The sequence below is a fragment of the Ascaphus truei genome, chromosome 2 (assembly GCF_040206685.1).
Source record: "Ascaphus truei isolate aAscTru1 chromosome 2, aAscTru1.hap1, whole genome shotgun sequence".
NCBI lineage: Eukaryota > Metazoa > Chordata > Amphibia > Anura > Ascaphidae > Ascaphus > Ascaphus truei.
Window position 1 is genome coordinate 246,897,450 of NC_134484.1, and position 144,179 is coordinate 247,041,628.

Sequence of the window (144,179 nt, forward strand, 5' to 3'; positions counted from 1 at the left end):
CAGTTGTATTTACATTTGCATATTTGCTTTGCTGTGGAGGGTTTTTGTCACTTTTTTTACTCACCATAACTTAACTCTATATATATATATATATTTAAAAAGTGACAAAAACCCTCCACAGCAAAGCAAATATACAAATATATACAGGTAAACCCCGGTAAACCCCGTTATATCGTGGTCCTCGGGGGCCACCCGATCCAACCGCACTAGACCCGGGGTCGCGCTAATTAAAAATAAAAAAAATTGCCGCCTGATCGGGGGGATTTAGTCAACGAACAAAAATGTTTCCTATGTGGTTTTGTCTTTCAATAAAGCTTGTGCTGTTTTGTGTTCAAATATTTGCATGAAGAAGATACATAATGCCCAAAGTTTCAATATAGGCAGATATATAGGTCCTCTAAATGCCTGAACTAGACTGGAATGCAGATTTAAGATTTTTGGCACCAAAAATACTGTAAACCTTAAAGGTGTATTTAGTTTATTTAAATTCATGTAATTATCTTTAACAAAAAAAAAACATGTATATATATATATATATATATATATATATATATATATATATATATATATATATATATATATATATACACAGGTAAACCCCGTTATAGTGCGGTCCTCGGGGACCACCTGATCCAACCGCGCTAGACCCGGGGTCGCGCTAATTTAAAAAAAAATGGACGCCACGCGCCAGATCGGGAGGGAGGGAGTGAGGAGGGAAGGAAGGAAGAGGTGGCCGGAAGCCCTACACATCCCCTAGCAATGGCGAGTCCAGCCGCAACCTGCTCCTTACCTCCCACCACCGGCATCCATTTCCTCCCCCCCATGCCCCCACACCTACACCCCCTCCTCGGCATAGCCCACGTTGCCCTCTGAGTCCCAGCCTGCTCCTCACTCACCCCCCCTCCTCAGCATAGCCCATGCGGCCCTCCGAGTCCCAGCCTGCTCCTAACTCACCCCCCCCTCCTTGGCATAGCCCACGTGCCCCCTCCGAGTCCCAGCCTGCTCCTCACTCACCCCCCCTCCTCCCGACACCCCCCCCTCCTGCCGACACCCCCCTCCTCCCAACACCCCCCCCTACTCCCGACACCCCCCCTCCTCCCGACACCCGCCTCCTCCTGATGCCAGCTCCGCTCCGATCTCAGCAGCCGACACCAAATGTAGGGAGGGGGAGTGGGAGGTGTGGTGTAGTGTGCTGTGAGAGTGTGCTGTGAGTGCTGTGTGCTGTGAGAGTGTGCTGTGAGTGCTGTGTGCTGTGAGAGCTGTGTGCTGTGAGAGTGTGCTGTGAGTGCTGTGTGGTGTGAGAGTGTGCTGTGAGAGTGTGCTGTGAGTGCTGTGTGCTGTGAGAGTGTGCTGTGAGTGCTGTGTGCTGTGAGAGCTGTGTGCTGTGAGAGTGTGCTGTGAGTGCTGTGTGGTGTGAGAGTGTGCTGTGAGTGCTGTGTGCTGAGAGCTGAGTGCTGTGAGAGTGTGCAGTGTGTGCAGTAAGCAGTTTGTGCAGTGAGCCGTGTGTGCTGGGAGAGTGTGTGCAGTGTGTGCAGTGTGCAGTGTGTGCAGTGAGCAGTGTGTGCAGTGAACAGTGTGTGCAGTGAGCAGTGTGTGCAGTGTGCAGTGTGTGCAGTGAGCAGTTTGTGCAGTGAGCAGTGTGTGCTGGGAGAGTGTGTGCTGGGAGAGTGTGAGCAGTGTGTGCAGTGAGCAGTGTGTGCAGTGAGAGTGTGTGCAGTGAGAGTGTGTGCAGTGAGAGTGTGTGCAGTGTGTGCAGTGTGTGCAGTGTGTGCAGTGTGCAAAAAAAAAAATTATTAAAACATTTTTTTTTTTTAAAAACGCATATATAAAATTTTTTGCGTTATAACGGGTCGCGCTATAACGGGGTTTACCTGTATATATATATATATATATATATATAAATAGGATTATAAATGGCACACCACTGTTTAAAGAAATTTAACAAGGTGTTTGCTTTTGGTGCTCACCTTCCGTTGATCCTGGCGTCCCAAAGCTGGATCCTAAATACTGGCAAGGTAGGAGAAAAAAGAAGGAGCACACAAAATATGGTGGTATCAAAAGATTACCAAATGTATTAATGCATCAGAGCGTTATGTAGTAACGTTTCAGGACACAAAGTCCCTTCCTCAGACCAAAGAGGTGTTTGGTCTGAGGAAGGGACTTTGTGCCCTGAAACGTTACTACATAACGCTCTGATGCATTAATACATTTGGTAATCTTTTGATACCACCACATTAATACATTTGGTAATCTTTTGATACCACCATATTATGTGTGCTCCTTCTTTTTTCTCCTACCTTGCCTGTATATATATATATATATATATATATATATATATATATATATATATATATATGTATATATATATATATATATATTATAAAATATATATATTATAATATACTGTATATGCATGATTAACCAATATACAAAAATAAACCCTTATAATCCACAAGTGTCTGTATCTTCTTTCTTCTATTTGTAATCCATAGTGGGGGTCTTCTCCGTCTTCTTCTGTCTTCTTCCGGGTCTTCTTATCTTCATCCGCCACGCCCTGGTCTTCTTTCTTCCATAGGAGGTCTTTCCTCCTCGCCGTCTAGCTTCAAAATGAGACGACATAGGCTTTTATAGGCCTATGACATCACATTTTCATCATATGGTTCTCACGGTCCTGATTGGGCCGTGAAAACCATGTGCTTTGGCCGAGAAAAAAAAAATTGATGACATCAATTTAAAGGCAATGACGCCAGCCAATCAGAATGGCTGTGCTTCAATTGCCTTTAAGATGATGTCATGAAAAGAAAGATGGCCGGCCTCACATAGTACGGTAGCCAATCAGAGCGTGGGAACTACATCCGTACTTTGATTGGCTCTAGTAGACCATGTGACAGAGGCTTTGGGGAGAACGGATGTGACGTCATTTAAAGCCTGTCACATGGTTCTAGAGCCAATCAGAGTTGGGATGTATTACCCCTATCATGGGATTTCCTTCCAGCCCTCCTACGTTCATAGGTACCCCACCGACACTTTTGTCAACGTACTAAGTATAGATAATTCAAAACGTACAAACGTAAACATTTCCACCGTAAATTATAAAACCTCATAATGTTACGGTCCCTGGCCTGCCTATGCTGCATACTCCATCTAGTGATTGTCCTATGGGCTGTTAAAAGACCCTGGAAGGGAGCCCCGTCTTACAAGACCCAATACAAAATTACCTGTGGCGATTATCTCATCCCAATTCCAACACTTGTACCCGACCAGTATGTGGCCAATGACTCCTCCCTCTTTTGACCTCATGCTACAGCTGGGAGCAGACTGAATGCTCGCGCTCCTGGCTTAGCCTCAAGGGCTTCCCCTTGGCCTTACCCCCAGTCTCTCCCCCAGGCCATGACGGTGGCCTAGAGACCCTAGTGAGGTGAAGGGGGTCTTTCCCTTTGGTCATGGGCATCTCTCGCCTTCTTGGCTGGAGGGATTGGTGGAGCATGATTGGTTCACACACCCTAAAAAAAGGCATAAACTTCTAAATTCAACAATACTACATGTTTGTCCAAGTTTGTTGTTTATCTGATTAAGTGTCCATGCGGTCTGGTATATGTGAGAGAAACAACATAGCATATTAAGAACAGTGTCTGACAATACAAAGCAGTCATATGTAGGCAAGGCACTAAGGCACCAGTTGCATTTCATACAGGCAGGATACAAGTCCTGTCATTACACTTTAAAGTAATTGACCAAGTATCCAGGACACATAGAGGAGACAATAGACGCAAACATCTACGTCAGAAACAAGCCGACTGATACAGAAACTTGAGACACTCATATCACTTGGCATAAATAAGGATCTGCATTTTAGTGGTATGTTCTAACTATAGCAGTTTTTAGGTAGTATAGGTATATTATGCTATGGTTTAGACACCAATTCTACAGTTACGTAAGAAATTGGTGATATCCAGGATTGGAGGACCCAGAAGGAGCCTGTTACAATATGCCCTAACAACTACCCATGAGTGGGTCTCGTTGGAGTCTGGGCAATTCTGGGACAGCTACTGCTATGTATTATGATTTCATTTACTGCCATGTGTTGACATTGGATTTATAATTTCTTCAGGTGTCATGCCTCCTCATGAGATGGGCTCCATGTTGCCCCTTTTTACAAAGGGCTGTGCACTCATTACTCTGGACTTCAGTTGTTGGGGCTCCTTGGTTGTGATCCGGGCCAACCTATTTACATCCTCCACCTTTAACCCAGCACGTTTTTTTTTTGTCATCCATTCGTAACCATACTATTATTTATGTATGGTAGTGTCTACAGTATTTGTCACAATATATGTCTTCATGGTTAGGTCTGATAGTTACAGCCAATAGAGCCAGACCATAGTCTTTGCTCCCTCCTTATGCTGTCACTATCATCTGGAGTTTCTATGGTCGCATTTGTATTCTTTTATCTAGATATTATAAATATTGATACAGGTTATATATCCTGTGATCTTTGGCTACCCTTGTTACCTGATTTATCTGCACCTTTGAATTGACAGGAATACATTTACTCCATTCAGATTTACTTAATATGTACATTAGAACATTATGTTTAGGACTATTTGTCATGATTTGGGGCATTTGTTTCTTATACTACATTTATCAAATAAGTATGCTTCACCCTGAAGAACCTAATGTCTCTTTTTGGGCAAATATTAACTCTCCAGGATACTGGTTATGGCTCTGAGAAAGAATGGGAATAGGGAAGATTATATATGGAAATGTATTGTGATATCATATATTTTATTTCATTTTGAGCCTCAAGACTCATCTTGGGGATATGACTAAAGTGTCATGTGACCTAATCAGCTCTGTCCACTTGAAACAAACACTTAAAATGCACAGCCGATGGATGAACAGTGTAGGAAACCTTCCATGACACCATAGCATTTACTTATAAATTGTTAAAATTAAGTATCCCGCAATGTAGATCGATGCAAGGTTTTTAGGAGTTATCCATATTTCATTGATAATTATGGCTTCAGGCTTATGCAAAAGGCATAATATACACTCTTTGTTGCGGCTATTGTGGCTCTTCTCTAGTGTATCCTAATATGTCAGGGTTCCTTACCACTAAACAAGACTTCGGGGTCTGGATTAATGAAGCAGCATGTTTATTTTCAAAATCAACAGTTGATCTACCTACAATATCAACTGAGACAGATGGTATTAAAAAATACTTTTTTGATCTGGAACATCACATGAGCATTCAAGCAAAAATTTGGTGGGAAGTAACAAGCCTTAATAACTATGCTAGTACAGGACTTGTTCCCAGAGGCTAAGAGTATATCTCTCTCCATCTCATCTAATTAATGACACTCAATTCATTAAGGAGTGGGAAGAAACGCTACTTAAATGCTCAAGTGATCTGATCACTCTACTCATTTCTTATGAGAACAAGCGACTTGAAAAAATTAATACCGAGATCAATACACTGTTAGCTGACGTTGACACATGGCGAGACCACGCAGATTTCATAAATTATGAAAAACGCCTAAAAAGCCAAATAGACAAACTTACTGCTGACATAAAAGCAAGGAAACAACGAAAATATTCTAGGGACACTATTGACTGTGATACCAATACTATCTTCACTTATAAAAAGAAACGTGAAAAACCTAAGAAAGATACAAAAGGTACAGAGTCAACAACTGACTGCGAAACCTCAGCCAGTGATGCTGAGTCAGAATCTCATCTGAGTAGAGACACTATTCATCAAAGGTTCACTCCTCTCCCATCTACATCCTTTGCTCCCCCTAGTCAGACTTTTTTAGACCTTTCTGGACCAGATTATATCCCCCCAGGACACGAAAGACCAGGAGGGGGAGAGGCCAGAAAATTGAGAGATAGGGAAGTATGGGGTTACAAAGACCAGGGGATGCGACGACCCTACAGACGCGGTCGATACCACCGACGCAGGTAATGAACCTTTCTTCCATTGCACTTACTCCTGCACATCTCAGTGTCCTATTTAGAGGTTTAACCTTCTGTCCTACCAGTCAGGCCGATACATTCGAGAACATTAAGGATCTTAACCTTTTTGATCGGAAATTATCCCTTCACGTTTTCTTTAAACGACGACAAAGGTTGCTTAGCATTAACACACCATCTGAGAATTTTGATACGAGAGACTTTGCCCTTTTGGATATGTTACATGATTTAGAGGAAGAAAATACAAAGAACCCTGGTGAGGGACCTTTCACAAAGTTGAGAAATAAATCGCGATTCACGCCATCGTTACAGAGCTGCACAAATGTGGATGTTTTCACTCACTTAGTGACCAATGACTTTCTTAAAATGACAAATTATTCCAAAAACTTTCATTTAAATTTTGAGGAATACAAAGCACTTAAAGATCTTGAGAATAATGACAAAATCACAATAAAACCATCAGATAATGGTGGCAATGTAGTTATTCTGGATACATCTTCCTATGTCAAAGAATGCATTAGGTTACTGTCCGATCAACACTGTTATAAGATCTTACCACAAGACCCTACTGACACCTTCCTGACTGAACTTTTGGTAATTTTACACTCAGGTCTAGACAATAAGGTGATCACAAAAACTGAAATGGAATTCATCTTCATCAAACATCCCCCTCTGTCCACATTTTACCACCTTCCTAAGGTACACAAGGGCGTCTACCCTCCACCATGTTGACCAATAGTGTCTGGCGTTGGTAATCTTACTTCCAACGCCAGCATCTATTCGGATACATTCCTACGCCCTTTTGTCGAAACCCTTCCCTCATATCTTAAAGACACCAAAGCAGCTTTGCTAAGATTAAAGGACATTACCGTGGACAACAACACTCTTTTAGTGGGGATTGATGTTGAGAGCTTGTACACAAGTATACCGCATTCATTCGGGTTACAAGCTGTCAAACATTTTCTACGAGCAAGGGATACCAATGCGAGTGCACATAATGATTTTGTTCTGGATCTACTCAACTTTGTTTTGACCAAAAATGTCTTCCTTTTCAACCAAAAGATCTATCATCAAGTTCAAGGTACCGCCATGGGCACCACATGAGCTCCCACCTATGCCAATCTCTATCTGGGCTGGTGGGAAGAAACCATGGTGTTCATGGAGGAATTCTCCTCATACACTGACCACATCGATCTTTGGTCACGGTACATCGATGATGTGCTCCTACTATGGAATGGCACTAAGGAACTTTTGGTTGAATTTATAAATAAGCTCAATGATAATGTACATAATCTGAGACTCACTTTTGAAGTATAACATACAAGTATCAACTTTCTCGATATCACAATCTCTAAACAGGAGAATGGTAAATTAGAGACCACAATTTATCGCAAACCGACAGCAACCAACAGTCTTCTTGTAGCGGACAGCCACCACCCAAGACAACTTATCAACAATATCCCTACAGGGCAGTTCTTACGCCTCAAGCGGAACTGCACCACTTTGTCTGAATTTAAGATACAGGCTAAAGATCTTACGCGACGCTTTCTTGATAGAGGATACTCTAAAAAAACTGTTAAACAGGCTTTCAACAGATCACTAAATACACCTAGACCAGGCCTTCTGATTGATAATTTAAGAGACAACGACGATAAGACCCAGACTATACGCTTTATAGGCATCTATTGCAACCAATGGCAGTCCATTCGCCAGGTACTGACCAGACATTGGCATATTTTACTTCAAGATGCGGACCTGGCAAATATTCTGCAACCCACACCTAATATGGTTAGTCGCAGAGCGCGTAATTTGCGTTAAAAGTCACTTCCAGAACAAACCTTTACGTACATGGTTGGGCAACAAACCGAATGGTACGTATACATGTGGTCGTTGCAAGGCCTGCCCTTTGGTTAAAGTTACAAAAACCTTCGCCGACTCCACATCACTTCATACCTTTACCATCAGGGACTTTATTAACTGTCTCCCCACACTGGTGATCTATTTGATCCAATGCTCCTGTGGCATACAGTATGTTGGCGAAACACATAGAGCCTTTAAGGTGCGCATTCTGGAACACCTCGGGTCGGTCAGAAATAAACTGGATACACCAGTAGCGAGACATATAAATGACACACATCAGGGGGATTCCTCCCACCTCAGTTTCATCGGTATAGCACATGTACCCTGGGGCCCACGCAAAGGTGACTGGGATAAAAAACTGCGCCAATGCGAATGCCGCTGGATATACCGTTTGAATACACTGGCACCAGCAGGTTTGAATGAGGGGTTCCCTTTCTCCTCATTCCTTTGATCGGGCTAGAGGGATCCAGGTATATAGGATTTATTAATATCAGCTTAGTAGGAGCCGTTTTGACTTTTTAGGCGGCTTCGTCAGCATAGTACAGTCCTACATCACCTATTTACATCTGAGCCCCTTTGTGCTACCTGATGTGTGTCATTTTCTGTTTACCTGCCTTTTATAACATTTAGTGACTCACTACATATATGCCTTCTATGTCATTTTACCATCACATGGTGGTTTGGCTCACCTTTGTCCATTGCCCCCTCCCTCCTTCCCCCGTTTCCCCTCCCCCCCAACCCCCCTTTCCTGGTTGATTCATTTATGTGTCTGTTATGGGTTTATTTGTTCCCTAGTATGTCCCTTTAATGGTTCACTGACATACGTCATCCGCCCCTCCCCTCCAGGGAGGTTTATAAGGTCTGATTATACGATGCTCAAATACTCCTCCCCCTTGAGAAAGCGCGCAGTTGACGCGTGAAACGTACGTCGGGGAACGCGTGACGTCATTACGCTGATGTACACGTGGCTTGTGGAAGGAGACACGGCAAGCCCTATACTCCTCACGGGGCTCCAGCTGCTGCTATACTCAGACGCAGGAGACTGCGGATCAGGTTGTATGATACACACACTAAGCCTAGCTCCAGAGCACTCACGGAGCTCCAGCTACTGCTTCACTTAGACGCAGGACTTATTGATCGGTTTAGATGTGTATGTTGGGCGGGGGACTCCAGACTATTCACGGAGCTCCAGCTGCTGCTGCACTTAGACGCAGGGTCTTTTGATTGGTTTAGACGTGTATACTGTGCGGGGGACTCCAGACTACTCACGGGGCTCCGGCTGCGGCAACAATAGATGCAGGAAACTGCTAAGTAGGAGATATGTGTATACATCACGTCTAGCTCCAGATTATTCGAGGGGTACTAACAGTTGATGTAGGCGATTTCTGCAAAGGTTATATGTGAACACATTGTGGTTCTTTCATACCTATTCAACGCTACCCCTATTTTGGCATACTGGTCTACATCCCTATATGTTTGTTTGCAGCCCAAGATTTACAGCTGGTTTATCTGAACAGTACTAGTTCAAGGTTCTATTCCGTGCCTCCACACATTTGGGGATTTTATCCATGCACTCAGGTGCATTTTTATTGTGTTTCGTCGTTTTTACAGTATAATGATTAAAGCATTTATTATTTTCTTTTGAATGTGATCTTTGGCGGTTACCCTATTCTGGGATTAGGCTATTTTGTGGCCTCCTATGGTGTGACATTGTACCTTGTGTCACCAACCTCGAGTGCAATATTTAGGGAGCTATATATAATCCTAGTTGATTATCTGTGTGTTCTATATTATGCAAAAGGCACCATGCTTTGAATATTTATATGGGGACGACAGATATCCCTTTTTGGGATTTTAAAGGGGCATTACCTAGGGTATGTATTGGGTGTGGGTAAGGAGGGAGAAGTTTGTAGTTAATAGAGCGAGTAACAGTTGCATGACCTCAGTAAAGAACAGAATTGGGGTAAGTTGCAGGTGCATAATCAGAAAGTGTAGATAAAAAGACAAGGCTGTGCATCTTACTTTAGTAGAGTTGCCAAGTTGATGACAATGGTTGACTGAAGAATACAAGCATCAATCGCCTTACAATCTAATGCTAACTTCCTCAATAACTCTTTTATCCCACGTAAGATATGCATTTTATATTATAAACATTATACAATGCACATTATTAATGTATTGCTTCCCCTTTGAATTGCTCTCCCCAATGTGTGCTTGAATTTATAACACTAAAACAGCATACCCACACAACCCCTGCAAGCTCAGAACCCCAACCCACCACACCATATATATTTATGTCAAAAGTAGTGCTACTGAGACCTCATGTATACAGTATAATAAAAGATAAAAAGAATGTAGCACAGGGGACTTTTGTATTTTGTTTAAACATGATGTCACAATCCAAGTAGTACCCTTTTGACACAAATATATATGGTGTGGTGGGTTGGGGTTCTGAGCCTGAAGGTGTTGTGTGTTGTTGTAAATTTCATTTGGTAATCAATTGTTTGGAGGTTTGTGACCCCTCTTCCCTGGTTTTAAGCTCACTCATCCCACTGGTAGATGGCAGTTCTTGCTATGCACCTGTGAATGACCAGTCTATTAAAATAGTTCTCCCTCCATTAGATAGGGTAGGAGAGTGTTTGCTGCTACAGCAGTGTTAGGATTTGCAAAAGAGGGGATACCGTGATCTGGTTTGCATGCTTAAAATAAATTGGCCAAGAATAAATGGCCCTCACTTATGAAAAAATAAACAGGTAAGTATTTAATTATATAAATTGTCATATTGGATGTAGCATTGGGGATTTTTGTCTTTTGCTATAACAGCATATCATCTGATACTAATCAGTGCTAATTTGCTTACTAAACCCTAACAAATGGCTAACAAGCAAATTAAAGGTGTTTATAGACTAACATCAAACATATGAGTTAAGCAACATTTAGGAAAGGGATCAAATAAGAATCCTGACAGGGGTGACATACATTTATACTATTTGAAACTTAAACTGCCATTAACCACATTTAAAAAAAGACCAAATTAAGTATTTTTTTTTTACCAAATGGTGTATTGTTCTTTCCCATAAAAGCCTTGAAAGCTGAGAGCGAAAGGAATGTCGTTCCATATCAGTTTCTCAATTTCATTGCTGCATGGAGTCTGAGAAAGGTGATCTATAAGTAGTTTCTAGCAGAGTAGAATAGATATCCTACAGTACAGAAGTATTTTATCCCACTTAAAATGTGATGCTCATTCTCTATGACAATGCAAGGTCCCTGTATGCATTCTCTATGACAATGCAAGGTCCCTGTATGCCTCCCACAGCACCAGTGGGGTTGGATGACGACATCACACAGACTTATTTATCCTCGGACAGGAAGCGCTAAACACACCACAAGGCGCACAGAGATTTAGGAGAACACTGAGTGGCACATAGGGAGTGTAACTGGAATACTGAAACTACTACTACGGTAATATTTGCCTTGCTCACTTTTAGGGATTTTTCTACTTATTTCAGAGTAAGATTATTGTGATATGGGCTTTTGCTCACTGGTAAGATTTTCTCCGTATTCTTTATATTGTCCTCTACAGGGAAGTACCATAAACAATTTGTTTGTGGGAACGGGACAGAAAATGTGCTAGACTGCTAGGCTTGATAATGTTTGCCACCCTGAATAATACGTTGAGGAATCGTCATGATTTTTTTCGGGGGCATATACCATTGATACTCCATACTGTGAATAACTACACAGATAAGTACAATGAACATTTATTCCTTATGTGCCTTTTTGACCAGATACTCGTGTTTACACTTTATGTTCATAGTTACAGTATTTGCACTAAAGTACCTTCTACAGTTAGTTGCTGCTCAGCAAACGTTTCTGCTGTACACGGTGTAAATACCTACCTGGACCTGCTTTTTTCGGTGTGTGGTTCCTTTGCATTGTTCATAACAATGCTCTTTGGGGCCTATGCTATAAAAAATCGCCGTGCCATTTAACTCACCATTTTTTGAGCGTTGCAATCACGGTATTTAGAAAGCCTTGAATACCTGTGATAGCAAAATTCCCAAAACGGGCGAGTAGCCAGTGGCGTGAAAATCGCTTCTCTGAAAAGGCCTTACCCGTCGATTTCTTTCAGCTGCAGAGAGAGCTGCTCAGAGAGAGCCGCCTCTCCATGCGCAAATCTCGCCCGAAATTAAAGTTTTTTTAATATACATTTTATTACTAGTGTAGATGAGCAAGAGGTCCCCGGAGCAGAACCGAATTGATTTCAGATCTGGGGACCCCCTGCTTCCCAAGATACAGGCCCCGTTATGGGGTGCCGGTAACTCCTATGAATTTTATTCCCACGGTCACGTGACGTGAGACATTTAAATGCATAGGAGATAACTGCACCCCATAACAGGGTCTGTATATCGGGAAGCATGGGGTCCCCAGACCTCAAATCAATGCGGTTCAGCTCTGGAAACCCCCTACTAGTATTATAATTTATATTAAAAGAGCTGCTACCCACAATGAACATTAAAAACACAACAAAGCTAATACCCACCTCCTCTACCCCAACATGATTGATACCAGAGGCTGCGGGTGTCCAGAGGCACTCAGGTGGTCCCCACGTGTGTCTGTGGGCACTCGGGTGGTCCCCGAATGTGTCTGGGGGTCCTCAGGTGGTCCCCGTGGGTGTCTGTGGGCCCTCATATCTTATTTAGAATACAGTCTTCTATAGTCTTTTGCTGATAACAGCTTTATCTATATAATATTTGGTTGGACATTGAGGGAAGGTCCTATATTTATGTGCACCAAGCCATATTAGGAATAATTATAATTACAATTTTTCTGGAAGTGGTGCTTTTTGCCTTACATATTTTCTATAATAATTATGTCTTCCCTTGAGCATGATACCTAATGCAGCATAGTGTTACCTGAATGCCTCCTTGTCACAGCTATGATTGGATTCTTGTGGGTTGTGAGTCTCTTATGGTACACGTGCATTATTTGAATACTAGTTTATTTGTTAATTTGTTGGATTATAGTGACTATTCAGCTATTAATGCATCTTCGTAATGCAGGTTTTATACTATTGCAAGTGTAATTTCCAGGAAAAAGTCCGTTTTAGAGCGCATATCTGGATACTAGTTATTTTGCACATTATTGTACTTTATGTGTTAGGGGGGTGTATTTAGTTAGAAATAATGTTTAGTATTTTTGTAGGCACAACATTGGTACCGCAGGCCCGCGGGTACCCCAGGACTCCCGCGGGGACCCCGAGATGGCCGTGGGGTCAGCCGGGGACACCAGCCGGCCTGTTGTATTGATGTTGCGCCTGCAAAAAGGTAAACAAAGAATTTTTTCTAAGTCCTGCTTTTTTTATCACCTGCCTTTAGCTGGTGAGCTTTATTCAGCGCAACTTTCACATACGATAAGTTTGCGTTGCTTAGTGAACCCCGCAGAAGGGCAGGATTCAGCGCAAACAGCTCATCGTACAAGCAAAGTCCATTTTAGAGCGCAAAGTGCCTGTTTGCGCGGCTTCGTGAATAGCGCTCGGCGGAACTTCACGTTCTAAGAGCACTTTGCGCTCTTAAAACGACTTTTCACTGCTTAGTGCATAGCCCCCTTAGGGGCCTATGCAGAGAGCAGCGAATTTAAAAATTGGCGAGGGTAATAAAAAGTAGCTTTTTTGGAGAGTTTTATTCTACATATGCAGAAATGTGCGAATTCTGCAATTTATAGCATGAATGCGTGTGGCGAGTTTAAAATGGAGAGATGCGCGCTGCAGAAATGTGTTAAAAAAATTGCGCATTTTTTTTTCCCTTTGCTATGGCCGGCGAGCTGCAGCTTCTTGCCAACTTTTCTTGGCGGAGCAAATTGTAGAAAATCGCGCCATTTTATTGGCGCGAACAGCCACTAGATGCCGTTCGCGCCTCTCTGCATTAGGATATTTTTAAAACTGGCGAGATGTAGGTTCTCGCCAGCCGCGCGGCGAGATTTTCAAATAGAAAAAAAAAATGGCGCATTTTTCATACCTCACCATTTTTTGCTGGTTTTTGCGCGATTGTCTCCGAAAAATGGCGAGATTTTAAATAGCGCTGCTCTCTGCATGAGGCCCTTAGTCTCTTAGGGGTCAGATACCATCTTAACAGGATTTTGTTGGCATTCAACTTATTAGTGGTAAATATCGATGTCTTGGCTGTAAACTCCCAAATATTTTCCCCGTCCTCGTGTGCAATCTCTACCTGAAGATCCATCTCCCATCTAGTCATATAGACATTAGCCGGGGAGTCTCCATATACAGTAAATCTAGCTCCTGATATAAAGAGGAAAACAGACTCTTATGTTACTGCTTACTTCAACATAAACTTTCAAAGGTTATGTTATCTGTATAAGCATGGGCACCTGAAGCGTGTATCACAAAGCTCCTAATTTGCAAAAAATGCAATAGTTCAGAGGAATCTAATTCAAATTTGTCCATGAACCCTTTCAAATCAACACATTTCCCTTTACTATTAGATCCCCTACAGCTGTAATACCCTGACTCTTCCAATGTTCTAAACCTCTCGGTAATATAGCTGGCTTCAAATCAGCACAACCTAATAGGGGGATCAATTTCGAAGGAGAGGAATTTATACTTTTTCCTGGCCAGATTAAATGGTATAGTTGAGGAAGGGGCAGAGTATTCTGAGAGTTGCCGTTCAGACATCCAGATCCAAAAGGGCAAAGAAATCGGTTTAGATCAAGCGTCCTCATTTTTACAACACAAATTGATCAGTTAACTTATTTTTTTCTTTTGTTAAGAAAAATAAACTTTTGTCTTTCCCTACTTTCTCTGGGGCACAAATGATCATTATTGTTCTTTAAAGATGCAATATTACATATTACAATCACAGTCAGGGAAATTCCAGAAGCAGGTAACATTCTGTAATATTTTGTGAAATCCATCTATGAATTAAAAAATGCATTTAATGAAGTAATACTTTATTTAGAACAAAATACACTGAACAATTATATTTCTACAATTCAATTAAACACTTGTAGTTTGCTACCATACACACATACATTTATTTTAACTACTATTATAAGAAGGGGGAAATAATAATTGTTGTGCATTGCCCCAAAAATGTGACATATTTTAATAAATAACATATTGAAGTAAAATACAATAATGTATACTATTTCATATATTTTCTTTAACATTGTTCTGATTGGATCTATATTCTATAGGAAATTGCTGTTAAAAGATTTGGTATCTATTCTCAGCGGACAGGGGCCTACCTATCAAAACTTACATGACAAATGAAAGGGCAGGGATTGAATGTGTGGCTGTCATTAAACTAACCTCTCACCCTACAGGTTACCATATAACAGCTTGAAGTAAATTAGCGTGCCAGTATGTGGTACATTGTACAGCTACTCTATACATGTTCAGTGTATTTCTAAGGCAATTCTCTGTCCTCAATACAAAACTGGTTATGTAATAAATTCAATTGGAATTTTAAAGGAGCAAGACAGGATTTTTAAAATGATGAGTTGTAATTTTTAGGAAGTTAATATCTGGTGGGTTTGGAAGAAAATGAGACTAAGAAATCAAAACAGCACTGTCTCCCTTTCTAAAGGGCAAGTACTACCATTGTTCTTCTAGTCTATTTTTTTTACAGCATTCTAAAGTTAGAAATGATTTCCTCCCAATGAAAAGGCTGTAGAACTGGCAGTCGCAATGATAGCACTTTGGTGATGACATGCAAATTCACATAACTTTTACCTACTGATGATAGGAAGATTCAAGGTAATTCCAGTTTGGAGCAACATAGATAATCTGCTGTATCTACTGGTTATATACTGTTGATACAAAACTTGATATTCATTTGATACAATACTGGTGATACATCGCTGCTAAGGGAACCCCATCTCAAATGAAATCTTTATATTAAGGGGGCTATCTAAGCGGGCCGTTGTAAAACAAAAAAGTTAAACATTTTTTATATAGGATTGAAGCAAGGGGTCTCTGGAGCTTAACCCCATTAAACCCCTGCTTCAAGAGATACATACCTCCAAAGGCGGTCCCGGTATCTCCTGCAAATGTAAATCTCTCGCATCATGTGGTCCAACAGATTCCATTTGCTCTGCAGGGCGCGGGAGTTGTGAAAAGTGGCCCTTACGTGATCCATAATTGCGAGCCGGGTGGCTTCTGGCACCCCCTAAAGAGGTATGATTCTCCGGAAGCAGGGGGTCCGCAGAGCTGAAATTAATGGGTTTCAGGTCCGGAGACTCCCTGCTTAAATCCTATGTAAAAAAAAAAAAAAAAGGAAAAAAATACCGATCAGCTTTGATTGCCTCTTTAAAATCACATTCCTTTCAAACATCCTCTCATGCTGTTAAGACATTTTCCCTCTCACAGGCAGAACCATAAATGACTTCACAAGAAGAGAGTTGGGCAGCAGAGTGAAGTAGAACACTAAACATGGCAGCACACCGAGGAAACCACATAGTCCATCAGTTAGTATAATTTAGCTATATTTAAAGGATCAACATTTTAGTATGATATATGGACCTTCCTCAATACTGAAATAATGATATTTAAAAAAAGAAAAATCCATAATTTCATGAAGCCCATGCGAGTGCCGCTGATTTTCCAGTATCGTTCAGTAGCTCTTCAATCTGCTGTACACCTGTGGCATATCGAGATCAGAAGTTACCATGACATGTGAGTACCCTATTTCTAGCACTACTTTAATGATATTTAGGCACTTCTGGATATATTAACAAAAAAGGTAATCACCATAGATAAAAACATTTAAATAAAAGCTTTTGTTCGTTGGGGTATAACTGGCCTTGAAATAAAGATAGAATGTTGTAATGTCAGAATATCAGCACTCAACTCTTGTCTCACACAAGAATGTATGTTAACACATGTGCTTGTGTATAGTGTCACAAACTGCTTGTTTAGTGCAATATTTATGCATCTCAGTTTCAATTGCACTTTTGTGTGCGTATGTATTAAACTTAAATTTCTCCATTTGCTCCAGCTGCGTTTGTATTGGCGCACAGAAATGGGCTTTACTTGGCAAACAGATGTAAATGGTATGTAATAAAATATATATATTTCTGAGCCACAAAATTAATTAAAAGTGCATAAAAATCGTCCGCCAAGTTGCTATGTATTAACTGCAAAATGTATTTGACCCAGCACAGATGTTTTATTTTAAGATAAACAAAATGGATAATTATCACATTATGGGGGTGATTCACTAAGCTCCGATTATTTGCACTGAAATTGGAAAATTTGGTCGGGCGCAAAAGGGTGATGCCAAATGCGCTATTCACTACGGCTGCTCGGCGCGTTTTCGGCCTGCCTTGCCAAAAAGTGCCATATTGCGCGAGCACCTTCTTTCCCCCTGCTATCGTGCTTAAAGTTATATAGCATAATAACTGATATAAATAAAGCAGCCTGTAAGAACTGCATGGAGACCCTGTGTCTCAATGCACAGCTCTTACAGGCGATCTTGCTGTACAAATATTATTTTTAATAATAGTGTACATGTGCAGGGGGCCTCCTGAGCTGAACCGCATTGGTTTCAGCCTCGGGGAACCCCTACTTCAGGAGATACAGGCCCCGTCTGGGGGCCCTCAGGTGGTCACTACGGGTCTGCAGGGCCCCCAGAGCTGTGGGGCCCCTGGTTCTTCCCCACAGGTGTCCCCATAGGTCCGCAGCCTGGTACACGTGGGTTACCGGGGAGTCCTCAGGTGGTCTCCAGAGGTCCCCGCAGACCTAAGGAACCAACCCTATATGTCAAAAAAATAAACATATCAGAGCATACTGAATCGGCCTGTGACAGGGTGAATAAACGTCACCAGCCATATACCTGGCAAACCTATGTTTAGGTGTGCAGTGCAGCAGTGACAAGGTTAAGTTTCAGTTGAGAGGGCTGCTTAATTAGTCTGATCCCAGCTGCCTCATCAAAGGGCTTTTAAAACACCAGGCTGGACACACATGGGGGCTAGCTGGTCAGGAGACAGGAGTGAAATACTGAAGTAAGATTACTGCTACAAGATCTGTTTTTAAAGTACATTTTTGATGAACTGTCTGTGTCCTGCATGCTGAAAAGAAGCTGTCTTGTTTTTCTATGCTGAAGAGAAGCTGTTTTGTTTTCGTATGCTGACAAGCATTTTTAAGGCTCAATAAATATTGAGCCTTTTTTTAAGGCTCAATAAATAAGCCTTATCAAGAAAACCCACGTGTGGTTGCATGTACCCTGCAACCTATGGTGTCAGAAATGCTGGGATTTTGAGAGGCCCCTCATGTTGAAGGGCCACACAAAAAAACAAAAAAAAATGATAAGAAAAAAAATGGAAGAAATTTTAAAAGAGTTTCTGTGCGAGCAGGATCGACTACAGGCAGAGAGAGATGAAAGACTATTGCAGCAGCAAACCCAGCAGCAGGAAGCACAGGATGAGCGGATGGCCAGGCTGCTGACGTAAATTCAGGGATCTGCCAGTCCAGAACTTACGAACAAACCCCCAGTCCTCCTGAGGAAAATGGCTCCGAACAAGGATCCAGAAGCTTTTCTACTGATTTTTGAAAGAGTTGCCGAAGCCCTGGGCTGGCCTGCAGATCGCTGGGCAACCGCTTTGGACCCGCTCCTCATAGGAGAAGCCCAGGCTTCATATCAGGGCCTCCCTACGGACCAGGCAATGGATTATAAACAAGTAAAAGCCGCCATACTGGATCGCTTAGGTCTGACCCCAGAGACCTACCGGCAGCAGTTCCGGAGCCTGAAGTACACTGCTAAGATGAGACCCCGAGTCCTCGCTCAGCGGTTATTGGACTTGTGTACTCGCGGGATATAACCCGAGGAGCGCACTAAGGAGGCAATTCTTGAGCAAGTTGTTTTGGAACAATTCCTACAGGTAATACCCCCTTCCGCATGCTCTTGGGTAAAACACCATGCTGCTGAAACCCTAGCTTTGGCGGTTCGACTCGTTGAGAACTTCCTTGTTGCCGACGACCAGGCGAGTGTCCGGAACAGGACGGATCCGACTACACCGGCACTTGCGGACGCCCAAAGAGGGAGACCGGAGCAACGGGGAAACTACGGACCATCCATATGCCACCGCCAAGTTCCACGGAAGGAGCAGTCCTTCCAACAATGGAGAGGTCCAAATGCCTGTCACCGCCGAGAACCTCCTCCACTTCCTGATGTTGACTCATCGCCACATGAGAGGAACTTCGGAGCACGTCGCACACAGGACCCATTCGGAGCATGGTCTCCAGTTTCCGGCCCAGCTGAGAAATATCCGCGTCACCCTCCGGCGAGGGAACCCTCTCCATGTTCTGCCAGCGGAGAACAAGGCCACCGTTACGTGGACTGTTCACAGATGAATTGTTCCTTCAGCAGGACCGTCGCCTCGGCCTTCAACGGAGAAAATTACAAGCCCTGGCTACTTCCAGCCCAGTTTGCGGGTAAAACCGTCCAGGCCCTTGTAGATTCAGGCTCTGGGAAAACTCTGGTCTTCCAGGAACTGTTACCGCCTAACGTGTGTTCTTTTGACTCCCCATGGAGTATAGAATATATACACGGCGATGTAAAACGGTATCCAACGGCCAAATCCGGCTACAGGTAAAAGGTCAGGAGGCCTACCTCGAAGTAGGAGTCGCTCCTTGGCTCCATGCCCCCGTTGTGCTCGGCCGGGACTGGCCTTTCTTTTCAGACCTAATGGCTCCAGTCTCTCATGAGGGGCCTTATTCTATGGCTCAAGAAAACCCTGGTAAACTGTTCCCCTTCTCGGCAGACCTTTTTCCCATTAGACACTGGGTTCAAAAGACTCGGAAGCAAAGACGCTTTGACAAACAAAGTTGAAAAAATTGGTGGAACAGCAGGAACCCAGAAAAAGCACTGATCAAACCACCAATTTTTTCAACTCTACTGCCCCACGATTGGAGTGACACACTTCCGCAGCGCAGGTTCCGGCAATTCGCTACACCACATGGGAGTACACCGAGAGGAGACGGGCACCTCCATGTGAGCAGCCTGAAGTTTTTTCAGGACGGTCTGAGGCTTAGGTATCACCATAGCTTCAGCACGTGGGATCCTACAAGGCTTTATCATAAGGACACAGGTATTTACCTCAATATCTTTTGATATTAAGGGATGCAGAAGCTAGGACCGAGATATTTATGCTAATGAGTTACTAAGGGTTCAGTTCAAGGCTGGCTCTAGTTTCTCTAGCTACTCTCTTATTGGGTCCATCTTTCCCTGTCAGTTCAGTCCTACATTGTACACAATAAGCGATGTTATTTGCCCAAGAACTTCTAACCTGATTTGCTGCGGATTTAGAACCATCTTTTGGACTTCCTATATGTCATATACTTTTCATTTTTGGGTCTCTCAGATCATTTCTCAGAGTCTCTGTATCACTATTTTTGGAGCTGGGAGTAGTTACCTATACAAGATTACTTTGACAAACAGGACTGGTTGCAGAAATATGGGTCTCAAGGTGACCATACTAGTAGCCAGAAGTCACAAGTGATGGCTGGGGATGGCCAGAAGGGTGGTATATGGGCCGTGGAGATTTACCAGACCTATACCTCCCTGATTTTCGCCAGAGGCAAAGGGAAGACCCAGTCCTTGCTAGACAATATGATAAAGTGGTCAAAATTGATGAGCAGATATTGAATGCAAAGGGGGTGATAGTATTCCCCCATTTTGAATTATCAAATGATATCTGTATAGGGTGAATAGGCAGACACAAACAGGGGAGGTCACAAGACAGATATTGGTTCCCAAGGCGTTTGTTAAATCTGTGTTCACTCTAGCTCATACTGTCCCTTGGGGTGGTCACCTTGGTAGGGATAAAACATTGGACCGTATTTCGTCCCGATTCTATTGGCCAGGGATGCATAGTGATATTGCTAAGTTATGTGCGGCATGTCCTGATTGCCAGCTAACTAGTCAGAAGGGACAAAAACCAGCCCCTTTGGTTCCTCTACCCTTGGTGTCAGTTCCTTTTGAGAGGATTGGGGTTGACTTGGTAGGACCTCTAGAACCTTCTGCGAAAGGACACAGGTTTATTCTTGTAATAGTTGACTATGCAACAAGATATCCTGAGGCATTCTCCCTGAGGACAGCAATGGCGAAGCAAGTAGTCAACAAGTTGTTGGAGCTGTTCTCACGGGTTGGACTTCCCCAGGTTATGTTGACAGACCAAGGTACAAATTTTATGGCTATACTGATGCAGGATGTCTTAAAATTACAAGAGGTCAAGTCTGTTCGGACATCTGCCTACCATCCACTGACTGACGGATTGGTGGAAAGATTTAACCGAACTCTTAAAGGGATGCTGAGAAAATTTGTAGATTCAGAGAAGAGAGCTTGGGATGAACTTTTCCCTTTTCTGCTGTTTGCAGTGCGGGAAGTTCCCCAGGCCTCCACGGGATTCTCTCCATTTGAACTGCTGTATGGCCGCCAACCCCGGGGTATCCTAGACCTCCTAAAGGAGTCCTGGGAGGAACAGCGGTCCCCTTCTAAGAATACCCTGCAATATGTATTGGACCTTAGGAAGCACCTAGATGTGGTTATTTTGCTAGGGAGAATCTTAGATCAGCCCAGGACACAGGAGAGACGCTACAATCAAAATGCTTGTATGAGAGTGTTTCACCCAGGAGACCAGGTGATGTTGTTGTTACCCAGTTCTGAGAGTAAACTCCTAGCCAAATGGCAGGGCCCATTCAAAGTACTCCATCGCACATGTGATGTGGATTACGAGATCGCTCAACCAGGGTCCAGGAAGGTTAAACAAATTTACCATGTGAACTTGCTAAAACCCTGGAAGGTGCAACGGTCTCTATTTATCCACCCGGTGGAGGAGGAAACGGACCTGGGTCCTCAGCCCCCACGGGGGAACATCGGTGGTGACGAGAAATCCCAATGGGCAGACAATTGTCCTCTGAACAAAAAGGGGAATTGTTAGAAATAATGACACAATTCCATTATGGTTTTTCTGATTTGCCAGGGCAAACTAATTTAGTTTCACATGTGACCGAGACAGCACCTAGGGTAAAAGTACGTTCCGTCCTTATAGGTTGCCTGAAAGTCATAGGACCCTGGTAGAGAAGGAGGTACAAGAAATTTTACACTTAGGCGTGATTGAGGAATCATGCAGTGAGTGGTATAGTCCACTAGTTATGGTCCCTACACCCGATGGGAAGGTAAGATTTTGGGTTGACCTCTGAAATGTCAATGCGGTATCCAAGTTTGACGCATATCCGATGCCAAGGGTGGACGAGTTAATTGACGCCCTTGGTAACGCGGAATATATATCAACGCTGGACTTAACAAAAGGATACTGGCAAATACATTTAGAGGAAAAGTCCAAGTGCAAAACAGCCTTTGCCACTCTCATGGGTTTATACCAGTTTGTGACAATGCCATTTGGACTGCATGGAGCCCCAGCCACATTTCAGAGATTCATGGATAAAGTGCTGGGACCTCATAGGGCTTATGCCACAGCCTACCTAGATGACATTGTCAACTGAAACAATCTTAGGTAATATCCCATATCTGAATACTGTCTGCTTGAACTCTTAATTGAATTAAGTGTTGCCACCTAGGCAGGGAACATCCTGTGTAGAAAACCATCTGTTTGAATGTGCCTCAGATGTGCTAATTAAGCAGACAGAACCAAACTGTCAGGTGACTTTTTTAGGCCCATATAAACCCATATAGAACAGCCTTATGCTGCCTGCAGCCCATGTCCAAGTGGCCCATTATAAGTGGCAAGACTACTGAACAACTGAAGTTTAAAAGGTAGTTCAAAAGAAGTGAGGAAGTGGACACCCCCATAAGGCCCTGATTCCTGCATTTGAACTACGCTGGGAAGGAGGATATCATCAATACCAGCCTGCATCATTACTGCTGTGATGCTGCCTTTACCATTTATATTTGCTGTGACTTCACTTCTTCTCAAATTATGCACTTCTTTTTGCCAGCCTCATTATGTCTCTAACTCTATTCAGATATCTCCATCTCTCCTTCCTTCATCACTTCTCTGTTCACATGAACTCCTTTCTTACCTGCGTCCTCTGACACCACACAGCTATATCCCCTGCACTAAAAAACACCCCTACAAATCATCCTCACACATCCTCTTCCTATCCATGCTTCTCCTCTTTGCGTCCGGGGATACCTCTCCCAATCCTGGTCCCTGCCTTATTCCTACATGCGTTCATCCTCGCCTGCCAACCTCTACTCATTCTGGTGTCAACCCCTCCAACCTCATACCCATCCCCTGCCACCCTCCCTCCTCTCTGCCTTTCTACTGTGCCCTTTGGAATGCTCGCTCCCTTTCTAACAAGTTCCTCTCTGTACACTACATTTTTCTCTCTCACTCTCTGCTCCTATTTGCTAGACTGAGACCTGGGTCACTCAGTCTGACTCTGCCCTGGAAGCTGCCCTCTCCTATGGTGGCATTTCCTTCTCCCACACTCCACGCCCTGGTGGCAAGGGTGGAGGTGCGGGGCTCCTTCTCTCCTCTCTCTGCCATTAACGAACCCTTCCTATTCCTCCATCTCTTGCTTTTCCCTCCTTTGAGGCTCACACTGTCCAGATCTTCTCTCCTTTCCCTGTTCATGTGACGGTCATCTATCGCCCACCTACCTCTACTCATCCCCCTTCTGCCTTTCTCTCTCACTTTGAATCCTGGCTCTCTTTCGTTCTCTCAGACTCCCCTGTTCTTCTCCTTGGGGACTTCAATTGCCACATTGATGACCCCTCTCTCCCTTGGGCATCCCGCTTTCTTTCTCTAACCTCTTCTTTTGGCCTTCAACAGTGGACTACAGCCAGCAACCACAAGGATGGCCACTAAGACCTGGTTTTCACTAAAAACTTCTCTCTCTCCGATTTCTCCATTTCCCCTTTTCCTCTCTCTGACCATCACCTCATCTCATTCTCTCTATCTCGTTTTTCCCCTTCTCCACCTCCATCTACACACCGGTTCTGCAGAAACCTGCGTTCTATTCACTTACCTGACTTTGAGTCCACTTTACGCTCCTCCCTCTCCTCTCTCAGCTCTGCTACAGACCTTGACAACCTGGTCAGGAACTACAACTCTGTCTAGTCCTCCTCTTTTGGTCTACATGCCCCGCTTTCTCTCTGCCACCCTTGCCCTTCTAACCCTAGACCCTGGCTAAATTCCCACACGCACATGCTGTGTTCCTCCACTCGTTCCTCTGAACGCCTCTGGAGGAAATCTCATACTCTTGCAGACTTCCTTCACTACAAATGTATGCTATCCTGTTTCAACTCTGCCCTCTCACAAGCAAAACAAGCATACTTTTCTTCACTAATCAACATGCACAAGTCTAACCCACGCTGACTGTTCTCTGTCTTTGATACTCTACTCAAACCACCCTCAGCTGCCTCTCCTTCCATCTCCGCTCAGGACTTTGCTGACTATTTTAAGTAAAAGGTGGAATCCATACGTCAGAACATTCCCTCTGTTTCTTCCTCCCATCCTACACCTCTTCCTAACTCTCCTCCTGCCTTCCTTGACTCTTTTTCCACTGTCTCAGAGGAGGATGTGTCGCTGTTGATCGCCTCTTCTCCCTCTACCACTTGCCCTCTTGACCCCATTCCCTCCCATCTCCTAAAACCTCTTGCTCCTACTATAATCCCTATGCTCACACACATTTTTAACTCCTCCCTCTGCTCTGGAACCTTTCCATCCTCCTTCAAACATGCAACAGTCATACCATTACTCAAAAACAGCAAGCTTGACCCTACCTGTCTTTCTAATAATCGACCTGTCTCCCTCCTGCCTTTTGCCTCTAAACTCCTTGAACGTCTTGTATTCTCTCGCTTGCTCCATTTTCTCAACACCTATTCTCTCCTAGACCCTCTACAATCTGGCTTCCGCACTGCTCACTCCACGGAAACAGCCCTCACTAAAATAACTGATGACCTCCATGCTGCCAAAGACAGAGGTCATTACACTTTGCTCATATTACTCGACCTCTCTGCATCATTTGACACTGTGAACCACCCTCTTCTCCTTCACATTCTCCATACTCTTGGTATTCGGAACAAAGCTCTATCCTGGATCTCATCCTACCTCTCCCATCGTACTTTCATTGTCTCTGCTGCTAACACCTCCTCCTCCTCTATTGATCTCTCTGTGGGGGTACCCCAGAGCTCTGTCCTGGGACCTCTTCTTTTCTCTGTACACACTCTCTCTAGGTGACCAAATAACATATTTTGGGTTTAATTATCACCTCTATGCTGACGACACACAAATATACTTTTCAACACTCGACCTTAAACCTGCTGTACAAACCAAAGTTTCTGAATGTCTCTCTGCTATATCATCCTGGATGGCCCTCCGCCGCCTTAAACTCAACATGGCTAAAACAGAGCTCCTCATACCTCCTCCCAAATCTGGCCCTACTACCTCCTTCCACATTACTGTTGGAACTACGATCATTCACCCAGTAGCCCAAGCACGCTGCCAAGGGGTCACACTCGACTCCTCTCTCACATTCGCCCCTCACATTCAAAACATTTCTAAAACCTGTCGCTTTTTCCTCCGCAATATAACTAAGATACGCCCTTTCATCTGTTGTTCGACTGCTAAAACTCTGACTCAGGCCCTCATTCTCTCCCGTCTTGATTACTGTAACCTCCTGCTGTCCGGCCTTTCTGCCTTTCACCTGTCTCCCCTCCAATCTATCCTAAACGCTGCTGCCAGAATCAATCTACTCTTTCCTAGATCTGTCTCAGCATCTCCCCTCATGAAATCCCTCTCCTGGCTTCCGATCAAATCCCGCATCTCACACTCCATTCTTCTACTCACTTATAAAGCTTTACACTCTTCTGCCCCTCCTTACATCTCAGCCCTAATTTCTCGTTATGCACCATCCAGACTCTTGCGTTCTCCTCAAGGATGTCTTCTTTCTACCCTCTTTGTATCTAAAGCCCTCTCCCGCCTTAAACCCTTTTCACTGACTGCCCCACACCTCTGGAATGCCCTTCCCCTCAGTACCCGACTAGCACCCTCTCTCTCAACCTTTAAGACCCACCTTAAGACACACTTGCTTAAAGAAGCATATGAATAGTTCTGTGGATATTCTGAACACATGATACATAAAGTTTGGCCCCCTGCAGACACACTTACCAGAACTCCCTCCTACTGTCTCTGTACGTTCTCCCTACCTACCAATTAGACTGTAAGCTCCTCGGGGCAGGGACTCCTCTTCCTTAATGTTACTTTTATGTCTAAAGCACTTATTCCCATGCTCTGTTATTTATTTGATTACCACATGTATTACTACTGTGAAGCGCTATGTACATTAATGGCGCTATATAAATAAAGACATACAATACAATACAATTTATAGTAAACACTGGCGAGCCCATCTAAGTAGACTGAAAGCGGTCCTCAAATCTCTAAGAGAGGCAGGGCTCACAGCCAACCCTAAGAAATGTGCCTTCCTGTAGGTAAGGCGGAAACCAAATAAGGGTATGCAGTGGGAGGTGGAAAAGTAAGGCCATTAGCCGACAAGGTAGCTGCCCTGAAAGAAGTTCCGACCCCCCCAAACAAAACGCAGGTACGCTCTCTACTCGGTTTAGCAGGGTACTATCGGCAGTTCATCCCCAACTACTCAATAGTTGCAGCCCCATTAACGGACCTCACAAAAAAGTGTGCCCCTACAAAATTGGTATGCTCAAGGGAGTGTCAGAGGTCATATAGGTCAAGAGAGCCTTTGAGGACATAAAAAGGTGTCTATCAGAGGGTCCTATCCTTAGAAGCCCAGACTTTAACAGGCATTTTGTAGTGTAAACCGATGCATCAGAGATAGGGCTAGGGGCAGAGTTGTCACAACAATTTGAGGGAGTGGAACATCCGATCCTTTTTCTGAGTAGAAAATTGTTCCCAAGGGAAAAAAACACTCAGTAATTGAGAAGCAGTACCTTGCAGTAAAGTGGGCAATTGAGGCCTTGAGGCATTACCTGGCGGGAGTCCATTTTACGTTGGTAACAGACCATGCTCCAATAAAGTGGTTAAATACTATGAAGGACTGGTGGTATATGGCCCTCCAACCCTTCTCATTTGAGATTCAGCACAGGCCTGGAATAGAAAATGCAAATGCTGATTTCTTTTCTAGAGAAGGGGTAGATGGTCAGGCTTCAGCTGTGCATGGCCCCAGCCACACACTAATAGGGGAGGAATGTGACAGGGTGAATAAATGTCACCAGTCACATACCTGGCAAAACTATGTTTAGGTGTGCAGTGCAGCAGTGACAAGGTTAAGTTTCAGTTGAGAGGGCTGCTTAATTAGTCTGATCCCAGCTGCCTCATCAAAGGGCTTTAAAAACACCAGGCTGGACACACATGGGGGCTAGCTGGTCAGGAGACAGGAGTGAAATGCTGAAGTAAGATTACTGCTACAAGGTCTGTTTTCAAAGTACATGTTTGATGAACTGTCTGTGTCCTGCATGCTGAAAAGAAGCTGTTTTGTTTTTCTATGCTGAAGAGAAGCTGTTTTGTTTTTGTATGCTGACAAGAAGCTGTTTTGTTTTTGTGTGCTGTATTTTTTAAGGCTCAATATATAAGCCTTATCAATAAAACCTGCGTGTGGTTGCATGTACCCTGCAACACGGCCCCTATGACTTTTATAAATAATATTACACTAATAATTGATATTTATTTGATATTTGTAGGGATATGGTTTAAACCAACAAATATCTGTGAGATCGAGGAAGCCAAAATACTTTTGCAAATGGAAAAAACATCAAAACTAGTACAGGTTTGAATAATAGGTGATTTTAATTATCCAGACATAGACTGGGGCAATGCGATTAGCATTACAACAGAAGGAAACAGGTTTTGAGGGGTACTTAAAGAAAATTACATGACCCACATTTTGAGAAATGAACCAGGAAAGGGGCAATACTGGATTTGGTAATATCAAACAATGTATTAGTAATAACAAATATTCAACTCCGGGAACATTTGGGTAACAGTGATCATAATATGGTCTCATTTGAAATAAATGATCAAAACCATGTTACTTGAGTTCCACAAAGACTTTAAACTATAGAAAGGCAGATTTTAATAAACACAGGATGAATTGGCAAGGAATAAATTGGGATGATGTTTTTGCAGGGAAAATGTGGAAGATAAATGGGTAGTCTTTAAAACATTGTTAGCCAAGCACACTTCTCAGTGTATACCTGTGTGTAATAAATATAAAAGAAATAAGTCAAAACTAATGTGGCTAAATAAACAGGTACAGTAGGGAGTAAATGGAAAAGAAGAGGAAGGCATTTAAATTCTTAAAGTCAGAAGGGATGGAGGCATCATATCAAAATTAAAAGGAATGTAACAAAAGTTGCAAAAGGGCAATCAAATTAGCAAAAAGACTTGCAATAGAAAAGAAGAGCAACCCAAAGGGTTTTTTAAGTACGTACCTCAATAACAAAAAAAGGAGAAAACAAAATATAGGACACTTTCAGTGTGAGATGGGCAGACAAATTATTGGAGATAAGGAAAAAGCAGAGGTATTAAACAAATTTGTTGCTCTGTTCAATTGCAATAATAGTGCCGCAGGAGGAAGCCACAACCTCTATATTAACGAACAATTGGTTAACTGAGGAAGAAGCTCATAGGCGATTTGATAAAATTAAATTAAATAAGCATCTGGCCTCGATGGCATACATCCAAGAGTTCATAAGGAGCTAAATTCAGTAATAGCCAAACCATTACATTCAATATTCAAGGGACTCAATTTCCACAGGCTCAGTACCACAAGACTGGCATAAAGCAGATGTGGTGACTATATTTAAAAGGGAGCTAGATCACAAACGGGCAATTACAGACCTGTAAGCCTGACATCAATAGTGGGGAAGCTACTTGAAGTTTTAGTATGGGATTATATTCAGGAATACCTAATGGACTTTTTTATTAGTAATAGTCAGCATGGATTTATGAAGGATTGGTCGTGCCAAACTAGCTGTAAAAGTTTATTTGAGGAGGTAAGTAGGAATTCAGACAAGGATAATGCATTTGATGTGGTCTACCTACATTTTGCAAAAGTGTTTGATACGGTTCCATATAAGAGGTTAGTGTACAAAATAAAGCAATTTGGACTCTGTAAAAATATTTGAACCTTGTTAAGGACAGTTCATCCGAAACACGTAGCAGGTTGCACAACTCCTTTGGGTGATGTTTATATATTTTTAATAAAGTATACTGTATACTGCATTTTTACCACCTGGCTCCCTGGCAGTGCGCTGCTTTCTTCTTCTCTGGCTACTGGAATGAAAACTGATTGAAGGATAGACAACAGAGAGTTGTAATAAATGTAACTTTTTTCAGTTTGGGCTAAATTTGCGAGTGGAGTACCCAAGGATCTGTACTGGGACCCCTGCTTTTCAACTTGTTTATTAATTACCTTGAGGTTGGCATAGAGAGCAAAGTCTCCATCTTTGATGATGGCACTAAATTGTGCTAGGTAGTAAAATCAGAGCAGGATGTAATTTCTCTCCAGAAGGACTTGAATAGATTAGAAACTTGGGCAGGTAAATGACAGATGACGTTTAATACAGATACATGTAAGGTTATGCATTTGGTAAACAAAAATAACTAGGCAACTTACACATTAAAAGGGGATAAATTAGGGGAATCCTTGATGGAGACGGATTTAGGAGTGCTTGTAGACAGCAAGCTTAACAACACTGCCCAATGTCATGCAGTAGCTGCAAAGGCAGAACAGATCTTATCTTGCATTAAACGGGCAATAGATGGAAGGGGAGTAAACATAATTATGCCCCTTTATAAAGCATTAGTAAGACCACACCTTGAATATGGAGTACAATTTTGAGCACCACTCATTAGAAAATACATTGTGGAACTAGAGAGGGTGCATTGAAGAGTCAACAAATTAATAAAGGGGATGGATAATCTGATTTATGAGAAGAGGCTAGCTAAATTAAATTTGTTTACGTTAGAAAAGCGGCGTCTAAGTGGGGATATGATAACTATATACAAATATATACAGGGACAATAACAGGAGCTTTCAAAAGAACTATTCTTCCCACGGGCAGTACAAATGACACAGGATCATCTTTAAGGTTGGAGGAAAAGAGATTTCAAAAGCAACTAAGGAACGGGTTCTTTACAGTAAGGGCAGTTAAAATGAGGTATTCATTACCCATGGAGCAGATGGTGATCATGGGTGATGATGATGGCAGATCCAACAAATCAAATCCAACAGATCTTCAAAAAAGGTTGGGCATCTTTTAATTTAGGAAAAGTATGCAGGGATATAAGTAAACAAGGGAAGGATGTTGATCCAGGGAGTAATCTGATTGCCAATATTTGGTGTCAGGAAGAAATTTATTTTCCCCCTATGAGATATGATTTGTTGATATTCCACTGGGGTTTTTTGTTTGCCTTCCTCTGGGTCAATATACTGTAAGTACAAATATAGGATAAAGTATCTGCCATCTAAATTTAGCATAAGTTAACTTGATGGACGTATGTCTTGTTTCAACCTCATCTACTATGTAACTATGTAATTTACTAATACTTGTTAAAAATAAAATAAAATACAATATATAATATATTTGAAATCAAAATTATGTGCATCAGTCAAGTATTCAACATAAGGAATGAATCAAAATAATTTCAAGCAACAAACTATGTGTCATATGTACAACGTTTTTGGAAGGGTTGTATTACTTCATAGAATTAAAATTGACACACAAATAAGTCTGATTTAAATTTTAGCACGATTATTTTCATCGAATAGGTATTACTAAAGAACAGTTTTGTTAATGAGAAAGGTTACAAAATTGCTTAAGGTTTGCATTTTATGTTTTTAATTTATTTTATGTTTTATTTTGTTGTGCTAATACTTTAATATGAGTGTCATTGAATACATTATATATAATGAATGGTTTATATAGGAACTAGAATAGTCAGAGGACTGGGATTATGCCTCTCATATATGTTCTGCTACTTGAAAGGTTTGCTTCCTTTGCACAAGAAAATAATTGTACAATATTTATTATAATTTTTATTAAGACATACAGTAGAGGCAACGTTTATTCTTACATTTGCTGTAAACTAGCCGGGTTACATTCTGGGTATGTGCTGGGTATGTGCTGGGTATGTTCTGGGCTAGTTTGAGGCACGTTTAAGGCATTTCTGCATTGACTAACGACCCATAGGATTAACACAGCAGGGACCCTGGCAGTCCAATTCAGTTTGAATGGGACTGCCAGGGACCCCCGCTGTTAATCTGATAGGCCATTAATCAATGCAGAAATGCTGGGGCTAGTTTAAGGAAAGTTTAAGGCATGTATTCAGAATGTACCTGGGTGTTTCCTGGGTCTTTTGGGGAATTGCCACTGGTATTTGTTAGAATAAGAGTTGCCTCTACTGTATCAAAGTTAGTAGAATTTTTACAAACTGAAGGTTTTACAGGTTTACACATCATACAGTGTATTATGCTGTAATTTCATTCTCAAAGTTTCCATAAATGCTGACATCTTTTTTTATGTGATATCGAGATAGGTTTCAATACATTGTTTATTGGGTGGTGTTTGTGGCTAGGGACGTCCTATCCTTTTCTGATTTGCAAGTAAATGTATGTTTGTTTGTTTTTTTGCATATACATACAAAGAGGGGGAATAAAACTCCCTAGAGTAAGGATGAGTCTGCACACTGTCTTTATTCAAAGCAAGATATAAATCAATATGCAAAAAGTATGCTTAAATATAATGGACCACAATGTTCCAATACAGTAGATCTTGAGATGTAATCAATGAATAAATGGATAGTAGTGTAATGGAGTGTAGCATACTCGTCTGGTAACCTACCAAACAGTGAGTGCGGAAGAATATCATATGGACAGTCCAGAAACCATAGCATATATAATCCCTCCAATCATACCTTAATCCTGATGAAAGGGATAACGTTAGTACCATGGACTCACTAGTGAAATGCAGCATCCAAAGTGAAGATCCTTTGCTCCAAAGATCCTAGGTGTGCTTCCGTTGTAGAGATGAACACAGGAACAGTGAAAAAAACAGAACACTACTCATGGGAACAAGTATAACAAAAAAATAGAGAATGCGTATTCCAAAAAAATTAAATAAATGTATTGGTTATGAAGCAAGCGAAGGTGTTGCCCCACCAACGCATTTCACACCTAAGCGCTTTATCAAGGTATACACACACTCATTTTGACATATATTTATACCCAAACATTAATAAAGTTAGACCAATCATTAATCAAACCTGTAAAACTGCCCACCATCAATCTCAGTGCTCTCGGCACTCGACACAGCGTCCTAGCGTGACTCGCCGATCCGTCCCCTCCCAGAGAAACCCTGCACCATCATCACAGCATCTACACGTGCGCAGGCTACCAAATGCCGTGATCGACACAGCAATGGACCCGGCAGGGGGACCAATCAGAACATGGAGGTGGGCCAACTGGTGGTGGGCCAACGCAATGAGGTGTGCACGGAGTATGAAAAGCGCAGACCCTAATAGCAAAACTTTATTACTAGATTAAAAAAGGAACAAAAGCTGACATGTTCACTTTATTGATGGACAATGATTAGATTATAACTGTACATATGTATAAAGACATCTTGTGCAAACCCAAGAGTAATGCAGCAACAAATTAGGTGTTTACAAAATATAAAAGATTTAACAAATCTAATTTTATATACAAATTTAATATAAGCCACGTGAATTCTGAAGATGGAGCAAGGAAAGGATAACAGATATTGATAAAGATCTCAAAATGGATAGACCTCTTATATTGTGTACTTAAACAACAATTTATGAAAGGTACCCCGCTACAGCTTAGAATTTGTGGTTGTAATGCTGCTGGGAACGGTGCTGTGGGTAGTGGAAATACACATATGTAAGAAGAGCAAGAAAACCCTCTATAGCACTCAATTCCCTATTCTGAATGTTGAATGAATGATATTAAAATAATTGTTTAATGGTCATCAAGTTAAAAGAATGGGGTTTAAAATCCAAATAAAGAACACACACATGTAAATCCTATGTCAAGTGCTTGCTGCACTCTGGATAAAGTATAAAACAAAACAAATGAGTGGAATTATATCAATGTTTCGGAGGGGGCTGGTATACAGCTGGCCCTTGCTGAGGTGTTTCTAAAAAAGTGTCCGACAGGGACTGGTGACTGGTGAGGTTTGTAGCAGCCTGTGTGGATGGACTAGCCACAAGGGCTCTATGACAATGGGCTATAGGAGGGTGGCAATGCCCTCCAATAGATACCAAGTGTAAACCCTATGTGGGCAACAGGCTATACCAATACTGATAATGTGCCAGTACTTGAACGTGTTGGTGTATGAGTGTGCAGGAGCTGCTGTGGTGTGTACAGCTACTAATAATACCAGGGGTCCTAGCGCGCAGCTGATCACTTGCTCAATGGTGGCTCAGCTATAAAGGTGCTAGCATGAAGGTACCAAAAGTGCGGTGTGGCTAATAAGTATGCCTGTGCCCATGTTGATGAATGGGCTCCTGAATTGAGCTGTACCGCTGGTGGATCGGGTAAACACTCATAGATATCAACTGTACTGCACCGATGTGCTAGGTGACAGTAGGTTACAGGAGGATAACAATGTCCTCAGATAGGTACTAAGTGCATACATTGTGTGGGCATAAGGCTGTACCAATAACGATATTGTGCCAGTATGGATTGTGTGGATGTGAGAGTGTACAGAGACTTCAATAGTGTTTACAGATAGTGGCTGTGCCAGGCGCGCAGCTGATCACTAACACAATGGTGACTCAGCTATGAAGATGCTTGCAAAGGTACCAGAGATGCGGTGTGGCTTGTGAGTATGCCTGTGCCCATATTAATGAATGGGCTCTACCGCAGGTACTATGCACACATTGTATGAACAGCAAAGAGGGCCCCCTGGATATAGCAGTACCGCTGGTGGAAGGGTAAACACTTATACAAACCTCCTGTAATGTACCGGTGTGGCAATGAGTATGCCTATGTCCATATTGCGAAATGGACTCAACCGTGCATAACAGGGGTCCACGTGACACACAGACTCGTCCACACCTGCTGTATAGGAGAATGAACACCGTGACTCCTGCTCTAGTGAGTGTTGTGCAGCCACGAGGTCTGGCAGCTGCTCGCCGTGTGATGCTGAATACTGCCACGTCCTGACCTTGCGCATGCACGTGTGAATGGCCGACACGCGCGTTTCGCGTGAGAAACGCTTTTTCATGGCTGTTATGAGAATCTGTGCTTAAATCAGAATCTGTATTTATCTACTCCTTTATTTACTCCCCTAGATGAATAATTAAGTATAGAATGAGTAACAGAACACATATGACTATGTTAATAATCAACCTACATAATATGAGACCATATTTACCACATTTTGTTCATCCAATTCTAGTTTAGTTACAAAGTGTACTTCCTTATTTTAATAAACAGAACCCCAAGGGAAATAGGGAAATATGGAAATATCCTCATTCATAGGGGTTTATATACATGTATGGAAACATAACACATATGTTTTATTTGGGTAATTTTATATTTGTAATGGATGATCCTCAATGGAAAAGTAATTATTAATCCTCAATGTACACAAATAACTACTCAGAGTTATAGGAAAATGATGGGACCTATATTAATGAATATTTCCCATAATGAACCTCAGGAGAGGGAAAAAGGACAAGTACAGAATACAAAAAACTGTATTCAGAGGTTAAGGAATAGGAGCTTGCAGTGTTTAGATCTCCCCTGAGTATATAAATCCATATGAATAGTATCTATAACAATAATCTTAATTGAGTTAAACTGTGGTAAATTAGATACTGTATTATTGTATATACGGGAGCATAATCTAGTCCTCACCAAAAGGGGCCAAGTCCCAATTGGAGTTGAGCCCCAAGGAGAACCGTGTCTTCATGGTGAAAATCCAAAAAAGTTCACGGCTGTCAAGAATATTAATCCTATTCCCACCCCTTACAGGGGGTGGAACATGTTCCACACCTGAGAAGAAATCCAAATTACCCTGGCTACTGGCTATAGCTTGAAAAATTATTGGAACATGTTCCATAATTCTTACTTTGACTGCTCTGGTCGTTCGACCTATATACAGCCACTGGTCAGCAGGTACACCTCAAACTGAGTATTGCAATTGATGAATCATCTGGTTCTGATCTGCTTACCTGTCTCTGTGGAAGTAAACTGTGATCCAGTATGCATATGTTTACAAATTTTACAATGCAATCATTTGTATGAACCTGTAGGAAATGGCATGGCACTCTGAGTTTTGATGCCAGTTTTGAACGTTGCCTCATCCCGCTTCTGCCTTCTACAAGCTTTGGCCCATATGTACTAAAGAGTGCTATGCCAGTATATATCTGATGAAGACAAATCCTATAGTATACAATGTTCAAAGAAACAAAAAAGATGACATCTGCTCTTTCAAAATGATTACTAGAAATGTAAAACTTTAAGCACAAGGTTGAGATCCTGGCAAAATTTGACAGTTTTTTTTCGTGAAACAATTTTCAAAGCAAATTTTACAGGATTCACACAATGTTATACACGTTTATAAGAAGGCCAATGAGTGAGTATTAACAAAATGTTTTTCTTCTGTGGAAAGTCGGTCTTCTCTTTGAACTTTGTCAGATACTATTGCTAACAGCATCTTCAAATGAGAAAGTCAGGTTCATTTACCCCACTCACTCTTTACTACATTTTCAACATAAAATAGTATTAACACATTTTTTTTTTTAAATCATGCCACATTCAAAATAGAAATATTCATAAAAGTATGATATTGCTGAAAGGCTCACTGGGACAGGTTTATACAATAAGCCAGCATTATATTGAAAATAGAGAAGTGAGCTGCTCTAAAATGTAATAAACAATTTGTAAAATCTAAAATAAAACATATTTTTGCTGATTCTCACAAACTTCTCATGCTGCATGTGTCCACCTATCTGTGCTCTTACACAGACCTGTGCATACTGAAGGGTAGATCCAGAAAGCTCCATTAAGTAAGGTGCAGGGCAACTAACAAGACGTTACCTAAATAATTAAGGGACGATAGAGTCCCTGACTTTATTGGTGACCCATAAAGCTAATTTTATGAAAAAAACAACATCCATTATGGTCCTCATTAGTATAGACTTAACATAACATCGAGAGGATTTTGCACATCTGTGAATTAAACATGTTAGCGTCAAGCTATGTGTTAACACCTAATAATGCACATATACTTTAAATCAGGCCACAATCCCTGTTAGGGTAGTGGATAGTACTGAGTGACAGCCCCTAGGTTAGGGACGCTGCCCTTAGGTGTGTGAGGGTGCAGGCTTATCAGTGTCACGGCTGGTAGTGCTGTGAGCGCTGACAAGTAGGCACAGTGTATGCAGCGTGTGCTGTGTGTTTGCTGCAGGTTGACTGTGCATGTGCAGTGGGTTGCTGCAGGTTGCCTGTGTGTATGCAGTGTGTTTGCTGCAGGCGTTAGGCTGAGTTAGCCAGAGGGGACCCGGGTGGGCACGGGATAGGTCGTGTGGGTGCAGGGGGTCAGTGACCCACCTGCATAGGATAGGCTACCCCTTAGGCCCTAGGAGTTTCCCCTGAAGCCATCCAAGGTTGCTGTGCTGTAGGGACGGCCTATAGTGCAGCGAGTGTCACGGTAGTTCCCGGAGTTAGATAGGGACTCCATTGAAGCTGTGTACCCGTGCTGGAAGTTGGGCGCTGCCCTTCGTTGCAGTTGCAGAGGCCATCTTGTTGGGGCCTTACCGGACGGTGGATCCTGGATGTCGGGCCGGGACTCGACGGATCCTTTGTGAAGCAGTTGCTGATCCGAGTACTGGAGTGCTCGGCAGGTACAATATCCTCAAGTGCACCAACACCGGTCATCAGGCGCTGATCCCGCCTTAGGCTAAACCTTTGTAGGAACACTGTGCGAGTGGTTACAGAACTGAGCCTATACCAATATACTATATATGGACACGGTGTGTGGGACACGCGGTGAGGGGACGGACACGTTGCCCTGAAGAGGGGGTAGCCGCTAAAGTTATACCGTTAGAGTATAAGTATATGTATGTGTTATTGCTACGTTGCATTCTCATTAGTAAAACCCAGTTACAATCATAGAGTGTTGTATGTTTCTTGCCCAGGGGAATCTTACGTCATGGGGATCCTGGGTAAGTGGAGGCGCTGCGCTAAGGAAATGTGTAAGTGTTACCCCAGGCTCCCAGCTAGCGGAGGCTCAGATCTCCTGGAGCCGCAGGTGTTGTACAGCGACCAGTAGTTCCTTTGGGAGGGTTCAGAAAAAGGGCTACACTATTATAACATGATGTTACACATACAGTGACACTAACTTTTGTAACTTTTGTATCCGGAGTTTGGATGTAAGAGCAAGTTTAACCATAACTTAACTAACGTAAAGTTAAATCCCTGCATTAAGTATAACAAGGTCAACAGAGCTCTGAGGATATACGCTGTCAGAGGGAACGCCTCTTTTGCATATCATTAGCACAAACATCTTTTATAATAATGCAAGGGCTCGTTACGACTACAAACAGCATTTAGTGCATTGTTACTGAGCTTTGAAGATCCTTGTTAGCACATAAGGAGATGTTGTTGTAAAGTTAACAAGTCGGTTTAGTAAGAAAAATGGTCTGATATCACTAGTTATGACCAGTAGAGGGCAGACTATTTCTTTTCAGAACTTGCCCACAATAAGGCCCCCAATCTAACATACACCCTGTGGTATCATGGTGGTAGGACAAAAGCAAAGATAAAGTTGACCAAATCCCCACCATATAGTGACCTTCTAGAAGAAAAAGATTATGTTCCAACATTCAAAACTGCAATATCACTTAGGCCAGGTCCCCGCTGCCTGCTGCAGCGCTCGCTATGGCGTGCAATGCAGGGACAAGAGCCGCCCCTCAATGGGGCTTGGCTCGCTTCCTACCATGCCGGCCGCGTTGTGCGAACAAATTTCTCTGAAGACTGGAAGTCTGTGCTCACAACTTGCGACGGAGTGCTGGTCACGCCCCCCTGACTGTTCAGTCAATGAGGGAGAACCTGTTGGGTGACTCCCCCAGTCTTTCCCCCTGCAGTTCACCGCAGACGGGATCTCGGAGGCACGCGCCGCTAGCCTGGCTGCAAACGTGCAGCGCCGACACAGGGTCTTCAGCCGTAGCTGGCAAAAAAATACTTTTTATAAACAATATAACAATCTAATTAGTTTACTTACATTTATATTACATTGAAAGCTTTTTGGAGCAGGGACGCATCTTCCTAAATGTTACTTTTATGTCTGAAGCACTTATTCCCATGATCTGTTATTTGTATTATTTGTTATTTACTGTATATGAGTGTCACGTGTATTACTACAGTGAAGCGCTATGTACATTAATGGCGTTATATAAATAAAGACATATATAGATACATATTAGTAAAAACTAATATTTAAATTTTTGGTTTCACTGAAATTAGATTACACATTGCTTTTGTTTTGTGGGGTCTTTCAATCAAGTGTTTTCTTTACCATTACTGTAGGTGAATCAGTGCACTACGGATTTTCGTAAAGCAAAATTAATTGTGACAAGAAGAAACACAACGTTGTGTTTCAACTTGGCGCAAAAAATTTTGCTTTACAAAAATCCGTAGTGCACTGATTCACCTACACTAGTTTGGACTCATTCGGGATTATTTGCAGGCTGTCCTTGGAATCAGGAGCATCGGTATCAGTATCAGATATTTTCCATTTTTTTGGTGTGGAGCATTTACCCAATTTTTCCGTTTTCTTTATCATTATCCCATGCTGCCTTTATCTGAGAACCAAGATAGAACTGAGTAGGGGAGAGAAGAGGGATCTGGCTATAAAAATTCTTGTTGAACACACACAGAGATATCGAGTGACAAGAGGGGAAAAAAAACCCTGCCAAGTGTCAGCTCATTGTGTTTACAAACTAATTTTAAACATTATTAAAAAATATTTATAGGGGCGTGCCGATGACGTCAACCGGAGCAGTCGGGTAGAGGGAGAGCTCCGGAGACCCACCTGCATAATTGATTAAAAACGGCACTTTTCGTCCAGCGAAAACTTCCCCAAAACGATCCTGAACACCCAGGCATGTCGTACAAAGGGAAAAATCAGACTGCCCAAGGGGTATCAAAGTACTTTACACCCGCAAAGCAGAGCGCTGAAGCGGGAGGTAAAAAACAATAGGGCGGATCCCCGCACGGAGCACGAGGCCCCAAGCAGGGGCTGTCTGACCCCGTAAGCCCGAGTGAAAGCCTTCCCCCAGACAGGGGAATCACTAAAGCTTTCCTGGAAGACCTACATGCCAAGCTACACAGATCCCTCCAGGCTGACCTTAAAGATGCGGTGGCCGAAATCAAACAAGATATACAAGGCCTCCAAGAGCGGACCACAGCGCTGGAGCACAGATTGTAAGAGGCCCAGAAGCACCAATCAGAGGCGGACGAAGAAATAATCCGTCTAGGCCAAGAAATCCATTCCCTACGGGACGGGCTGGAGGACCAAGAAAACCGGGATCGCCGCCAGAACCTGAGGATCCGTGGCATCCCGGAAGCGGTCCTACTCGGCCAGTTAAAAGACTATCTCACGGACCTGTTTGTCTCCATTAGTGGGGAAATGGATCAGCGAGACCTGGAGATCGATAGAGCGCAAAGAGCGCTGGGGCCGCGGTCGGAAGACACGAACTGTGATCATCAGGCTTCACAGCTACTCAACAAAGGAGAAGCTCATTGGAGCCTGCAGAGAGCAAGAAACAATCCAGTTCCGCGGCGAGCCACTCCAGGTCTATAACGACCTGTCGAAAATGACTGTCAACCGGCGGAAAGAAATGCGTCCCCTCACTCTGCTCCTGAGGGAGAAGGGCATTAAGTATAAGTGGGGATTCCCCTTTAGACTAATAATAAACAACAAAGGGAAATTCCTCACGATCCGCGAACCCGAGGACATGGAACAAATGGCGAAAGCTTTGGGCCTAACCTTATTGATACATCGGGCCGCTGAACCCTCAAGAAACCAGTCCAGAGACGCAGAAGACCCGCCAGTAAGAGCCTCAGAGAGACTGGTTGAGCAGAGGCAGACAAAAGATAAGTGAAACAACTCCTGCACTTCTCACCTGTTGTGTCGACTCCCGGAGCCGTGAACAAACCCGCACGCCAGCATACCGGAGCCATGGAGCACCTCATGTTGTTAAGAGGCACCCCAGAAGTGCGAGGTGAAGATGACGGTGATGCGGCCTTCCTGGAGGACCCATCCCCGCCTGACGACACCGCACCATTCTGCATGGGACGAGCCGCAGAGGACTACTACCTACAGAGGGGCCGTGCCACGAGGAAGACCAAAGCAACGGACTGGAAGCAGTCTCCGTCCGGCCCTCTCGCCTCCCCTCGGCTCACGTCTCAGCCCCCGAGAAGCAACGGGGCAACACCCGCGTCTTCCGAGACCTGCCACCGAGAAGGACAGCCCTCCAGGACATTTGCGTCCCTGACTACAGCAGCCCATGAACACTCGCAGATGTTGCCGAGCCGACAGGGTCTGTAGAGGAGAGCTATATATAAGTTTAGTTAGTTAGTAAGGCCGAAATCAGTTTGTGTTTAAAAAAAAAAAAAAAAGGAGGTGAGGGGTTGGGAAGGGAGGGGAGGGATAAGGAAGGGAGAGGAAACCTGAGGCACTGTTTTCCTGTATGAGTGATTTTCTCACTACCTGGGTTGTTATGTTGTTCTACCACTCAGGGATTCACAATACACTTCTATGCCTTTCCTATATGGTCCCATCATCTTCAGGTTCGTTGATCTCTCCTGCTTAGCTTATTGCTTATCAGTTCCTATGCTCCAGATGCTCTAGGGGGTGGGGGTTGAAGGGAAGGTGTGGGGGTAGCGGGAGGAAGGGGGGGGTGGGAGGGGAATGGAGGGGGGGAAGGGTGGGGGAGGGGATGGGGAGGGGGGGGAGTTGGGGAAGGGTGGGGGGGGGCAGGATGGGAGGGGGCCCAGGAGGGCCAAATAGAGAATACCCCCCTTTTGGGCCAAATAGAGAGGGGTATTCTCTATTTGGACCTCCTTAGAATACCCCCCTTTTGGGCCAAATTTGGGCCAAATAGAGAATACCCCCCTCCTGGGCCCCCTCCCATCCTGCCCCCCACACCCTTCCCCCCCTCCCCCCAAACCCCATTGGCTCACTCTCGGGATCGGCAGTCGCCCTAGTTAACCTTTTTGCCCCAAACGAGAATCAGACGGAGTTCTTAAAAAAGGTCCTGGAAGAAATTGACCCAACATATCTGTCATCACTACTTATAGCGGGAGACCTTAACATGGCCCTCAATCCGACAGAAGACAAATCGAATATCCCAGGCTGACTTCACTCTGCCCAGTCCTAAAGACTGGGAAAAATTTTTAAAGATATTATGGGAAATTTTTCTTTGGTGGACATTTGGAGAACACAACATCAGGGACAAAGGGACTATACCTTTTACTCGGCACCTCATCAGACCTACTCTCGCATTGACTATTTTCTTGCAACCGAGAATATTCTAGAGGCCGTAGCTACCTCGGATAGAGGCCCAATCACGTGGTCAGCCCATGCGCCCATCACCCTGACTCTCTCCATTCCATTTGTCAAACTAGTCTCATATAGCTGGAAGCTGAATGACTCCTTATTAAACCACACCGAGATAGAGAAGGAGATCAAAAAATCCCTTAAGGATTATTTCAGAATAAATGCGGGTACAGTCTCCTCTCTAGCAAACCTGTGGGAAGCCCATAAGGCGACAATTCGAGGAAACTTTATCTCCATTGCCTCCCACAGGAAGAAAGCTAAGATCAAACTAACCAAAGAGCTCACGGACACCATTGTTAAATTAGAGCAGCAGCACAAAACTAACCCTTCTCGGAGAATTTATAAACATTTGACAACTGCTAGAAATGACTTAAAAGAGATTAAATTGGAAAATGTTGAAAAGGCTCTCAAATGGACAGGTCAGAGGTACTATAACAAAGGGAATAAGGCTGATAGACTTCTTGCTAGTAAGTTAAGAGGAGTACAAAAAAGGTCGTAAATAACGGCGATCAAGAGTAGCTCTGGTGAGATACTATAAAACGAGAAAAAAATAGCGGAAGAATTGACCAAATTTTACACTAAATTATATAATTTAAGGGCTCGCTCCGCTAACCCAATTACTTCTGACCTTACGTCAGTTACAAACTTAAATGATTGCAACTCATTTTTGGAAGGAAGTCCTATCCCACCTTCAATATCGACCGCTAATCTGGCCATAATACACAAAGAAGGGAAGGACCCAACCCAGTGTGGGAGCTATAGGCCAATCTCACTGTTGAACAACGACCTCAAATTGTACAGCAAGATACTGGCGAACAGACTTAACCCCATTCTATCGAGATTAATACATACGGACCAGGTCGGGTTTGTCTCAGGCCGTCAGGCCTCGGACAATACCCGTAAGATAATCAATATAGTCGACCATGTCCATCTGACAGGATCAAAAGCAATGTTACTGAGCTTAGACGCAGAGAAGGCATTTGACAGAATTGATTGGCTATTTTTAGATCAAACATTGATAAAATTTGGCTTCAAAGACTCGTTCCTAGAGGGAGTCCGAGCACTATACCAGAATCCGTCTGCCACGGTCAGACTCCCAGGTGGAGTTTCTGAGAGATTCCAAATTAGAAATGGAACTCGGCAGGGGTGCCCCCTGCCCCCCCTCCTTTTTGCTCTTACGATCAAACCGCTAGCGACCAAAATACATAGCAACCCAAATATACAGGGCATCACCATTGGAAAAGTACAATACAAAATTTCCCTATTCGCTGATGATATCATTCTAACTTTGACTAAGCCCAAAACTTCCCTTCCTAACCTTCAAAGGGAACTGACGGACTTTGGAAAGATATCAGGGTATAAAATAAACAGCGACAAACCAGAGGCCCTAAATGTTAGTCTCCCAGACCCCGAAGTAAAACTCCTCAAACTAAATTTCAGCTACAGGTGGTGCTCTTCACACATTAAATACCTGGGAGTTAATGTGTCAACACACTATTGAGCTCTATATCGAGACAATTACCCAAAGCTTTTGGGAGCAGATCAAAACAGATCTAGATCAGTGGGTAGGTTACCAGATCTCAAGGATCGGAAGGACGATAACCGCCAAGATGAATATACTCCCAAGACTGTTGTACTATTTCCAAACACTCCCGATCCATGTTCCTGGCACTGATCTGAAAAATATCCAAAAAAGATTGTTCCACTTCATTTGGCAGGGCAAGAGACCCAGACTCGCAAGGTCGGTCCTGCTGACATCACGATCCAGGGGAGGCCTGGGGGTCCCAGACCTGCAGAAATACTATCTAGCCGCCCAACTGAAACAGGCAGTAATGTGGAATACAGACCCGGCCCATTGCTGCTGGGTAAAAATAGAGACTCAATATGCCAAGATGCCTTCCTTGCAAGCCTGCCTCTTGAGCCTGGATAAAGGAGACGGGCACACCCACAACCTTAAACTACAGGCTTCATTACACACATGGGAAGTCTGGGCGAAATGTAAGATCAGATATGGCCTGTCTTCACCCAGTTCCCAATTGACACCCATACTCAATAACCCAAACTTTCCCCCAGGATGTGGATCTAAGCTGTTCGACCAACTCAAAACAAGGGGGACTGAGGCGATTGCCGATTTCCTAAGCCTTGGGAAGCCCCTGAGCTATCAAGATCTAAGAGCCAAATACAAAATTAGGGAATTGGACACGTTCAAATATCTCCAAATCAGACATTTTATTTGGAAAATATGCCCACACTCAGAATTCCCCTCTCTCACCAAATTTGAATATCTCTGCAAAGCTAATGCCCACCAAAAAGGTCTTATATCAGAAATTTACCTGGAACTAGAGAAACCAAGGGCCCTTGCACAGCATGACTACATGCTCAAATGGGCGGCAGACTTGAATATAACTATAGAAAGAGAGACCTGGGAAGAAATCTTTCAGGCAGCCTCAGAAACTTCCCTATGCACTATAATAAAGGAGAACATTTATAAAATCCTGTATTATTGGTATCTTACCCCAGCACGTTTAAACCAGATCTACCCTCTGGCATCAGATCTATGTTGGAGAGGCTGTGGTCATAGAGGGACATGATCCACATCTGGTGGTCATGCCCAGAAATTGTAAAGTACTGGACCAAGGTCCAAAATTTGATAAAAGAGGTCACCGATCTAGAATTTCCTATTGAACCACTGACCTTCCTACTGGCCAGGCCAATGTCCAACATTGTCCGACCAACTAGGAAGTTAATCTCCTTTATTCTCACTGCGGCGAGATGTGAGATCGCAGCCTCCTGGAAGAAAACAACTACACCAGCTAAGAGAACGATAAAAAGGGGAATCAACGAGGTGATGTTCATGGAGCGACTAACTGCCACAGTGAGACATAACCTATTTGCATTTTATAAGGTATGGGAGCCATGGATACTCCTTACGAGAGAAAGACAACCTGGCCCAGTCAGATAGAAACCCACCTACTCCTGAAAGGAACAAGGGACAGAAGGAGCTAGCACTCTAACCACCATCTGAGTCGAGGCCCTGACAGCCAGGGTGGAGACCCTCGAAACCCCCCCCTCCCTCCCCCCCGCCCCACCCTCCCCACCCTCCCCACTGCCTTCCCTCTCTGAAGGCAACCCCCCTACTTGACAGCTTAGGTTGTCACTCTTTTTCCACAAAAAATGTTAAAATGTCTCTGAATTAAACAATGTGACTTGTTGTACATTTATTGCTGTATCAATGCCTAATAAAAACATTTGAAAAAAAAAAAAATATATATTTATAGATGTAAAATTGGAGGGGTCATGATCGGGACATCACTGGATGGCACAAGTGTTCAGATTGCTTTCCATGCTCCATCTCCCTTAGCACATGAGTAGAACCTCCATGACGTAGTGCCAGACCTTAAGTAGTAATAGCTATGTGATGGTGCACTCAAAAGGTCAAACACGTCACGGTCAATCAACCAGATTTTCTTTGTTCTGTTTTGAATACTCAATTCATGGTCATGGGTCCACTACAGATGTTGACAGGTATAGAGAATATACACAGGCTTGATACCTGCAGATAATGGTGCCATCTGCCATCTGAAAGTATGTAGTATAATCTGTTCCCATCCATAGGAGCCTGTGACTCATTGCAATATGAGAGAGAGAGAGAGAGAGAGAGAGAGAGAGAGAGAGAGAGAGAGAGAGAGAGAGAGAGAGAGAGAGAGAGAGAGAGAGAGAATGTGTAACAGTAGCTTTTGTTACATTTTGACCTTTTGTGATAATAGGGGGTTTGATACACTAAGCCATAATATGAATTCCCTAACAATAAATGTATACACTGTTAAATAGTACATAATTGCTTATAATTAATAAAATGAAAATAAAAACAAGACTCACAAGTGAAAAACATGTTATGCTGGAAATGTGATAAGTATTCCTAGCAGTTAAATCCATTGCTTCTGTATGCATGATCAGGCAGCATTCTTCCACTACAAGGAATCAGTACTAAACTTGTTAATTTGTAAGATGGACAGGCTTGCTAAATAATTCGACAAGCGCTCAAAACTCAAAGCAAGCACGAAAAAACATTTTAACATGAACTGTTACAATCTACTGCTGTCTTACCTTGTTCAAACATTGAGAGTGGTGGAGAAAAAAAACCCATAAAAACAATGAGAAACTGTTGCGGAATACAAACAGGTCGTAATATGTAAAACACAATTCCCTATGTAATCGTATGCATATACACTGATATTAATTCTGCAAGTCTTAAATTAATTTAAAAGGGATAATTAGTGTGTAGTGTCTGAATTGGTTCCTTTGAGGGTTAGTGTCCATCTTGTTTGTCACTGTTTCTAGCATAATCCTGTCTAATGAGGGTTTATGTTAACATGGCTAAGCACTTGCAGATATAAGCAACCCAGCTAGCTAAGCTTATATAAGACATGCTGTTTAAATGTAACTGCCGTTGGCTATAAGATGCTGTTTTTTATTTACGGAGTTATGCTTACAGAAACTTCTCAGAGGTTATGTACTTAGAAAATTAGGCGGCATGTAAATAATGGAAATACAGTCAATCATGGCAACAAATTGTTGTAAAGAATTACAATGCTTTCCACAACATTTTGCATTCTACAGACTAGTTTAACAGTTGTATCCACTGAAAAGATAATGTATTGAAGAGTATGCCTTCAAAGAACTTGCAGGCTGTTAAACACAGCTATAGAGAACATTTACTGCATTGTAGCACTGGAGAACATCACTTGCTCCCACTTCAAAGGGATTTTCAGCCTAAAAGGTGGGGTAAGGCTTATCTAAAATGGGCTAGAGGTTTAGAGATTAAAACCCTTTCAGAAATCTATGGAGAACTTCACTTTTTTCACCACTTTATGTACAGCTCTGTCAAACACTTATGTTTGAGTGTTTGTGCAGGCAGAATTAGTCATTGTATGGTCTAAATTAGTCTTTGATGTTCACAAAAACATACCAAATTAATGTTATTTCCAAATGATAGCCAATAAATCTTATATGGAAAGGTAAAAGAAAGGACAATATTTATGTTCACTCTGTTTAATATGATCATACATTATCAGAAGATTGCACTGATGTATTGTTTCTCAATATTGTATTGATGCATTCTTCATCAAAAAACCCTCTCTTTATTGGAGAGACTCTTACAACAATCAAATACTTTACTTTCTCCATATACATGTTTGTGCTTGAAGTTTTTTTGTTCTTTTTTGTATTTTCACAAATGTCTTGTACTCCTCACTCATTAGCTGGAATATGATGAAAAGTACACTCCATTCTTTTCTCTGTTGCAATCTACCTTATATCTCCAGGTGGATTGGCAAGTAAAACAGCATTTTATAAAGTTTCGAGTGACCTTATGATGCACCACACAGCATGGGCACTTATGATGTACTAGGTACGCCATGAGCGCTTGCTCTTTTTCTGGGGGCAGATTGGACTGATTACTCTGATGAAGCAATCAGACTGATCCAAGCGGAAGCGGTGCCTCTTCCACTACTATTTCTGCCATCCTTGGCCTGAGCGATCATATGACACAGAAATGCTAGAAGCACACTGGTGCAGCAGGACCTCCAGCACCGTAAAGGTTTATTGAAAGAGATAGACATTTTTCAGATCCAGAAAAAAAAATGGAGTGTAATGTGCCATTTAGCATAGGACTAAGCTGATCTAATGGCCCTTTTAAAACATTAAACTTAGGTGACTTATATGTAAAAAAAAAAGTAAAAGAAACTAGTATACGTATTTTGAAGCAAGTTGTATTGTTTTGTATTGTATAGTATTGTATGTCTGTATTTATATAGCGCCATTAATGTACATAGCGCTTCATAGCAGTAATATACGTGACAATCATATAAATAACAAATAATATAAATAACCATAAAGGGGAGACGTGCTGTGATGGTAGGGGCTAACCAGGCTCTCAAATAAAGGTTGAGCCCATTTTGGTTACCCCTGATCCATGTATAAGGGTCAAGAGAGTTAGCTGTTGGGCCCAGTAATATTGTATGATTCCAAAGTACTTTGCGTAATAAAAGTATTTTTTGTGTTTTTACCTTTACGGGCATGCCATTGAGCAGGGATTGCTAGGGGCTGAGTTTCAAGGGGGATTTTGCGGAGGAATTGTCAGAATGTGCCTAGGTAGTTGGGGTCCTGAGTTGTCGGTTCCCCTAAAAATGTACATGGAATCAGGCACATTGTCCCGGCAATATCTCCCCTTGAAAAAAGTGTCACTCACCACTAGGGTACCCTGCTTCAGCATAGCCCAGAATGGTGAATGGGGCACAGGGATGAACAAGTAGCCTGTAGCTGAGGGGATCCCTAGATTAAGGGGGTACACCAGCTAGATCCCAGGTGACCCAGAACCTGTATTTGGTTTGTGGGTGCCCCAACCATATAAAAGGTTGAGGGGGGACTCTCAGAGTCCAAACTAAGTCCTAAAAGATAGTGTATTGGGAATAAGGCAGCTAGGAATAAAAGTACAAACATCTTCTTATTCTGTCCCCTATACCCAGAGACTTAGGAGTATATTAAAACCATACTTTATTAAAGTACTGTATGTAATGGGATTGTACATTCGGAACCCACATCCATCCAGGCTGCCCAGGGTAACCCATAGATGCCAGTAACACTGCTGGACATAGGAGTTCAAAGAAACAAGAGGAGGCCAGAGGTGAGAAAAGCATTTGGTTAGCAGGGAAGGGCTGAGTACCCAGGTCCGGAGAACAATGGCAGTCATCTAGGATGGAACTTGTTCTGCCAGACCTGGAGGAGCCTGTCCCAGTGGGTGGCATTGAGATAGCCTGGGAGTGAGGTGTCAGGGTTGCGCGTGTCTCCTGGCTATTTCATATTTCCCACTGCCCTGGCTTTTCTTACCGGCTTGGCTCTGATTGGTTGCTGGGAAAGTTCCCACACGATGATTGGCTGCTGAGTTTCATTAATGAAATTCAGGACACTATAAAGAACCTGTGAGCCAATTACAACCTGTGATATTGAGGGGAAGGGCATTCCAGAGGTCTGGCAGTCAGTGAAAATGGATTAAAGGTGGAAGAGGGCTTTATATACAAAAGGGGTGAGAGAAGACATCTTTGAGCAGAACGCAAGAGTCGGGATGGTGTATAGCGAGATAGTTCTGAAATGTGTAACTTCACGGTGGATTTTTACTGAACTTTTCTCAGTCTTTTTTGACTCGTGTCACACATGGAGTGAATGACAATCAATCTGAATACCTTTTCATTACTCTGGTAGAGAAAACAGTGCCACCAATACAACTTGACGCTATATTGTATGGTGGATTTAAAAAACATTTTTATCGGAGGAAGACTAATATGGTTAGGTTTGAAGGGAAGTACCATGTGTCCCTTGTGGGATCTGTGGGAACGGGCCTGAGGAAGGGGCATTCCACACCGAAACCTTGCCCCCCTTTCTCTCACATCAGCTCTGTTCAGTTTTGTCTTACACTGCATTCCCTTTACCCTTCACTCTTTTCCCCCTTGTGATTCTCCTTCTCTCCCCCACTCCCCTCTCCCCACATCACGCCTATTTGGCAACTGCATGTACTGTACACTTACAGTAGATCCTTAGCATAGTATATCTGTAGCATCCGTGACATTGTATTTTATATATTTTATTCAATACAATATTTTTGGGGGCATATTCCAGTGTTGAATTGTTATATATTTTTTGAGTGCTGGAAACACCCCCAATTTCATGAAATACCATTTTATTATTTGATAAATAAATTTGAAAATAATATGATCAACATTTCTGACATGACCCTAACCATAAGCCAGATGACCCTACTTAATAATAAGGGGTTACATTTTGCTCCTTTCAATGATTTTCTCTTGTTTAACACTATTATTGATTTACAAGGTTTTACACGCAAATTGTGTTTTCACAAATTATTTTCTGCTAAGAACCCCCAGGGAGGAGACATCGATGCGAATACCCAACCACAGGTACCACAGATAGTATCTGATAATAGTGATACGGTATATGGTTCCAGTGACCAACAATGGACTTTTAGGGAACATTGTGCCTAGACAGATATGGAGGAGTTGGGGAGGGAGCAGGGAGATGACATGGTACCCTCTGGGATATCCCTCACACAAGAATTCTTTAGTCACACACATACAAACTTTCGTAGAAAGTCCACTTTCTGTGCCAATGCCTCAAAAGGTAATTTCATTTCTACTTTTGAACAACTTGTAGAAAAAGATTTGAAAATACTAGAGGAGGGTTACATGTTCAGTCCTTCCACAGGAGAAAATCTAACTTGGAATGAACAACAAGAACTCTAGAATCTAAAAAATAATAAGTCCATAGTTATTAAAAATGCGGACAAAGGGGGAGCGATTGTCGTGCAATCAGCCGCAGACTATAGATTACAGGCATTGAGACAATTAAGTATTGTTAATGCTTATTAAAAATTGAAAAAAGATTCTACTGAGGTGTTCCAGCAGGAACTTAGAGCCCTTTTGGAAATAGGGGAAGTACTGTATGTCCTTAACAAAAAAGAGTTGGACTTCCTGTATCCACCACATCCGGTCGTGCCAATCTATTACCATCTCCGAAAGATCCATAAATCGCTGACACATTCGCCAGGCAGGCCTATTGTGTCAAGCATTGGATCTTTGGGAGATGGTCTTTATGTTATATCGACAAATTTTTACAGCCCTTGGTGTGGGCCTTACCATCTTATTTAAAAGATACCAATGATTTGTTGACAGATATTGGATCCATTAAATGGGACACTAATTATCGATGGGTCACGATGGAGGTGACATCATTATATTCTATTATTAAACGCGAACAAGGTATTATTGCTATAAAACATTATTTGGATCATTCAACATTGTCGCCTGCACTTTGCACTATTTTGGTGGAATCTATCACGTTTCTTCTTACACACAACTATTTTAGTTTTGATTCACAATTTTATTTACAAATTATGGGCACAGCTATGGCCGCTTCTTTTGCACCTTCGTACACAAATTTATTTATGGGGTGGTGGGAGTCTATTTGTATTTTTAGTGACAACAATTCCTTTAGAAATAATATTAAATATTATAAACTTTATATAAATGATTTATTATTCATTTGGGATGGGGATGCATGCACCTTACAAGAGTTTATCACTTCACTTAATATTAATGATTATAATATTATTTTCACTTACAGTATGAGCACAATGTACATCATATTTTTTTTATATCTTATGCTTTATGTGGATATTAATGGTGTCATCCACACAGATATATACAGGAAGTCAAACTCAAGAAACTCACTCTTGATGGCCACAAGTAATCATGTGAGATCCCTTAAACAAGGGATACCTAAAGGCTAACTTTTAAGATTAAAAAGAATCTGCTCTACGGAGGAGAATTGTGAGAGACAAGCGATAGAACTAACTAATAGATTTGGTGCTTGGGGTTACAGTGCCACTCTGCTTGATAAAGCCCTGTTGGATGTTCGACAGATGGACAGAAAAGATTTTTTGTCGAAAAGTACCAACAAAAAGAAACAACATGATTAATAGTCGAGTAATATACCACTTTTTATCAAACAACAGAGCAGACAAGAAGGGACTGTACGTTCCATCATTTCCAAACATTGGGTCATATTAAAATTAGATGGGGGATTGGGATCTTTGACACAGGAGGGACCTAAGTTTTTTTTTTTTTTTTTCACAAATCTCTTTATTGGGTTAACATTCAACCTGTATACAATTAACTTTTCCCAGTACATAATTTTCCTACTGATTTACATTTATCTTGATACAAGTATTTGGCTAGTATTATCATGAGGTTCCACACCTGACTTTTTTTTTCTTTCTAGGCCTTTTGTTCTATACCCTCTTTTGTCCACATATTTCTGCTGTCTAGAAATCAATACCACCTTTGGTGAAAGTCCCTCATTGTTCTGTGTTCTGTCTGTGCATGTCTTCAGTCTGGCTATCGTCATTAGTTTGTGCAGTGTATTGTGTAAGTTTTCCATCGAGGGCTGGAGTGGCAGTATCCAGTTCAGCATAAGGGTCTTTCTTGCGGCTAGGAGTATAATTTCAGTGGGTCTGGTCACTGTTCTGTTAATTTGTTTGCCGTCTGTCCAGTTCTCTATGTTTGCGAAAACCATAGAGATTGGGTCCTCCACCCATTACATTTTTATGTATTCTATCACTGTTTTAGTGTCCTCTGTCCTTGTCTTCATCTGTCTTGTGAATGCGATATAAGCCCTATGTGTTATTTTGTATTGCATTTCCCTCCATGTCTCTGATGGTATACTTAAGTTTGTTTTTAAGAAGGCTAAGTCACTAGCTACCTTCCTGTCTCCAAGCCTTTTCAGTTCTCTATCTGGTTTCAGTCGGATTAAGGGTATCCCAAAGGGGTACCATAAATGTGGATGTTGCACGATGTGTAAATAAGCTCATCACATGAAGAAAATTGAATGTGTCAAACCTAAGGGACAAAGAAGGATACAAATGTTCATCAATTGCAACACAAGCTATGATATATATATCTTGAGATGTGGATGTGGTAGATACTACATCGGACGCACCATCAGGCTCCTCAAAAAAAGGATTATGGAGCATGCCTGTTTGATTAAAAAGGGAGATTTGCTACATCCAGTCTCCAGACATTTTACTAATTGTCATTTGGATGGTAACCTGAAGTTCTTTTTCTCGGGTGTTGAGCATGTTCTGCACCTCCTTGCGGAGCTGACAGATAGAACATGCTCAACACATGAGAAATGTTCTGGATATATAGTATGGATACATTATATCTGGCAGGTATAAATGTAGATTGGGAGCTTACACACTTTATGGTGTGATATGTGAGTCAGGTGCCTGAGATTTTTCCTACTCCACTCCCCCTGTTAAAAATCTATATATTGGTGCTTTGTCATCATCTTGTATAACATTTGGTATAATGAGCTTATATTGAACATATATAAGGTTAATTTTTATTTATACTGATAACTGGGTGGTTACTTCATTGAAGATATATATCATCAGTTACATACAGAATCATGTGCTTATACCATACGTGTAAGCCGTTAAGATGTTTGTCATTATGCTTATATCTCTTAATATTTGAATTTTTCCATAGGTTTCTGGACTATATATACCGGATAGGAGAGTAGTCTTTTTTTAAATTGATGTTAATCGGATAGGAATATATTTTGGATTTATGATTAAATCTTCTACAAGTTTTTATACTTAAAAGATATATGTGATAGCTGCATGGAGTTTGATCTCTGCCTTTTTCAATTGAGAGCAGTTAAAAATGGACTTTAGTCCAGCTTATCACATATTCTCTATATCTTTTCTTCTTGTGTTTGTGGAGGAGCGCTGAATATTTCCAGTGATATATAAAATAATAAAAGGAACAAAAATAGTGCAGATGGTATATAATAGTGATGAATTAGTCTTAGGCTCTAATAAGGTTGCACTCACAAAACTTCCTGATGTTATAGGTACAGTATGTCAGAAATTCTTCTCTCTCTGACTGGAGTACTTTTGCAGATGAATGGTGAAATCACAGGATACCCCTCAGTGTATATGATTCGTGATCGCCGATATGCAATAGGAGAGAAATACCACAATAGTGTATACTATTTCACCAAATTGTATTAAAAGTACAAAGTAGAATTGGCACACTCACATTTTCCAATAAAAAAACTTCCATGGGAGACAACTGCTGACGGGATGGAGTAATTGACAGGTAGATGCTGCTATGCATCTCACTCGCGTCTCAGCCTTTCCTTCCGCATTCGTCACATCCAGACGATGTCACAGGGGAGGGCGGAAGGATGCCTTGCCTGTAGACACAGCTCCGGTTGCCAGTATCTCCAAACTCCTTTTCTCACAGATCTAGCTCTTACTCAATGCGTTTCACTCTCTGCTTCTTCAGGAGTCATAAGTAGCGGCACTATCTATTAGCTATATATAGGCCCAATGCTTCCAATTAGTTAATAGAATAAATAAAATGTAACCCCCTCATTGCTCGTACATAGCAATGAGGCCAAAGACCCAGTGTGTAACAATAAACCTAATATATAATAAGATAAGGGAGGTGGGGTTGTGATCATGGATCGGTCTTGGTACATCACTGAAGCTAATAGAATATTAAATGATACCAATACGTGCCAAATCCTCGATCACAACCCCACAATTCGTTTCTTTTTACAGTTGAAAGATTTTCTCACTATGGGGAAAGATGAAGGAATTTTAAATGAGAACAAATTTAAAAATCTTTGTAGGGGAAATTCTAAACTACCACTTTTTTTACTTCTTACCCAAGATTCATAAAGATGTTAATAATCCCCCTGGTAGACCTAATATATCAGGAATAGAATCATTAACTAGCAATTTGTCCCAGTATATTGATTGTTTTTTTTAATAAATATGTAACCTCATTCCAATCCTACATTAAGGACACCACTGATATCATTAGGATTCTAAATGGAATAAAATGGGAGGAAAATTATATTTTAGTTACACCGGATGTTTCAGCACTTTATACATCTATTGTTCATACAGATGAGATTAAGACAGTTAAAAAGGTACTAACATGGGATAAAGAGATCAAAGAAGAACAAGTGGAGTTTATTATCGAATCTATTCGTTTTATTTTAGATTAAATAATTTTTTTGGTTCAATGACAATTATTACCTGCAGAGATATGGTACTGCTATGGGGACTAAGTTTGCTCCGAGTTATGCGAATATTTCATGGGGGTCTGGGAGGAGGACTATATTTGGTCCCCCCATAATCTCGGGGCAAATTTAGTCTCCTGGCATAGATTTATCGATGATGTGGTATTCATCTGGAAGGGGAGTGAAGAAGAACTATCCCAATTCTTTGTATATCTAAATAATAATGATTGTAACATCAAATTCACTCATGTTTGGAGTAAACATGAAATAGAATTCTTAGATTTGGGGATTTTCATAGAAAATGGGAATTTAAAAACAAAAACCTTCTTCAAAAAAGTAGACTAATAATTTTATATTAGAAGATAGCTGTCACAATCCGGATTGGATTAAAAATATCCCCTGTGGCCAATTTAGGAGGCTTAAAAGAAATTGCAGCGATGAACACACTTATCAACAACAATCAAAAGTTCTCATTAATAGATTCAAAGATCGCAATTATAATCCACATACTCTAAGCAAAGCTATAAACAGAGTCAATAAAGTCCAAAGGGAAGATCTTCTGGTAGATAAAATAAAACATCCTACTCTCAATAATACATATAATATGTCACTCCTTACACCATATAACAAAGAAGCGTCTAAAATTAAAAACATTATTCGAAAACATTGGCATATTTTAAAAAATTATTCCATTTTGAAGGATCATATTCCTGATATCCCTAGTGTCATCTTCAAAAGAGCTCCCAATTTGAAAAATAAATTGGCCCCTACTACTTTCAAATCTCTTAAAGTTGATAAATCACATACTTGGTTAGACAAACCTAAAGGCTTTTCGGATGTTACATGTGTAAAGCATGTCATTTTAAAGATACGGACAAACTCCAATTTGTGTCTAAAAAAACAGGAGAAATATTTAAGATAGGCAGTTACATCAATTGCAAAACTGAATAGGTGATATATTTATTACAGTGTACATGTGGGTTGCAATACATTGGACGCACCTCTAGACCACTGCATACACGTATTCTAAAGCATCTGGTAATATAACAAAAAGCCTGTTTTCCCATAATGTAATAGTTAATTAGTAATTAGTGTAATTTTTATGACATTGTCAATTATTTCTCACTCATATGAGGGCTTTATGCCCTCAGGATTACTGTAATATCATCACTCACCTTTAGTCATAATATTTTATTATTTGTGAGTTATATAATCACTGGATGTGTTGCTAACATTCTTTCTCTTCCTCTAGTCATCTGATTTTATAATTTATTTTATATATTAAAGGATTATTTTAAACGTCATTATATATTTTATTAATGTGTATATTTAGATTTTGTGAAAAAAAAGAAACAAGCGCAAATAATATCACAACAAATCAAAGGTAACACAGATGATATACTATCCTTAATGAGTGCAGCTCCTGACGTAGAATTCAAACCAAATGCAATCAGCAAACGAAGGAGAAACAGGTGCGCAAATCACATCAGGACATGTAAAAGAGAGTAAAAACACAAAATAGTGCAATATTGTCTACTCCAACAAAATAGCTTCAATGCTGGAGTTTCTATAGAATTTGCACTCACGTGTTTAACATAAAATGAGAGCGTTGTGGTTGTTCAAAGTTACCAACTTATGTCTCCAGACAAGTACTACAGATCCACATAGAGGGGGGGAAATTCCATATACAAAAAAAAGGGAAAGCAAAATAGTATAGTACTGTTTTTAATATTAAAAACACAAAGTATTCCACTTACATAAGTGCCTTTGTTTATGAGCATTCAGACCACCCTGGGTCATAGGGTCAGACAAGGTATTCACAGCAACAGCATCCGCTCCACGGGCGTCATAGCAGGTACTGGGCTGATTAAAGTTGTCCTCCACTCTAGATGTCATCAAACAAGGGCTCCTTAGTAGTCACTGATATCACCCAACACGTGTTTCCACTGCAAAGTCTTCATCAGAGGCTTATCTAACTTCCCTCTCTGTATCCCTCCCTTAAATTGTCTCCCCGCAATAATTTTCAAAATTTGCGTGGCTTCATGACGTCATCACGTCACGCAACACATCACGTGATGAATCGTCATGCAACCATTTGCATATTCATATATCATTGCTCCATCAAGCTTAGTGGCAAACTTGCCAATCTTTATCCTATATTAGGTATACAAGTCCACCATCTTGTGGTTGGACCCGAGGACGTCCCGCGTGACGTCATCACGTCACGTTATACACGTGACACGTGACGCGTCATCACGTGATCCTCAATGCCCAAAACGTTATTGAGCACAGACAGAACATTACTGGTAGCTCCCAAGTACAAGCCAGTATGGATTTTACAGCACAATGCAATAGGTTAGGACAGCGGAACATCATAGGTGACGTCATCGCGCGTCGTAGCATAGCGCAGTAGTACTTAATTTAAGCAATAAAAGTAAGTGGATAATATTTCCCACTTTACACACAAATTGAATAATATATAAATGGCTATCAATGTTACAAACATGATGCCATACACAAATCATTACAGTACTTATATAATAAAAAATTACAAGGCAAATGACATAATAGGCATACTGTTTATGAAATTATAATACAACATTATTTAATCATTCATATTTCAACATCAGTGCATGTAAAATGTCTATTTTTTGTATCTAATTATTATATTTTTATTTTTAGATATTTATGCCTTGGACCCATCAACAGCTAAAGTGTATCAAGGGTTAAATTTTTGTTTGTAATCTGTTCCTATTCAACATCAGTGCATGTCAATTATTTTACATGCACTGATGTTGAAATATGAATTATTAAATAATGTTGTATTATAATTTCATAAACAGTATGCCTATTATGTCATGTGTCTTGTAATTTTTTATTATATAAGTACTGTAATGATTTGTGTATGGCATCATGTTTGTAACATTGATAGCCATTTATATATTATTCAATTTGTGTGTATAGTGGGAAGTATTATCCACTTACTTTTATTGCTTAAATTAAGTACTACTGCGCTATGCTACGATGCGCGATGACGTCACCTATGACGTTCCGCTGTCCTAACCTATTGCATTGTGCTGTAAAATCCATACTGGCTTGAACTTGGGAGCTACCAGTAATGTTCTGTCTGTCCTCAATAAAGTTTTGGGCATTGAGGATCACGTGATGACGCGTCACGTGTCACGTGTATAACGTGACGTGATGACGTCACGCGGGATGTCCTCGGGTCCAACCACAAGATGGTGGACTTGTATATCTATTGCATTATGCTGTAAAATCCATACTGGCTTGTACTTGGGAGCTACTAGTAATGTTTTGTCTGTGCTCAATAAAGTTTTGGGCATTGAGGATCACGTGATGATGCGTCACATGTCACGTGTATAACGTGACATGATGACATCACGCGGGACGTCCTCGGGTCCAACCACAAGATGGTGGACTTGTATACCTAATATAGGATAAAGATTGGCAAGTTTGCCACTAAGCTTGATGGAGCAATGATATATGAATATGCAAATGGTTGCATGACGATGCATCACGTGATGCGTTGCGTGACGTGATGACGTCATGAAGCCACGCAAATTTTTAAAATTATTGTGGGAGACTATTTAAGGGAGGAAACAGAGAGGGAAGTTAGATAAGCCCCTGATGAAGACTTTGCAGTGGAAACACGTGTTGGGTGATATCAGTGACTACTAAGGAGCCCTTGTTTGATGACATCTAGAGTGGAGGACAACTTTAATCAGCCCAGTACCTGCTATGACGCCCGTGGAGCGGATGCTGTTGCTGTGAATACCTTGTCTGACCCTATGACCCAGGGTGGTCTGAATGCTCATAAACAAAGGCACTCATGTAAGTGGAATACTTTGTGTTTTTAATATTAAAAATAGTACTATACTATTTTGCTTTCCCTTTTTTTTGTATATGGAATTTCCCCCCTCTATGTGGATCTGTAGTACCTGTCTGGAGACATAAGTTGGTAACTTTGAACAACCACAACGCTCTCATTTAATGTTAAACACGTGAGTGCAAATTCTATAGAAACTCCAGCATTGAAGCTATTTTGTTGGAGTAGACAATATTGCACTATTTTGTGTTTTTACTCTCTTTTACATGTCCTGATGTGATTTGTGCACCTGTTTCTCCTTCGTATATTTAGATATGTGTTATAATATACAGCTCAACCCCGTTATAACGTGATCCGTTACAACGCGAATCCGCTTATAACGCGATGCTAGCGTGGCTCCCAATTTTCGTATTTATGAATACTTTTATTGGTATCTTAAATACTTTATTGTACAATGCATACAATTGTACATTATTTCTAACGCGATGCGCTTATAACACGATGTGATTCTTTGGACCGCGTTATAAAGGGGTTGAGCTGTATTAGGTTTATTGTTACACACAGGGTCTTTGGCCTCATTGCTAGGTACGAGCAACGAGGGGGTTAAATTGTATTTATTCCATTAACTAATTGCAAGCATTGGGCCTATATATAGCTAATAGTTAGGGCCACTAGTTATGGTTCCTGAAGAAGCAGAGAGTGAAACGCGTTGAGTCAGAGCTAGTTCTGTGAGAACCGGAGTTTTGAGATACTGGCAACCGGAGCTGTGTCTACAGGCAAGGAATCCTTCCGCCCTCACCTGTGATGTTGTCCGGAAGTGACGCATGCGGAAGGAAAGGCTGAGACGCGAGTGAGACGCATAGCAGCATCTACCGGTCAATTACTCCATCCCGTCGGCGGTTCTCTCCCATGAAAGTTTTTTTATTGGAAAATGTGAGTGTGCCAATTGTAATTTGTACTTTTAATACAATTTGGTGAAATAGTATACACTATTGTGGTATTTCTCTCCTATTGCATATCGGCGATCACAAATCATATACACTGAGGGGCATCCTGTGATTTTACCATTCATCTGCGAAAGGGCTCCAGTCAGAGAGAGAAGAATCTCTGACATACCTATAACATCAGGAAGTTTTGTGAGTGCAACCTTATTAGACCCTAAGACTAATTCATCACTATTATATACCATCTGCACTATTTTTGTTCCTTTTTATATTTTAAATATCACTGGAAATATTCAGCGCTCCTCATCAAACTCAAGAAAAAAATAAATTGTCACCATTGGGACCTAGAACAGTCCCATCTGAGGGTGTTGAGTAGCTCATCTACACTTTGTATACACCTTTATTGTTTTTCACTATTGGGTTGGTGAAGGATTTTGTTTATATCACACATTTGAAGTTCATTCACTTTGTATTCCATTAGAAATGCACTGCTATTCTGTATCACTTTAGACGCCCCCAGTCCACTCCCTTTTCCCTTGCATATTCTCTATATGCCTATTGTAAAGCTTGATTATATTGATATTTATATACTAAGTATTACATTTGTTACCAATTCCATCATAGTTTATTTTATATAGAATAAGGGTAATCTTCCTTTTATCTAAGGATATAGTGTACTATGACTTTTATCAAAATAAATATATTTGTTACATGTGGATAAATGTTTGTTTCTTTTTATGATATTTTTTGTCTTTGTGTGTTTATTTATCTTGAAATCAGACTGTTACGTTGGTTCAGCTATCACTATATTGTATCTTGTTGCAAGGATGCAATGCTTAGCGACTTCGGTTTAGCACTGCATATTATATGGATATTACTGTGCAGGTGTTTTTTATGTCTAAGATAGTAAATGATTTGGTTCCTTAGGGTTTCCCAAGACACTAGGGATAGTTAAACTTTTATGTTTCTATTATATGTTTTTTAATGATATACGGATCAATTGTTTATGTACTTCTTGAACATGCATTTTTATTGGTTGCGTGGGGTCATCTTGATTGGTTGATCCTCACCTGTGATCGGGCTTACAGCTGAAGAAGGGGTGGAGATACCATTGCAGTCAATCAGGTGCTTATTTAAGAAGTGGTGTCTGAGCAGATAGTTACTGTTTGATAAAGTGCCGTCAAGGCATGAAACGCATTAGAGGATTATCACTTCTTATATGTCTTTAGGCATTATGCCAAATAAATAAATTATTCATTTACAATCTGCCTGCAGCCTGAATTCTTTGCGGTGCTCAACCCGACCTTTTCTACTTCAATATTACAATCCTGGGATTGATGCACGCATCCAAACGGACTTACAAGCTCTTTGTGAGTATTTTTGTGGACTATAACCAGCTATTTCTCTTTTTCTCATATGAGTAGACAGTGTGGATGTTACAGCAGGCTATATGTTATATAATTAGTCTCTCATTTAGCATTCAATTGCTTTAATATATCAGCAATGCACAAAAAAAGCCAACTCTGTATTTGAAACTGACCATGACCTTCTTTGTGAAGATTCACATGATTTGAAAAAACATTTTTTTCACTTGAAAAAGTAATATCAACTGATTTAAAAATTTGGAGCGAAATAACAACACTAGAAAATTAACAGAAGGTCAAACGCATTCCCAGAGGGCTGCGAATGACAAAATCACCTACCTTTGGCTTAGAAAACAGAGAATTTGAGGCACAATGGAGCCAGATTTTGGATGACTGTTCCTTTAAATTGATTGAGTTCATTTTACAACATAGAGTGAAAGAAAAAAATTCAGCCTTTAAACAGGTCAAAGAATTACAAACAAAATTGAAGGACTTTATTTACATGGACCAATTCTCAGAACTAGATAAGAAAATAGCCATTAACATCAAAAAATGTGAAAAAAAATATTATGCAAATCAAACAGAACAAATTTGAACGCGATAAGCTCGACTATGAGTAAAATGAAATATACATCTGGCATAAACCACAATCACAAAGAAACAATACCAAAAATATCACGAAGAAACACACTCCAAAGAAACATACCAAATCTATTCTTAAAAAACCTAACACAAGACCAAGTGACAAATCCATGGACTCTGATACAACTGATAATGAGTATACCACACACAGTGTCTCCTTCTCTGAATATGACTCCCTAGTATCTTCAACAGACGAGATGAACACCTCTGGGAAATCATACTCTAGTCAGAAAGGGACCATTAAACATCATAAAACGTCAAAAAAGGAGACGCAGGAGGCGAAGATTCAGATCCAGGAATCAATCCCCCAAAGAAGAGGAGATACTAACAAGTGAAAATACTAATGTTATCAATATTTCGCAACATTTATTAACACAGGCTGAATACAAAGTCTTGGATTTAGGTCTGACATTTGCTCCTGATAAAAACTTTGATTTGTTTACCACTACAGTAGACCTTTACAAATTCATTCGCAAATTGTCACTGGAGCGATTTTTCAACGATAGATAAATGAACTCTGTTAACTCCACACAGGACTTGTTACATCCCGCGCAGGACCAAGTCATAGAAACTATACCCATCTTTAATGTCAAAGAACAACTTACATTTTGTGATCATTGTTTCTTCCAAGATATGTTAGATCTGTCAGAGGAAAACACAGAATGTATTGACCCTTCTATTTTCTTTTTAGGAAGGAACCCATCTGGTTTGCACAACAAATTTAAATTCTGTCCTGGTGTAATGAGAAACAGTGCCATTGATCTGTTTCAAAAAACAGTTGAAAGGGATCTTCTGCTCTTATCTAAAGGTATCCAATACACGATGAACACCAAACACCCTGACAATATGCGCCCTGAACTTCGTGATGCCATTGTCTCTTTGAAAGAAAATGATAACATAGTGGTGAAAAACGCCGACAAAGACGGAGCCGTCGTTGTATTGGATAAAACCTTTTATTATGCAGAAGCATCAGACAGTTAAGTGACCAGCTCTCTTATATCTCACTCAACTCAGATCCTACTAAATCATTTTTTAATCAGTTATATGACCTACTTGAAGAAGGTAAAACATTACAAGTACTTTCCCTGAAGGAGTATGATTACCTGCATTGTCTACACCCCACTATTCCAATTTTTCACCACCTTCCCAAAATCCACAAGTCCCTTCACTCACCACCGGGACGCCCCATTGTCTCCAGCATTGGGTCACTGGGTGAGCATTTATCAATATATATAGATCACTACTTACAACCGATTGTCTCTAAACTTCCGTCACACTTACTTGACACCTCTCATGTACTTACATTATTCCAAGATTTCCCTTGGATTCCCAATTACACATGGGTGACTCTAGATGTATCCTCTCTTTACTCTATTATTTCTCACATTGATGGCATATGTGCCATCAGATATTATTTAGAGAATGATTCATCTTTTTCACCCGCACGTATCACTTTTTTACTGAATGCATTAATTTCCTTTAAACACACAACTATTTTCTGTTCTATTGGGGGTTTCTATCTCCAAACCCATGGGACAGCTATGGACACATGTTTTGCACCCTCCTACGCCAACCTATTAATGGGTTGGTGGGAGGCATCGTACGTGTTTGGAGACAGAAACCCCTACAGACCACATTCACTTCTATCGTCGCTACATTGATGATCTTCTTATCATTTGGAGTGGTCCCTTAGAGGATCTCAATTCATTCATCCACTACATTAACACCAACACATTTAATCTTTTCTTCACGTCATCACATCACTCCCATCACATTCATTTTTTGGATTTAAATTTATTTGTGGGGTTAGACAAAAAAGTCCAAACTGACATTTTTCGTAAAAACCACAGTAGGAACACGCTCCTTCATGCGACAAGTGGACACAATCGAAGTTTATTTAAAGGTATACCTACAGGTCAATATATTCGATTGCATTGTAACTGTTCCAATATAGATGATTTCAAATTAAGAGCAGTAGAACTAACCAATCGTTTTCTTTCCAAGGGATATAGTCAAAAGACTTTGGATGAGGCCTATGATAATGACCTCAACAAAAACAGAGAGGAGTTACTACGTCTTAGTCAGGAGAGGATTAAAGAGAGTGCTGGTCTCACACTGGGCAGATTAGACCGGGACCCTCTGTTTTTCATAACCCAATTTAGCAACCAGGCTTATGCTATCAAACATATTATCCTCAAACATTGGAACATGCTTTCCATAGATCCTCTACTTAGAGACATAACTTCCATGAATCCGAGATTTGTTTTAAAAAAAATCACAAACCTTGGGGAATATAATCTCTCCAAGAATGGTGAGAAATGATAAACATGTATCCAAAAGAGAATTTTTCCCAAAACGTAAGGGATGCTTCCCATGTGGATGTTGCAGAATTTGCAATCATGTAAAAAAAAAAACTAAGGTTTTTGACAATATGGAGGGTACCAGGTCCTACAATATTGTGTCCTTTATCAATTGTAAAACCGAGTTTATCATTTATATGATTGTATGTGGATGCAACAAAAGATATGATGGCCTTACTACAAGGACATTTAAGATCAGAATCATGGAGCACATGAGGCTTCTCCTAAAGAAAGATCTTAGTCATCCTGTTTCACAGCATTTCAGTGAATGTCAGAATGGTTCTGTTCAAAATGTTACATGTATGGCCATTAAGCATGTCAATTTGCATGTTAGGGGAGGTGACAGAACCAATATGCTTTACAAAAGAGAAGCATATTGGATCTTATCACTAAATACTCTAATTCCCAATGGATTAAACTCTCAGTGGGATCTTAAGTATTTTCTCTAAATAGATATAATAGCAATATATTCTATGAATTCCCCCCCCCTCAACATGACATATCTGACTGTTTTTTCATTCTGATTTTTTTCATTCGATTATTCTCATGATTGGTTCATATTAATGTCATTAATCAGGTATTGTGATACCTAAATCTTCATTCTGTTGACATCAAAGGCATATTACTGATCTAGACATTTACATTTTTTGTCTATTTAAACAATATGTTTATTTACACTGTGATATGGGCAGGTTTAAACGCTTTTATGCATTATCCACAGTATGAGCTAGGTGATTTGTTGCATATTCATTGTGTAAGATTTAAAATACTCTGTTGCCCTCAATGATTAACACAATGTTGTGGTATCAATTTAATGATTGGAATGCATCCCTTCTGTGTAGATATACACATAGCACTGCAGGTACTCTATTACATTTTTATAACATACATTTCTGTTTTGTTATTAACTACTTTGCAGTTCAGCAGATCTGTTTATTTAAAACAGATTTTTTATCTATTATCTGGGCTAGCATACAACACATCTTGTAAAGATTACTGACTCCATTGCTTTAAGCAATGGAGTCTGCTATAATAAAAAGATCACACAGAGTTAACAACTGATTTCAAACATTCAATACTGCACGTAACACCAAGACAAGATTGAACTTAATTTCAATCAGCTGAGCTTGCCAAAAGGAGGGGCTATATCAACCAGTCAAGTTCCCCTCTGTACATACTCCTTGAGAAAGCGCTACGACAGCGTGAAACACGTGGGAGGAGAACCCCCTTTTTTGTTTTGTGTCCCCATTATGTTTTTTATGTAGTATTAATAAATATTTTTAACCCTTCCCAACCCGGTAAGTTGTGAGTGCTTTTGGCTTGCCAATCCTCTTCAGTGTTCTTGGCTTCTTCCCTTGATTGGACAGACCTGCAGCAGCAGTACAGGATCAAGGATTTGCAGACCTTACTACAGACAGCTCTGGAGGATGGCGCTAGATACCAAGCACCTTGTGCACCACGCTGGGGCCATACGAGTCTTGAACAGACTGTGACATTGAGCAGGACCATAGAGGTATTTCATTATTCATATTTTTCCTCTACTTTGGTTATCCCTGCCAGCACTCAGCATTGAGCCTGCAAGCTCTACCTCTCTCTATCCAGGTCCATTATCCTCCATACGGAGTAACTGCAGTCTCAACATACTGCAAACACCATACCATACTTGTAACTGAACGCTGCTGTTCTTATGCCATTTCATTCAGGATTATACATCTCTGAACAAGTTTTTGTCTGCATACAACTAGCTGTCTTTTGAGCTGTGAATGGTTTGTCTGTTATCATATACAGTTAGGTCCGGAAATAATTGGACATTGACACAATTTTCATTATTTTGGCTCTGTATGCCACCACAATGGATTTTAAATGAAACAACCGAGATGCAATAGAAGTGCAGACTTTCAGCTTTAATTCAAGGGATTGAACAAAAATATCATATGAAACGTTTAGGAATTGCAAAAAATATCATATGAAACGTTAAGGAATTGCAAACATTTTCATACACAGTCTCCTTATTTCAGGGGCTCAAATGTAATTGGACAAATTAACACAATCATAAATAAAATGTTCATTTTTAATATTTTTTCGAGAATCCTTTGAAGGCAATGACTGCTTGAAGTCTGGAACGCATGGACATCACCAAACACTGTGTTTCCTCCTTTGTGATGCTTTGCCAGGTCTTTACTGCAGCTGTCTTCAGTTGTTGTTTGTTCGTGGGTCTTTCTGCCTTAAGTTTTGTCTTCAGCAAGTGAAATGCATGCTTGATCAGGTTGAGATCAGGTGATTGACTTGGCCAATGCAGAATATTCCACTTCTTTGCCTTAAACAACTCCTGGGTTGCTTTCGCAGTATGTTTTGAGTCATTGTCCATCTGTAAAGTTAAGCACCGTCCAATCAACTTCGCTGAATTTGGCTGAATCTTATCAGACAATATATCCCTATACACTTCAGAATTCATCCAGCTGCTTCTGTCTTCTGTCACATCATCAATAAACACTAGTGACCCAGTGCTATTGTAAGCCATGCATGCCCATGCCATCACACTGCCTCCACTGTGTTTTACAGATGATGTGGTATGCTTCGTATCATGAGTCGTTCCAAGCCTTCTCAATACTTTTTTTTCCCATCATTCTGGTACAGGTTGATCTTAGTTTCATCTATCCAAAGAATGCTGTTCCAGAACTGGGCTGGCTTTTTTAGATATTGTTTGGCAAAGTCTAATCTGGCCTTTCTATTCTCGAGGCTTACAGTATGAATGGTTTGCACCTTGTGGTGAACCCTCTGTATTTGCTCTCGTGAAGTCTTCTCTTTATGGTAGACTTGGATAATGATATGTCTACCTCCTGGAGAGTGTTCTTCACTTGGCTGGAAGTTGTGAAGGGGTTTTTCTTTACCATAGAAAGGATCCTACGATCATCCACCACTGTTGTCTTCCGTGGACGTCCAGGCCCTTTCGTGTTGCAGAGCTCACCAGTGCGTTCTATTTTTATCAGAATGTACCAAACTGTTGATTTGGCCACTCCTAATGTTCCTGCTATCTCTCTGATGGATTTTTTTTTTGCAGCCTAAGGATGCCCTGTTTCACTTGCATTGAGAGCTCCTTTGACCGCATGTTGTGGGTTCACAGCAACAGCTTTCAAATGTGAAGGCCACACCTGGAATCAACTCTAGACCTTTTACCTGCTTAATTGATGATGAAATAATGAAGGAATAGCCCACACCTGTCCATGAAACAGCTTTTGAGTCAATTGTCCAATTACTTTTGGTCCCTTGATAAAGAGGGGGCTACATATTAAAGAGATGTAATTCCTAAACCCTTCCCCCAATTTGGATGTGAATACCCTCAAATTAAAGCTGATAGACTGCACTTTAAACCCATATTAATAATTTAACTGTAACTTGAGTTTATTTTGGTACACAGCCGAAATAACAAAACTTGCATCAGTGTCCAATTATTTCCGGACCTAACTGTATGTTATATATATATATATATATATATATATATATATATATATATAAGTTCTTTATTCAAACCTAGCCAATCATGGAAAGATAGGCATCACCTCTTTCATAACACCGATTCCCCAGAGTTACATGGGTATCTTATTTGCAATAAGTTCACTGTGGGAACCATTATTTCCAATCACTGTTATAAGTTATGACTAGCTTTCCAGTGGTTAATTGTACACACACATATTTTGTGGATTGCATGAATTCATTATTAGAGAAACAAAACATAGCATCCACATAGATATACCATACTAGTTAGGGAATTAAAATATATAACTTCTAATGTCTCCAGCAGTGAACATATTGGAAGGGAGATTTACACTTGGGCCAAGTGTCATCTACAAAGAGATAAATATGTTTTGTGAAAAGGACTTTGGTCTATTCCCAAAGTAACTTGGTTGAACACTAATTCGGCAATACTATGAAGTACTCAGCAGGTGCTGAATTGTTACACTTTAACAGAGAAATACAGTATGTGGTCTTTTCATTTCAATCAGGATTAAACATTTAGCTTGGAACATTTTTTTTAAGTGCAAAATATGCACAGCTGTTCGACAAGAGCACAATTTCAAGTACTTTGTCTGTTTTTATGCTTTTATCAAATATAAAAATAATATTTAACTTTTTCTTTATTTCTGTTATTGGGCTGAATTTGAATTAACTAGTATAATCAAATTTTCTAGAGCATAACATATTTAAAAACAAATTATATCTCTGCTCACTTTTATTTTAGCTTGAATTCCTGTGCATTCAACCAAAAACACTGCTCCAACCAATGATGTCATCATGTTTTCTATGTTACTCTTCCTTTATGCGCAATATTTTTGTCTAGCTTTAAAATTGTAGTGCAAACAGGTGCAGATTGGCGACAAATAAAGACCCGGACTATATCTGTCTTACAGGCCCTCCTCTCATGATGCAGCATCATGTGGCATCACATTGCCATGGCAATTTGCTGCCATGACAACGCGACACAACAGGAGGAGATGCCGCTCCTGTTAAAGACACAAAGGACCTGCACTCTCCACTGGCAATCAGCTTAATTGTTGTGGGAAAGAGCGTGGGGTTTCTGTACTCCATCAAGCCCCTCTCACACTATACACATACACACCCCGAAACAGTCTTACCTTCTTTGGGTGAGGTGGTTTCCTCAATGCTGCTTTGGTCCTATGCCAGTCAAGGGGTCTGCAGCTCCCTCCTCCGGTTAAGCGAAAGTTGGACCTGCATGGGAAGCCGCGGGGACAGTTACCCTATCTTCAGCAGCAGCAGCCAACCGGGGTAAGCCCGAAAGCCCGAAACAATCTAACAGACACATGTGAGAGACTTACAGCTTTATATATGGACGGTGAGTTTAATCGTCAATTCGGCACCGGTGCATTTGCCCTGTTTCCCGGTGGCCCAATCCACCCCTGGGTGCAAATAATAGCAACTGGAATAAATTCTGGCTTATTACTGAAACTTCCTTCATATTAAAAATTAAAGCTTTAGCCAATTAAAATATCCTTTTGGGGGATCTCCATAGCATCACTGATCACCGTCAGCACGCCGAGCTGCTGCTGGTATCCCGCGGTTCCTCTGCTCAACCCGGAAGCCTCGATACAGCCGCGGGTCACATGACCACCCACCGCGACGGAGCGGGTGCAGGGTTGGCGGCTGAAGGAGATGCCGAGTGTCTGTGGTGTCTTGGAGCCACATTGATACTTACCCGGAATATAGAGGAGTTTCTGCAGCAGGATCAGCGGTGTAATCCAAGAAAGGAGGACCTGGCAGTTACGGTGTGATCAACCCCATTTGTGAGTGAGTCTTTTTATCGCAACTATTTTGGTGCTTGTTGTAAGCCAGTTGCTGGGAAAGACTTTATATATATATATATATATATATATATATATATATATATATATATATATATATATATATATATATATATATCACACACACACTCACTCACAGTATCTGGGGCTTGCCTTAACCAGTGTCCCAGGATCATATCAATAATACCAATCAGCAGTATTGTGTTATTTCTGAGCGCCTGGTGGGTTAAACCATTGGTTCACCCGTTGATACAATTAAAATATCTATAATTTTAGGGCCTATGTAGGTTTAAGCAGGTGTGTAAGACATTTTTAGCCGAAATCCCAATAGATTTCAAAAGGGATTAATGTCTGAAAATGTCCCAAATGGCCTCTTTGTCATATAGAAAATTCTCTTAGTGCTGGAAGGGCCTGTTGTTGCTTTGATAAAAACCTTTTGGTGTACAGATGCATTGCACCCAAAATCATGTGAGCATGCACGTGCGACTAGTTTGTGAAACCACATGATTGTAACTAGTGGCTGCATTGCACATAATGGCAAAATGAACAATAAAACATCAAACCTTGTGCTATCGGTAAGGCATTTTCATGCGATAAAGGGTGCAAAACATCTGGTACAGTATATCTGTAGCACACAAGAGACATCTACTGTTCTTCATATGATGAAAAGTTATATTTGCTTAGTGCTATACCATGACACCTCTTGGCCCATTCATGCTGTGTTTCTTTAGCTCACTGTTGTGCACATACTCACCACAATAAAATATAATTATTTGTAGTATACATGAACCATATAGATATACTGTACACACAGATGCATAATATATACGTGTGTGTGTGTGTGTGTGTGTGTGTGTCTTTAATAAAACTATGAGTGGTCAACAGGACCTATACTCACATTGTAGAAGAAAAACAATCATTTGAGACAATCTGTGAAAGCAGATAACAGATAAGATGTGTATATATATATAACAAAAGACAGGGGTGCCCAATGCTATAAATATATATATATATATATATATATATATATATATATATATATATATATATATATATATATATATATATATATATATACACAGTGGTCGACAAATCACCCAAAAATCTACTCGCCGAACAAAAAAAATCTACTCGCCACCTAGCCCCGCCCTTAGCCCTGCCCCTAACCCCACCCTTAGCCCTGCCCCTAACCCCGCCCTCAGGCTAACTTTTTTAACAAAAAAAATCTGTTATTTATATTATCTGTTATTTATTCGATTACCACATGTATTACTACTGTGAAGCGCTATGTAATTAATGGCGCTATATAAATAAAGACATACATACATACATAATAAATTCCAAGTAAGAACAACATTAATTTTTGACATAAGTTTATTTATTGTAGTGCATTATACTAAAATTAGTCCTTGTTACGTGTGTGTGTGTGTGTGTATATGTCGGATTTAGAAAAAAAAGCCAGATGTGAATGACTAGTTTCCTGAACCCCATGACTAGTGCCTGGACGACCCCGCTTCACAATATCTAATGCAGCAATCCCGCCTGGGATCTTACCTGATCCACACTCCCTCAATGTCTAGGTGTTACACCGGTGCTGCCCGCAGATCAGACCAATCCCCTGAGCTGAAGGGGGAAGTGGTAATACACGCACCCGCAGCAAATGGAGCGTGTCCGAGTGTGGTATAAAGTGTTGCCAGGCCAGGAGTAGTAATGTAGACAATACTTGCCGGTACCAGTTGAAGAGATAGAGTGAAGAATGCCTTGCCGAGGTCAGGGAGTGGAGAGTTGAGGTAGGTTGTAGTCCAAGCTGTGTTCAATGGGTAACCAGAGTGTGCGTTGTCCAAGGAGTGCCGAGATCGAGAGCCAGGGGAGGTAGTCGTACGAGCCGCGTCAGAACCTGAGAAAACACTAAGAGAATCAAGGAGTACTTCCATACAGAGACTATGTCGAGCAAAGACTGAGAGCAGAGAGGAGCTAGATAAAGCAGGGAGATCCAATCAGGAACGGAGGTGGGACAGGAAGAGCTACAGGGAGACACTGCAGATTGGTGCAGGCATAACAAGCCAGGTGAGTCTTGTTGGTAACATGAGTATGCCCGTGCGGCATGCGGGGGCAGAGCCTGAGGTCCGGGTGAAAGGAAGAAGAGTGTGCAGAATGAGCGCGCTCTGTAACGCGTGTACGCGCGTGGACCGCACCAGAAGAGGATGCAGGTGTGCGCCCGGGAGGACGTGGGCACGCCCGGCGCTTAGCAGAGGAATTGCCGAGGGGAGTGATCCCCTGACTGCGGCAGGGGCGGGGAGCCGCGGAGACCGGTAAGGTAGGGTTGAGTTGTGTGTCCAGGGGCTCCCTGTGAGAAGAGAGTGCTCTGTGTGGGGAGCGCAGGGAACGCCGATCCCTGACAGTGCCCCCCTCTTCAGGAACAGCCTAATGACGGTCCATGAAAGGTTTCTCTGGAAACTTTTTCCAGAAGACTTAAGAAGGGTCGGGCATGAATGTCCTTTAAAGGTACCCAGGATCTCTCCTCAGGGCCAAAGCCCTTCCACTGCACCAAGAACTGGAGCTGGCCCCTGGATAGGCGAGAATCCAAAAGAGAGTGAACTTCGTATTCCGCGTTATTTTGGACAGTAATAGGGTCCGATTTACGAGTTTGATCCGGAAAGAAATGACTGGTGATGAATGGTTTAAAGAGGGACACATGAAAGACATTGGGAATCTTCATACTGTGTGGTAGTTGGCGCCGATATGCCACAGGATTGATTTGTTCACAAATAGGGAAAGGACCAAGGAACTTAGGTGCCAATTTAGGAGATGGTATCTTGAGGTGGATATTCTTAGAGGAGAGCCATACCAAATCCCCTGGCTTTTAACTGGGCGCCGAACGACGATGATGATCGGCCTGTAGTTTCGACCTGCGGGAGGAGTCAAGAAGGGTAGACTGAATCCTGGACCATGCGGTTTGGAAGGAAGAAATGCGTTCATCTACGGCTGGTACTCCAGAAGGGATGTTGGAGATGGGTAGACAGGAAGGGTGGAACCCATAATTTAAAAAGAAGGGCGACTCCTGGTGGCTTCATTTTTGGCAGAATTGAAGGCGTACTCTGCCCAAGGAAGGAGTTGAGCCCAATTATCCCGGGAATCGGATATGAAACATCTCAGGTACTTCTCCAGGGATTGATTGATTTTCTCTGTTTCTCCATTGGACTGTGGATGATAGGCGGAAGAGAAAGAAGAAGAGATGCCCAATCTCTTCGTGAAAGTTCTCCAAAATTTGGATATGAATTAAGAACCTCTGTCAGAAACTATGGACGAAGGAATCCCATGAATCCGGAAAATTTGCTCCGTAAAGATATCAGCGAGGGCGGGGGAGGTGGGTAATCCCTTAAGTGGAATAAAATGGGACATCTTTGAGAACCTGTCCACGACCACCAAGATAGTGTTCATTCCTCTGGATCTGGGCAACTCCACTATGAAGTCCATCGAAATGTGGGATCAGGGGCGGTCGGGTACTGGAAGAGGTAACAGAAAACACTGAGGCTTTTGACGGAGAGTCTTGCTTTGAGCGCACGTGGGGCAGGCGCGGGTAAACTCCAGAATATCTTGAGACATCCTTGGCCACCAGAAATTCCGACGAATGAGATCAGTAGTCTTCTTAAAACCTGGATGACCTACAGATTTAGAGGAGTGACCCCAAGACAGGACCTCTGGAACAAATTTGGAAGTTACGAAGAGTTTGTTGTCGGGAACGACCAAGTCCTTTTGGAATGTGTCTCTGGAAGTGCAAAATCTTGTCAAGATTCTTGAAAGAAGACGTGGCGTGGATCCTCTCCTGTGGAAGGATGGTCTCCAAAGGTTATTATGGTCTCTCTTCAGAAGAATATATTCGGGAGAGTGCGTCTGCCTTTACGATCTTGGTCCCGTGAACATACGAAATATGAAAATTGAATCGAGAAAAAAAAAAGAGCCCAACGAGCCTGTCGTGGACCAAGGCGTCGAGCGTTTTCTATGTAAAGAAGTTTCTTGTGGTCAGTGAGAATAGTAAACGTCTCTTTTGACCCCTCCAGCAGGTGTCTCCACTCCTGAAGAGCCATCTTCACGGCCAGAAGTTCCCTGTTACCCACGTCATAGTTCCTCTCGGTGGATGAGAATTTCTTGGAAAAATATGCACAGGGATGTAACTTATCTTGAGGCATGGGTCTCTGAGAAAGAACGGCTCCAGCGCCGCAATCAGAAGCGTCGACCTCCAGGATGAAGGGAAGTTAAATGTTGGGATGATGAAGAATAGGTGCGGATATAAAAGCTTCCTTGAGTGTCTCGAAGGCGGAGAGGGCCTCGGATGACCAAGCAGAGGGATCAACTCCTTTTTTGGTGAGCGCAGTGAGAGGTGCCACAATGGTAGAAAAATTACGTATAAACTTATGATAGTAATTAGCAAACCCTAAAAACGTTGTATGGCCTTGAGAGAATTGGGTCTTAGCCACTCAGTAACTGCTTGAAGTTTACCGGAATCCATCATAAAACCTTCATCGGAAATTATGTACCCCAGGAACGGAGTAGAGGTCTGAAGAAAGGTGCATTTCTCCAGCTTGGCATACAAATGGTGTTCACGGAGACGGGAAAGGACGTAGGAGGTGTGACGTATATGGTCCTGGAGATCTTTGGAAAAAATTAGGATATCATCCTAGTATACTATTACAAAAATATTGAGTACCTTACGAAAGACGTCGTTGATGAAAACTTGGAAGACAGCGGGAGCATTACATAAGCCGAAAGGCATTACAAGATACTCGTAGTGTCCGCTACGCGTGTTGAAGGCCGTCTTCCATTCATCCCCCTTTCCTGATGCGCACCAGGTTATAGGCACCACGTAGATCCAACTTGGAAAATATCTTGGCCCCCTGTAATTTATCGAACAGTTTGGTAATAAGGGGAAGGGGGTAACGATTTTTAATTGTTATGTGGTTTAAACCCCTGTAGTCGATGCAAGGCCTCAACGACCCGTCCTTTTTCTTGACGAAGAAAACCCCCGCCCCTGCTGGGGAATTGGAGTGACGAATAAAGCCTTTCTTGAGATTTTCCTGGATATATTCATCCATAGCGTGAGATTCTGGTAACGACAAGGGGTAGGTCTTGGACTTTGGTAGGGAGTAACCTGGAACCAGATCGATCGGACAATCGTAAGTCCTGTGTGGCGGCAAAAGGTCTGACTGTACCTTATTGAAAACGTCCCGGAACTGGTGGTAAACAGAAGGTAGAATAACCTCAGGAAAAGAGGTATTGGCCAGAAGTTGATGAGTCTCGCCTGACCTCGGCCTCCAGGAGATGGGAGCAGAGGAAGTCCAGTCAATGAGAGGATTGTTAAGCTGTAGCCAAGGAAGACCAAGGGTGATGGGTATCCCAGGAGCGTGAATGGCATCGAGAACTAAGATCTCCTTGTGCAGATGTGAGGACAGAAGCAAGGGGACCGTCTCTAAGGAGATGTGTGCCGGGGAAAGGGGACGTCCATCGATATCGACGAGTGCGATGGGAACTTTCTTCCTCACGAGCGGTATGCGGTTTAACCTGGCGAATTCAAAGTCCACGAAGTTTCCTCCAGCTCCTGAGTCAATGAAAGCGGTGGTAGAAGTCTGGAACTTATCGCCTGAAAGGGAGACTGGAAATGTAAGTTTCTTAGGGAGTTCACCTTTATGAAGGGGACGTGGAGACATTACACCCAGAGAGAGCCCCTCTGTACTCACTGGGTGTTCCCGTTTCCCAGACGCAGTGGACACTCCCGAACCAGATGCTCCATGGATCCGCAGTAGAAACACAATCCCCCGGCGTGGCGGAACTGCCGTATTGATGTGCAGATGCGTTGTACCCCCAATTGCATTGGCTCTGGCAACTCCAGTGCAGGACGAAGAGGTGTGGTAGCACTTGGGAGAGCAGGAGTGCTGCTGGGAGTACTGGAGAAAGGAACTTGAAAGTTATGGAAGCGAGTGCGCTGATGCTCTGAGCGGCGTACCTGGATACGTTGATCCACTCAGACGGCCAAATCAATGAGGACCTCCAATTGATCCGGCCTGGATAGGTGAGAGAGTTCATCCTTGATGGGATCTGCCAGACCTTGCCAGAATACGGAGACGAGAACCTCTTGTCCCCAGTTATTCTCGGCTGCTAGAGTCCGGAATTCCACAGCATACTGTGTCACCATTCGCCGACCCTGAGTGATCTGGAGAAGAGAAACAGATGCCATCTCCCGACGAGCGGGGGAATCGAAAACTTGTTGGAACTCGGCTTTAAATGCCGGGTAATCTTGGGTAAGGTCAGAACGTCGCTCCCAAACCGGGGAAGCCCAAGCCAGGGCGCTGCCAGTGAGGAGGTTATAAATGTAGGCTACCTTCTTGCGACCAGTATTGTAGAGATGGGGGGCCATTTCGAACTGCACCTCACACTGGTTTTTGGAAACCCCTACATTCTTGAGGTTCACCTGCATAAGGCTTGGGGGATGGAATCTTTACATCGGAGCTGCTAACTGCGCTTGCGGAGTGGGGGTTTACAACTGGCGAGGTCGCGGTCGGTACTCGGGCTGAGAGTACTGCAACCTGGCGTGTGAGTGCCACAATTTGATCCGCCATGGCCTGGTTTTGCTGAAGCAGATTGGAGAGAAACTGTTTTAGTTCGGTCTGGTCTGCATCTTGTGGGCTCGACATAATGTTACGCCGGTGCTGCCCGCAGACCAGACCCGTCCCCTGAGCTGAAGGGAGAAGTGGTAAAACATGCACCCACAGCAAAGGGAGCGTGTCCGGAGTGTGGTATAAATTGTTGCCAGGCCAGGAGTAGTAATGTAGACAATACTTGCCGGTACCAGTTGAAGAGATTGTCACGCTTGTGCTCTCCTCACAAGCGCAGGGATGAAAGGGAAGGGACCGTTAGCGAGGTGGGAAGGCCGCAGGGAGATACGAAGGAAGTAAGTTGCCGTGCAGCTGGGGATCGGCGCACGTAGTCATGTGACCACGCTGCGTGCAGGAGAATGCGCAACGCGTCTGGAGGTGCGGAGCCAAGCTCAGAGACATGACTGATCCAGCTACATGTGCGCGCATGATCTGACAGCAGAGCAGGAGTGCGCGCGTTCTCAGGCACCAACGCGGGGGTTGTGGGAAATCAACGCTTCAGCACAGGAGTCTGGAAACGGAAACCAGGAAACATGGAACATGGGCATGGAGTCCAGAGCACAAGGTAACATCCAGAGAAGGATTGCTTCTTGGAGAACGTCCAGACTTCTTAAAGGCATAGTGACAGAAACAGCAAGGTGCAGCAAAACTAAACATAACATAAGGGTTCTTAGTCTAATCCATTGGCCAAGGAATTATAAGCCTGCTACCACGTCAAGGTGAACCCTACTAAGCAGGTACCTACACTACCCGATGGTAAACTAACCTCAGTAGTATAAGAGTGACTGTCCCAGTCTTCCGGAATCCACAGGAGATAAGTAAAGGTCCCAAGGAGGTCCAGGCAGGAGCAGTATGCGATGAGTACTAGCAGGCACCAGGGCAGGCAGCAAATGATTAATAGCAGAGAGAAAGTCAAAGAGAGGCTTACTTCCTGTCAGGAGGAAGAGGGCAGGGTTTGCCAGAAAGCAAGATGGCTTTGCTTGCTTCAGAATCCTTAAAGACACAGGATCTTGACACGCAGCTAGAGGGCGGCGATCAGAAGTAAACAGGTAAGGAAGGAACACGCCGCAGGGGACGTATTCCACGCATCGTTACAGTACCCCCCTCTTAAGGATCGAACTCAGAGCGATCCAATAGACTAAGGGGCAGCGATGCATAGGAAGGAAGACTCGCAGCTAGAGGCAGCACCCGCCACACAGAGAATCAACAGGGAATCTTGACTCACAGCTAGAGGGCAGCGCACACCATACAGGGAGACATCAGAGAAACTAGGCATGGGTAGAGAATACGCCACAAGGCGGCGTGAAGTTGACTCGCAGCTGGAGGGCGGCGCACGCCGTCACGTGTACGCGCCATGCATGAGAGAATGCGTGACGCGACCGGGGGTGGCCAGGCTCCGTGGTACGAGTAGGGAACCGCGGGTGCGTGCATGCTCTATAAGGAGAGCGGGAACTGAGATGCGGCAGGTAAGGAGGCAGCATGCCGCAGGGGGCGTGTTCCCTGATTCCTTACAGTATCCCCCCCTTCAGGATCGGACTCCGAACGATCCTTACTAGACTAGGGGGTACTAGGATCTCCCAACGTTACATGGGTACAGGAACCAGGAACTAGGAAGATGGACATGGCATGGAACATGGAGGAAGGCGGGGCCACCTCTGGGGGTCCGTTTGTTTGGCCGAGCATAATGTCACGCTTGTGCTCTCCTCACAAGCTCAGGGAAGAAAGGGAAGGGCCCGTTAGCGAGGTGGGTAGGCCGCAGGGGATACAAAGTGAGTAAGTTGCCGCGCAGCTGGGGATCGGCGCACGTAGTCACGTGACCGTGCCGCGTGCAGGAGAATGCGTAACGCGTCTGGAGGTGCGGAGCCAAGCTCAGAGACATGACTGATCCAGCTACATGTTCGCGCATGCTCTGACAGCAGAGCAGGAGTGCGCGCGTTCTCAGGCACCAACGCGGGGGTTGTGGGAAGTCAACGCTTCAGCACAGGAGTCTGGAAATGGAAACCAGGAAACATGGAACATAGGCATGGAGTCCAGAGCACAAGGTAACATCCAGAGAAGGATTGCTTCTTGGAGAACGTCCAGACTTCTTAAAGGCATAGTGACAGAAACAGCAAGGTGCAGCGAAACTAAACATAACATAAGGGTTCTTAGTCTAATCCATTGGCCAAGGAATTATAAGCCTGCTACCACGTCAAGGTGAACCCTACTAAGCAGGTACCTACACTACCCGATGGTAAACTAACCTCAGTGTAATAGATTTGTCACAATCACACTGTAAGCAGGCAAGTTCCCCTGAGAGTGGGAGATGCCATGGAGTGAGCTTTTAACCATTTAAATGTGGGAGGGAGTGAGCTTCAATTAGGTAGGAGGTTGCCACCCTCCAATCAGCTAAGACTAGCTGAACAAGAATTATAAAACATACAGAACACCTACAAGCTCATATTGAACCCCCAAAATACCCACAACATATATATAAGCATATAAGTTTCACAGAGGAGTGCTACTGAGCATGGCAATATATATATTTAAAACCAGAGACATAACATAAAACACAGACAAAGCTCAGTGCACATCCAGAAAAACTTATATACAGTGTGATTGTGACAAATCTATTACAGAGTGCTTTTCCTGGTAATGTACAGGTTAATAAAAGCTTCAATCAGACTTAGAACTTTTGCAACTAATATTGACCGATTTATTATAAATCATTCTTCCTGGCAATGCAAAGGTTATTAAGAATCTATATTAGTGTAGGGACCCTTGAAACGTGGTCTGCCGTGCAGTTGGCTCAAGGGCTTACAACAATTTGGCCAAAATGTTAAACTAAAAGACCATTTTATTTATTAGTTATTTAAACATGTATATTTAGGCACTGTACCGTATATAAGTTTTTCTGGATGTGCACTGAGCTTTGTCTGTGTTTTATGTTATGTCTCTGGTTTTAAATATATATATTGCCATGCTCAGTAGCACTGCTCTGTGAAACGTATATGCTTATATATATGTTGTGGGTATTTTGGGGGTTCAATATGAGCTTGTAGGTGTTCTGTATGTTTTATAATTCTTGTTCAGCTAGTCTTAGCTGATTGGAGGGTGGCAACCTCCTACCTAATTGAAGATCACTCCCTCCCACATTTAAATGGTTAAAAGCTCACTCCATGGCATCTCCCAGTCTCAGGGGAACTTGCTTGCTTACAGTGTGATTGTGACAAATCTATTACAGAGTGCTTTTCCTGGTAATGTACAGGTTAATAAAAGCTTCAATCAGACTTAGAACTTTTGCAACTAATATTGACAGATTTATTATAAATCATTCTTCCTGGCAATGCACAGGTTATTAAGAATCTATATTAGTGTAGGGACCCTTGAAACATGGTCTGCCGTGCAGTTGGCTCAAGGGCTTACAACAATTTTGCCAATATGTTAAACTAAAAGACCATTTTATTTATTAGTTATTTATACATGTATATTTAGGCACTGTACCGTATATAAGTTTTTCTGGATGTGCACTGAACTTTGTCTGTGTTTTATGTTATGTCTCTGGTTTTAAATATATATATATATATATATATATATATATATATATATATATATATATATATATATATATATACAGTGGTTGACAAATCACCAAAAAATCTACTCGCCACACAAAAAAATCTATTCGCCACCTAGTACCAAACGTGTGCTGCTTGGGCCAATATTTACTCGCCCGGGGGTTAAATCCACTCGCCCGGGGCGAGCAAATGTATAGGTTTGTCGAACACTGTATATATATATATATATATATATATATATATATATATATATATATATATTTAAAATATACCATAATACTGAGTTAAGTTATGGTGAGTAAAAAAAGTGACAAAAACCCTCCACAGGAAAGCAAATATGCAAATACAACTGTATGCTCATCTGCATGTCTTAGGCAGGTCTGCAACCCCGCCTTTCCCCATCATCACCCAGCATACAGCACTTCCACTGCAGCAAGGGATTCTGGGAAATGACATGCAAATGAGCACACAGTGTCACTTTTTGCCTCAAAAAACATTTTTAACATGGTTCCCTATAGGCTGTCTGTGGGTGGTTTTCTGGGTATGCACCTTAACCCTGGCTGAGCTCAAAGCTGTGACCATGCAGCAAGCTTAAGCCTATAGGGAACCATGTTAAAAATGGTTATTGAGGCAAAAAGTGACACTGTGTGCTCATTTGCATGTCATTTCCCAGAATCCCTTGCTGCAGTGGAAGTGCTGTATGCTGGGTGATAATGGGGAAAGGCGGGGTTGCAGACCTGCCTAAGACATGCAGATGAGCATACAGTTGTATTTGCATATATATATATATATATATATATATATATATATATATATATATATATATATATATATATTACTTGTGAGCGCATTCACATGTCTTGGACATGTATGCAACCCTGCTTTTTGCCATTATCACATAGCATACAGTGCTTCCACTGCAGCAAGGGATTCTGGGAAATTACATGCAAATGAGCACATATACATGTAGCCCTGTGTCCCCCCCTCTCTGGAAGATGTACTGCTGGCTACTGATGTCTGTGGTGCGGTCATACCTGTGAGGGCTCAGGAGAGCTGAGTGTCCGCGTTGTTGTGGGGTAACAGGACAGGCTTTTGGTGATTTTTAGGTTCCTCTCATCAGGGTGTCAGTGCCTCCAGCTCTAGCGGGATCCAGGATTCCTAGAGATAGTCCCCGCCAGGGCAGACTTCTTCCATATCCTTACCCAATAGTCTGTAGACTCAAGCAGGGTATATAAAAAAGGATGCTTTATTTAACAGCCACTGCTTGTGTCATACAGTGGATACAGATGGATTGAGATGGGTCCCAGACCTCTGGATGGAGCTTGGCCCTCTAATAGTATTGAGGCCTCTGGTCTCTATTTCAGTCAGTCCAGGAAGGACTGCCTGACATGTCTCCCTCCCAGACGGGAGGAGACAGCACACACCTCCTCTCCCTAGGAGGGGTGGAAAAGAACTCTATAAATTTGCACTTCCTCTCTGAGACACCAGAAGGGGAGGGCACAAGGTCTGCACCATTATTGGCTATACACAGGCCCTGTGTCACCACCACTCCTGCCTCTCAGAGAGTCAGCAGGAGGGGAGTTCAGTGCCCCTAGGATAGCCTGCCACAGTCTGTAGCTACTAAGGACTTATGTGACACGGGGCAGAAAGGCAGTCTGGACAAGCAATGGCTACACTCTCCCCTGGGTGGAAATCCCATGTCCTCACTGGGACGAATTTGGAGCACCATCCATTACCCTGGGCCTGCAATGCAATAACATGTTACACATAAAAAATGGTGCATCGTTACTCATATTACATACACAGAGAACAAGAACTCAAGTCATCCACTGGTTACAGTGATGATATTTCTAACTCTTCCAACATGAAGAGTATGGGGTCACTACTTATAATACTTGGGTTCGGGCTTTTGGATCACCCATCCCTCAAAATCCTTTACCCACACAGAATGCACCTTAGGGGCACCAGTCGGCTGACGGAGTTTTACCCTGTCTATGAATATACAAGTCCCCACCAGACACTCTCTCATGATGGAACATATAAGGGAAGCTTTAATGAATTCCTTGACACTAGTTTTGGCTTGGAGATAATCTGTAATGGCCAACTTGAGTCAATCATGCCGGTTGTCATCTATTTCTTACATCATTGGCTCGGGAACGTAAGGGAAGTCGTACCCGTGAGACTGGCATTTTTTATTCCCCTGTCAGCTCGGCTAAGCCTTAATATCTTTCAGCCAGCTCCTTGGCCGGGTAAGACCCAAAACTTAGGTTCATTAGGGTCCACCTCCTAGTATAGAATGGAGGGGCCCGTGGGTGTCCTAACACCTAAATGTATTTCTCCTGAACGCTTAAGGATGGCTTCAGCGGTGTTCTCAGAGTAGAATGAGCCTTTCTCCCACCAATAATCCACTATGGACCCATCGACTAGTACAAATCTGGTCCTATCCATGCTGGTGACATAGCCTTGGAATATAGGGTCACCCCCACTTAAGGGGTTCCCCGGACAAAGGTTCAGGCCTCAGACTACTTGGCCAGGTGCACACCTGGGAGGAAACTACTGATGTGTTAAATTGCTGAGATTGTGAGGACTCCCTGAAATATCTGAAAGACCCTGGTGATTTAGATCAGGGGAGCACAATCTTTTTTCCCTGCGCCCCCCTGCATGCTGTTCCACTCTCTGCACCCCCCCCGCCTCTTACCTTGCCTCCGTCGTTGGCGTCATGTGTCATTTGAGACCGCGTTACCATGGCGATGCGTCTACAGAAGCAGGGTAATTAAGGTTAAGAGAGGCCTTCGACGCTTCCAAAGCACTTAATTTAAGTGCCTTCGAGAAGTGCGTGGGGCCTCTGTAAACCCCACGCACCGGCAGCGAATCTCCCAGGGGGGGTGTGCCCCCCAGTTTGTGCACCGCTGATTTAGACACAGAATTACGAACTGGTGGTTCTCTGTCCGAATCATCTACTATCCCCCCTCCCAAAAGACTAATCTCCCAAGTCAGGGGATAACCCAGGGGACATACCATCACATGGGAACCATGAAAGCACAAAGGTGGAAGTGGTAGAATCAATAGTAGTGGCCTGGGCAGGGGGCAGGAGTGAGTAGGGCCGGTGACTGTGGCCTAGCAATGTCCATGACCTGTCCATATTGTGCGGGCTTACAACGGCCACATGAGGTGCTAGTGGAGTGACCTCAGGGGTCCAGTGACCCCTTCCCTTACAATGGGCCACATAGCAGAGGGCATCAGCAGGGGTCAGTCATGGGCTCACCACTGTTGGAGCTAGTGGTGGATCAACAGGGTCCGCAGACGCCATCTTGGTGACATCAGTATGTTGCAACAGTTTCCCGATAGTTCCAGGGTGTGAGGATTGGACCTCGGTCCCACCCCCTGACATGTCCTGTGAAGCATTGGGTGATGCCCATCGTGTGTGTGCACTGCATGCAAGCGCCATAGTACTAATGCTAGTGGTGGATCAACAGGGTCCGCAGACGCCATCTTGGTCACATCAGTATGCTGCAACAGTTTCCCGATAGTTCCAGGGTGTGAGGATTGAACCTCGGTCCCGCCCCCTGACATGTCCTGTGAAGCATTGGTTGATGCCCATCATGTGTGTGCACTGCATGCAAGCGCCATAGTATTAATCCCATGATTACGTTCTTGTCTCCGCTTCACGCCGCCCTCGCAATACCAGGGGCACTCGAGGGGTTAATGCTATTAACACCCACTCCTCACCTGCGGTGCACTCTGCCCCTGTTTACCTGTGGACAGAATATGTGTGATGACTCACTGCCTGCAGCCTTCCCTTTGGTCCGCTGCCCTTTATATGCTCAGTCAGCCCTCTGGCAAATTGGCTGAGCATAAACTTCTGTTTATGTTTCTAGTGCTTGCCTCAAGCATCCTGCTGCCCTGCTGTTGTTCTTGCATTCTGCCTTGATTTCTGTTACCTTGACCTCAGCTTGTACCTGGAGCATTGCCTTCTCTGACCCCTGACCTCAGCTTGTATTTGGACCTCCACCTTCTCTACTACTGGACCCCGGCTACGCACAACGACCATCCGATTTCTCCAACCCCAGACCATGGCGAGTATAATGACCATTCTGACCTCTCCTACCCTGACCCGGCTACAAGACCTTCACTCTGCACTCCGGACGTGGTTACGCGGTTGTAAGTCAGTGTATATAACTATCCCCACCTCAGCCTCGCGGTCCCATCCTCTTTGTGGTTACAGTATGCTCAGCCCCACAAACATGGACCTTTTGGTGGCACATTAAATATTTTTTGCATAAGACAGTGTGTCTGCTTCCATTTTTCTACACTCGTTACAGTATGCTCAGCCCCACAAACATGAACCCTGCTGAGGTGGGTCGAGTCCTGCAAATGCACTCTGACATGTTTAACCAAATGGAGAAAAAGCTTGACCAGAATAGTCGGCGTATGGAGATATTTCTACTTAGAGTACAAGGTATGACTGACCAGAATAAAAGTGCTCCTGTGGACCCTGTTCCCTCAGCGGTATCTGCTCCCACAACCGTTCCCATGAACGGAGCCTCCAAACCCCGATTCCCTACACCCAACCACTATGGCGGCGAACCTCTTGGTTGTCGCGAGTTTCTTAACCAGTGTTCTATTCAGTTTGAATTGATGCCATCCCGTTTTCAATCCTAGCAATCAAATGTGGCCTATATCGTGTCCCTGCTAGTTGATGGCGTCTTGGCGTGGGCTTCGCCCATCTGGTAACAAAGGCCAGACCTCATGTGCGACACAGGTCGCTTCACCAAAGAGTTCCGCAGAGAATTCGATACACCCGGATGCAAAGTAACCGCTGCCTCATCTCTCTTCCATATTTCCAAGGCAGTCATCCCGTGGCCCAGTACGCAATCGAATTTTGGGTCATAGCCGCTGAGACCAGCCGGAATGATGAGCCACTGGCGGCAGCATTCTGGCAAGGTCTGTCCGAGAACCTTAAGGATGAACTTGCTGCACAGGAACTCCCCACAGAACTGGAGGAGCTCATCGACCTATGCATCTGAGTGGACCTGAGATTACAGGAAAGAAGGGCTGAGAGAAATCGACACAAGCAAGGTATGCAGTTTCCCCGCAGCCACTACACAGAGGTTCTTAAACCCCCTCTTCCGGATCTGGAAAAACCCATGCAGCTCAGAGGCAACAAGCTATCGCCCCGGTGAGAAACAATGCAGATATAATGCTGGACCCTGCCTTTATTGCGGTAATGTGGGACACCAGGTAATTGGTTGCCACCAGAAGTCGGGAAACGCCAAGTCCCCAACAGGAGCCGGGAGGTTCACAATGGGAACATTATCTACTTCTCCTCCCAAGAAGCCAACCAGGCATTTGATACCCATCACCCTAACTGGTGACACCTTCAATGCTACCACTCGGGCCTTTCTGGACTCTGGGTCAGCTGGGAATTGATGGTCGACCCTTACAACCCACCTTCATCTTCATCTCTCTTCAAACTATCCCTTTTCAATTGCAGACAGGAGAAGTTTATACCGAAAGGATCCATTTTGATGTCATACATTCTCCTACCATTGACGTCATCCTGGGACTCAAATGGCTTCAACTACATAACCCTTGGATTGACTGGACAGAAGAGCAGCCTTTTGAACGGAGTTCTTACTGTTTACTGAACTGTTCTGTGCCATCCAAAGGCCTATGAAGGATTTCAGTACCTGAACAGGCAACTTCTCATCTGTCAAAAATCAACTCGGAGTTTCAGGACGTGTTCAACAAGGCTCAATCCGAGGAGCTGCCACCCCGCCGGTTTTTTGACTGTCCCATCGACCTTTTACCCGGTTCAGTGCCTCCGCGAGAATGTTCTTACCCATTATCACCTCCAGAGGCCAAGGACATTAAGGGCCACATCCTAGAGAACCTGCAAAGGGGCATCATCCAGAAGTCCTCGTCTCCTGCAGGTGCGGGTTCTTCTTTGTAAAGAAAAAGGATGGATTACTCAGACCATGTATTGATTATCGGGGACTTAATAAAATCAGAATTAAGAACTGCTACCCCTTACCTCTCATCACTGAACTCTTTGACAGACTATAGGGTTCCACCATTTTTACTAAACTGGACTTACGAGTAGCCTACAATCGTGTAAGAATCCGATAAGGGGATGAGTGGAAAACAGTGTTTAACACCTGGGATGGACTTTACGAATACCTAGTCATGCCTTTCGGTCTTTGTTATGCTCCCGCGGTATTCCAGGACTTTGTCAGCGAGGTTTTCAGGGATCTCCTGGACCAATATGTCATTGTCTATCTAGATTAAAACAGCGCAAAAAAACCATAGTGTAGTATATTTAAATAGTTTTATAAAAGATAAAGGTGAGTATTGCACGTACATCAAAAAGAAGGGTTAATAGCAAGACATGTTAGGGACATGTTACCACTCGGCAGGCATAACGGGATACAGGCACCGGGAATTGGACGTCCTCCCTCAAGATGCTGGTATCTGGATGCAGAGTATACAGCTCAGCTCGGTTCACAGCGTTGGGGAACCTTCCCGCGCCTTCACGGAGCTCACAGCAGTTGTTCTCAGGGGTGGATCACCGCGTCTCTTCCTGGTTAGTCCACGTTGGCGTGTGACGTCATCCGGCAGCGTCTCTCGGCCGGTCGCGTCTTTAGTGCGTCACTCCTTGGCGATATGCAGTCGGGCAGTGTACAGAGTCCCTTACAGGTCCCGCAATGAAACAAATGTCCCAATATAATGCCGCAATGGGGGTATATGTAAAGAATAAAGGAACGAGCCCTCTCCGTTATGCCTGCCGAGTGGTAACATGTCCCTAACATGTCTTGCTATTAACCCTTCTTTTTGATGTACGTGCAATACTCACCTTTATCTTTTATAAAACTATTTAAATATACTACACTATGGTTTTTTTGCGCTGTTCTTCTTTTTTTGTTTCTATCTAGCTTGGTGTTTGAACCATTCCCACTGATCAGCAGCACAAAACATCACCTATCAGGTTGTATTAATAATTTATATATAAGTCACTATTCTTTAGCACAGACCACATTGAGCGCAACATTTTTCTGTTTTCACTCTATCTAGATTAAATTCTAATCTTCTCCAAGTCCACAAGTGAAAATCCGGGTCATGTTAAACAGGTACTCCAATGACTACGGGAAAATCACTTGTTCGCAAAATTGGAGAAGTGTCACTTCCATCAGACTACGACGTCCTTTCTGGGCTACATCATTTCCGATACTGGCCTTGCCATGGACCCAGCCAAAGTGAAAACAGTTTTGGATTGGCCTCATGCTATGACCCTGAAGGCCGTACAGTGGTTTTTAGGGTTCTCAAATTACTACCGAGAACTTCACTTCCATAGTAGCGCCCATTACGGCGTTGACACAGAAAGGAGCTGACCCAGTGCTTTGGCCTCCTGCAGCCCTTCAAGCATTTGAGAAGCTAAAAAATGCCTTTGTATCAGTCCCCATGCTCATGCATCCCGATCCAGGACTGCCCTTCACGCACAAAGTGGATGCTTCAGATGTTGGGGTCGGGGCAATCTTTTCCCAAAGGAAGACTCCACAAGCCAAACTACACCCATGTGCGTTCTTTTAAAAAAAATTCTCGTCTGCCAAACAGAATTATGACGTGGGTAATCGTGAACTGTTGGCCATCAAAATGGCCTTGGAGGAATTGAGGCATACTGTATAATCGAAGGCACTGAAAATCCGGATACTATTCTGACAGATCATAAGAATCTGCTTTACATCGAAGGCGCTCGCCGCTTGGGGTCATGACAAGCTTGATGGTCCTTTTTCTTCTCTCGCTTCAATTTCATTATTTACTATCTACCAGGTTCTAAAAATGTAAAGGCAGACACCCTCTCCCGTCAATTTCTAGTACAAGGCAAGGCTGAAGACTGACAGGAAACCATACTTCCCCCATCATGTATCATCTCTGCTAACACATTTGACTCTAAGGAGGATATCGTGAGAGGTCAGTCTGATATTACGGAGGGTCTCGAAGTTCCAGAGGGACATCTCTTCACCACACCAGCCTATCATCGAAAGGTATTGGAATAGGGTCATTCATCTAAAAACTCTGGTCATCCAGGTACAAGGAGAAATGTTGATCTTCTGGAACTGACCTTTTGGTGGCCAGTGCAAAGGAAATTAAGGAATTTGTCACAGCATGTTCTACTTGTGCCCAAAACAAGACTCCCCGTGTCAGGCTATCAGGGTTGCTGCAGCCTCTCCCGATCCGCACCGCCCATGGTCTCATCTTTCCATGGATTTCATTGTTGAACTATCTGTACCCAAAGGAAGGAATACCATTCTGGTTGTGGTCGACCGGTTTTCATAGCAAGCAAATTTCATTCCCCTCAAGGGACTACCCAATACTCTCAAACTATCTAAAATATTTATCAAGGAAGTATTTAATCTTCATGGGGTCCCCCAAGTTATTGTGTCTGATCGAGGCTCACAATTTATCTCTAAATATTGGCAGGCCTTTTGCAAACAACTCGGAATCTCTCTTCACTTTTCTTCCGGCTATCACCCTCAGACTAATGGTCAGACGGAGCGGACAAATCAATCACTTGAACAGTTCATCTGTTGCTTCATTTATGATACCAAGGACAACTGGGTAGATCTCTAGCCATGGGCCAAATTCTCTCAGAACAATCGTAATGAGTCGACTCTGGACCATTCTTTACCAATTTTGGCTTCCATCCCTCAGAGCTTCTAGATAATAGGATTCTGCATCTTCAAGAGTCATGGAAAAAGATTCAGGAGAACCTCAGAAAGGCAGTCTCTATGCAGAAGAAACAGGCCGACCAGCATCGCTATGAAGCACCAACTTACATTCCAGAGCAAAAGGTATGGCTGTCCATGAAGAATATTCGATTGAAGGTTCCCACTGCAAAATTGGCACCCAGGTTTATTGGCCCATTTCCCGTCATTGAGAAGATGAAAGAAATTGAAAAACAGAGCACTACTGCACTATGGCAAAAGTGAATAAAGGGTTAATACGAGTGCGTGCCCATGAAAAAACAATTGATTGGATCCAAAGTAAAAACAGCATCATGGAGGGGTACACAAGACCCCCACCAACGCGTTTCGACCGTTGGTCTTTCTCAAGGTGTCTACAGTCAATACTCATCTGGCGACTTATGTACCCTCAGTGCGCGCCATCTCACCGGTCCGGATCACTTCCTGGAGTGACGCAGGATCGGTGACGTCATCGCGCACTGACGAAGCATACAAAAATATTGAAAACAAAAAAAAGCTTTATTAACTACAAACAATAAAACAACAAAGGGCTCTATGCAGTAAGCGCCGAAAAAGTGCAATCGCCAAGGGTACCTTATCGGCATGATTCTGCCGATTTTCCCTTTCCGTATGCAATAAGTGCCGAATCCCTTCCGAATCAAGCCGAAAACATTTGCTCCCACTCTGCCGATGATTTGCCGATCACACACAGGTGTATCGGCGTGCATGGCGAGGTGGTGTTATGTTCCCCAATGAAACTTCTTTCTGAATCTGCCGAAGCAAGCATGTTTTGGATTGAGCGGCCCATTTAAAGGCAGCGTGTATATTTATTCATTCTCTGTGTTGTTGGGAGAGAGAGAGAGACACACAGAGCTGGCCGATTTACATATTTCATATTGACTGAGACAGTTGTGGTGTATTGTGAGAGGTTTGTCCTGTGTTGTTTTGTTTACATCTTTGTCTTGTTTTCACTTTGTAAGTGTTCAGTGCGATTGTCTTTAAATTTCTTTTCTGTTCTTTGTGAGTGCTAGAGGTATGGCCGCAAGGCATGGGAAGAGTGATGCTGGTGTGAGTGGTACTGGTAGTCGTGTGTGTACGCGTCTGAGTGAACGTAGGATTTAGGGGACTGCTGTTGCTGCGAGTGCAAATGGTGTTGCTGGGAGTGCGAGTGGTGTTGCTGTGAGTGCGAGTGCTGCTGGTGGCTCTGTTGCTGGTGCTGCTGGGGTGTCTGGTGGTGGGGTGGTTGCTGGTGAACCACTTTTGGAGTCTCTTCCATTGGAAGAAGGAGAGTCCAGTCCGCAGAAGCCAAGCTCTGGGCCTGCACGTATTCAGAAGAAACGTGTGGAGCGGCCACGTAATCCTCGGTTCAATGAAGAGGAAAACACAGTTCGTGTCACAGGGATTCTGGAGCACTATGACTGTCTGTATGGTCATTTACTAGGTAAGTCTATCTTTGCATTGATTCTTCAAAGACATGTTATCCCAGGTCATGTGAGATGTCTTAATATCAAAATATTGTTCTATAATATCTATCAATTAAACTTAATTGTTACACACATATTCCTTCATGCTTTAGAACGACCATAACAATCAGTCTAAAAATTTGGGCAAACTTCATACAATATTCATGCAAGCGTCCTTACATTTGTATGTTTACACGTAAATGCTCATGTGGCACACATATTACACCTAAACCAGCTTGTTTGGTATCTCTTGGAATAGGTAGCAGTTTAGGAAACTGATCGTTTTTATAATAATAATTAACGTCATATATTTTGTATGTATTTCAAGGGCGGACAAGTTCAGCATCAAAAAAAGAAATGTGGGATCAAATAACCTTGGCTGTGTCTGCGTGTGGGAATCATGTCAGGGACCGGGCGAATTGTCGGAAGAGATTCGATGATATCAGGGCAAACTTAAAGAAAAAAATACAAGCACAACGGATGCATGCTTCTGGCACTGGAGGTGGGCGCCAGCACAATCTCTAATCTTAACACCATTGGAGAAGCAGATGCGGGAAAAATTTCTTCCTGTCGTCGTGGAGGGTTTGCCCGGGGACAGAGATATCGGAATTTATTCTGCTCCATTTCCACCAGGTGACAAATGTTACTGTACTAGGCGTGTTGTAAGTTATAGTTCTTATCTATATTTCCGCTGCAACTTATACTTTCTTCCCAATATAAGCATACCTACATATATATCTGTATATATGTCTCTCTCTCTCTATATCTATCTATCTATCTATCTATCTATATTTATATCTAGTTGTCCTACAAAAAGTAAAAATTAATATATATGGTGGCAAAAGGTGGCACTAAGTGCTCATTTGCATGTCATTTCCCAGAATCCCTTGCTGCATTGGAACCGCTGTATGCTGGGCGATAATGGGGAAAGACAGGGTTGCAGACCTGTCTAAGACATGCAAATGAGCATACAGTAATATTTACAGTTGCTATATATATATATATATATATATATATAAATATATATATATATATATATATATATATACATAAATTCGTGATAATCTATGTTACACCTATAAACAGGCCATTACTGCCTCATCAAGTCTTGCATGGAAGATAGTGCATTCAAAGGCGAACATTCATAATTTGCACAAACACATTTCGTTATGTTTAATTAAAGCTTGTTTTTTGCTTCATGTAGTATACTGAGAGCATAAATAGGAACATGTACTATATGGTATTTAATTGTGTTCATATGTAGCTCACTTCAGATTTGTCTTTCGCTCATGTACCGGTGTGTGAAACCAGCTGCAATTAATATGTAATCACAGCATAGAGGAGAACACAGGGGATGGGGTTGGGCACCGTGCCAGATCACAGGGTCATGTTACGGTCAAGTCTTGTGGGACACCTTACAGGTGGTAGAAACAAATAAAAGGTCAGGGTGCTGTCACGTCTTGGGGGAGGGACTACAGTTGTTAGAAGCTGACAAGGTGAACAGAAGTTCATCACATTCATTTGAAATGGTAATTCTATGAAGACTTTCACCCATCAGGCCACTATATGAAAACGTACGTTTGTCATTCGTTCACTCATATTTTCTGTTAACCTTATAGATACGCCACATTATCACACCAGTAGCATCTGAGCGACACACTATGTGTTGATGAGTGTCAACCACATTGAGCACTACACCTGCTTCTCTTAAATGTTCACACAGATCACTAAAAACATTCATTCACATTTCCACAATTAGGTACTGAATTATAAGCAGAATCAACTTTGCTGTCATGGTAGTGATGTACATTATTATTGTTAGATTACTACACAACATATGCAGTGTATGTCCAACAGAACACTTAATTTTACAATGCATTCCTGCATGAACATTGTATGTTGTATGGTTGTTACAATAAATGTGCAAATTAGGTTCACATGTACATTGATGTTAAGATGGATAATGTACAGCTTGCCAGAAACATATTGTCATTTCCTTATGTGATGCTGATATTTAGCCATAAATACTCCCACTACACAAACTTTATGTTAATTATGTACACATGTCAATAAAATTCTTATGTTATTCTTCTATATAGTTGCTCCTGAAGCTCATGTGTCACCTGACACTGAACATGTCTCATCACCTGGCTCATCCAGCTCATCATCAAGCATGGAAGGGGAGTGTATGAGGTGCAGCACATCTAATGTGTACATTTCTAGATGTCAATTTGTCATGCTAAATAAATGCATTTCACATGTAATTAACTTCACATCAGTTATTGTCACAGAAGATGTAGTTTTTAATGACAACATGTATTGTGTGTGTTGTAAACTATCAGCTAGGAGTTGTGAGGTTACAACAACCTTTCATTCATTCTTCTTTCACACTGAGTCGAAACATCATTGTTACTTCAAGCATAAACTTTTAATTTGACACAAATTAAAAATTATGGAAACATGTTATGTGTTACACTGTGAGAACAACTCTCATTATATTGATAAACAAGTGAAAGTTCCATGGCAGTTCATAATGTCTTTCTTTATTTGTAGAAGCAGATGTTGCCACTCAAGGACAAATTCACTCAAGTGACCATGAAGATGTTCCCACTCCTGGATTAACCCAGCATTCAAGTCCTCCTGCTCGTGACACCTACTCAGCTATTGCAGCTTCTGAAGAAAGAATCTTGGGTGAAGAAAATCGTCGCCATTCAGAAATGATGTCAGTGCTTGAAAGGATGATATCACTGAATGAAAGGATGCATGAAAGGTCAATATCACAAATGTCACAAATTGAAAGAGTCATCATCCAAGTCCCTAAAGAAATCCAAAATGTAATCAGGACATTACAAGCAATAGTTGTGAATCTAAGCAAAGCTAATCAGTTGAGAATTACTACAAGAGAGCAACAATTCCACTTTACCCCATCTGAGTATGGATCTTTACATGCTTCTACTTTTTCTCCAGAGTCATCAGTTCTTCATTCCCCAGTTCACACCCAGTGACACAGAACTGCCACAGGCCAGTACAAGTCGAACAGTTAAGGCCAAAGTACTTGGCAAAGGGAAAAGGCAAACACAACAGCCAACAAGCAGGCCTGTGACTCGCTCTCAAAAGGATAAACAAAAATAAATAATCACATTCACTAAATGTGTTGGTGTCCTGGTGGTGTTTACTGCAGACTATGTCATGCATAGTGTATGTATGATCATGTACAGATGCTTGATAACATTCAAGTATGTCCTTGTACACATGAATGTTTAGAAATGCTCACTGACTGAATTAAGGCATATTTAACAACATATGAATATGTATTAATCATCAGTTGATTAATGGTACAACATTACACACTTGCCATGTTTATAGAAGCTGACATTCACTTAGCTCTTGTTCAAGATTAGATGTATGTGGTTTTGTTTGGTAATGTAGATAGTCATTTCATGCTAATATTATTGACATAAAACTTTAAGTAACTACCCATATAACAGCATACATTTTGATGTTGTGTTTTCTGGTGTCTTAACTCTGTAACACATTACTTACCTTAATCTTCTTTCATAGTTCATAATGTTGGCATGTGATCATGTATGATTTTTGGTTACAATAACAGATCTGTTAGTGTGTATGAATATATCTGTAGTCTGTCTGTATCTCTATGGATATATGTATACACACACACACACACACACATACATACAGTGTGTGTGTGTGTGTGTGTGTGTGTGTGTGTGTGTGTGTGTGTGTGTGTGTGTGTGTGTGTGTGTGTGTGTGTGTGTGTGTGTGTGTGTGTGTATATATATATATATTTATATTAACTGATCCCTCCAGAATCCCTTGCTGCAGTGGAAGTGCTGTATGCTGGGTGATAATGGGGAAAGGCGGGGTTGCAGACCTGCCTAAGACATGCAGATGAGCACACAGCTATATTTGCATATTTGCTTTCCTGTGGAGGGTTTTTGTCACTTTTTTACTCACCATAACTTAACTCTGTATTATGGTTTAGCCTATCCCATAAGCCTCTCTTGCATTCCCAGTAAAATCAACCCCACACTGATGAGACCCATCAAGGTCGAAACAGCTGTCTGTGGGTGGTTTTCTGTGTATGCACCTTAACCCTGGCTGTGCTCACAGCTGTGACCATGCAGCAAGCTTAAGCCTATAGGGAACCATGTTAAAAATGGTTATTGAGGCAAAAAGTGACACTGTGTGCTCATTTGCATGTCATTTCCCAGAATCCCTTGCTGCAGTGGAAGTGCTGTATGCTGGGTGATAATGGGGAAAGGCGGGGTTGCAGACCTGCCTAAGACATGCAGATGAGCACACAGCTATATTTGCATATTTGCTTTACTGTGGAGGGTTTTTGTCACTTTTTTACTCACCATAACTTAACTCAGTATTATGGTTTAGCCTATCCCATAAGCCTCTCTTGCATTCCCAGTAAAATCAACCCCACACTGATGAGACCCATCAAGGTCGAAACAGCTGTCTGTGGGTGGTTTTCTGTGTATGCACCTTAACCCTGGCTGTGCTCACAGCTGTGACCATGCAGCAAGCTTAAGCCTATAGGGAACCATGTTAAAAATGGTTATTGAGGCAAAAAGTGACACTGTGTGCTCATTTGCATGTCATTTCCCAGAATCCCTTGCTGCAGTGGAAGTGCTGTATGCTGGGTGATAATGGGGAAAGGAGGGGTTGCAGACCTGCCTAAGACATGCAGATGTCAAAGAATGTAAATGCTACATAACAACTCGTAGACATTGTATCTGAACGTACACAATAACAATAGGGAGGTGATAGAAACTGTTTACTCGTGTGCATTTTATATTTTCACCTAATGAATGTTAGTTAAAGACCATGAACATTTGTTTGTAAATTTTATTCACACGACTAACTATAGTTTAGTGTTATTAGTAAACGTTCAACACATACATAGCTAAGTGAGGCCGATGATTAAAGCAACATTATTATATTTGTTTATATTATTTCACGTAGAAATACATGCATCACACAAAAACTACAACACACACACACACACTGTTGCTGAAATGTGTGCGTATGCAAATGTCCACTTCATTTATGTTCATATGTTGACATTAGTTATAAAGGATCATGATCATTATGAATAACTAACGTGAATGAAATAAAAATTATATTAACAACATTGTCATTGTGTTGAATGAATTAGGAAAAGTTGAGAAGCCAAAGAACTATACTTTGGAATGGTGTTAACATTTTGACACATGTTACATGTACGTCAAATCAACACGCATCTTTCACTTATACATACACATACACATACATACACATGTGACAATGTAGTAATAACATGAGGGATGAAGTGATACAACAACTAATCACATACATTGCAATGTTAATGATGTTTAAAACATTGGGCTCTTTGCATACAAACATGCATTGAGTGTTAACATCGCTCATGTGCATCAATGGATGTTCTCCTCCCATAATCAATAGCTGAGCAGGGTATATCCCCTTCTCTCCCCCCACCCCTATATTCCATGAATGGATGTTGTTACGTTTGATAAATTACATGTTATGTAATGTCCCTAATGATTTTAAAAGACACTGCACAATAACACCAAGTGTAGCTAAACGCACGTACACAATAAAGAAACGACATGTTTCAATTGTCACATCTTTTTCATTACGTTCTGTTTATACATCCTGTAACTATACCTGTATCGAGGTTTGCACATGTTATGACAGATGTGAATTGAAATACATACCATGAGAAGTCATTGAAGTGATATTCCTTGAAAAAGAAAACATGAATGAATATAAATCATTGTCCTTACATGTTCATTAAGGTAAGCAACACACAAAATTGACCCAGCCAGGGCATTATTGGCCAGTAATGCCCTGTTCTGAGGGGATTATTACTATTATAGGCTAAATGTAGACTTATTTCATAAATAATAGACACTTTTGTATAGTTAAATAGATTTTTTAAATTAAAATAAAATGGTAAATACATGAAACCACCTCTATATACTCTTACACTGCAGCTATCTATATCCACACACTGCCGCCTCCTCTGTGTACACACACACACACACACAGCAGCTCACAAACAAACTGCTGCTACACACACACACACACACACACACACACACACACACACACGCACACCACACACAACACAGTGCCTCTACACACATACACACACACTGGAGCTCTAGACACACAACACAGCACCTCCTCTACACTCACTACACAGCACCTCTACACACACAGCAGCAGCTCTACACACACAGCAGCTCTACACACACTAATCATAATAATAGGGGTTACATTTGCTGTGCAAGGTGTACAGCTTGCAGGTACAGTACCAGCAGCATGACATTTAAGTCAAACGTCACGTCCCGTATATACAAGATCAAAAATATAATTCGATGTTCCAGCATACATGTCATCTATTTACTGGAATGTCCCTGTGGTCTGCAGTACGTGGGGATGACAACCAGACTGCTCAAGAGGAGACATTATGAGCATATCTATAATATTAAAAAAGGTCTGGTTGCTCATAACGTGTCTCACCATTTCCTACATTATCACAATCAGCACCCTCAGGGACTTAAATGTTTGGCAATTGAGAATTTGATACAGAACTGGAGAGGTGGTGATCGAACCAAGAATTTGGCAAAGAGGGAAATTTTTTGGAAATATGAGTTACACACTTTGGTCCCTCAAGGACTAAATGTAGATTTTAGTATAGTTCCTTTTTTAGGTGACTAACATTCTGTCATTCTCTAATGAATGGAGTCCTAAGTATTCCATTCATGATGGCATTAAGTTATAGGTCTGTGTCTTTTTATGGATATTCCGTTCTAGTCCCCTTTGTATGTCCAGGTACATACTGGTTATGGGATTAGTATACAATAGCTTTGGTTCTATGGTCCATTAGGCCATTAGTGGCCCTCCAAGCAATAAAATATTAAATAAATTTGTTGAATTTAAATCTATTTTCTTTGAGCCAATATAAGGGTAATTTCACTAAGAAATGAATTGGCAGCCTATCAGTTAATTATTACATTGTCCAATACTAAATATAAAAAAGTATCAAGATATGAACGAGTCCGTTCTAGATAAATATTAAAATATAGATTAGATATGACATATTTATGTAAATAATCACCATGGATATAATATAAGTGCTCCATATTGGATATTTTTGTCACCATCCAGAGGAGTGGAGGGCCAAATTGTAATCATGTGGATAACATGACAAATGTAATAAATATTTTAATATTTTAATCTTCTAGACTATTACTGTAGGTAACTTCACTAAGATATCTATCGGTAGTTTACCAGCTCATTATTACATTGTCTAACATTTAATATAGAAGTATAAATAAGTATATAAGATATGAGCAAGTCTTGTTATAGATAAAGATGAAAATACAGACTAGATATGATATATTAATGTAAATAATTACAAAATATATAATATAAGTGTCCCATATAGGACATTTTCGTCGACATCTAGATAAGTGGAGAGTCATACTGTAATCATGCAGATAACATGACAAGTGTAATTAAGTAATAATCCCAGAAGAACAGGGCATTACTGGCCAATAATGCCCTGGCTGGAAGAGTAGAAGGCCCAAGGCGAAGCCGAGGGACTTTAACCCAGCCAGGGCATTATTGGCCACTAATGCCCTGTTCTGAGGGGATTATTACTATTATAGGCTAAATGTAGACATTTTTCATAAATAATAGACACTTTTGTATAGTTATATAAAATAATTTATTAACATAAAATGGTAAATACATGAATCCACCTCTATATACTCTTACACTGCAGATATCTATATCCACACAATGCCACCCCCTCTGTGTACACACACACACACACACACACACACACACACACACACACACACACACACACACACACACACACACACACACACACACACACACAACACAGCACCTCTAGACACACACAGCAGCTCAACACACAACACAGCAGATCTGCACACACACAAACTGCTGCTACACACACACACACCAGCACACAACACAGCACCTCTACACACACAGCAGCTCTACACACACAAGCACACACCACACACACACATACATACACACAACACAGCACCTCTACACACACAGCAGCTCTACACACAAAAGCACACACCACACACACACATACATACACACACTGGAGCTCTACACACACAACACAGTACCTCTACACTCACAACACAGCACCTCTACACACACAACACAGCACCTCTACACACACAACACAGCGCTCTACACACACACACACACACACACACACACACACACACACACACACACACACACACACACACACACACACACACACACACACACACACACACACACACACACACACACAACACACAGCAGCTCTACACACACACACACACACACACACACACAACACAGCAGCTCTACACATAGACACACACACAACACAGCAGCTCTACACACACACACAGACACACACACACACAAAACACAGCAGCTCAACACACACACAACACAGCAGCTCTACAAACACACACACACACTGATTGGATAATGCCTGAAATTTTAACCAATCATAGAGTAGGGTTTTCAATAATGCCCTGAATTTTACTGCTTTAGCCTATAATAAATATTATAACATTCTAAACTATTAGGATTATATAACATAATTTAAATAATTTTTCCATTTAGAATATATCATACCAAAATTATGAAGATGTATGCTAATTTATTACTATTACTATTGTTGTCATTTGTTTACTGTCTGGTATTATGAATTTGTTGTTTTAATATATGTATATATAGATAATTGGGAATTTATATAGTTTATTATAATATATGGAACCCTTTTTAATTTTTTAGCATATAGGTCTAATTTAATTTATATAATATTCAAACAGCAATCATGTATTATACAGTATAAGATCTAAATATATACATACATACATATATATATATATATATATATATATATATATATATATAGTTATGAACAAGGGTATAAATAATTGAATTAATTGTAAATGGTGTATTATTCCAATTAATTTTATTTAATTTCACAAGTCAAGTGTAACATCTAGTTTGTATATTTAGAATGGAATGTTAATATACAGAGGTTTGGAAAAACACTCTGAAACGTTGTTTAGCTATTTGGTTTAGTTTGTAGTAAGTTAAATCATAAATTTATTTCAGCATTGTGTATACATAATAACAATATAATGAATGTTTTTTGTTATGCATTAACATATATTTATATAGGCTAATTGTATGTATTTGTAAGGTCAGTGTAACAGCCGTTTTTTAGAGGTTTAATAAGTGCAGGTAGCTTGTGATAAGCTTAAGATTTTATTCCCAAGTGACATCACATGTTTATAGTTTTAATGTGGTAATTGATGAGACTATTTAAAACTACAACCAGATCTAACTCCCATACACTATACCCCTGACGAAGCGGAAGGATCCGTGAAACGCTTAGGGTGGAGTTTTCCCTACTCCCACGTGTGTATCAAACAGAGTAGCATTGACGTGCACTCTCTCCTGACAAACCTGGGACCTCCCGTGACGTACGTCAAACCCGGACACAACCCGCAGATACCGTTGCCTCTCACGAGAGAGGCTTGCGGACATCCGGGAGATCGGGAGTTGTTTACCAAGTAGAGGGAAGCCAGCTGGAATGCCCATCAGTGAGTCGGAGGTTCCTTACGCCCCAGCGGGTCTGGGGGGCGCAACGCTAGGACTCCGAGAGTAGCTGTTGGCAGCGGGAGGCGATTTTCCTGTTTACATGAGATATTCTATGTGCATATTCTACTTGGGTCCGGTAAGTAGGATTCCAATTGTAATTTTCCAGCGTGAGGAGAGGAGCTGTTTTAATTGTGTTTTATTGTTTATTAAATGCATCTTTTTTTTTACTTACTATCTTGCACAGTTTTTCCTCTGGGGATTGACCATCCCCTTCTTTTTGGATAACCTGTCCGTTAGTATACACAGTGTTGCACTATATTTGTTGTGCTTCCTCTTTTCACATATGCGGTACCCCATGGATTGATCATCATTTGTATTCATCGTTTGTTGAACTTACCTGATATTGTATTCTACCAAGGACTTTCTTTCTGGTAGTATTGAACACTGGCACTGTTTGGTCTCATATACACTTTTCTATACATGTGTTATTTAAGTATTATTGGCGCCGTTTGGTAACATTTGTTCTACAGTACTATATCTGGCTAGGGTAGTCAGAATTACCTATGTTTGTCAGCCAGTAGATTACACTATAGCAATTATGTTTAAGTCATTTATTGTTCATCCTTATGCAATATATATATATATATATATATATATATATATATATATATATATATATATATATTGTGACAGAAACCAGGGGATGGTAATAAATTCCGTATATAGGGCTCCCAGGATACTAGACAGTTTCTATCCTGTTTGGCCTGGGAGTGCAGCCTTATAATACATACACTCCATCCCACAGTTTGGCAAGCGCTGGAACTGAGGGATGAGAGATCCAGACCAGAGTTTGTCTGCTGCCTGATTTCTGTCACCTGTCATGCTAATTAGGAATCAGGTATGAAAGACTGATTTCCTGTTTGCTCTGGTCTCCCCACAAGAGCCAGGAGGCTGGAAGGCTGCTGAACTACAGAGGGGAGAAGCCTCTTCCCCAAACAGGTTCAATCTTTCTGTTCATTTGTGTAAGACTGCAAAAGTACCGTGTTTTGATGTTGGAAGTGGAAAAGCCACTTCCAACCCTGAGTCAGGGATATCTAAGTTAAGTTATCGCTCAGGTGAGCAGCTTTTGTTTTGATCTGTTTTCTGTTGTATGCACTGTGGCAGTCTCAGTGCCTGGGACTGAATAAACCAGGCATAGCCTGTTTAAAGGAACAGTACGTGACGCCTCATCATTTAACCTACCCTAAAAGACCGTGTTCTAAACAGTCCCGGACAAACGACGGAGCCCCGGAGTAAGCCGTTTGTCACATATGGTGGAGAATGCGGGCAGAGCACTAGGGGGTCTGCGGGTTGAAGAATTTTGAAAAAAAAAAAAAAGTTTTTTTCATCCTCTGCAAACAAGATGGAAGACGTGGTGGGTGCGCTGGTACGCAATGTCGCTGCCCAGAAAGACGCGAATGAAGCCCAGCAACAGCTGCTAATAGCCCAGCAAGAGATTAATGCCAACCAGCAACAGGCGAATGCCAACCAGCAACAGGCGAATGCAAACCAGCAACAGACGAATGAAGCCCTGCAAAACGCGAATGCAAACCAGCAAGAGACAAACCGCTTGCTGAGAGAGGAGCAACAGCGGTTCGCTCAGGGCTTACAGCAGGAACTCGAGATCCTGAGGGGGACTATCAGTAACCTTCCACTGGCAGCGGCAGCCCCAGTACCGAAAATGATCAGGGCAAGCCACTACCTTCAGAAGATGGGACCCTCGGATGATGTGGAAGCCTATCTTCTCACGTTTGAACGCACGGCACAGAGAGAGGGATGGCCAGAAGCTGAGTGGGCTGGTCTAATCGCACCCTTCCTAAGTGGCGAACCCCAGAAGGCTTACTTTGATCTAGAGCCAGCCGAAGCTAACGTCTATGCAAAATTGAAGTTCGAGATCCTCGCCCGCCTCGGCGTAACCACGGCTGTTCGCGCCCAAAGGTTTCACACATGGTCCTTCACGATGGATAAAGCCACCCGAAGCCAGATGTATGACCTCATCCACCTCGCCCGGAAGTGGCTACAACCCGAGATCAACTCAGCCAGCCACATCGTGGAACGGTTGGTCATGGACCAGTTCTTGAGGAAACTTCCCTCTGCCTTACGCCGTTGGGTCAGTCGGAGTGACCCCCACAATGCGGATGAGCTTGTGGCCCTCGTAGAAAGGTACAATGCAGCAGAAGAGCACCCGCAACCCACAGTCGTGGAGCAACCCCACTACCCGAGGTTCCAGGACTCTTCCAGAGACGGTAAAAGGGTACCGGGGTTAAGGGGCGCTGAAGAGCGGCGACCACCTTCACGCAGCACCAGCAACAGTGGTTCGCACACTAAGGGCAATAGCCAACATGGGGAGCCGGGAAAAGGCTCTAAGTGGGACACAGACTATGTACCTAAATGTGTAAATTGTCATGAGAGGGGCCACACAGCAAAAATCTGCCCACTAAATGATGAGCCCATGCAATGCAACAGCGTGGAACCTTATTCGCTGTTGTCCCAATGTATGGGCCCTAGCCCAGAGGACCCCTTGAATAACCATCTGTGGGCATTTGTAAAGGTTAATGGTAAGAGGGTTCGGGCACTTCTTGACTCTGGGAGCATGGTCACACTAGTGTCCGAATACCTCTTGCCCATTAAGAAGAAACAGGGAAACAGTTCACAAAGAGTGGCAATTTGTTGTATACATGGGGATAATCATGAATATTCCACTGTTGATGTTTTTTTTGAAACAGAGTTTGGTTCTTTAGATTTCAAGGTGGGTATTGTACCCAAACTGGCACATGATGTGTTAATAGGGACCGACTTTCCCCATTTTCTAAAAATGTGGTCCCCCGCTCAGAATAGCGCCCAGAGTTCAATAGCGGACCATAACGAAGTATTAGAAGAAACAAATCCTTTCCCTTTTTCAGAAATGGAGGTTGACGAGGGCCCAAATAAGAAGGGGGAAAAGGAGGAGTGCTGTAAAATTCCCTTCCCCATCACTACTTTGGTAGGGAATACCCCAAATCAAGATGTTGAGCAGACACTTACCACCCCAGAACCGGATAAGACCCTCGCTGACCTAGAGGTCAGTCCTGGGAGTTTTAAGAAGGCCCAGTGGGAGGACCCCACATTAGCGGTAGCAAGGGGAAATATACGGGACCAGAATAGTACTCCTGGCCAACCAGATAGGTCACTTGCTTACCCCTACTTCGAGGTAGAGAACGACCTAGTATATCGGGTTGATAAAAGGAAATCAGTTACAACTAAACAATTGTTGGTACCACGGACATTCCGTAACGTAGTATTACACCTCGCACATAGTCATCCATTGGGGAGACACCTAGGGGTGGAAAAGACAAAAGAAAAGGTTCTCCGAAGCTTCTATTGGCCTGGGGTTCTGGCAGAAATTACGAATTATTGTTCCTCATGCCCAGAATGTCAGATCACCGCCCCGTTCAAGGCGTACCGCAGCCCATTGGTACCCCTTCCCATAATAGAGGTACCATTTGACCGGATTGCTATGGATCTAGTAGGACCCCTAATAAAGTCTGCTAGGGGACATCAGCATATATTGGTAATATTAGATTATGCCACCCGATATCCGGAGGCAGTTCCCCTACGTAGCACCTCAGCTAAAAACATAGCAAAAGAGTTAGTAGTTCTGTTTTCCCGGGTCGGGATTCCTAAAGAGATTCTATCTGACCAGGGAACACCATTTATGTCCCAAGTAACGAAAGAGCTATGTAAACTCCTAAAAATCAAGCATCTCAGAACCTCAGTCTATCATCCACAAACAGATGGTTTAGTGGAAAGGTTCAATAAAACCTTAAAGAGCATGTTACGGCGGGCGGTTGATAAAGATGGGAAAAACTGGGATTGTTTGTTACCGTACCTGTTATTTGCCATTAGGGAAGTTCCCCAATCATCCACTGGCTTCTCCCCGTTTGAACTATTGTATGGCCGACACCCAAGGGGCTTACTGGATATAGCCAAAGAGACTTGGGAACACGAGGTTACCCCTTACAGAAGTGTAATAGAGCATGTTGCCCAGATGCAGGACCGCATTGCTGCAGTCCTACCCATAGTGAGGGAACACATGGAGAAAGCTCAAGAAGCACAGAGGAATACATATAATAAGGGTGCTAGGGTCAGAATTTTTTCTCCAGGTGATAGGGTACTAGTTCTGGTTCCCACCGTGGAGAGTAAATTCCTTGCTAAATGGCATGGGCCATATGAGGTATTGGAAAGAGTGGGAGAAGTAAATTATAAGGTAAGACAGCCAGGTAGGAGGAAACCTGAGCAAATTTACCATATAAACCTACTCAAGCCCTGGAAAGATAGAGAAGTCTTGTTAACCCTAGTACCCCCAGGTCCGTCAGAGAATCAAGAAACTGACCCAGAGGTTAGCATAGCTGAAACCCTGTCTGTTCATCAGAAACGAGAGGTTCAGAATTTAGTGAAAAGAAACAAAGAAATCTTCTCTATACGGCCAGGTAGAACTAGCGTAATTGAACATGACCTAGTCTCTGAACCGGGGGTCCGAGTTAACCTTAAACCGTACCGAATCCCAGAGGCCAAAAGAAAGGCTATAAGTTTAGAGGTTAAAAAAATGCTAAAACTAGGTGTAATTGAGGAATCCCAAAGTGGGTGGAACAGCCCTATAGTCTTAGTCCCAAAGCCAGATGGTACAACAAGGTTTTGTAATGACTACCGGAAACTAAACGCGGTGTCAAAATTTGATACGTATCCTATGCCCAGGGTAGATGAACTTGTAGAGAGACTGGGCAAAGCCCGATATCTCACAACCCTAGACCTAACAAAAGGGTACTGGCAGGTTCCCCTCACAGAAAGGGCAAAAGAAAAGACAGCCTTCTCAACCCCAGACGGCCTCTTTCAGTATAAGGTGTTGCCTTTTGGCTTACATGGAGCTCCCGCCACATTCCAAAGAATGATGGATAAAATTTTAAAACCACATGCTCGGTATGCTGCCGCCTACCTGGATGATGTGGTAATCCATAGTGAAGATTGGCAATCCCACCTTCCAAAGGTCCAAGCTGTGCTTGACGCAGTCCGGTCTGCTGGACTAACTGCTAACCCCGCTAAATGCACTATTGGTCTGGAGGAGGCCAAGTATCTGGGATATTCTATTGGCAGAGGTTTACTCAAACCCCAAACACTCAAAGTGGAGGCGATACAAAATTGGCCAAGGCCAGTTACAAAAAAACAAGTAAGGACCTTTTTGGGGTTAATTGGGTACTATAGAAGGTTTATTCCCAATTTTGCAACTAAGGCAACCCCACTAACTGACCTCACAAAAGCAAGAGGACCGCTAATGGTTAAGTGGTCCCCCGAAACCGAACAGGCCTTTAGAAGCCTGAAAGAAGCTCTCTGTGCCCAACCAGTGTTGGTCACACCTGACTTCTCCAAAGAGTTCGTAGTCCAAACCGACGCATCTGAGGTAGGGCTGGGGGCGGTACTCTCCCAGGAGTCTCAAGGTGAGGAGCACCCCATCCTTTATTTAAGTAGGAAACTAAATCCCCAGGAGAAAAATTACTCCATAGTAGAGAAAGAGTGTCTCGCAATAAAGTGGGCTGTAGAGACGCTCAAATACTACCTGTTGGGGAGAAAATTCCGGTTGGTAACAGATCATGCACCCCTTACCTGGATGTGTCAAAACAGGGAAAAGAATGCTAGAATGACCAGGTGGTTCCTAAGCCTACAACCCTTTAAATTTTCTGTGGAACACAGGTCAGGGCACAAACATGGCAATGCTGACGGGTTGTCAAGGATGCACTCCCTAATATCCATGGTCGCTCATCCCTCGAGGTCAGAGCTGGGGGGGAGGATATGTGACAGAAACCAGGGGATGGTAATAAATTCCGTATATAGGGCTCCCAGGATACTAGACAGTTTCTATCCTGTTTGGCCTGGGAGTGCAGCCTTATAATACATACACTCCATCCCACAGTTTGGCAAGCGCTGGAACTGAGGGATGAGAGATCCAGACCAGAGTTTGTCTGCTGCCTGATTTCTGTCACCTGTCATGCTAATTAGGAATCAGGTATGAAAGACTGATTTCCTGTTTGCTCTGGTCTCCCCACAAGAGCCAGGAGGCTGGAAGGCTGCTGAACTACAGAGGGGAGAAGCCTCTTCCCCAAACAGGTTCAATCTTTCTGTTCATTTGTGTAAGACTGCAAAAGTACCGTGTTTTGATGTTGGAAGTGGAAAAGCCACTTCCAACCCTGAGTCAGGGATATCTAAGTTAAGTTATCGCTCAGGTGAGCAGCTTTTGTTTTGATCTGTTTTCTGTTGTATGCACTGTGGCAGTCTCAGTGCCTGGGACTGAATAAACCAGGCATAGCCTGTTTAAAGGAACAGTACGTGACGCCTCATCATTTAACCTACCCTAAAAGACCGTGTTCTAAACAGTCCCGGACAAACGACGGAGCCCCGGAGTAAGCCGTTTGTCACAATATATATATATATATATATATATATATATATAGAGTTAAGTTATGGTGAGTAAAAAAAAGTGACAAAAACCCTCCACAGCAAAGCAAATATGCAAATGTAAATACAACTGTATGCTCATCTGCATGTCTTAGGCAGGTCTGCAACCCCACCTTTCACCATTATCACCCAGCACACAGAACTTCCACTGCAGCAAGGGATTCTGGGAAATGACATGCAAATGAGCACACAGTGCCACTTTTAAGTGTGTGTGTGTGTGTGTGTGTGTGTGTGTGTGTGTGTGTGTGTGTGTGTGTGTGTGTGTGTGTGTGTGTGTGTGTGTGTGTGTGTGTGTTAGACTCCTGGCAGTTGTTTCTGGGCCTTTCCTCTATCAGTCCTGTTAGAGAGGCATTCCCTGAAGCTATACCAGGGAGTGTGGTACTCAACAGAAAGAAAGAATTATGCTTTATTTGTGTGGCTCCTTACTGAAGAAAGGGGGCCATGACTGTGCTCACAAGTTCTCACAAGATGGTGGTTTTGCTCTCAAGGAGACCGCGTGATGTTGGACTTTGTGCTTTTAAAATGGCGGTTCCAGAGAACTGGGGCCGCATGGACTCTTATATACCTCAAAATGGCGGTTCCCGCCACTAGCAGGGATGCCATGTGCTCTTTTGCAAAAGTTGCATCCACTTGCAAGCTTTTGCTGGACTTACAGTTTGCAGAAACAGCGCGAACTACTGAAACCCTTCCCCCTTGCTTGCTCGGGATTGGACTATACTATCCACCAGTGGGAGGTGCTGGGTGTGCCCTGCAGGAGCACACAGGATGTGAGGAGCCATACGCACGTGTACTCCAGAGACATCAATTGTGCCTCTACTGTGATCTGCCTGCTATACAGATGGAGAGCCGTGGGCAGATTTATGAGCTGACCGGAGGAGTCCTTGTCATCCGGGACTCCCCTGAGAACCAACTCCTCTGGGTCTGCCCGCTATGTGACTACCCAGGCAGCTTGCTACATCTTATGGGAAGCTTCTCCGCTTGTCGCGTGCCTTATCTGAGGGCTAGACCCGACGGCCCTGAAGAACCGGACCTTGCAATGAGCACCGGGGAGCTGCGCACCTTATACCAACTGGTGCGTAAGTTGTCACAATTGGCCCAAGTATCGTCCGATGACACTGCACATCATTACAGTCATGGTGTACAAATTGTTTTACCCTGACCTGCAAGTGGTGTCAACTCACCCGTCGTCCAGGTCCAGCATGGATCTGCCCACTCTAAGGCATGGTGGCTTAAAAGAAGGCTCTCTGCTGGGTCCTACCATCTGGGTGAATGCCTTTCAACGAGTGCCTAACCCTCCTCCATCTCCGGAGCCGTCCCCTTCTGCGCCCATGCCAGCGGCACTCAGTGGTCTGCCGTCCGAGCCTTGCGGTACTGCCTCACTTCCATACTGTGAGGTGCATTCTACTGCCGCTCAGGTAAGCCGCTCCAAAAGGGAGGTATCCTCCGTTGAAGAGTCTGCTGTTCCTGACAACCCAGAGGTATCGGCCGATGCCTCCTACGTACCCGATGGTGTTGGGGAGGACATTGCTGCTACTGCTGGCCGTGAGTTGATTGTTCCTTCTTCGGATCCTTGCTGGGATGAAGTTCAGAAAGCTGCGGAGCTGTACCTGCGGCGTCAGCAGATGTGCGAGGCCCAAGCTAGTGCCCTCGCCTACATGCGAGCTGCTGAACGCCACTTTGATGATATGATGCTGAGGGATCAACTACCGGGAGAAGTGCCGGCCGGCACCACCCCTGATGACTGCATCGACTCTACTGTTGCTTCTCCACCACCGGGAGATAAGAAGGCCACCGAGTCGCCCAGCCGGGTGAGCTCCTGTGACATCCAGGCCGCTCCAGTGAGTGCTACTGTTACGAATGATCCTTTCCTCCTGCTCTGTAGGGAGTGGAAGGAAGCCAGAGATGCTCTTCAGGCCAAAGTGCTGGCTGCAACCCGCTATATTAAGGCCAAAGGGAGGGGCAAATTGAACTTGACTCAGGACTGTACTATTGCTTCTCCTGGGGCGAATTCCTTGGATGTGTCCCCTCGAGATTTTGGTGAGGCCCCTTGTCACCGGTGGCCCCAGTTCCTGTGTCATTTGCCCCTTCTGTCTCACTTTCCCCGTCCATCACCAGTCCCAGGTTGCGACCCCTGACCCCCAGGTCCTCATCACCAGTGAGTCCCGTGGCTCCAAATGGACATTGTGATATAATGTCTATTGTGCCTGTGATATATTTGGAGGGGTCTGTGCAGTGGGGGGGATGGTGAGGAGGAGGAGAGGGGTTCATTAAAATCTGTACATGTATTTTCTCTTGGCAAGGAGACAGAGGGAGCAACATTATGGGAAGGTCCCATCTTCTGGTTGCTACCTGGCACCGCGACTGATAAAAGTTTGGTAAAATTTAGCCGAGCAGAAAGAGTGCTAGTTCATAGGTTCAGGAAGATGGGTTACGAATACCCCTATCTCCCTGAGAAATTAATGCACAGTGCTGAAGCTCACCGTATAGAGTGGGTAAAAGAGGCTATACTTACCCATCTCGCCACCACCGCTAAGGATCCTACCTATGGGGATCTTGACAGAGCTCCTCATTTACTAAAGTTATGGGTGGTGGGCCGTAATATTCATCTGGACCGGGTGGAGTATATCTCCTAATTTGGGAAGTGCAGGTGTTATTCTGTGAAAGTGCCTGACAGTCAGGGCAGAATGATCAGAAAGCCTTACCCAGCCCATTACTACTGAGGTAGACATTGTTATGGTATGCAATGTTGTATTATGCTGAAGTGTACAATGGTTGTTACATTTCAGGTTGTATTGAATTTACAGGTGTTGCACAGTTAGGTAGTGTTATACCTACTGTAGTCCAAGTGAGATCATTGGATTCCTCCAGGGGGAGAATTCAACATAGCCTCCCGGCAGTTACTTCTGTTTCTGGGCCTTTCCTCTGCCAGTCCTGTTAGTGCAGGTAGTGGAAAGGTTAAATCCTTTATTAGGCCTGCGTGTTTGTATTCCAGTCTTGAATAATGTGTCAGTATTCAGGGGCAGGCTTAGCAACTCTGAGGATGTCAATCTGAGGAGTGGATATTTGTTGGAACGCCCCCTGATGTGTGTGGGCCAATCTGTATCCGCCTCTGGCTTACTATGAGTCAGAGTTAGAGACACTCCCCAAGGATGTTAAAATTGGGACAACCTCCTAAACTGTCAGTTGAGTTTGGAGAAGAAGAAGAAGTTAGCTAGGACAGAGAAAGTCTCTCCCTTCTCCTCCCATGCTGGGATGGGGAAGGGAAGGGAATTATGCTATCTAGACAGGGATCAGATCTAGAGAGAACATATATGCTGTCAGAGATCATGCAAGACTGCATTCTCTGTACTGGAGCTGTCTATGAATAAATATAGAAAAGACATTGCTGTGTGTGAGTTCCTGTCTCTGGCTGAAGCAGTGTCAGTGGGGGTCTATCCCTGAAGATCTACAGGGGATCCTCGCTGGCTGGAGGCGCTGTGCACCATCAAGAGATATCAAGGTAATCTGTCCCTCCTATTCCCTGTCCTGGCTCTCCCCACACCATCGCGGAGCCCTCAGCCCTCCTGTTACCAGCAGGTCACAGCACCAACACCACATGAAAGTAGCCGAGAAGGAGTGTCCCCCCAATCTCAATTAGGGGGTATGATAAAATGGTTACATATATATATATATATATATATATATATATATCTGTACTTTGTTAGCCGAGCTTAATGATCAAAAACAGATAGTAGATACCGTTATGTGGCTAAAGAGAATGTGTATATTCATACATACATACATATGCACCAATGTTGTATGTAGGGTAAACAATTGGAAGAAAATTAATAACACGTTTCCTATTTCATTGGAGTGCCATAAGCAAAATAGTTGAAAGTCTATTCAGAGTTTACTAAGATATATTCAGATTCTGCATCACATTATAGTCTTAAAAGGGATATGGCAACACTGTGTCATCATCATCCTCACAGGAAATGTTCAAGTGAGAGGAACAGGCAAGTAGTGTAAAGAATAGGACAAAAACAATCAAAAATAAAAAGACAGATAATGAAGTAGAGATAACAGAGAGAAACAGGGATTTAGGCTGGAGATATTTGATCTAATCAAGAAACTGACAACACATTAATCAAATTCTGTCAATGTGCAGGTGTTTCTCAGGTTACACTAAATATGCTGTGTATGTAACCTTCAATGGCCTGAGGGTTGGATTTTGCCACTCTCTTCTTTGTTCAGGGATTACAAAAAAAAGTAACAAGCAGAATGGAATAATACTTCAGCAAACCGATGTAGTGCTTGTAGGGGCACTTTTACGGGGATGGAAGTGAAGGCAAGGAAAACTGCCCAGGGCCTTGCATAAAAGGAGGTGGAGCTCCAATTGACTGCATTCAATGATATTCCATTGTACATTTTTACTACAAAGGCAATTAAAGGAGATTTAGGAAGGGCGGGGGATATCAGTCTCACAGGTCCAGCTGCCCTGGGCATTTCAAAGCAGTCCCACCTGTACAGTTTGATCCCTGTTTGCTAATCTTCACTGTAGTAAAGATACTAAATGTTCTAGTTTACCCAGGGCAGTATCACTTTGCACAAGTCTGTAGAAAAACATAAATAGGCCAGGTCAGGAATAATTGTACACAATATACAAAGCTTGTTAAAATCTCAAAAACTTTGCTTTCTTTTAAGTAATGCATCACAACTTAACAGTTTGAGAGAAGTCCTCCAGTTCGGTCTTATAGACATTTGACTGATTTAATTGTGGTACAATAGATTTGTATGCTGTGAAGATGTTATCTGATTAATTCCAGAAATATTTTTTTGGGGAAAAAAACTCAATAAGAAGCTGAACATTCTTTAGTCTTACAGTGCTTTATCGCTTATGAAGTAGTTTATCTGAAACACTTAAAGTATAACTCAGATAGTCCTTGAAGAAGTTAGTTGTAGGCTGATGTAAAGAGCACAACATTAAGAATTGTGCAACATCAATTATTTTTTGGAATTGTTAAAGATTTACCCATGTCATTTCATGACCTGGGTAGGCCACAGAGCCCTGTTCACCTCCCTTTGGGTGAAATAAACACACAATGCCTTCTTTGAAAAAACAAGGTCATAACTTTATTAAATGATATCAACAACCAGATTGATCTTGCCAGGCCATAAGTGAGCTTGAACCCACATCATTGCCACTGCTAGTGATCCCTGCTGCTGTCGGAACTCTGGAGCAAATATGTATTATTTATAATGGGGAACACTCCCCTAGTGACCCACAATATACAAAACATTACAAATCAACTCAACAAGTAATTGGGCCCAGCCTGGCATGCCAACTCTGCCAAGCTGTGACAAATTACACAGACTAACAAAATGACATGAATTCCATTATTTTCTCCTTCAAATTCCCCATTTTAAACTTTGTGTATTCATATTATTTATTTATTTGTAAAAATGTTTTACCAGGAAGTAATACAGTAATTGAGAGTTACCTATCGTTTTCAAGTATGTTATGATGACATATACATGGTTACAAATACATAGTTACATTACGTGAACAGGTTATACATTATATACAAGACATAGCATGCACAGTAAGAGATAATATATATTATAATGTAGGTGTATACGTTGTTGTTTTATAATACATTGTTGTATTATAGGTGTTTACAGGTGTTCCAGTTACAGACCAGATTAAAATGTGAGGCAGCTTTAGTTTTGAAAGAACTTAGACTAGTGGCGGCTGTGAGAGTCTTCGGTAGATTGTTCCAGTTTTGGGGTGCAGAAATATATGTATTTCTATGCACAAGAATAATAGCAGATAACAAAACAAAGGAGTGTGAGACTACTGCACTGGAAAGCAACAAGATAAGAGGCCATCTTCATTTATTCACCCCTTTAAAAGGTTCAGCATTAGGACCCTCCCTCAATAGAACTGGACCCTTACCATCCCTTGTGAAATGGTGGAGGGAGGTGAATGGCTTCCTGTCATGCTGTCCCATCCTAAATCCTGGTGCTTTCTGTATTGTGCTTTATAGTACATTGCATTAAAATACTAATTTTACACATGATGTATCTTAAAACTACAATCACTGTTATTTTCAAATAAAAACATTGTGACTTCTGTATAGTAATTTTTTTGCTGTACAGATATCTGACAGTTGACAGAAAAATGAGGAAATATTCATTTTGATTAGAGATGTGCGAATCGGTCCACATCAGTTTCCTGGATTTTCTCGCTGGTGTAAAATCCGCAAACACATTTGATCAGTTTTAATATGCGCAGATTCATCAAAACCCATCATTTGATACAACCAATGGACAGATTTGTAGAATCCATCAATGGGTTGTGGAATCCACGTAGTGTATTGGTAATCAGAGTAAATAATAAATAATAAAATCTGCAAAACGTGAATCGCCCTTTTCGAGATTGATCCGTGGACCAAAGGAACCTGCTGCAGATCAGGGCGTTGAACCTTATACTACTGTTTCCTATGTATTTCTCAGTAACCATATCAGTGATTGCACCTCTAACATGTACTTTGCCAAATCACTGCTCCACAGCATTTAACTTAGTGATAATAATAGTGTGAGAGGAAACCTACACCATACTCTTCTTTTGACTACACATATTCCTATAGCCACTCATATAATGGTGTAACTTTGTAAATAACATCAACTGTGTTGACTGAAAGGGCAAAAGCTTTGTTGTAGCTATTCCACGCACCATACCTTGGTCACAACCTTTGATCTATAGTTGGATATCATCAAACTGTTATGGTGATACCTTAGGGGCAAAAACTAAATTAAGCACAGTGTTAAAATGTATTTACTTTTATACTAACACCCAGATTTCAATAATTAGCTTGGGACAAGCAAAGACATCCAAGAGGTGAAAATGTAAGTAGGTAGTAGAGCAGAAGGCATTGTGAACTTTTGAAGGGGTAAGCTCTGTCCTGAAAGAATCCTGTAAAGTTGGTGATTGATCTCATAATTTTAAAGTCCTGTGGATCTGACAACCAATTACAAGGTTCTTAATAACTGGTTTTGATGTGCGCACAGGGTGTGTTCAGTCCTTTCTAAAGCTATAATTATCTTGTCTCAATTTCTGACAGTATATTGTGCAAAGCCTGCACTGTGGGAATTAGAACACAAAACTCACCAGCTTCCTTCCTGGTTTAGAAAACAAACTGTAGGTATGTTTTCCTAATTAAAATAACAAGCTATATAATCACATACATTAGTACCTGAGCTAAATTAAACAGAAAGACGTGTTTTAATATATCGAAGCTACAACAAAGACAATGTTAGTAACACACATCAGATGAGTGAAACCATTTATAAAGGTTGACAGAACTGGATAAAAAAATAAGGGTCTGAAAACAGTGGTATCCTCTATAGACATCATCAATGTGCTAAAATATTCAGCAAAATAAAGAAGAGGTATTTGTGTATTTGTAGTCTGTGGAATCCGTTTTTTGAGTGGCAGCATGCACTTAAGTAACAAGATAACCCCTACTAAAGTTTACCTGTAAGGAAGTAGCTGCATATTTTGCTGCCAAGTTCAAGCCTAATATTTAAAGAAGCAGAGTCAAATTGCAGATGTATTGAACCTTAATGTTTCCGGCACTGGGGTAAGCTGCAGGTACGTGACTGCGGCTGCCCTGGTGGCAGAGGATTAACACTGCGGAGGGTCCAATACAGAAGCATGAACCCCCCACCACAGCACGACCATAGCAGAGACTGTCTCTGGTGTCGCAGACTTTCACTTTCTTAGCCGCGGCTCGGGAGACAGTAAGTCTTGTTACATCTGCATAAAATCCACAAACAAACAAAGCATAGAACAAGAACATACATATATTATATATATACGAGAGAGAAGGAGAGAGAGAGAGAGAGAGAGAGAGAGAGAGAGAGAGAGAGAGAGAGAGAGAGAGAGAGAGAGAGAGAAAGAAAGATAGAAAAAGAAAGATAGAGAACCCTACCATTTAAGGTCTAATAGGTTGTATATTGACATGCTACAATTTCTTAATCTTTATACTCTAAAGTGGTGTATATTGATGTATAATGTATAACTGTATTTATTACTGTAATGTTGAGTTATTGTATTACTGTCTGTGGGAAACAGTTAATTTAACCCAGAGAAGAGGGTAACAACTATGTGAACGGGTTATCCTTTTAAATACAGTATGGGCATTTTTTTCCCCGGTAGCTGAGGGGAGTTGCTTTAGAGCTAGTATAAATAGTTGGTTCCATTTTGTAATTAGAAGGGAGTAAGAAGATCTGATCTAGAAAGCACCTTGCAGTTAGGCCTTCTACTTTATTAAGCATGTCGGAGAGGAACCAGTTGGCTGTGGAAGCACCGGTACATCTAACCGGGGTCGTGGATGTGCAGGGCAGAAACATAATGACATTTCACTTTCCTCTACGTCCTGTAGAGTGATAAGAGATGCCGACAGAGCTCTGAATGTGAGCCATGTGCTGTGCTACTCTAGTCCCATGGAGTGGCTTAGTCCAGGAGCTCCAACACCCAGAAGTTTCAGTCGAAGGTCTGTGGCCTGCTGTGTAGCAGCAGGCACTGCATGAGGCTGAGTAATCAGCGCAACAAAAGGACGGAGGCAGTCTATTTCCACTCCCCTATGTAGGGGCAGAGCAGATTCAGCATGGGTGGTCCTGGGGTGGGGACAGTGCTCTTTTTTTATGCCTTCCCTTAGTACCCCTTCCATCCCCCCTACCCCCTCCCATCCCCACCCTAACCCCTCCCACTCAGCACTCTACACCTGTGCCTGCTTCTTCTTTATCCAGACCTTCTGTCACCCATCCTGCATTGTTGATCCCACTTAACCCCCTGGCTACTGACTGTACTGCAAGGAGCAATATAAGAGGAGCCGAATGTATCAGGAGTGGTGCTTGTGCAGCTCACAGTGGTGGGGGATCCTCCGTGTGCTCATGACACCAGGTATAGGCGAGATTGCGAGTAATATAAGTTACATTGATACATAGTAGATGAGATTGAAAAAAGACATACTGTGCATTCATCAAGTTCAACCTATGCTAAATATAGACAACAGATACATAATTCTACATTTGTACTTACAGTATATTGATCCAGTTGAAGGCAAACAAAAACCCCAGTGAAATATAATCTAATGATATCTCATAAAAGGAGAAATACATTTCTTCCTGACTCCAAATATCAGATTACTCCCTGGATCAAAATCCTTCTCATGTTTACTTATTTGTGTAGCCCATGATCCCCCACCCAATCTCATATCGGGTACCCTAGGGTGTTTCTTGGTCTGGCTACGTGTCTGAATGTGGTGCATACCGGCTGGCAACAGGAGGGCCTGAGTCTCCCGTGGTGACACAGGGGTTTCTGGGGTGGATGCCTTCGTTCTCCTTCTAATGGTGCAGCGCCTCCATCTGTAGTAGGCGCCAGGGATTCGGGGTGGAATCCCTACTGCAGAATCCCCTTCCAGGGATGAGAGATTCCAGTCTCCACACAAGTCTCTTATAATTAGCAGCAGCTCTTTATTTGTCTCTTTCTCCACAGCATACAGACAGGTATCACATAGGAACAACCAGCCAGCTGTACTCCCTTAGGATGTCCCTGCCTCCACTCTGGGCCTCAGGGGCACCCAGACTGGGGCTAGCTCTTCCCTCACCCCCTAAGCAGGATGAGAGGTACTTGGTCCACCTATCTATCAGCTCTGCTCATCAGGCTCTGACCTTCTTCGTCACTCTAATAACTAGAACTCCTTCTTACTCTAACTCTAGACTTATGCTAAATAGGAAGTGCACTGCTCTTTATGATTTCAGCAGGCACCGCCCCTGTGTCTCTTGATTGGACACAGGGTCAGGTGACCTACCTTCACCATTTCAAGGCAAGTGCTTGAAGTGGGGAAAACCCATGATAACTCCTGGCAAACCTGCCCTTAACAGGGATTGCTGCACAGGAGGAGGATAGAAATATAGCCCATAATCTTACCAGTGCTATACTCTCCCTCAGGTGAAATCCAATGGTCCCCACTTGGACCGAATTTGCTGGGCCATCCTGCAGGTGAACAACCTATGAAAATACAACAATGAAGTTAATATATATTGCATCACAGACTGTAACCTTCAGATGGTGTCATAACAGTGGGAAACTCCAAACATGGAGAACCCATAACTCAGTAATAATGGCGGGGATCAGGCTTCCTTACATCCCATCCATTATGATCCACAAAATTAACAAAGAAGGGTTGAATAGGCCCATTCTCCAGCCTGTACACTATCTTGTGCATGAATATGTTCCTGCCTGTTCTCCAAACTCTCATTAAGGAACATATATTGTCTTCCTTCAGATAAGCAGAGTGACCACACTTAATGTGTAGGTACTCAATGACACTTAGGCTCCTCAGGGACATAATAACTATTATCCAGATGTGGAAAAAAAGGAGATGGGCACATGATACAGTGTCCAATCAGATTGGAGCTATACCATCTGACCTGAAAATGTGACATCGCAGGCCATATATAAGGCCTTGACATCTCATTTTACCACAAGAAGTCAATGAGACAACATCGGTTGGGATCTAACATGTTGTTTTTGGATTGACAGATGAAGATAGAAGATTACAGAAAATAAATAAATAATGACAGATGAAGAAAGAAGACGGTGATTGAAAATAAAAGAAAGAAGAATTTTGTTACCTGTTCCGGATCTTCAAGGTCGATGATGTTGGATTTACTCTGATGACTTTGCGGTACGAGAGCTTGCAGATTAACCAGGATTCGGAGCGCCAAAGCTTCTAAATTTAAGAAAAATATTGAATGTATGTAATTGTACTTTGACAGGTTTTTTTTTAATTGTATTTTTGTATTTTCATGTTTTTCATTGCCCATTGACTGATAATGTATTAATCTGTGCCCGTTTAGGATACAGATCAATACAGTGATAGCCAATTCATTTTTTGGCAAATGCTTTGTTTCTATCGATTGTTTTATTTTAGTTTTCTGTTATTGTTTGGCTTAGATTGTTTGCAATTTGGATGGCTTGATTTTATTTAATTTTCCAATGGTTTAGCAATTTTATTTAATTATTTATTTTGTTGGCTACTGGTTTTAATTGATATGTTGGCTAGTGGTTTTTATTAATTAATTGATTTCTTGGCAAGTGTTACAAATGAATTAATTGATTGGTTGGCTAGTGCTTTTATTTATTTAATTGGTTGGTTGGCTTGCTTTTATGTCTTGAATTGTGAGGTTTAGGTACTTGTGTACAGGAGGGCCACGGGTATACGACAGGTTCCATTCCAGGGGCCCGCCGTATAGTGAAAATCGCCGGAAAGTGGATCCAGGCGATTTTCCGTTCTGCGCATGTGCAAACCGGCATTTTTACCCGTTCTGCGCATGCGCGACCTACATGGCGGCCCCCTTCTCGGTGCCGCCGTATCGGCGGATCGTCGAAAAGCGGAGCGCCGAGAAGCGAGGCCCTGCTGTATATGTTTTATTATTATGTATTTTTGGCCTTGAGGCTTTTTTATTAGGGTGACCATTGACTGCTATAGTGGCTTATCATGCCCATATTATATGAGTAAAACAGATAATGCGCTCATTAGTGGTATATATAGTAATTAAGTGATATTGTGAACAAAGTAATATACAACCTTAATAGGGAGGTTTTATGCTGCAGTTTCTAGGGGATGGCTCAGCTGTCCAACTAATACAGAAAAAAGAAAAAAACAGCGCAAAAAAAACTCATAGTGTAGTATTTAAGGAATATTTATAGAATAAAAAGGTGATTATTGCACGTACATCAAGAAAAAGCATATATCAACAGGACATGTTTTGGACATGTTACCACTCTTGGGAACTGCTCCGTGAAGGCTCACTGTCTCTCTGGATAATCCTCTTTATCCTCAACAGCTGTCCCAGCGAGGGGTGCACACCTCGTTAGGGATTCGCCCCACAGTGTGAGTCTACTCCAAAGCGTTAGTCTCCAGCGGGTCACTCGGCGGGAAGTTCAAGCCTCTGTGAGGGATCTCCCATCAGCTGTGGTCGTTGCAAGCGCTGTACTCACACAGGCCGTTCCGGGTTGAACCGCAGTCGTCCTGACGTCATCAGACGGCGCCCTTGTATCACTCCCGCCTGCTCGCGGATGGTGAAGGCAGTAAAACTCCAAAAGCATGTGCAAGAAATATGCTATATATAAAAGCCACAATGGGTATTGATAAAAATAATAATAAAGATGGAACGCGCCCTCTCCTACGCGTTTCGTAATCGATACTTCTTCAGGGAATAACGGAGGGGGTGTAAGGGGCGGTTCTTATACACATGAACCTAATCTGATTGGCCACAATAAATTAACGGACAATCCCCACCTGGGGAGCCAATATTGCACATCAAATCAGGATCTTAGGCACAACACAACATTAAATAAAATACACATCATTTAATTTTAATACACATTATGCAATAAATCAAAGTTTCTAAAAAATAAAGAGACAAAAGTTAGTAACATATTAAAAACAATACAAATATAGATACTATCGCTATCTCTGATTTAATGTTATGTGAATAAATATAATGGTTTAAAAGACAAAAGGGACTGGTTTTTATCACGCATACATTGGCCTATGAGAGAAAGGAAAAGCCAATTTTAAAAATTAGTTAAAAATGTAAATAATATGGGTTACATCAATACTAAAAGATAAAAAGGATGAATTAAAAAAGAGACCAAACATCAATCTCTTCATTAAGACCTAGTGGAGATAGAGTTTGAAGTTTGTATATCCACAAACTTTCTTGTTTGGACAATTTCTTGTCTCTATCTCCACCACGTCTCCCTGCCTGGACAATTTGGATACCTATATACGTCATGCAAGAGGGGTCTGAATTATGTTTGAGTTTAAAATGGCTGGATACGCTATGTTGCTCAAAGCCTATTTTAATGTTTCTAGCGTGTTCTAAAATCCTGACTCTTAAAAATCTTTTTGTCCGCCCTACGTATTGGTATCCACAGGGACACTGTAAAAGATATATCACATGTGTTGACTTGCAAGAAATGCAGTCTTTGACAGTAAAATTTTCTTTTGTGCTATTAGATTGAAAAGTTTTTCTATTTGAATTTAACATTTTGCAGGCTTTGCATTTACCACAGCAATAATTACCGTCGGGTTTACAGGGCATCCATGGGATCTCCAAAGGTGTTTTTGTTTGAGATCCGATGTCGCTCGGTGCCAAATAGTGTTTTAAAGTTTTTGCCCGACGGTAAATAAAGCTCGGTTTCTGGTTGAGGGAGGGACCCAGAATCGGGTCATTGCATAAGATATTCCAATTTTTATTAATTATTTTCTGAATACTAGTGCTAACAGAGCTAAATTCTGTAATAAAGGGTACATTTAATTTCTCCTCTTTCATTACTGTTTTTGTTAGTTTTTTCTGAACTAGTAAAGATTCCCTCTCCATTTTCTCAACTTTCTCTAGAGAACTGAGTAGCAAAGTCTTGTTGTACCCACGCTCAATAAACCTCTCAAATAGAGCGGTAGCTTGTGCTTCAAAGTCAGTTTGGAGACTACAATTCCGCTTTATGCGCATGAACTGACTTAGGGGTATATTGTCAATCCATGATCTTTTATGATTGCTGGATGACAATAGAAAGCTGTTTGCGTCCACCTTTTTGAAAAATGTTTTGGTGTTTACTGTTTCACCAACTCTAGATACCAGACTGAGGTCTAGAAAATCTATCTGGTTCACACTGGTCTCAGATGTAAATCTCAAATTCAGATTGTTATCATTCAGATAGATCTTAAAGAGCTCTAGGGTGTCATTATCACCCTCCCAGACACACAGGACATCATCGATATATCTCTGCCATACAATAACCCTATCTCTAAATGGGTTATTATGCCATATAAAGTTATCTTCCCATACCCCCATGTATATGTTTGCATAACTGGGGGCAAAACGCGTCCCCATGGCTGTGCCACATACTTGTAAGTAAAACTGATTCATAAATAGAAAATAGTTGTGTGACAGAATAAAGTTGATGGCTTCGATAATAAATTCACAATTTGAAGGGTGGAGATCTATATCTTTTGATAGTATCTCCTTAATTGCCCCAATCCCTTTATCATGGGGAATACATGTATAAAGGGACTGAACATCGAATGTTGCCCATCTGTACCCATCCTGCCATTTTATTGTTTTGACCAGATTCAAAACAGCAGTGGTATCTTTAATATAAGATGGGAGTACCTTCACATATTTCTGAAGAAAGAAATCTACGTACTGTGACAAATTCGATGTTAAAGAACCAATTCCGGAGATAATAGGTCTACCCGGTGGATCGATTGATGTCTTGTGTATCTTAGGAAGATGGTAATACACTGGTATAGTAGGGAATGTAATATTTAAAAATTGATATTCTGATTTATTCAAAACTGTGGACGCAACGGCTTCATCAAGAAGGCCCTGCAATTCTAGCACAAATTGTTTTGTAGGATCTGTACTGAGTCTGGCATAATACACCTGATCGTTCAATATGCGCATCGCCTCAGACTCATAGCTGACACGGTCTTGGATCACTACACCTCCACCTTTGTCGGCCTGTCTTATTATCAGATCCTTTCTGTCTTGTAGCTCTTTCAAAGCTAAATGTTCCTGATAGCTAAGATTGTGTGATATATCTGATGATTTAAAATTTTTAACCAATGATGTAAACTCATTATTTACTATATTAAAAAACGAATCAATAAAACTCCCTTTACTTTGGGCTGGGTAAAATTTAGAAGGTGGTCTAAAATTACTATGTTGGCATAAGTTAGTAAGGTCTTCTTCGTCAGGGCCAGGATTCTCAGAAATATTATTTGGATCTATTCCTACTTCTTTTTTGAGGAAGTGTCTCTTAAGTGTCAGATTCCTCGTGAACCTATGTAGGTCCGAAAATAACTGGAACCCATTGGGACCACTTGATTGAGAGAATTTAAGACCCTTACTTAATACCAACTTTTGGCATAATGATAATTCGACCTTAGACAAATTAAAAATACCTTTAAAAGATTCGTTTAATTCGATTCCCTTCTTTGTTTTGGTCTTACACCCTCCTCTTGTTCCTCTTCTGGTGAGTGGTGTCTTTTCTGTGACCTGGGAGTCTCTACAATTCTTTTCTCTTTCTCTCTTGTCAGGCTCCCTTTCTCTTTTGGGCCCAAGTATCTTAGCTTGAGTTCCTCCAGAAAAAGGGATTTTTTGGGAGATTCTTTTTCAGAGTCTTTTCTAGGGGGCGTATTGGCCCTCCAGTTTTGTTTCTCTCTATAGTGTGTATCTTTACTATATGTTTCTTTACTAACATGCTCTGGTTTAGTATTTGAACTGTCTCTCCTTTTACTATAACTTTTGTATTGTCTATCTTGTGACTTTTTCCGATAGTTTTTATGCGGTTTACGGTTCTCTCTGTGTTGTTCCTTATGGGCTCTTTCCCCTTCAAAATGAAGGCTGTTCTCTCTTTTTTTATTCTGGTGCGATGCACCTTGAAGTTTATGGGGATTTTGACTATTAGAAGTAAAGCCCTTTTCTCTCTCAGATTTATTCCAGTCCTTTTGTCTACCATTATCATAGTCGTGTTTGTCACGATAAAATTTCTTTTGTTTATTCAACATTATCTCCTCCGTTGTAGACTCTAGTGTCATTTTTAGGTCGCATTCCAATTTGGAACAATCAGTGTGTAGCACTAATGCTTCCAAAATTGAGATCATTTTACCAATTTCCTATTGCTGTGGTAAATGCAAAGCCTGCAAAATGTTAAATTCAAATAGAAAAACTTTTCAATCTAATAGCACAAAAGAAAATTTTACTGTCAAAGACTGCATTTCTTGCAAGTCAACACATGTGATATATCTTTTACAGTGTCCCTGTGGATACCAATACGTAGGGCGGACAAAAAGATTTTTAAGAGTCAGGATTTTAGAACACGCTAGAAACATTAAAATAGGCTTTGAGCAACATAGCGTATCCAGGCATTTTAAACTCAAACATAATTCAGACCCCTCTTGCATGACGTATATAGGTATCCAAATTGTCCAGGCAGGGAGACGTGGTGGAGATAGAGACAAGAAATTGTCCAAACAAGAAAGTTTGTGGATATACAAACTTCAAACTCTATCTCCACTAGGTCTTAATGAAGAGATTGATGTTTGGTCTCTTTTTTAATTCATCCTTTTTATCTTTTAGTATTGATGTAGCCCATATTATTTACATTTTTAACTAATTTTTAAAATTGGCTTTTCCTTTCTCTCATAGGCCAATGTATGCGTGATAAAAACCAGTCCCTTTTGTCTTTTAAACCATTATATTTATTCACATAACATTAAATCAGAGATAGCGATAGTATCTATATTTGTATTGTTTTTAATATGTTACTAACTTTTGTCTCTTTATTTTTTAGAAACTTTGATTTATTGCATAATGTGTATTAAAATTAAATGATGTGTATTTTATTTAATGTTGTGTTGTGCCTAAGATCCTGATTTGATGTGCAATATTGGCTCCCCAGGTGGGGTTGTCCGTTAATTTATTGTGGCCAATCAGATTAGGTTCATGTGTATAAGAACCGCCCCTTACACCCCCTCCGTTATTCCCTGAAGAAGTATCGATTACGAAATGCGTAGGAGAGGGCGCGTTCCATCTTTATTATTATTTTTATCAATACCCATTGTGGCTTTTATATATAGCATATTTCTTGCACATGCTTTTGGAGTTTTACTGCCTTCACCATCCGCGAGCAGGCGGGAGTGATACAAGGGCGCCGTCTGATGACGTCAGGACGACTGCGGTTCAACCCGGAACGGCCTGTGTGAGTACAGCGCTTGCAACGACCACAGCTGATGGGAGATCCCTCACAGAGGCTTGAACTTCCCGCCGAGTGACCCGCTGGAGACTAACGCTTTGGAGTAGACTCACACTGTGGGGCGAATCCCTAACGAGGTGTGCACCCCTCGCTGGGACAGCTGTTGAGGATAAAGAGGATTATCCAGAGAGACAGTGAGCCTTCACGGAGCAGTTCCCAAGAGTGGTAACATGTCCAAAACATGTCCTGTTGATATATGCTTTTTCTTGATGTACGTGCAATAATCACCTTTTTATTCTATAAATATTCCTTAAATACTACACTATGAGGTTTTTTTGCGCTGTTTTTTTCTTTTTTCCATATTATATGAGTATGATGTATCACTATGCCAATCAATGGGTGCAGGATCGGTATAGTGGGCCCTGGCTGGGTGGTTAGGCCTCCCGGCCCGGGTATGTAGTAGGGGAGGTGGGTTAGCCCTTAATTACTATAGCGGTTATTAACTGCTAAGGGGATTAAGGGGTTAAGGGCCATTAGATTATAGATTGTATTATTTATTGTATTCTTCCCGGTAACGGAGGACATGGCCCTGCAGAATCCTGATGAGGACACCCTTTATGGTGGCAGGGGTAAGTAGAAAGTTTTATTTACTTTATTTATGTTGGCTGGCTAATGTTTATTTAATAATGGGCAAATGAGCTATTATCAATATCTGGATAATAGTTATATTGCCCATTACAATACTGTATGAGTTGTTGGGGGGGTGTATTTATTTAATTGTATTGTAAAAAACATTTGGAACACTGGATTGGTAACGCAGGCCAGTGGGGACCTGCAGGGACCACCCGAAGGCCCCCAGGCATCTACGGGGATCACCTGAGGACCCATGAACACCTGCGGGGCCACACAAGGGCCCCCAGACCTCCACAGGGACCACCTGAGGACCCCTGGACACCCACGGGACCACCTGAGGACACATGGACACCCACGGGGACCACCCGAGGGCCCCGAGACACCTGCAGGTACCACCTAAGGACCCAAGACACCCACTGGGAACCCCTGCATGGACCATCTAAGGCCCCCCAGACACCCACAGGGACAACCTGAAGACACTCGGCCAGCCGTAGGGACCATTTCAGGGCCCACAGACCCTTGTGGTGACAACCTGAGTGCCCCCGGACACCCACAGCCTCTGGTATCAATCATGTGGTGGTTGAGGAGGTGGGTATTAGGGTTTATAAACACCCGCGGTGACCACCTGAGGACCCCAGGACACCCATGGGGCAACCACAGGGACCATCTGAGGGTCCCAGACACCCACGGGTAGAACCTGAGGGCCCACAAATACCTGCAGGGACCACCTGAGGACACCCGGACATCCATGGGGACCATTTGATGGCCCACAGACACTTGCGGGGACCACCTGAGGAACCACAGATACCCGCAGCCTCTGGTATCAATCATGTGGGGATAGAGGAGGTGGGTATTAGTGTTTATTGTGGGTAGCAGGGGTGGGTGAAGGCCCTTGGTGGGTAGCAGGGGGGGTTAACCCCTTCATTGCCTTTGCGGTTAGCCGCTAAGGTAATGAAGTTGCCTGTAAATGCATTTTTATTGTATGGGATTCATGCCAGGTGTCTCCAATGCTGATATTAATGGGTATCAGCTCCGCAGACCCCCTGCATCAATCCGATGCAGAAAAAAACAAGTCCTGTCTTGCCGCTTCTCAGCAGGTTCTCACCACCTTCACGCCAACTTTTCCTGGCGTGAGGATTTTGTAAGAAATTCGCCATACTAGAGCCGTGATAGGCCTCCATAACCTAATTACGACTACTAGAGTTGCACGAGTTTCAGAAAGAGCATAAAAAGGCAGTGCACTGCCAAAAAGGCACCTGGATAAAGTTCACACAGCCCGAAACGCGTTGGTGTGGTGCTGTTTGATGCTGTCTGTGGGTGATGTTTGATCCCTTTATGGAATAAACTCTTTTATTGTACTTGTGAGCCTCCTCCTGCTTTTTTGGCAATACACTGACTTTTTTTGCTCTTTCTGCTTTTTGTTCATCTTGTTGGTGGATCAGCATGCCGTTTGGAGGAACCGCAATAGGACCGCACTGGAGGATTCGAGAGGAAGCTGAACAGTGAGTTACCCCTGTGGGTTCATGCTATTATATAAGTCAGTTTATGGGACAATCTATGTACTACATATGTGTGCCAGTGGGCACTAGGTACTAGTCCGTGTCCTCTGCAAGGGATGCTGTATTAATGTCCAGTCACAGGGCAGAGGTCCAGGTGGATATACATGTTTCTATGGGACTGATCTGTTTTTGATGTGTCGGCCACTTACATTCTTGCACGAGTTTCAGAACCTGCCGATAAATGGCTTATCGCCGCTCACTCTGCGATTTATTTTTTTGAAGGATAAAAATGTTGGCTATTCAGTCTTTTATCGTCCACTTATTGACGCTTACAGAACCGTTGTAGGTATTTTGGGCGATAAGTGCTCGATACGTGCCTTATGAACGCTTTGTGCATAGGCCCCTATATGTTTGCAAAGAAGGAAGCATGTTAATGTCAACCCCAATATCTCAAAGGCTAGACTTGGACAAGGATAAAACAAAACAATAAAAAATAAAAACCATGATGATTAAATTTTCTGAATCAGAATGAAGTATACTCATACTTGTACCACTATGGCATCAATATCACAAGCATCCAGAAAATAAAGATACCACTAACTACATAAAATAGGCAAAGAGAAAAAAACTAATAAAATGAGTCATATGTCACATCTCATTGTAAGAAGAATCCCCATATTGGCATAGAGACACCAGCTGACCCACTCAGAGACAAGACAAACGACACAGACTTGTGGACTAAATTTCACAGAGGTTCCCGGAAGGTATGTGTGGAAGCGACAAATCCAGGAAAGGGACTATCCAATCATGGGCACAGAGCTAGGCGTATGCGAAGCACACAAGCACACATTCAGAAGAACCAGACCTTGTTGAGTAGATAAAACCTGTAATATAAAGTAGAAAAGAGAAGGCAAGTGTCAAGAATCAAACCTCGGTCAGATCTTCGCCTAATAACAAGTGCTGAAAATCATGGCAAAAAAACCCTCACAAGTAGCAACCCAGATGGTATTACTAATTTAGGTCTGTATTGGGCTAGAGTTTTCAGTGTATGGATCCAGAATAGCTCCCTTGTTTGAGGAGAGCCACTCTGTCACCACCTTTGCATAGCTGTGGGATACTTTCAATGAGGGATGGAAGGGCTCCGGCGCAACTGCGCATGACAGACTCCAAACAGCTCCCGGATGAATTCAACAAAACTTTATTTCGCACAAAAACACACTGGGGCTACACCACGATCTCCCCCTCTACGCGTTTCACCCTCTAGGATAGGGCTTCGTCTCAGAGTGGGGAGACGTGGTATACGCCTGAGAATTTATAATAAAAAAGCCCGCGAAAACGGGTAAAACTATTAACCCCTTCATGGAAAAATTGCCCATAGCGCAACAACATAGTCATACACATATGTATGGAGTGCATATAATTAATACAAGAGCCTACATACTTTGTTATATCTATGATTACCATATTTGGCTCATCTTATCACAAGGCAATAACACAACGGGTATCTTAAAATCTGTTTGCAACATTTCAAAGTGATGCTGTACCCCTGATCTATATCCATCGTCTGGGGAGGACAACGCTGCATCCAGTGAGATGATCCATCCGAGCAGAGCAGCAAGTCAAAAGTCTTCAAAAAACGTGGAAAGACACGAAGAGGCAGGAGGAAAAACTTACAGTAGGATGCCGTCAAAGAGATTAAAGACCTAGACATTACGAACAGTAGCGTCATAAACATCTCTAAGTATGAACTTACACAGTCCGAATTGTCTATTTTACATCTTGGACTTTCCTTTGCATCCAGTACACAATTTAACCTCTTCTCTACCATTGTGGATGTGTACAAATTCATACGCAAATTAACCTTGAAACGGTTTTTTTCCTCTAGGATTGGAACCAAAAATACCATGTTACCAATTTTTGATGTTAACCCTGTTATTTCTATTCCCTTAGATATTACAAAGTATGTAGGCTCTTGTATTAATTATATGCACTCCATACATATGTGTATGACTATGTTGTTGCGCTATGGGCAATTTTTCCATGAAGGGGTTAATAGTTTTACCCGTTTTCGCTGGCTTTTTTATTATAAATTCTCAGGCGTATACCACGTCTCCCCACTCCGAGACGAAGCCCTAGAGGGTGAAACGCGTAGAGGGGGAGATCGTGGTGTAGCCCCAGTGTGTTTTTGTGCTAATAAAGTTTTGTTGAATTCATCCGGGAGCTGTTTGGAGTCTGTCATGCGCAGTTGCACCGGAGCCCTTCCATCCCTTGTACTTTCATAGAAGGTTGAACGCGGGAGCTGAGGAGCAGAGGAGAGCAGGACCCAGACGGAGTTGCAACATAGGTAAGGGTTATCATCTTTCCCACCTACTCTGGTCATTCTAGTGGCCATGCTTAGCTCCCTCTTTCCCAGCCCCACATGACCACCTTGACACCATATGGTGCAACTACTGATCAGCGAAGCGCAGGACAGTTTTTGCTTTGGATACTTTCGATGACCTGATATCTCAGATGGCAGGGGCTATGCCTCATTTCCACAAAGTGTCTGGCCACAGGAACTAGCATGTTTGCTCTCCTTATAGAGGACTTGTGTTCAGATATACGTGTCTTCACCTCTCTGGTTGTCTCTCCAATATAGACAAGACCACAGTGACTTTTTTAGTAAGTACACAACATATGATGACTGATAAACAGTGTAGTCTTTTAGTTAAAATCTACTAGTATGGGAATGTTGAAATAAATCACCTTTAATTACTGCACTACACACACATTGTAAACAGGGGAAAGTCCCTTTTTTGGGAGGGGGTTCCAATAAATCTAGTTTTGGTTTTATTCTCTGATCCAAGATCTGCTTTTACTAAATCATCCCTGAAGTTCCATGATCTTTTGAATGCAAGTAATGGGGGACCTTTTGTGAACTCTATCATCTTTTTGTCACTCTCTAGTATGTACCAGTACTTTTTAATGATTCGTCTAATAGACATACTGGCTGGATTTTAGGTGATTACCACTTGTAGTCTATCCTGTTTTTTTTTTGTTTTTTTTAACTGTCTTTTGCTGTAATAATGTTCCTCTATCCAGGTGCCGTAATCTCTCAAGGCTCCTAGAGTCATAGCCTCTCTGTCTGAACTTCTATTGCATGTTAAGTAGTCTTTTTTCAACCTTTTGTTCCTGACTCACAATGCATTTTTCCCTAAATAGCTATCTATAGGGTGACCCCAACTTCATATTATCAGGGTGATAAATATCTGATTGAAGTAGTGCAATTTTTGTTAGTGATTTTAGAGTAAATGTCTGTTTCCAGACTATTTTCTACTATATGGACTTTAGTGTTTGGCTGTCCAGACCATTCACCAGTAAATTTAAAGGTGGCATCGCAGTTATTAAGGTAATCAAAAAAGAATGGTATATTGTCAGTGTCACCTTTCTACAAATGAACAAGTCATCAATATATCCAATGCATCTGAGGACAAGTCTAACAAAAAAGGTCACTACTATATTCAAATTTTGTTTCAAAACCAGCCATGAAGATGTTAGCATAGGTGGGAGCCACATTGCTCCCCATTGCTGTCCCTTGAGTTTGTACATAGTAGTGCTCCTCCAAAATAATTCATTATTCTCCTGCACAATCCTCGGCAGTTCCACGAGGTACTCCATTTCTTGTAATTTAACTATGTTGGTACTTGAAGACAGTGCTAGCTTCACTGCTCTTATGCCAACCTCGTGGGATTGCTGTTTAAAGGTTTTGCACATCAAACATGATCAATGTTAGATCCTGTGTATCTGCTTTTTTGATTAATTAAAGAAGAAACTTGGTGAGACCAAAAGCAAAATGTAAGTCATGCATTATTATTTTTGAGTTCTGATCCAAGTTCTCTGTTAACTAACAGCCAGTGTAAGTGGAGCTCAGCATGTCAATTTGGAGGGCTCTTTATGTGGTGGGGGCACTCAGTGTTTAGATTTTTCAGGAGATCATGGGCCAGGAGGCAAGGTTGCTGTGAATAGCTGTGACAAAGGTGAACGCAGAGGCAATGTTTCCATGGCTACGGCAATACCCCAAAAAGAAGGCTGTGGAGATTTTTTTGTTGAAGGATTTTTGTATAACATTTATATGGGGGCAGAGTTACATATTGTAGGGGGAGTCAGTAAATGTTTGCATTGGTGAAGAGTGGTGTGCAGTGAAATATGCATATTTTGTTAATGCTGCCATGCTCATGAGGGTGTCAGAGGGGTTGTTTATTGGTTGCTTTTGATATCAAATCTGCTTTTAGTCTGCAGCCGGTGTACCTGGAGTCATTTCATTTGTTTGGTTTTTGTTTTGATGGGTTACTTTTGTTGGTTATGCTTGCCAATGGGCTGCACTGATATTTCACCATCTGTTAAATAAACATTCAAAATATTAATCACATTCGAGTTTTCGTTCAATTGTTCATTCAAAAGTAATTTTTCCATTTGTTGGGGAATCTGAGCCAATGTTCTTTTCTTAATGTGTCTAGTCCTCTTTAGTTTTTAATTGTTGTAATAAGTATGATCTCACATTAGATTTTGTGGCATTTTCTCTCTGCTTTTTTCCTCAAGGAATCCATTTTCAATCTTCGATCATCTTTATATAAATTTGGCAAATCTTTCGCTGAGTCTTCAAATGACACTGAGAGGGAAACAATGTTAGTATCTGATAGATCCGACCCTCACTTGCAGAACCTGAGAAGGATTTTTTTTTATATATAGAATTTGTATATGCAAGCTTAGTGATATATTCATATATGATAAAAAAAATTGAGTTGTGTATGTTTCTGGTGGCTGTAATATTTTGCAAGGCATACACCTGCTTCCTTTCGTAAACCAGTTGGTCTCGCTCAAATTTGTTTTGCTTCTTGGACATAATGTCCCTTTCAAAATGACGTACTGTATATCCCGTGCTAGAGTTACATCAAGAACTTTAAAACCTTTAATATATTTATGTTGGTATCATTTGGTTTTTAATTGTTTGATTTCAGTCTCCACAGTTATTTTTTCATTTATCTTAAACTGAATAATGAATTCATTGGAATTTTTTTTTTAATAATATTCCTGCACCCATGCAACTTCAAAGGTAAGACAATCCTGGCAATTTTTTTGACTAGACACAGGATCCTGAACAACAAAGACCAGCCCTTGATTTCTCTAGAAAATCTTCAAAACTCTCAACTTCATCCTTTCATCTGCCAGATCAGTTGTCTAAATGTGATGTATTTTTTTTATTTATCAGGGGAGTGTCTTTCCACAGTCCTGATGAAGTTATTTCTATAGTCATGAACGCATAGGATATAGTCGCTGCCGTTTGCCGTCATCACGTGAATGGACCGAGGTGGAGCTTTTGTCCCACTTCAACTGATTCACACAGGCATAACTTATTGTCTTTTGTCAAAGACTTTATTGGACTTGTTTCCCATTGGAGCTGCCAGTGCCAGCACATATGCTGTTATCAATGATCGCAGCATTTGTATGCAGTTCATTCCTGCATTACTCTGGTTTTTGTGACAGTTGCACCGGAGACGGGGTCCATTCCTGCACAACACTGTTTTCTGGTATCACAGGACCTGAGATGGTGTCCGATAACCCCTGCCTTTTCTGTACTATACTGTATGCAAGTTTTTTATTTATTGACATTTTTTATTTAAATTCTATATGCAGAACTGAAAAGTGTGCTGGTACTGTATGAAACATACATGCAAATATTTTTTAAATGTACTGTATACACATCACATAAAATCTATCCAAAAGGTATATATATATATATATATATATATATAAAATGCTAAACAAAAAAAAAGGCAGCGCTAATGAATGACTACTAAGGAAATGGCCAGCAGCCTGGGATATAACTCTGACACCCTAGGTCAGATACAGAGAGAAGAAAAAAAGTTATATCTATGGCGCTTTGCCCACAAATGAATATAATATAAAAAAAAATGTTATAAAACCAGATGGAAGGTGGCATCCACTTGAACTCTTCTCATGAAGACGATAAATCATGTAAAAGATATAAAAACAGACATAGTGTAATACAGTAACTAACAAACATACAACACTACTCACAAATAGCAGACAAACGATTGCTGAGACAAAACAAATGACTGATATAAATAAAAAGCATTTAATACAATAACTAAGTGAACAAAATAAATTATATCACTAAAAACAAAAGGTCACACGTGCACTCAAACAATAGTTGGACTGGCCGCTTACCAGGCCAGAGGTGTCATCAATGCCCTGTTCGGCGCAGCAGCAGCCGTAGACAGGAACAATGGCCGGGATATGTCCGTGGAGATGGTGTAGAAAGTGTGATGGATGCTGTAATGACAGCTGTGCATGCATAGACCACCCACCACACTTTCTACACCATCTCCACAGACATATCCCGGCCATTGTTCCTGTCTACGGCTGCTGCTGCACCGAACAGGGCATTGATGACACCGCTGTCGGCTTGAATCCTGCGCTGCTGCTGCGCATGTGACGACGCCGCCTCCTGCGACACGCTGCCCTGCACGTCTGCCCTGCGGAGGTCGGTGGTGTAGAAGGCAGGGAGGGTCCCCCTCCGAAGCTCCCGCTAATCATATGAGACGCTTGGGAGCTGACTTTCACCATCACGAGAGGGGATACTCTCAGATTTATCCACTGCCTTCTACTCTTTTGTGTCTGGTAAGCGGCCAGTCCAACTATTGTTGAAGTGCACGTGTGACCTTTTGTTTTTAGTGATATAATTTATTTTGTTCACTTAGTTATTGTATTAAATGCTTTTTATTTATATCAGTCATTTGTTTTGTCTCAGCAATCGTTTGTCTGCTATTTGTGAGTAGTGTTGTATGTTTGTTAGTTACTGTATTACACTATGTCTGTTTTTATATCTTTTACATGATTTATCGTCTTCATGAGGAGAGTCCAAGTGGATACCACCTTCCATCTGGTTGTATAACATTTTTTTATATATTATATTCATTTGTGGGCCAAGCGCCATAGATATAACTTTTTTTCTTATATATAAAATGCTGATACATAAACATAGACGTGTATGTAGCGGGTACCCCCTGGCTACTATTCTACCCAATGGGCTGGCAGTAAACCCTGGTATTTACAGGCTTGCCAGTAGTTGGTATGGGGTTTTCCCCCTTCACCTTTGGTAATGCACTTGAGTAACAGCAGGTGGTGGTACATCCTGTTGTAGCTGGGAAAATGGGGTGCCCACCTTCTGGCTGTACTTAAGGGCAGGACCGCCCTATATTTGGAGGCTGTTATTTCCATCTGAGGAAGGCAGGTTACTTGACTGGGAGGTTTCCAATTTGAGCGGAGCGCTGTGTGTCTCGTGAACATGGAAGAAAAAATATATATAATAGTGCAGATGGTATAACAAATGAAGTCTCATAATATATAAAGTCTCTGCAATGGTTGTACTCACAAATGACAATGTCAATAATAAACATATCAGAGACCCTTCTCTCTCTGATAGGAGCCCTTTGATGGATACCCCCTCAGAATGGTGTCTTGATAGTGTATCAGGAAGCTTGTTAGTGGTCAGGTATTCTCCCAAGATAGTATAGAAGAAAAGAGAGAACGCACAATGGTACAGTATAGTCTAAAAATGTATTAGCAGCAATGAACAATTATATGCAGGATGCACTCACATTTTCAATAAGCTATGCGTTCGAGGGAGAGGACAGCTGTAGCAGGAGAGTGCCGGTATCTCCAGGAGCGGCGGAGCACTTCCGCATACGTCACATGTATCCGCGTCACGTCCTGTGACGTCTCGGGTCAGGGCGGAAGAAGCTGCCTTGTGTGTCCGTCTCCGTGCCAGCACCTAGCTCCAATGTCCTCCCCAGCTCAGTCACCTCCCGCAGCAGATCGATTCTACGCGTTTCGCTGTGGCTTCTTCAGGAATCGGATTAATCACTTGACTGGGAGCCTGAGATTGGGACCTACCCATGTGTTCTTCCCTACAGATATGAGTGAGTGTGGACCAATACCTCTGCCTCTGCTAGGGATGTCTGGAAGAGCTAGGATGGCAGCAGGTGACTTTGGTCTGTAGTGGCGGTCCAGGGACCATCTTCAGTGATAGCTGATCTGAGAGACTGCTGAGTACCTGTTGTGTTACTGCAGAAGAGTAGTAATAAACTGTTCCTGTTTGCAATATACCTCCTGACTGGCGTGTGATTTAACTGGGGGGAGAGGTACAGTTCTACTGTGTAAGATCATCTCCATTTCCCTGGAGTCAGATGGAGGCGCAGCACTGCTAAATATTATGTGGGGTATAAACCCCAGAAGCCTGTTCCTGTGTCCCCAAGTCATCGTGGATGACTCAGCCATCCTTTTGCCAGCAGGTACATGCACCATACACACAGTAATGGCCCCTATCTGCGATTAGGGGGTGGGGGGGGGGGGGAAACACTGTTACATGTATTTGCAAACTAACTAGTTTCACCTTTAGCAAAGGCATTTTAAATTATGACTTTCAAATGAAACCAGTTTAAAAAAAATGTAAACACATGGTATCACTTTAAACAAACAACATTTTTTTATTGCTGGTGATACTTCAACTTTGCTCATAAATCCACATATCAATAAAAGCAGCAGTCTGCGCTTATCACACATTTTATTTTTCACATTAAGAGATCGCTTCTTGCCCTTTACAATGCTGTTTTTATTTTTAATTAAATTGGATGCTCTGTTGAGGAGATATGTTAAGGCCCAGTTACATAAAGCTTTGTTAGGCTATTTAACGTGACTTTAACCTGAAGTTAACGTCATGTTAATAGTAACTCACTAAAGAGAATAATGTAACGCTAACTCATTACTCATTTAATTTGTGCAGCGTTCATTCTTATGACCGTTAGGGATAATGACATGCATAAGAGGCCCGTACCCTGACCGCATATCCACTAAGGTCTGTTAAGGTTACGCAGGGACTTACATTACGTTAGATAAGTCATATCTAAACTTGTCGTTACTCACATACATACCCTGAGAAAGAGCTTTTCTAGTGGTTGTGAAGGAGGAGCAAGAAGATTGAAATAATTTGAATATAATTTGCATATTCACGTTATCTTATTTTACAGGCGCGTTCATAGCTATCTCTCCATGTGTCATATAGAGAAGTATTTTACAAGTCAATGGGCACTTCCTTTTTCTGGGTCTGGATGGGAGTAAAGCTAAGACATACTTTTTTTGTTTACAAAGAGCAGATCATGCTCAGAGGTAAGATACTAACATATGAAATAAACTCATATATGCTTCTGGGGGGAACCACTACTGCTGTAAATTAATCAATTTAGAATGTGCTATACATCTTCAAAGAGCAAAAATCAAACCATGCCAGATCAATATAACATATCGGAGATTTGGTAATCATAGTAACATTAAGTGACAACTTTGTGTTTGAGCATACATCACCATAATACATATCTTAAACATAAATCCTTCTAGTCCAATAAAAATATATAGGTCACCTAAAATTAGAAACAACTATGCCCACAGTTTGGCATAAATATAGCTAATAAAATCATACCAAAAAACATTGTCACATTTGTAAAATGTTATCAGTAGTAAAACTGCATACAATTGTATGTACTTTATACTCTTTATACATTACCTCCTTCAAGAGAAGGATTATTTGCTATTTATTATTTGCATATTTGCTATTTGGTGCTATGGCATAGGACATTTTCAGGCACTGTAAAAAAAATGGTATTTTAACTAAAAACATCGCTTTACTTTGATACTAATAATTTTATTGATATTAATACTTGTTTTACTTTTGTTATTTCTCTTTGTTTTACGGTTATGATGCCAAGGGACACAGAAAGTGATATGCTTCATTAGCATCTATGACAAGGTACACTTCCCTAACGCCTCCTACTGAGCCTCATAACATTTTTGCCATTGTCTGCCATTGGCGCAAAATAGGTGCCAAGTACCTGTATACAGTACATTGCATAAAGAAAAGAATGAGCTAAAATAATCTGTAGCATTTTACACAAGTTGCAAGGCTGAGGCACCTACATAGCTCATCTGATATACTTAGCACACAGACTCCACTAACTAAAGGTCTAACATTAATTTTAACAAGGACAAGAAAACACAATTTAAATCTCATACAATCTAGAATATATAGTATCGGTAAAAAGTAGTACTAAACTCTGACAATTACTTGTGTTGTTTTTATTAAAGTTGTTATGCTATTTACAGTGTATACATTTGACGCATAGTTCAGTATCTAAAATCACATCTGACACTGAAATGTGTTTTAAACTTACGTGATACATATAATGCAACGGAAAACGCAATGTGTAAGTTAAAAGAAAATACTAATTAGCAAATGACAGGCAGATTTGCTATGTTTAAGGAGAGGATTTTACTGTACAGTATGTATAGATTCTACCCAAAACTACACCCAGAAGCCAACAAAGTGTGATGCGGGATATTGCACCCGACCTGGCAGTAATTCCTATTAACTTTAATGGCAGTTACTGCCTGTGAGCATGATACCCTGCTTGGTGCTTCAATGTCTCCTGGCCTTAAGGCCTGTTCCAGAGCAACAAGATTCAGAGCAACATGATCTAATGCGCAATGTCCAAAATTTACTTTGCAACGTATGAATCTGTGTGTCTGTGTGAGTCTTTGTGTATAATTGTTTAGCATGGCTGGCCCAGACTGCCTCTATACCCCCTGTTACATAAGCCCTTTGTAGCTAAAGCCTGTGACAGGCTATCCTAGGGCTTTGATCCCCCTCATGCTGACTTTCTGAGTGATGGAAGAGGTGGTGCCACAAGGTTCTGTGTACAGCCAATCATGGTACAGACCTTGTGCCCTCCTCTTCTGGAGTCTCAGAGAGGGAGTCCAAATTATAGTTGAGTTGTTGTGCACCCCTCCTAGGGAGAGGAGATGTGTGCTGCTCCTCCCGGCTGGGAGTGAGCCAGACCAGTCATTCCCTTTGGGGTGACTGAGTCAGACAAGTCAGAGGCCTCAAGAACACAGGGAGCTCAGCACCATCCAGAGGCCTGGGACCCTCTGTCATCAATCTGCATCCACTGTATACCATCTGCAGTGACTGCACAAATACAGCATCCCTTTTCATATAACCCTGCCTGAGCTCTCAGTCTATTGGGTAGGGGTATTGATGAAATCTGCACTAGTGGGGGAATTACTCTGGAAATCCTGGACCTCACTGGAGCTGGAGGCACTGACACCCTGAGTTGAACATCAATTTCACCAAAAGCCTGTCCTGTTCCCCACACCATCACGGACCACTCAGCTCTTCTGGACCTCACAGGTATGACCGCACCACAACAGAAGTAACCAGTAGTGACATCTCTCAGAGAGGGGGGGAAGCTGTGTTACAATTGGTTAACACAAATTAATATAATGTATTATAGCAATTAAAATGCAAAGAGATTTAGGTGCAGTTTACATTTTCTGGCACTATTAGTAGAAGTAACACATTTGTTTCCATATGCTATAGATATGTGTTGCTGTGTTTGCAGCAACATAAATAATTAGAGATGTGCAACATTTTCGCCACAGTTTGCGAACCAGGTGAAATGTGCCTTTTTGTTTTAGAAATTCGCAAAACTTCACCAAAATTGACCAAGCATTAAATGTTAATGTGCATCGGCCCTTTACATACTGCTGCTTTTGCAAAATGTTATGAAATTCTGAGGAGAAATCTAGCACAATTTACAAAATGCTAATTTAACGAAGACACATCTCTATACTGTATATGACTAACAAACTTTACTATCACCTGTCGTGCACATTGAAACCAAATTATTTTGTACGCAGATGCGCACACATTTAGCATTTCAGTTTTATTGCATCAACTTTAACATCAAGTAATCCATTAGCGACTCCTGGTACATAGACCCTATAGTGAGTTCATGACCATATTAGTTTAGCAAGCGCTAAAAAGCTGTCACTGTAAATTACATTTATTATATGCCCGATTTGTGAGGGAAGATTCTTAGATGAAGTTACCAGAGGCTTCTAATTGGTGGTATATATGTGGAGAAGGTGTGGTCCTAGGACAAGTTGTTGTTCAAAGTTGAAGGAGCTAAATTGGTTCTGGAGATGTGAAGATTCGTTGCAGATTATGATACCTTTTAGGGGCCAACATTAGGGTTTGTGATAGGTGAAATTATGTCGCCACAATACACTTGAACTAGAAACCTATGAGGTTCCGAAAACTTCTTCCTAGAACAAAACACATGTACAGTAGCTAAAGGATGGACCTCTATTTAACAGAGAACCTGCTGCCTGCCATGAAATGAAGCATGATCACAAGATGTTCTGATTATAAGTGGGTTGAACTGTAAAAGAAAATTATGTTTTATTATTTTACCTAAAATAGTTGTTTTCAGCTCCTATGTTTCCCCCGATTTTTAATATCTTGTGGCAATTTTGAGTAATTTTCGTGACAAAAGTTAGTCATATTTTGGTGAGAGTGTAAACACAAACAATGAAATAATGTTATTGTCATTAATTATTGCAACTAGTTCCTTGGCATTTTCATGGAACTACTGATATCCTTACTCTAAATATTTATTTATAACTATTATTTACTTTAATTAATATATATATATATATATATATATATATATATATATATATATATATATATATATATATATAATACTGAGTTAAGTTATGGTGAGTAAAAAAGTGACAAAAACCCTCCACAGGAAAGCAAATATGCAAATACAACTGTATGCTCATCTGCATGTCTTAGGCAGGTCTGCAACCCCGCCTTTCCCCATCATCACCCAGCATACAGCACTTCCACTGCAGCAAGGGATTCTGGGAAATGACATGCAAATGGGCACACAGTGTCACTTTTTGCCTCAAAAACCATTTTTAACATGGTTCCCTATAGGCTTAAGCTTGCTGCATGGTCACAGCTTTGAGCACAGCCAGGGTTAACCTGCACCTTAACCCTGGCTGTGCTCAAAGCTGTGACCATGCAGCAAGCTTAAGCCTATAGGGAACCATGTTAAAAATGGTTTTTGAGGCAAAAAGTGACACTGTGTGCCCATTTGCATGTCATTTCCCAGAATCCCTTGCTGCAGTGGAAGTGCTGTATGCTGGGTGATGATGGGGAAAGGCGGGGTTGCAGACCTGCCTAAGACATGCAGATGAGCATACAGTTGTATTTGCATATATATATATATATATATATATATATATATATTTATATATATATATATATATATATATATATATATATATTAAATGAGATACAATTAACCATCCACACAAATAATTTTCTCCTTCTGTTTAATATGTCATTTTTTTCTTTGCACATCTCCTGTATCTAAGTGATATAAATAAAGTGCAGCAGTACGTTCTGTATACATATTTATTCATATGTACAAATGTTTGCCACATATGGTATGAATAAAATATGGTCCATTACAAAATGAATGATAATTAAAGTTCACTAATTAATATATATACAAATGTAAGTCACACGATAAATCACATAATGCTACTATACAGTGAAAGCAATTATTTTCTAGGCAAATCAGGAGAGCCTGTAATTATTACTGGGTGCAGCCAAGATTGTAAATGCTAATTTTTTCTTCTAATAGCTATGTGCTATATCACACGTAATCCTCTAAGCACCAGCTACTTGGCACCAACTTTGCAGTTACCTTAAATTTGAACCTACAGTATATAAGATGTAGCAGCACCATTTTTAATGAAGTAGGCAAACCCAGTAAAATTAGCAATTTTCTCACAAACACTTTAGTAGCAATTTTGAAAAGTTCCCCTCTGTTATATTACAGGGACCCCGAATTCATGTCACATGACCTATAAACTGCTTTTATTGCCAACAATTCTGGTGAAAAGTGGTAACATTCTTGTGAACATTCCAACATTGTGAGCAGTGTGAAAGTTCAAAAAAATGCAACATTGAAAAAAAAATTGCAAAATGTTTTTCGAAGCAGACATTTGAAGAAATTTGCATATCTCGAACATGTACTTTGATTTGATTACTTAAACCCATCAATGGTGGAGGAGTATGGGATACAATAAAGACAAATTAGCTTTAAACTTGAAATAACTACTATTGCAAATTGCCTTCACTTTTCCTTTCAATCTCGGCTGCATTTTTCACTGTGAAAAAATCTTCCAGTAGGTTTTTACTTGGAAAAATATTTTTGGAAATAATATTTACAGGAATGTAAAACATGTCGATATGAATTTCTACATAATAATTCAGCCCCAATCACTGTGCCTGTGGAATGAATGCAGCATTCTTTACTTAACTAATTACATGAGAACCTAGGAAAAACAATTTGCACTTAAACATAGTACTGTATTACTACAGTACATCACTAGTAGGCTTCAAATCTCATACCCCTCCAATGGAAGATATCAAGAAAAATGAACCTCTATAAAAAAAGATCTACAATTAAAATATAATTTCAAGAGATGTATGACAATGTTTTAGTTAGAGTGCATGTATTATAATTTGGATTATCATCCTTAGATTGTTAAAAATCACTCACACCATAATTTTACTGGGGCATACTTTACAAACAAAATCACAAAAAGCCAAATAACTTATTCTCATTGTATGCAATTGCACACGGACAAGATACAGGGAACTAGAAACAATATTGATCAAATAAATGCCTACAGTGAAAACAATATACAATTATTTGGTACTTAACTAAATTCTAGACTGTTACACTGGATAACTGTTATTTATCATTGACAAAGATGGATCCTGTTCACTATCACAGGTTTTTTTTTTTTGTTTGATTTCTGAGGTTTGTAAAGAAAGGTCAAAGAACGACGAGGCAAACACTTTCTTTAACAGGCCTAGTGCTGTCATCTTTCTGCTTATTGTCCAATGCTTTGCCACAAACCCATTAATAGATGTTCTGTTGCCATTCATTATTACATCCCTTTATGTTTGGAAAGAAACCTGCTGTATTCCCAACTCACATTTACGTGCAGTCGCTGTTTCAAAGAGGTGACCTTTGCAAAGTGGGAAAAGTGCTGAGTCCCATGCAACTAGTAAGTGATGAGAAAGTAGAATCTTCCGTTCTGCCAATTACAGATAGTAATTGGCATGTAATGAAGTTAATGTTTTGTAGAATTTACAACCTGATATTAATGGTGTTTCCTTTTCACCCTCAGTCTCATCCTACTCAGTTTTTCCCCATCTTTGTTACAACAAAAGGAACAGGACAATATGTGAAGGCTCATTAATTCTATTTAGTTTTGATTTTTTCCTTCTTTCTCCCCTCCTCCTAAAGGTTAAACAAGAGCCAGCACATTAAGCTTTTTCATAAACTCTGGTTCAGATGAGGGTGAGAGTTACTGCCTCCACACACAAGCTAGCACTGTTTAAAGCTTTCCTTTCAATTTCAACCCAGGCCATTTAATGGCCATGCCGTTTTATGGCCTTCTTGATCACCAATTACACAGCCAAGAACAATAGGTCTACTACTTAAATGACTAGACCTCAAATTTGCCTTCATTTGCCAATGTGTTTCATAGCAACACTTTCTATCAAAGTCAGGGTAGCCTAATTACAAGGATGAAGATGGATCAGGGTTTAAAAAAAAACTCTCAACCACTGAACAATATGCTAACCTAACTACACCCCCTGTACTTCTACTGTATTATTCTAACCTCAGGCTGCCCTTCTAACACTCTGCCTGACCTTCAGCAGCTGAAAGGAAACTGCCCATGCCCTCACTATCTTTGGTGTCACAACAGAATTCAGGAGGGTGCAGCTGAAATCAATGACACTGGAATCTGGGAAAAAATAAATCATAAGTCTGCAAGCAGACAAATTGAGGGCCTGCAGGATGTCTGAAAGTGTTTCGTGTTTTTCTATTTTCCCATTAGTGTCTGAAACATATAAATCTAGAGGTGGTAATTCTATTACACATTGCAGGGCAAATGTCAAATAGTTTTTAGCTCCTTGGTTAGAGAATAATCAGACTGACATCCATGAATTATTGCAGACTGACATACACTAAATTATGTTACATGTCTTTGAACAATAGTCTGACATAATACCTAGGAAAAATTGCTGAAAAGTATTCTGGGAATTTGCCCTAAACCAGGCAAGACTTGTTTAGAAATCAACATATAGCAAACAAATTAGTAAAAATGTTTTTTTTTTTTTTTTTTAACTTTTGTGTGCATCATACAACATGTTTAAAATTAATTTGCAGATGTAGTGTATAATAATGTAAATAATTGGAACTTCAGTAGCAATATATAAATACTTTTATTGTGTTGTCTAATTTGCATCCAGTGCTACAGTTGGTTGTAAAATTATCTCCACAGCACAATTGGTACAAAAATAGCACCAGATTTATTAAATAATTTTTTTTTTGAAATTGTTCAGTTATGGACAGTTGGCACTGATATTGCACTAGTTTTGAACCAGAGAAACATTGATATATTTTCTTATGTGATTATTTGTAAGATAGAGAATGTGTGCTATTAATAAAAGTAAAGAAGCCCGATTAAAAGATAAGTAACATTTATGGCTGAATGTTTTATGAGAGCTTAAGGAAACATGTTCACCCTCTCTCGCCACCATTTGGATCTTTCTTAAAACACACCTCTTTAATGAAGCATACGGCTAGCCCTGCTGGCTGATACTGTACATCTCAGATGCACTGACCTTGACCCCTTGCAGATGCAGTTACCAGATCACCCTCCTACTGTATCTGTAAGTTCTCCCTAATTACCACTTAGATTGTAAGCTCTTCCTATTGTTTTATGTTTGAAGCGCTTATTCCCATTATGTGTTATAATATTATGTCACGTGTATTACTGCTATAAAGCGCTATATACCTGGATGGCGCTATATAAATAAAGATATACATACATACATACTTGTTCCGAGGCGCTACTGAATGAAAGCAGTACAAAGTGTACACATTCAGGATGCAACACTCTGGACCTAACTGTAGCTATAGTCATTTAAAAATGACCCCTCGAAAAATTAGTAAAACTGAGCAATTTGGACAAACTACCCAAACAATGGATTATTTATAATTAAAACTTGTGCATCACTATTCCCGTAATATATAAAGAAATACAAATAGATTTCAGATAGAATTTCTGCTAAAATGAACCCGGTATTCAGTCAGTTCCCACCAGAAATCATTATTACACTTACACCAACTTTATGCTGGTTTAGCACCCGTGACTGTGTGACTTTGTTTACATGGGCAATTCCAGATAGCTGACAAAAAATAGCTTATCCATGTTATTAGAATCATTTGATAACTATTGTCACCATTAATGTAAAAGTTTTTCTTTTTCTATTACTATCATAAATATATGCCTTTTTATTGTTACCAGGTTTACTATATTTATGATGAACTCATAATTAGTACAACCAAAAAGCACAGGGGAAAAAAGAGAACTGAAAGTTGACCTCTGAATTTAAAGGAGTTATTGATTAAACTGTGATGGCGCTGATTGTGGCATTATTGAATGGAAACTCCCATTTAAGTCAATTGTTGTTTCTTTGCAGCAGTTAGCTATGTGCAAATGTGGCCAACAGTGGTTTGCAATTTTTTTAAGTGGATTTCCTCAAAGTAGTGAAATTTAGCATTGCTCGAATAAGAGCATGAATCACACAATTTCACTGATAATTCGAAGGATGGCCGAAAGGAATTCTAATTATTAAAGGACACATTAACTTATATACCTCCCAAAAATCTATACAACATACAGTCTGGAAAGATCCTTGTGAAAACATCTAAGATACCTGAGAAATAAGATAATTATAATATACACATTATATACTGTACATATGATTTAAATTAGCAAAATCCAACTAGTCTGATGTTTATGGATTGGTATAGCCATTTGTATATATCACAGGTCTACAATAGACTGGTGCTCATGATAGTTAAAATAGTGACCTTTGCAAAAGCATATTGCAAAAAAAGAATACAATATTAGCATAACTAGCTACTAGCAACTGAAAATCTGCTCTAGAACATGTTGATTTACTTGTTTTACTACACAGGTAAGGAATGTCAGTTTTCAGTAAAAAAAAAAGTTGATATACCTCCTATACACACCTTCAACATTGTGTTAAAACATTCAGGCATTCAATATGCCTCAACAAAAAGATATCTATCCATTAATTTCACTTGGCAAATGTTACCATTTGCTTTTAATTAAGTTCGAAAACATTTTGGTACAGGTGTACATAATATATATATATAAAAATGTGGTAATATAAATATTTGGAATATTATTGGCAGATTATGTGTAATTTTTGTTCTGGTGGCATAACCTACATTGCAACATATATAAACATATATATGTTTAGGTGACACATTGTGTGCTCATTTACATGTAATTTCCCAGAATCCCTTTGCTGCAGTGGGAGCACTGTATGTTAGGTGATAATGGTTGAAAGGCAGGGGTGCAGACCTGTCTAAAACATGTGAATGTGCTGACAAGTAATATTCTTTATTGGCTATATGCTAACGGTGGAGGTTTTTTGTTTGCCTTTTTCACCCACCATAACTTTTATATATATATATATATATATATATATATATATATATATATATATATATATATATATATATATATATATATATATGTAGAGGTATCAGTACCGTGTTAGCCGAGCTTCAATAATCAATACATAAATAGATGATACCGTTCTGTGGCTAACGAAATGCTTTTATTTGTGCGAGCTTTAGATGATACCGTTCTGTGGCTAACGAAATGTTTTTATTTGTGCGTGCTTTTAAAGCTCGCACAAATAAAAGCATTTTGTTAGCCACAGAACGGTATCATCTATTTATTTTTTGATTTTATATATATATATATATTTATATATATATATATATATATATATATATATATATATATGTATATATTACTAGAGAGAAACTTTGGGTAGGCAACCACAGTTAATTATTGGAGATCAACAGGATATGATATTAATTGAAGGCGACATATACCAACCAGAATCTTTCTTAAAAAGCAGATATGATTGATATTTTATGACAATGTCTCAATTTCTGTTTATCTTTTCCCTGTCTTTTTTCCCCCCCTCATCCACATAGGCGCCCATCACCATACATATTGTCCGGCCAGGTATTTCATTTCATGACATGACAAGCTAGCATCACAACCGCATCATTGCAATTTGTCACACATTTTTGTGTGTGTGTTCTATGTCTCACTTGAAGTTTCAAATTTAAATCCAGTTCCATATGCTGCTCATCTGGAAGAAAGATCTGTCACAAAGATAACAAAATTTTAAAGTTAAGTTACAATTAAAGGTTCCACTACAATGGGCGGTGCATGTCCTGTGAAATCCAACAAAGCCAAGCTGACAATGCCTCCTTTTGTTGCAATCAAATCTATTCTGATTATAGCATTGGTGGAAAGGGAATCTGGTCAAACTTCTTAAAAGGGATGTCTCTTGAAGGCTCAAAGTAAATTTACGGTAGTGATATGTTTCATGTCTTAAATGTAGATGGCACTCCTTAGCTACACAGTAAAAATGAATCAATATTAATATAGACAACATGAGGTCAATATAGAGCAGATATTAGAGAAACCAATACAATACCAATGTTTGCCGTTTATATAAATAATAATGTACATAAGGAGACATTATCTGTTAGGGTGATCCTTAAAAATAAAAATGCATATGCATATCAGAACCAAATGTCAAGTAATTTCTGCATACTAGTTAATTAGCATATAAAATATATTTACCTTAAAATATATGTAAAAAAAAGTTTAAATATATATATATATATATATATATATATATATATATATATATATATAAAATTTGTCCATAAAGTTAAAACCAAATCACAATTTTTGGAGTGATATATATATATATAATCACTCCAAAAATTCAAAAATCGTGATTTGGTTTTAACTTTATGGACAAATTATTTTGCAGTACAAATATGTACACACCTAAAAGTTTAAGTTGTAATTATTATGTTAG

The 144,179-nt window shown here is 41.6% G+C and overlaps 1 protein-coding gene across 1 annotated transcript in view; it reads right to left on the minus strand.

Annotated features, from left to right (window-relative positions):
- The window catches only part of LOC142488198 (uncharacterized), a 12,526-nt gene extending 9,226 nt beyond the window's left edge, over positions 1-3,300 (minus strand). Inside the window, exon 1 of the mRNA XM_075588573.1 lies at positions 3,219-3,300. Within this exon, the coding sequence (XP_075444688.1) occupies positions 3,219-3,300 (82 nt within the window). The remainder of the gene's footprint in view (positions 1-3,218) is intronic.
- Positions 3,301-144,179: the final 140,879 nt, after the last annotated feature.